Source organism: Mustela lutreola, chromosome 14 (assembly GCF_030435805.1).
Source record: "Mustela lutreola isolate mMusLut2 chromosome 14, mMusLut2.pri, whole genome shotgun sequence".
Taxonomy (NCBI): Eukaryota; Metazoa; Chordata; class Mammalia; order Carnivora; family Mustelidae; genus Mustela; species Mustela lutreola.
In genome coordinates, this window is record NC_081303.1 from 38,996,414 (window position 1) to 39,118,309 (window position 121,896).

The following is a 121,896-nucleotide window of genomic DNA, read 5'->3' on the forward strand; positions in this document are numbered from 1 at the left end:
AAGCGCACAGAAAGGGATGATTTTAACAGCAGGCTTTCCGGAGGCAGGGAGACCGCGGTAAAGGGAAACGGGCGATGTTCCCGCCTGAGCGGCTGGGCTTCAAGGACCCGTATCCTCCTCTCCCCCGGAGGCCTGCTGCTAGTTCGGGGTTTCTCAAGGGCATCGTCAAGCAGGCTTGCATGACCAGTACAATTTCTCATTAGTGATATTTCAAGCAGCCTATCATTCTGAGGGACGGGTACATTTCCCCCTTTTTGTTAATGCAGAAGCAGCAAATCCGTTTTGCAAGTTCTTGAACCATTAGTCGTCAGAAAGATTTCCATGAGCATCTGAGGACTAAGCATAAAATGATTATAGCAATAAAAAGTGTCATCATTCCACCTATAATGCCAGCACCAGTGTTTTGATCCAAGCAAAGGGGTTTACATCAGATAAAATATCACTAATCCTTTGAGTGAAACTCACACTTGGAACTGATGGTAAGGATCACAGGGAATGCCCTGAATAGTATCTTGAAGGTGTTTAATATCCACAGTTAAATTACCACCATCATGACTACTAATATGGGTCTGGGATGTATCACATAGCACACGGGTGCTAAATTGAGGACAGGAGTCAGGTGGCTCATCAGGCTCTGGGTGTGGCCAGGGGGCACTGCCAAAAGTGGTGGTGTCCTCAGGGAAGCATGTGGGTTTCTCCCAGTCTGAGGGTTTTGTGCAGCTCTGAATGCCATGGTCTCCTCCTGGGTTGCAGGCAGACTCCTTGGGTCTATCTCCTGAGTCCTCAATCAGGAGGGCTCAGGGGACAGGCCCCAGGGGACAGAAGCCTGCAACCCAACCGAGAGTTACCAGCGCTGGGATGGGCGCCCCAGAGGGCTGAGTAGAGGGTGGTTTTGGCCACATGTGAGTGTGGCTTGCAGAGGGCTTTCTCACATGATTTGGGCTGCGACCACTCGGGAACCTCAGCCAGTCCCAGGCAGTGCCACTGGAAATGAGTTCCCCAGGGGCTTTCCAGCCAATTCTTATCTCACAATCTTTCTGCCCAAATCAATATCGATATTGATTTGGGCAGAAAGATCATGAGACTTGGCTGGCATTGGGTGGCAATTCCAGCCACGCTGGCAGTCTACAGTGCTTTCTCACTAGGTGGGTACTTGTCAGGCCATCCAGGAACATGGGCCAGGTTCATGCAGCTCCCTCAAGGGCCCCTGACCAGGGGAGCATTTCGGGGGAAGAATTGAGGGAGTGGGTCCAGCTGAGAGTCAGCCTCCATGTTTGTCGCCTTGTGGGTCGCCGAAGGTGGGGGTGGGTTTGAGGGTGCATGCAGGTTTCTCCTGCTCTGAGGGTTTTGCACAGCTCTGAATGGCACAATTTCCTCCTGGGTGGCAGCCAGAGTCCTGGGGTGTGGCTCAGTGGTCCCCAGTCTCAAAGGCATGGGGGCCAGGTCTCTGGGGAAGGAAGCCTGAAAACCCAACCAAGGGTTAGGGTTAGGGTGTAGGGGCATAGCAGGCCCAATCTGCCAGCACTGAGGCAGGATCCCCAGGGGGCTGAGTGAAGGACTGGGGTCAGGTGGTGTATCAGGCTCCAGGTTTTGTGGCCAGGGGGCCGCTGCAAGTGGCCTCAGGGAGGTATGTGGGTTTCTCCCAGTCTGAGAGTTCTGCACAGCTCCAAATGGCATGGCTTCCTAGTGGAGGCCGGCAGATTCCTAGCATTTGGCTCTGGAGTCCCTAATCTGGAGAGATTGGGGGACAGGCCTCTGGGGACAGAAGCCCAAAAACTCAACTGAGGTTTAGGGTCAGGGCCTAGGGGCATGGCAGGCCTGATCTGCCAACGCTGGGACAGGGACTCCAGGGGGCTGAGTAGTGGGATGGGTTGGCCACATGTGTGCCTGGCTCATAGAGGGCTTTCTCACAGGGTCAGGCTGCGACCACTCAGGACCCTGTGCGAGGCCAGGAAATGGGCCCTATGGGACCGTGCCACCCAAAGCGAGTTCACTGGGCATTTTCTTGCCAATTCTCATGAGCTTTCTGCCTGTATTGATATCAATTTGGGCAGAAAGCTCGTGAGAATTGGACAGTGCTGGGCGGCGAGTTGGGTCGCACTATTGTCCACTGTCTAGAGCACTTTCTCGCTAGGTGCATGTCACGGCTATCCCGGGACATGGGCTGGTATGTGGCTCCCCTGAGAGCCTCTGCCCACAGGAGCTTTCCAGGGGCAGAGTGGAGGGAGGGGGTCTGGATGAGCGTCAGCCTCCATGTCTGTGGCCCAGTGGGTTGTTGAGGGTGGACTCAAGAGGGGCATGCACATTTCTCCCGCTCTAAGGCTTTTGCGCAAATCCAAATGGCACTGTTTCCTCCTGAGTGGTAGGCGGAGTCCTGGGGTATGGCTCAGGGCTCCCCAATCTGGAGGGTTTGGGGGACAGTTCCCTGGGGATGGAAGCCTGAAAACCCAACTGAGGGATAGGGTGAGGGCCTAGGGGTCTGGCAAGTCTGACCCACCAGTGCCGGGGCACACACCGCAGGGGACTGATTAGTGGGAGGCATTGGCCTCATGTGTGCCTGGCTCACATGGGCTTTCTTATAGGATTTGGGGCATGACCACTCGGGATCCCGGGCCAAGCCCAGGTGGCAGCCCCTGGCAGGCCTGTGCCACCAGAAGTGAGTTCACTGGGGATTTTCCGGCCAATTCTCAGGAGCTTTCTGCCCAAATAGATAGCAAATGGGCCCAAAAACTCGTGAGAAATAGCTGACCTGTGCTTCCATTTGGGCCGCGTGCGTGCCAAATGTTTGGAATGCTTTCTTGCTAGGTGCATGTTGCAACTATCTGGGGCCAAAGGCTGGGCCCATGCGGCTCCCCTGAGGGTTCCCACAGAGACAAGCTCCCTTGGGGGCAGAGTTGATGGAGAGGTTAAGGCTGACAATCAGGCTCTGGATTTGTGGCCGGGGGATTGAGGGAGCCCTGAAAGCAGGGTTGGCCTTAGGAGGGCATGCAGGTTTCTCTCACTCTGAGGGTTCTGTGCATCTCTGAATGGCATGGTTTTCCCCTGGCTGGCAGGCAGAGTCCTGTGGTGTGACTCAGGGGTCCCCAATCTGGAGGGCTTTGGGGCCATACCTCTGGGACAGAAGCCTGAAAATCCAACCTAGGGTTTGAGTTAGGTTGCCTAGGGGCATGGCAGGCTTGATCTACCTGCACTGAGGTGGTATTCCCCAGGCAGCTGAGTTGAGGGTGGGGGTCAGTCGGTGCATCAGGCTCCGGGTTTGTGGCCAGGGGGCCACCGAAGGTGGGGGTTCCCTCAGGCAGGGCATGCAGTTTCCTCCTGCTCTGAAAGTTCTTTGCAGCTTCAAACAACACGGTTTCCTCCTGGGTGGCAGGCAGACTACTGGTGTATGGCTCTGGGGTCCCCCATCTGGAGGGCTTGGGTGCCAGGTTTTTGGGGACAGAAGCCTGAAAACCCAACCTAGGGTTAGGGCCTGGGGTATGGCAGGCCCGATCTTCCAGCACTGATGTGGGTTCCCCAGGCTGCTGAGTAGAGAGTGGGGTTGGCTAGTATTCTGAGACAATTCGTGCCACTCATGTGTCTGGTATTTAGAGGACTTTCTCCCAGGGTTCAGGCAGTGAACACTCAGAGGACCGCGGGCCTGGCCTGGGTGGTTCCCCTGAAGCCCCCAGCACTGGAAACAAGTTGGCTGGGGGTTTCTAGCAATCTCACAGGACTTCTGCCCACTCAATATTGTTCTCTTGAAGTCAGAGTATTAGTTGTTCTGAGGAGACCTTGATACCCTAGTGTTAAGTGATCAGCCATAACTAACGTGAGTAATCTACTTCTTATAGCAGGAAGAAACATTAAAATAGTACAACATATTTACTAACTGAACTCCATACTTTAATGCAAACCTTGGCAATTTTTTGTTGTTGTTGTTAAAGAATTTATTTGAGAAAGATAGATAGCATGAGAGAGCACGAGGGGAAGTCAGAGGGAATAGCAGACTCCCCATGGGGCTGGGAGCCTGATGTGGGACTCGACCCCACGACCTGAGCCCAAGTCAATTGCCACCCATGTACCCTTTGGCAAGATTCTTAATATTTTTTAAAATCAAGGCTGTCACTTTGTTTACTCTCTGTATCTATTCCTGAAAGTATGTTGGCTTATATGAAGATAGAATTTTATCTTCTTTCATCTTTATTCTATATTGTATTTTACTCATTTAATTGTAGGATTATTAATTAAGGAAAAGTTCTGATCAAAACTTACCTGTAATTCCATCCACATTACACTTGAATTAAAGAATATAGAAAAAATATTTTTTCATTAATATTACCAGGCATATCAACAGTGTGATTTATTTTTAGTTATGTAATGAAAAAAATACTTGGGTGTAGATTTTTTTCAAAAATGATAACCATGACATGATGAAATGGTCATTAAAATATTTCTAGATTTTGCTTTTTTATAAAAATCAGTATTTAGAATTTCACAGTGAAGAGGTCCTAAATTCTTCGTACATGAAATTATATAAAAATAGAAGACATAGACATCTTTAACTCTTTAATCCTTTGATTAAGCAGCAAGCATATCACTCTTCCAGGCCAAACACTGCTTAAACAAAAAAGAAAATTAATGACGTGCAAAATATTTACAAAATATGCAAAGCACACAATAAGACATCTCACTATGTACATGTGTCATATTACTAATGAAGCTCAGATTTTTTTACTGTGTGCTCTAGTGTATGTAAATCAAATTACAGCACATCCCTCAGATACAGCATCTTGGCCCATGGCTGGGATAGAACAGATTTTTAAATGAATCATAATATACTTAACAGCTAGACAGATGCTGGTGCTGACCAACACACTGACTTGTCCCACACACTGTATATTGAAGATCTACTGACAAGAGACAAGACAATAAAAGCCATATAGTATGCACGTATGCAAGACAATCTAAGTACTTTAAAAAATGCTTTAGATATTTTAAGATATATAACTGCCCCCCCCCCCCGTGGCTTTTAAAGTAAAAATAAGTATAAATTCTTGAATATTAAGAATTTTAAATCAGATTTTTATCTAGTTACAATCCAGGGGCAGGAACTTTTTAAGATGATCCAATGAGAAAGACAAGATACACCCTGGAAAAAGTTTGTGCCAGAACATAAGGTCCTTATGAAGAGCAGAGCTCTAAACTTCAAAATTAAAACTAATCAATGAATTTAAATCTAATAGCTCCTTAAGGCGTTAGAGCCAATGGTAGGAACTATTCTTCCAATATTGGGAATATAGGACTTCTCAAAACATAAATCAAGGGCCTTAGATGTTGACTATTTCTTGAAGTAGTTCTAGATCTGATGAGAATGTAAATGTGCAAACATTTAGCCTTAAGTTCCACTAGTATAGTAATCTAAGTGATCTCTTTGCACAAGTCATGATTCCAATATGAAATCGCTGTATCAAAAATATTAGTAACACATTGTTGAAATACTATTACTTGTAAAATATTCTTTGTAGGTGCTTAATGATTTATGTGTTCAATTAAGACTTGAGATGTTTTCGCTTCTTATAAAAAAGGGGTCTCAGCATTTTAAGTTAACAGCACAATTGTGACAATATACTGATGCATCTTTAGATAACACAGAACAAATTCTTCGATTTATTTTACGAAATAGTGTTGATGATTTAACCCTAAACCATACCCACAAGCACAGGTCGGCTGCAAGGAATACACAAATGTATCCAAATAGTACAGTAGATTTATCAAGAAAACATCCTTTATATTAAATGCAGACCATATTAATAAGTATGAGGGCAATTTTAAGTCAGATCCTAAACACAAAAAGGGCATTGTAAATAAATGCTTCCATAACTATCACTATCTCCACGTAACTGACAAAATATAATTCTCTTCTAAAGTCCCCAAATATAGGCAACTACTAGTTAAAAGCAGAGAGCATTTTAAAAAATCAAAATTAACTCCATTTTCAAGGAACTTAAAGACACTGTACTTCAACAAATCTGTATGTAAAATTATCACGCCAATCCTCTTATTACTTATAGATGACAGGTCAATGACCTTTAAGCAAGGACTTTGCACTAGGACCCTAAAGTGTAAGTTAAAGGGTTAGTAGGTTCAGTACATTCTTTGTGGTTTCATATAATTGCTTTGCAATTGATTAAATTGCTTTCTTTTAAAGGAATATATTAAAATTCCTTTAGAAAAAAAAGCAAGATATTTTGAAAAAAGGGATACGCACTGAAATTTTTAAAATATGCATTAAATGAACACATGTCAAAATCTGAAATGCAAGCTATTTATTCTTGTACTCCTAACATAGGAAAATGTTGTTAAAAATTAAATTAAGGAAGAAAGAAAAAGTCAAACATCCTTAAGAAACTTAAGGAGTTTCCACAATTCCTAAGTCAGTATTTCTGTACTAAGAGCCTTGACTATGAAGAGGCAGAAATAGAAAGAATCTCAATAAAATAAATATGGTAAAAACAAAACAAAACAAAATCTATATACTTTCTTAAGTATATAGAATACTTAATCTCCTTTTGTTCCTTTTATGAGATCATGTTGCTGAACATATACTCTAGAAAGGAGGCTAACTGTAGGCTTTTTGTTGTATAACATTTAGTTTGGTTGCACAAACCAAAAAATGTCCTAGACATCCACTTATGCTAGCCCCCTGCCACAGAACTAGTTCACAGCCTCAGTATCAAGGAGGACTGTTCTCTTTTGCATCAGTCTGATGAGCACTGGTCTAATGATGGGGTGAAGAGTTACTGTAGCTCTGTCCAGTTTAATTTTAGTGCAGCGAGGACTGTGAATCTGTCTGAATTCCGATAAGTGACGGTGGCTGTTGACCACCAACCGTGGACAACACTGGTCTTGGGTTGAGACGGGGTGGCAGAGAATTAGCAGGGCGAATGAGAGGTGGTGGAGGCTGATTTAAAGTTGGCCGGGGCTGGATGAACCGAGCCTGCTGCTGGAGTGGAGGAGGCTGCCGGTGAAGAGCAGGGGCAGCAGGCAGTGTTGGACGAAGAAGTGGTGGAGGCTGGTTCAGAGTGGCAATGGGGGCTGTTGGTGTTGGAGTGGATGATGGGGCAGGAGGTGATGGACCCAGAGTCCGAGGAGCCTGTGGGGTCTGTGCCTAGAGGTGAGGAAACAAAAATACATGTTATGAGATGAGCGTTCCTAATGAACTGAATGCAATATAGCTTGGGCTGTCCCAGGAAAAACAAAACAAATCAAAACAAAACAAAAACATAACACCAGTGTTTTTTTGGAAGCACAAGCTTCTTTTATTTTAAACAAAGCAAAACAAAAAACCAAAAACTGAAAAAGCAATGAAGCTACCAAACAGGCATCTTTATTAGTAATCAGCTTAACACTGGAAATAAAAATAAGACTATGAAAGAACAATACACTCTCCATTCTTCTAGGATCAGAACTTAGCATGTCCTTAGGACTTAAGAGTCACGAGAGAGGCACCACTGAGTAAGTGGATTGTCAACCTTTCATGCTCATTTAGCTAGTCCTCTGACAAATTAACCTTACAGAACACCACACAAAATGATGATTCCTCAACTCATATTAGCTCAAATTCCATACACAAACACACCTCCTCTTCTTCATCAGTGCTCTTCCCTGATGGCACATTAGAAGCAATTTTTGTCTCCTCCCCTAAAGTAGAAGCATCACCATTAGAAGCCTGGGTTCCTTGTTCTGCTTCCCACTCCTGCAATACCTCCTCTAAGTTAAACCGACGCCTGTAGTTTACAAAGAAGTTCTTCACTTGGCCAACAGTCTTGTTGCCAATTACATCTGCAATAGCTTGAAAATCTTTACCATATTTGCGGACACCTGGAAGGCAAAGTAAATAAATACACCTGTGAAGGATCAGTAAGGAGAGCTGTGTGTACTATACATCATGCACACACAAAAGATACCAGCAATGAAAATCCTTTCTCATAAACTCTGCTCATTTCTCAATTCTGAGATAGAGACTAAGATATCAGGGTCACAGATGAAAACTATCAATTATGTCATTTCAGCGAGCCAGCCACTTGCCTTCAACTGAACAATCAGAAACTTACCATTTTTTACATACTCAGTTATTTTCTCCAATCCTCTCTTGAACTCTCAAATACAGTCCATTTATTGTAAAGCATTGAATTCTTTGTTCCATCCTCAATTCCACATTCATTTATTTCCCTAGTAGCCAGTCACCTAAATTTGAGCAACACCGTTTGTAAACAAAACTGAATGGGAATGAGCCATCTGTTTTATCCCCTCAATGGATTGAGTGGGTGGTCTTAGAGTTCCCCCATTAAGAAAAGCTTCATAATTTTGGTTTTAATACCAGCTTCAATTGGTTTTCTTGCCTAATCTCACCAGGGCACCAATGAATAGAAATGAGGTAAAAAGAGAATCATGACAATGTGATTCGGCAAAAAAGGGAAACTATTTTTCAGAGTTAGTTGGATTTCAACTCCTCTAACAATTTCAAAGACTGTGTATGAGAAGGAGTCTTAGCTGTACTTTATAGCCTTAAGAGTAAGGTTACAGTAGTGACTACATGTACTTGTGTTTATCATCACTACCTTAAATTTAATGACTGCACATTCAGTTATTTGAGAACCTAACTTTTTGTAATGGAAATTTTATTGGAATGAAAGATTGATATTTGATTTATGAACCTGGGATAGTCAATTATACTACATATTTTGGAATGACTTTATATGATCAGATGGATAATAAACTGCTCTTAAGGGAATTCTAAAAGGACGTTCACTGACTCATCATTTAACTCAAAATACAGAAGGTGTCAAAAGTGTTTTTACAATTTCTTAACTGTTTAAAATACCAGAAAACACTCATTAATTAGAGATGAGAAAGGGAAATAAATGATACTTATGATACTAAACAGTCTATAATATAACCTAAGCAACCAGAATCATGGGAATTTAAATAAATTCAATATGTATACAATCATAGATGAGAGAATATAAGGGTATGTTAACACCTCAGGAGAAATGCTAGATTCATATCTTACGGATACCCAATTACCTTAAAGCATCATCAGGATATGACAAAATTCTTGTTTTTAATTTCTGCCTTTATTTTATATAGAGAATTTGGGAATGAGTAATCTCTTGCTTATATTCAACTAGCCAACTTGACTATGGGGAGTGCTTTTATCTTAAAGAGCATTTTGGGCAGGAGGTCTGACATTAAGCTGTAATGATTTTTACTACAGAGTTTGGGGTGTGTAAACTGTGCTCATCTGCTCTGTTCTCAAAGGGAAAGACATACGCATGATAATAAATTATGGCACATTATTTACATTATTTAGCAAAATAAGTTCTTTTTAAATCCATAAGCTGATTTTCAGTTCAAACTCCATAACTGAGTAAAAATTCTAAGGGTGACCAGGTTCCACTAATTCCACATCTGCAATAAAAATCCAAGGGTATTTCCTATCAGGAATTATTGCTATATATTCAAGTACTTCTCTACTACTTATATTCTGGAAAATAACAACTCATTTGAGATTGCTGTACTGAAAAATAACTCCTAATTAGAAATCAGACACAGAGTTCTATCGATGTACTATTTTTTACAAGGAATATGTGATTTATATTCTAGAAATGACCAAATCTACTGAATACATGAGTTTGGAAATGAAAACTTCAAACAAATCTAAGATTAGTTCTTCTGTATTATAGCAAGAAGTCACATTAAGATGGACTCCAAATACGAAGACATTACAATCCTCAGAACACCTATTTGTTTAGCAAAATATATTACAAAACCTACCAATAAGCTGTCCCCATGTCTGATTCCATTTTATTTTCTCTTGTTTAAGGGACTTGATCTTGTTAGCAACACTGCTGCACTTCCAGAATTACAGACCCCCAAATATAAACTACTTCCTATTGGAACCTTAGTTTTCCCAGACACTCTGAATGTCAAGGATTTTTTCTAAGTCACCTAGGTTCTGAGTCACCCAGGTATGTTTATCATTAACTCATGTATGCCATATAAACTACTTGGTAAAATCTCAAGGCTCAGACCATCCTGCAGACTTCTGTCGTCTGGTTGAGGATCCTACTGGTGACCCAAGAACACGCAGGCCTTCGGGGATGTTAATGTGCTCAGCCTGCAGGGTGGCAGGGCAGGGTCTGGAATAGCTAGAGCTCCTTGACAGTTGTTTCTGGACAAGAGCAGTCTCATCCATTTGCCCTAGTGTGTTGTGACAAATTTCATAATTTTTTCTGTATGCCATGAGGTGAGAAAAGTTGGGAAGTACCGTCCTAGGAAATATAATGCTTAGTGCACAGGAAGCGCTCAGGAAATAGGATTGACTTTTCTTCCCCAAACCACAAGAGTCACATATAGCTAACTTCTTTATCACCTTCACACTGCCCATGACGCTGGTTCAATGGCATATTTTGTTTAGAAGGTGGAATTCTTAATTCTATACTGTGGCTGATAACTAGGTGAATTCTAGTGAAATACCAACTGAAGACTTAACTGGAACAGCTCTTTCCGAAGAATCCCGAGCTAGGCTTCTGGAGGAAAACCTAGCAGGGTAGCAATGCAGAGCAACTGACTTTAACAACCCAGGACATTAGAGCTTACTTTAGTTCCAATTTGTACCTGCAAGAAGGGTGGTCTACTGTTTTTCATAATTTAGAGTAAGTAAGGCCATCTGATTGCTTTATCAGCAAGGTTGAGAATCAACATAGTGATTAAATCTCTTTCTCTTCCTGAAGATGTAATAAAAGGTCCATTTGAACCATGGTTTTAAATGAAAACTTCCCAGGTTGGGGCAAAGGTCAGTTTTTAAAGGTTAGTAGAACGAAATTTTAGAAAATCCTGGAAGAGTTAAACTGTAAATATCCCAGGAAGAGGAAAAAGTGTTTTCAATCAAATTTTGAAAGTTACAATCAAACAACTTGGCTTCTTATGCTGGCTGATGATACCTTATAATCTTTTAACATACACTTTTAAAGTTTTGTTTGGGAATTAATATAAAATCACATTTTATAAAAGCCCACATTTCCCAAACAGTATTCTTCATCCTGCCCAACAAAAAAAAACACACATTCATATTTTTAAAATTTTGGCTAGTAAAACTAAATTCAGGAGCATTTGTAGTATGGTGTTTTCCAACTCTGGACATGAACAGTAGACTTTTTTCATTTTTTCTCCTGACATAGAAGGGATATATCTGCTTTTGCTATGTTCAAAAAGTTATTTTTAAAATCTGATTTGGGGAGTGCCTGGGGGGCTTAGTGGGTTCAAGCCTCTGCCTTTGGCTCAGGTCATGATCCCAGAGTCCTCGGATTGAGCCGCATCAGGCTCTCTGCTCGGTGGGAGCCTGCTTCCCCCCCCCCCACCCCCCGCCTGCCTCTCTGCCTACTTGTGATTGCTTTCTCTGTGTCAAATAAATAAATAAATAAATAAATCTTTTAAAATAAATAAATAAAATAAAATCTGATTTGGGGCTACCCCCCACCCAAAAAAGTAAAAATATTACAGTGGAAAGCTGCTTCTAAACAGAAAATTTGGGGGAGGGGGACATTGTTTCCTGCTTCTCATATAACAGTATTTCTTAAAGTGAGCATGTACTTAGTATAACCAGGAAATCTATTTTTGAAATAAGAACACAGTGACATCTAGAAACTCCAGAGATGTGCTTCTTCCCAATCAATAAGAGATTAATTTTAAACTCAAACCATTTGGGAACATGCATTTCTACCTCCTATAAATCTCTTCAAGAATTCATATTAAAGTTAAAAAAGAAAAAATCAACAGCAGTGGGACAGTGAACGGTGCATCCAGGTAAGGGCTAAAAGTAAAAATCACATATTCTCTTTCTAATATCTAGCTTTTCTCTTCCAAGTCTTGTGTTCCCATCATACTTGTTATAAGTTAAATTCCATCACAAAGATGCTAGAAATTTCGAATCATGAATTATCTGAAGCAAGTGTATCAGAGAGCTGACAATTATACTTCTGGGTCTCCATTCTTACGATACCTGTTATAATAGAAGAAACTCTCTAAGGCAAATGAGTGTTTTTTCAATGGAAAAATATGAACTTCCTGATCTCCACACTTCCTTTTGATTGTTCATGTACTGGTTTACAATCCCTATGTTTTAATCAAGTGCCAAATCTTTCTCCCCTCCTTTAGGAACCTTCTAGCTTTTTTCTTAATGTATGAGATAAAATTAGAAAGAAGACAGTTTCCAGGCTTGCAACCTAAAAATGAATGAAATGTATAAACTACAGGAAAAGAAGGTAACTTTAACTGTGAAAGAATAACTGACTTGAGTGTATTGTTGTCACTGTTTCATTATGAAAGGCAGACAATATGGTGAAAAAACTAAACTAAAATAAAAAAACTAAACTCAAAATTAAAGCTGATATCTTGATAAAACTGGAAAAGTTTCTTGTTGTTTACCCTAAAATAGCACTAATATTTTATTAAAGAGAAAGAGTGTATTATTTTTAGCACAAAGGATTAAGAAATAAATACATTTAAGAGAAGGCCAAAAATAAATACTGTACCAGGCTTCTGCCCCTCGAAACTTTGAAGAGTCAATGTTTTGTACTATCATTTAAATGTATTATTATTTTTTCAAAATATTAATTTGAAAATATTGTTTCATTTTACATGAAAAAATACACCCAGAATCTAATTGTTTTCTTAATTCTTGCTAAATAAGAAATGTTCATCATATGAATATCAAGATTGATTTGGGGGTGATTTCTAAAAGCACTACAAATTAGAAAAGATATATTTATATGTATGATACAAGCTATAAACAGAAATATCTTCATTAACACATATTGTGAAGACTGTACTTAATCGCCTGTTAACCAATCCGTTATAATAGAAAACTCAGATACTTAAGGCTGGCACAGATTACTGAAAGTATAGAAATACCATTCTTAACAAGTACTTTTCAGAGAGAGGTTTAAATTAGGCACATTTATAACATCCTACCTGGGGACTCTTGTAGAATGTTAATGAAGTTATAACATAGTTAAAACTAAAATTCAGAACTAAAATTAATATAATAAAGTCATAGAGTACATAAGTACAAACATTCCTGTTTTGGTCTGGGCATGATTCCCACCCTTCCAAATAAGGGAGAAAGAAGGAAAAATAATTTTTTATTTATTTCAATATTTATCATTAGAATAACACTTATTTAAATAGTTATTATTTAAATGGTAGTATTTAGTTAACAACAGTATTAAGTAGATGGGGAAAAAAAGGAGGAAATATATGTATTTGAGCCCTAGGAAATGATCCTAATATTGTATGTGGTTTTAAAAGAGTTACAATAAAAAAGTTTAATAGTAAAATTGTAAGTGTCACTAATGACACTAGAGTGTATTTCTCTCTTCAGGTCACTCTAATAGTCAACTATGAGCAAGATTTAAAAAGGAATTTAACAAATGAGTGTTAAATCAGAATATATATAGAATATGTCTTAAATATAAAGTGCTTATAAACTGAAATGTTACTATCAAAACTTACATGATCTACTGTTTTGTAAAACTGAAGCAGTGATAATAATACCATATAAAGTTTATCACAAATAAAGATTAAAGAGAAGAAAAAACAAAACAACTGCCTGCTAGGTATTTCTGGACAGCAAACTACATGTTAAAATAAAAACTGCGGTTATGTCCCTTAACCACACCGGGATTCAGGTACATAAGACATTACTATAGATTATACTGTTTATAAGACACACTTCTGAGAATTATATAAATGTGTGGGCCCATTAGCAAAAATGGCACTTTTTAGTTTTCCCTAAAATAACTATTTTGGACACAAATAGCTCTATATTGTTTTATTTTATGTAACGAACCCCTTTCCCAGAAGAAAAAAAGAAAAAAGAAAAACCCTAAAAAACCAAAAGTGAAACAAAAATTCTACATACAGAGTTAAAATAAAGACAATAACATATCAAGAAAGGACCTTCAAAAGCCAAAGACTATGTATATTTCTGTACAAATTACTTTCTAAAGGTGCATAAGAATATTGAATATATCTCAACAGGGAGGAAATGTCTGATTATATCCATAAATATTCTTTTAATATTTATAAACTGAGATAACGTCCACATACACAGTTCAAATTCTACATGTAAATCTTGCCATTGTCCCTTCCCCTGAATGCAGCTCAGCACAATATCCGACCCAGGCATGAGATTCCATGGTAGTGCTGCAGAACAAACATGAATGCTCTGGAAACATTAGCCCAGATTTTCCTAAATGAGTCTCTCCAGAAAATCATTTCACTGGGATAATTTTCATAATAGAGTACAAGATTGATATACTAACTTTTATGTAACTCAAATACTGGAAATCAGGGTTAAATTCTATAGGCTACACACACACACACACACGGATGGACAGAAACACAGGTGTTACACCTATAAAAGCAATGCTTCCCCAAATAACTATGTTAGAGCTCAAAGTCATAGATCTAAATATGAAACAGCCCCTGAAAATACCAGTTGTTTTGTTGTTGTTGTTGTTTTTATTAACAGGGAGCTTGCACTCATGACCCTAAGATCCAGTCATCACATGCTCTACGAACTAAGCCAACCAGGCGCCCCTACTCATTTTTTACTCTAAATTTTAAAGTTACTAATTTTAAAACAGCTATTATTGAACATTATAAACTAATTAAATTTTGTTCTCATTCAGAAACAGTTCCACAATTACAGATGTGCTCAATGCACACTCCACCACCCTGCTACCATAGGATCAAGTATTTATTCTGTTCATGAAATGACTGTTTTGGGCTATATAGGCCAACAAGAAGGCTGCTATCATTCTGATGGCACTGTCCTGTGACAGTTTCTAATCACACTGGTAGGGTAATCCTCACTCACTCTAGTCCAAACTGCCTCTATTAATCAATCTTTAATTACATTACTCTCACATCCAAATGATAACCCGCACATCCTTTTTGAGTTAAGTATGTTCTCTGTGTTTGAATAATTAGAAATATTTTTCAAAGTATAGTTTTATGTTTCACAGGGGCCCAACTCACATGTAGTTAACTACTATAACCTACTATATATATAACCTATTATATATCTAGGTTAACTAGATTTAAAAAAGCTATTAGTACTCAATACAAGGACAGCTCAGGCAGGAAAAACCAAATTGTAGACCAAACTTATAATTACACAATCAACCCTGTAGATAGTTTATCTTGAATGGAAAAGAAAAAAACAACAAAACACAAAAAACAACTACAACACTGAATAAAAAATATAAAGTTGGCTCTTCCTTAAGTAATTCAAACATGAGACAATCCAATCTACAAAGTGCTCTGCCATATAATTCAACAAAGCATTCTAGTTATATCAGTGCATTTAAAAGGCTTTATGTATATTTTTCAGTGTCTCTCTTAACTCTATTATTTATATATATATATAATATAAATATATATGAATTTATTTTTAAAGCCAAGTTTCTAAGCATTCAGTGACACATCTCTTAAGATACACTGAAAATTAAGTATATCATTAATATTTTCAGTACCTGACATTTATCATACAGAGAAACACTATTATACAGAACAATTGGATATAGCAGAAACACGTTATAGTTCATCCTTTTAATGATGAGGGTTATCAATGACTAATATACTAAGAATGAACCCAACTGCAGGAAAACTGAAGCAAAGGCACGCAGAGACCATATGTTCAAGCTTGTCATCACCATCACTGTTAAGGCTGAGAATGTTTTATGTACTGTACAGGACCCAAAATGTATATAGGCACACCCACGAGAACAAAACAGAATTCCTGGTTTTCAGGACTTTGTGGTAAACATAAGTGCCCTTTCTTGATCCATTTCCAAATGAAGGGAAGAACTATGGAAGTCACCTTTCATGACAAGTTAAATAATTAACAATAATAGCTGCTCATCGTTAATATACCTTGCACTGCTAGAAGCTGCTCCTCTGTGGTCCAACGGGCATTAATTTTCTGATTTGACTACAAAATTAAAGAGAAGTTTCCTAATGAGGATATGAAGACAGACATTTTTCCAAAGTGCTTATTTTTGTTTAACTTTTCACCAAATCATAACTTTTCACCAAGACATGAGATTACTAAAACTCTGATTTACAAAGATCCTGTTTTTAATAAGGATTAAAAAGTATGCTCTGAGTTACCTTTTACCCACACAAAAAAGATAATGAAAGGGAAATGAACCAGTTTGGGAGAATGAAAAACATTCACATTTATACTCAGATCAGAAGCATTAAAACTGAGGAAATCTATTAGTCATCCATTTTCCAACTACAATGTTCCTATCACACATGGCAAGTGTTAAATTTAGCCGAGTTTTAAACATTCAAGAGACTTTATCTTCTTTAGAGAGAGCTGTGACTTGCTCTTAAATTTCTTCTCTTCACATTTTCATTAATCCTAACCTTACTGCACCAAAACCAGTGTTATAAATTAATACAGAGCTGTAGCTCAGTCCTAATTCCTAAAATATTTCCCTAAATTTCTGAAGGAGAAAGTGACCCACTATAAGAATAGATTTTTCTCCCTAAGGTCTCCCCACATTTCTCCCAATATTTTTGTTTAAAAAAATCCCACGTTTAAGACTTTCACTATGGTACAACTACAATAGTAAACACCAAATCAAATGTCATTAGTGTATACCCGCTGATTAGTGCAAGGACCACTGGCAGTAGAGGGAGGGACAGAAGTATAACAGCCTACAGAGGTTTACAGAACAAAGTGCCCAGATAAATTTGCCTGGTGTAATACACAGATAGGCTGGGCAAAACAGAAAGAAAGACTTCCTCTGAGAACAAGTGTAGGTTTTATCTCACTTACAGTCTTAGCAATAAGTTTCTACAGTACATAGAGGTTCTAGGAACATCTACTTTATCACGAGGGGGAAGAGGTATAAAAAGTAAGTATTCAGAAGAAAGAATAAAACAAAAATTCAAAATTAGAAAAAAATTATTAGAGAAGAAAGGAAAAAGTTTTTAAAAAAACTGGATAAATGAGGAAAGCACCTAAAGCAGAAAGCACCGAATACCAGATGATGAGATTAAGAAGAGAGCAAGGCAAGGCCAGGCAGACAGTGGATAAAACTCAACTTGAGAATATCAGCGATGAAGCAAAATGCAAACATTAAAAAGGTAAAGAAAAAGAGAGAGCTATAGGCTAAGAAGCACTTATGGGCGCCTGGGTGGCGCCTGCCTTCGGCTCGGGTTGTGCTCTTGGGGTCCTGGGATCAAGCCCCACATCAGGCTCTCAGCTCAGCAGGGAGTCTGCTTCCTCTTCTCTCTGCCTGCCTCTCTGCCTACTTGTGATCTCTGTCAAACAAATAAAATCTTTTTTAAAAATTAAAAAAAAATAAAAGTAACATGCACTATGAAAACTTACTTCGGCTTATAAGCAAATTAAGAGACAGGGTAGACGCAAATAGCTATTAATAAAATTAAAAGTTCAGAGTTTACTGCAGATTCAAAGATGAGAGGGAAAAGTTACAATGACTAGACCAGGGAAGAGGGCCAGCTGGAAGGGATAGACACGGAGGTGGGTTAAAGAACATGATAAGTTTCTGAAATGCAAAGATCAGGAGAAGACCCACCACGTATGGGCAACAACAGGATCAACAATTAGGAAGAAGTGATAAATAATGTTTGGAAAGTTGGTGATAGTTTAGTTAAGTATGTAAGGACCACTTTTGGAAGTGGTCCTTACATATCAAGGTCAATGAGTTCACACTAAATTTAATAAGCAATAGATTTTTGGGGGGAGGGAACAGAGGGAGAAGAGTAGGATTCTGATCAGAATAAGACTTTAAGCCTGGAGAGCTGGCAGAAGAGTGGTGCTGTTAAGGACCTAAGACGTTATGAAATGCTGATTGGGGAGGTGCAGGAAGGCAAGACTGAGGTGATGATGGTAACCTGGGATTCACGGACAATGAGGTCATTCAGGTGGAGCTCAGGATCCAATTGAGGCTAAAATAGATTCATCTACGCAAACACAGCTTTTGAGGGTTTGGAAATGTTTATGAGGGAAAACAATGGAGTCATATTTTACTTACATATAAAGTTCTAAAATCTGCCCATGAATTTAAAAAAAATTCTTTTAAATCCAAATTATTAGTGCAATGTTCTTACAAAGGTGGTCATGGACACAGGCACACGATTGCTTAGTAGGTCCACACGGCCAGATATCTCTCCAGCACTGAAATGGACCAAGTCTTTCAGTTAATCCCAGATGAAGCTTTGGTTGACATTTAAGGTAGTACTGAATGAAAAACAAATACATATTTAAATACTAGAATTTCAAGTCAAGGAGACTGCTCGTACAGGAGGCCTGTGGAAGCTAAAGCCTTCTAAAGAAATAGTGGATTCACAGTTCTGGCCTCTATCAGCTTACTCTGCAAGGAAACATTTGATAAATGGGAGTTGAGGCAGGATTGTCAGCTCTACTCTACTTGCTATTACTAAATATAACTCCGTTTTACCTGGCTTAATATCTGCGGTTGCATTTGTGCCATTTAAATGTACATATGATACAATTTTAGTATAGTGAAGTGATGAGCTTGTATGTTTCCAAAGAGAAGTGAATTTTGAGGATAAAAGCTTGGAGAATGCTTCCATTTACATATAGAAGGGAAAAGTACAGCTGAAAAGGGAACATAATAGTTACAAAAGACATCCCCTCTCAAAAGTTAAAGGTACAGAGAGGTTGTCATCTACGTCAAGGCTGAGAAAAAGGCAAGAAAAACGAGTTAGAGCTGTGGAATTTGATCATTAGCAGCACTGTTAGCCTTTAAGCAGCAGCCTCGGTGGAAAAATGCAGGGAGCAGGGTTGAAACTGCAAACTCTAATTCATTAGAGTCCGTATGACAAAATAGAAGCAGTGGAAGAAAGGGAAGACTGAAGGTGAAATGGGGTCAAAATTTTTTAAATACGTAAGATTCCTTCAAGTTACTGATTTTTCTATTCTCTTTTAAACCCAAGAAACTTTGGTAGAGATTTGTCTAACTTACAGGAAGGACAGCTAGGATGTATCTCGGAATTTAGAATTGTGTAGTTGTTATGGTTAGCTAGGTAGTATGACTAAGAACATTTTTCTACAGCAAACCCCCGATGGAAATAGTTCTTTTGATCATACTGTTTCTTTTTATCATAATGAAATACTAATCTAAACTAAAAGGATCCAATATATAACAGTTATAAAACTAATAATATAAAAGGCTCCAAAGAGCCTTTTAGAACAATCGATGACATCCCTCGTGAATTCGGCATCTTTACTGCATCCTTTCCCTACTAAATTAGTCCTCTCATCTTTCCCATTTTTGTCAGTAGTCGATTCACACTATCTTTGAGTTGAAAGAATTAGAAAAGGACACCAAGTTAAACCTTCCATCCAACATCCTTAATGAAAGGATGTCACCTACCTATGCATGAAAACATCAAAAGATGAGGAAATTTCTAGCTCCCCAAAGCACTCCTTTTTTAGTTTCTTCCTTCCTGGTTTCGTTCATCTCCTTGTCCCTGGTCTCCTTCCTACCTCCAACCCAAACAAATCAAAGCATAACCCCACAGGCCACCACTCCCCACAACACTCTTACATACTTTCAAATAGATATATTATGTTCTATTTTGCAATGTTCTTTGGATTTATCACTAACTGTCCACTCCTACAACTATCACCTGACTGTACCCAAAATGCCTTTTACCATTTACTTTATCACTCACACGCTTAGTATTTTAGCAGCTGTAAAGTTTCCAACTTAGCCTGTATAATACTGCCAGGATAACCTTCCTAAAATTAAAAATTCCCATTATATCCTTCCTGTATGGAAGAAACTACAGGGTCTTCACATTTGAACTAATTTAAAAGGAAAACTTCTCTTCCTAGCTCTCAGACTTTCACACTCTACCCTTGCCCACTGATTTCTATCATAAAGAAGTCCCTGTTGAACTCAATCCTGTTAACATCTCTCATTTACCACATTCACTCCTCCTCAGCGTCCAACTTTGCCTAACGAAGTAGACAATACTCTTCATGAAAGAAAACTGTTTTACACCTCCTTTAAACTCTCAGTGGTAATCAGCACCACAATGCGCACATAAGTGCTCAGGGAATGCCCCTTGACTGATTTTCTCCTTCACGGGACTTACATGTATTTTGAATATACTGTTCAATACCAAACCACTGATCATTATTTCCTTTCTTGCCTTTTTGCATGTGCAAAACTCCTACTCATCCTTCAAACCTCAGCTGAAACATCCCCCATTAGGGAAGTCTTCCCTGATTATCCTAACAAGAATGAGTAATTACCACTTGTTTTCCTGTAGCTTTTTACTTATAAATCTATCACACAACTTTAATCAGTTTGTCTTATACTATCTAGACATTTCTTTTTTTAATGCAGATGGAAAAATCTACACAAATTTCCCAAAGTGCCTAAAACAGTGCCTTACATGAAATAAGTGAACAATACTTATGGGAGTGAATAAACTTTCTTCACCAATTTTTTTCCTAAGTGAAAAGAACAAATACAACCAAAAGAGAAGTAAAGCATCTTAGTACCTGTTTACTTTCAGTTGAGTTACATCACTTAGTAGCCTACTGTTCTAATGGCTAATGAAATTTCTTTTATTACATATGAGGCAGAAATTCTATCTAACCTAAAGAAAAGGTGATCATGACATGATTTTTCAACGTCTTTACTAAGACTGTTAATTTTGTATTTTGAAATAGATCTATTCAGGATATTTTCCCCTGCAAAGCAACAGATAAGACATGATAAATATAAATATATCCTGTTTCCTAGATAATAAACCTATATATATTTTTCAAGTCATAGGAGTTCAATAAATCAACCTCAAACTAATATTCAAACTTCAGTGTATGGATGGTAGAGTGTTAAGATTCTGGTTGTTTCATTTGGATCATTATTTTTAGAAAAACTCAAAAGATGTCATATATGTCTGATAACTCTAACCCCAAACCGCATTTAAATGTGAGAAATAATACACAATTTTGCTATTAAATGAAAACTTACAAAAGTAAGAGTGAGCAGGAAATGAATCTTGGACTCCACCTGGATTCTAGGACTGTGAAATATAGTCAAAATTTCACTATTTACTAGATTTGATGTTGATCAAGCCAGTTAACCTCTCTGAGGCCCAGAGGGATTTGTCATGTAAAATAGTATTTGCTTCATCTACTTCTTGGAATTTATGTGAGCATCAAATTAGATACCACACAGTTATGCTATTGCACTTTCATGTCTTACTTTTATGCCATGTTAATGGGTGAAGCTATCCTTCCATTTTTTGGGAAAATTTGAGGTTAGAATCATTGTTTCCTTGAAAATTTGGTAGACTTTCTCGGTAAAACTGTCTGGGCCTAGTATTTTCTTATGAAAAAAATGTTAACTGTTCCTTCATTTTATTTAATGACTATAAATTTATCAGGCTTTCCTTCTTAAGACAATTTTGGGAAGATATATTTTCCTACAAATTTCTAAGCTTTGTTTAAATTTTTCAATTTATTGACATAAAGTTCTTCATGGTAGTCCCCTATTTTTAATCTCTAATATAATTTTCTAATTTAATTTTTTAAGTTACAAAATTACAGGCATTTAAAGCTCTTGGATTTTATGCATCTTAATGCATAGATATGAAATTTAAATAATTTTAATATAAAATTTAAAATAATTTTTGTTACAATAATATAAAGTAGTATTCTTTGTATTACTATCGTTCAATAAATAAAAATGTCACTTGAATGTTTGTCGGTTTACTTGTGGGTTTGGAATGAGATGGTATATTAGTCTATGTATATTTCATTCTTTCTCATTATCTAACCTTTGTGAAAGAAACCATTCAAAACAAAACAAAAAAAACCCCAAGAACAACTTTATTCCTGAGGATTCTTCCTTTCTGAAAGATTCTAATGAGGGAGACAACATCTGGTGCATTCGTTCTGAAGCCCTGCCCGCAACCTTGCTGCCCTCCCCTCAAGCCCCTCGTGCATATTTCATTCGTAGATATTTCAGGCAACTTGTGACTGGGGGGACAAACCATTAGGACCAAATAAGGATGATTTGATTATTAAATACATAAAAAAGGCAAGTCCAGGATATGAAGCACAGCATACAAATCTTTAAAAAAAGAAACAAGAGAAAAGATTTACAATAGGAGCTTCTGTGAAAAGACTTGATTGGAATTACAGGCATTTAAGTACTCCTATAATTATCGCAAATATCAGATATATATTAGGTTTCAGAGGAAACAGAGGGAAGAATTGAGAAAATGGTTAATCTATATCTCGTTCTTAGATTTCAAATTTTCAGGGACAGGAGTACAAAAATGTTATAAGTCCACATACTAAAATCCTCATTAGAAATCTGAGTCAAAAGACAAATACCTTAAAATAAAAAAATTGTTAAAATTGCTAAACCGAACTCTTTTTCTTATGTTCTTTTTCTTTCTGTGTTACAAATTCACATAGCTAGGAAAAGGCTTTGAGCAAACACTGCTGCAGACCCAGAAACATACTGGTTTGCTCATTAATTACTTTCCGTGTTCATGTGCACTGGGCCTATCTGTATAGCTGTTTTTCCCTACTTACTTTGCTTGATATGTATTGCTAACAGCAGGAAAGAAATGACTTCACTTAAATCATTATTCAAGTCTCAAAAGACTATCTAAATAACAATATAGAGACATGACTAATTACCCATGCTATGGTATCTTCAAAGTATTAACAACACATGGGACCAAAATAGTAAATACTGGATATAACTCAAAGAATAAGGTTTCACCATACTTAGTCACATACTCTTCAATAACATACCTCAGGAGGTTTGAATTCTTCAATTCCACCTTCCATTTTCTGTTTAAGTGCACTGTTTACTTGTTTAGCATTCTGAACCTTCAAAAAAATAACCCAAAATATGAATCAGATCTCATTCTTAGGTAAACATATGAGTACTCAGTAAGTGAAAAGGATATATACCAAATCCATCTTAAATTTTATTTCAGGAGGACAGACAATTACATTTTACCACACTTGGGCCACACAACTAATACCCACATCAAGAAACTATATATATTAACTAATTATATTAACTAATAGATCTCTAGTAGGCCAATCAACAGTCTACAAATTATAGTATCTGAGTATTTTTTAACAATGTCTGTTATAAGACAAATGGTATACAGAGGAATTAAATTCCATCAATATTGCTCATTACTATAATGTTTTAATAAAAATAACAATTATCCCAATAAGAATAATAATGATGCGAGTGGATAGTATTAGGTGTTTATTAGGTTAAGCATCATTGTTGGTACCTCACATGTAATAAATCACTTAATTCTCACTACTACTTTGTTAAGTAAGTATAATCAGTTCTGCTATAACCTGACATAGGCCTTCTCAAAAATCACCCCACTAGGCAAAATTGCACAATAAAAATCACAGGACTTATGGGGAAACAGAGCCTGGGACCCAACACTGAGAAACTTCATCAGTGACAAATAAAAAAAAAGACAGGAACCTCATAAAAATGATAGCAGATTTATGCATTCTAAATAATAAAGAAATTTACAAAGGCTACAATAAAGATGGCACTTTACCTTGGAAAAGACCTCAGGTTACTTATAGAAGTGTCAAATAATTGCACCATGTGAGTTACTGGGAAATGGTAGGAGAAGGGTTATTCAAAATCAAATGAAAAATTTTAACGCCAGCTATAGAGGTGTATGGTTCATAACATATAGTGAATTGAGAGAACTGGTACACATCTGAAGTATTTGGACATATACTCAGCTAGATCAGTTTTCCACTGATAAAAATAAAATATAAGCAAATGCAAAATTCACATTACACTCAAATTGTTCCCTAGTATATTAATTGTGTTGGAACAAATTCATGTTTTCAAAATAAGCATTATAGCAGAACTGACTCTACTTTTACAGTACCCACTCTACAGATGAGGAAGGCAGGGCACAGAGAAGTCCAGAAATGTTCCCTATGCAACAGACAGATGCAGCAGAACCTGAATGTGAACCATGCCAAGTTTTTAACTATCATTCTACTAGCAATATTATTCATCTTTACCTAGAATATTAAGGATTAAGATTTTTGTTTCTTCATTTGTTTACATGTTTTTCTTGGCTTGTTTTTTTCCCCACTTCCAGTATGAACAATCAAATATTTATAAAGTGACTTGTGAATTTTTTTTCTCAGAGATTTTAACACAGCTAAAATGTAAAAATCTAGGTTAATTCAAATGTAGTTAGTTGGCCCATCATGTTATACACACAAAGATAAAAGGTAAAAACATAAATTCCTTAAGGATTTCACAGATCAGTGGGGAGATAAATAAATATAAAAGTATAAATATAAAAATATTTATATATTTCCATAAATATATAAATATATGTATTATATAAAAATATAGAAATATAAAAATGTAAAGAAAGCTCAAACACCTAATGTAGACTTGGAGGAAGAGAGAAAAGAGAGCAAATATTTTGTATTCATGTTAACACACGTGGGTAATAGGGAAAAGAGGGTTAAGTTCTCCCAAGGAGATGACACCCAAATTTAGTTTCAAAGGATTACAAAGAATTAAGCAAGCAGGCAAGGTTTGGCTGGAATGCCTTTCAGGCAGAACAGCATGTAGGAAGAGTTATGCTGGGACAAAACAGGCAATCTGAATTCTGCCTAAAGACTGAAGAAAAGATTTTATTTGTTTGTTTGCTTATTTATTTATTTGAGAGAGCATGTGCACGCATGCGAGGAAGAGTTGAGGGAGAGGGACAAGCAGATACAGTGCTGAGCATGGAGCTCATGTTGGCCTCAATCTCACAACCCTGAGATCATGAACGGAAACACTTAACAGCTTCAAGACTACTTGAAATCTTTTTAAAGATCTTACAGGCAGGGACGCCTGGGTGGCTCAGTTGGTTAAGCAGCTGCCTTCGGCTCAGGTCATGATCCCAGCATCCTGGGATCGAGTCCCACATCGGGCTCCTTGCTCGGCAGGGAGCCTGCTTCTCCCTCTGCCTCTGCCTGCCATTCTGTCTGCCTGTGTTTGCTCTCTCTCCTTCTCTCTCTCTGACAAATAAATAAAATAAAATAAAATAAAAGGTATTACAGGCAAAGTGTTTTATACGTTCTCTAAAAAGAAAGAGTGCTATGGTTTGGAAGATAGGAATTGTGCACATGTTCATTGTTCAACTAAAGGCCAAGCATTCAGTCAAACACCTACTATATACATTAGAGAGCCTGGTGTCATAAAAGCCAACGAAAAGGAATTCCAAGAAGGAAGAAGGGGTAGTCAGTGTCAGATATTAATGAGCAGTGACAGATTCAAGAAAAATAAGAACTAAGAAGAGGGCACAAAACCTGGCAATTTGTTAATAAATAAACTTAAGATAGCTTTTCCCAGTGGTAGAACTGGGATGGTGTATGGGGCAGAAATTACACCGGAAGGGTCAGAGAATATGTGATGGGAAGAAAGCAGAGGAAGCTAAGATGGTAGGTATTTCTTCAAGAAGTTTGTTGGATAAGAAAAGAGAAATATAAGAGCTGTTTGGGTGAATAACCAGGGTCAAGAGATAGAGAAATAGGAATGTTTGGGATAGAGAAAAACTATCTTGATCCCATACTAGACTGTTGCAGGATTCTTACATTTTATATAAAGTAGTATAATATTAACTCTAAGGATAACATTGTAATACCTAAACAAGGATGATATGGTAGGCTGAAGATGCATACTGTAATCCCTACAGCAACTACTAAAATAAAAAATGCAAAGGGATACAGTTGAAAACATAAATAAGATGATGTTATACCTCTCTCTAAAATCCTTCAGTGGTTTCTTAACTCACAATGAATTTTAAATTTAACAAGACCTTTTGATCAATTCCTATCTATCTCTGCTGTAACCTGCTAAAGGCAAGTAGAAATTAATGAAGAGCTTCAAAATGAATGATTTTGATCATACCAGTATTTTAAGAAGATAACACAGACAACAATGTGTAGCATGGAGCTATAGCAACAGTGAACAGCAAGGAAAAGCCACAAGACAGTTATTGTCAGGGAAGAGGGTATAAACACCTGAACAAAGGTAGTAGGGATGGGATTAAAAATAAGGAGACTAATTTAAATAAAATTTCTCAGGTAAACTTACATAACTAGTTTACTACTTGGACTTGTGTGTTGGGGGATGTGACAATAAGGGATGAATCAACACGGATTCTCATGTTTCAACAGACAGGGAACAAAGAAAAACAATCTTTTAGGGGTAAGATGAGATGCCTAGCAGGTAGCTAGAGATACAGCAATACAGAACTTGGGAGAAAAGTCACAGCCTGAGAAGTAGATTCAGAAGTCACTGGCATATAGTGTAAGACTGCTTGATATAGACCAAGAAAGCACAGACTTAGAGGAGTTACTAGGTCTAAGGGATAGGGAAAACAACAGAAAGCTATCTGTTTCTGAAAATGAGAGGGGAAAAAATGAGTAAAAAGGCCAGTGACCAAAGAGCAACCATTAGCTGAGTACTTACTATGTGCTATGCACTGTCGTAAGCACTTTTCATATATTACCTGTTTAATTTCTCCCAAGCATCATATTATCTACATTTCAAGATGAGGAAGCGGAGTTAAGAAGAATTAACCAGACACTAAAAAGAAATTTAAAAAATAAATAAAAATTAAAAAAAAAAATAGAAGAAGAAGAAGAGTTATCCAGCTCCCCCAAGGAACTAGACAATGTAGCTAAGGTTAAAATTTACATTCACTGACCCTAGATCTTGACTCTTAACCATGATTAACCTGATTATGATGATGATAGATTTATAATACCATGGCAGCTACTACTGGTGACAATGAGGAGGATGAAGAGAGCAGCCATTATTCACTGAGTATTCAAAATGTGCCAGACCCAGCTCAAAAATCTGCCAATAACATCTCAACCAACTCCTACCAACCTGCAAGAGAAGTATGAGTATTTTATCCTTAATTTCATAGATATAAAACTGAAGCTCAGAGAAATTCTATTATTTCCCAATATCACAGAGCTAACCAGTAACAATGCTGGGATTCCAATTTAGAAAAGACAGAGGCATCTTTGAATTTGGAAATAAAGTAAATTTTAAAGAGTGGAGCTTATGTAAGTGGGTAGCTGAGAAAATCCGTAGAAAACTTAGTTTACTGAAATGGATGAACAGAATAGACAGAATTATTAAAAAGGTGATTTTTATAGACTACCTGACGCTTTAAAGAGATCAGCTCCATGTCCAGTTGCCGCAGGATGGTGTTGGCTGCATTGGGACTACAGGAAACAGCTACCACATCTTCCTGGGTTAAATACATGCCCTTAGGGGGACGGCATTTAGATCGCTGAGAATGATGGCGGTGTTGTAAACTCTGATACTCTCTTCTTCCAAGTCCAATCTTGCTGGTTTGGACAGGTTGCTCAGTATTACCCTAGAAGAATAAAGACAGGTAATAGGTCATTATGTATAAACCAAAGAAAGTCTATTACTGGAAGTATCTGCTACACTAAGTACACCTATAAAATACTTCTAACCAATTACATTATGTAGATGTACACACACACACACAGAAACACACACAGCACTCACCAACTGGGGGATAGACAACATAATGTATCCTTGATATATCCACTCAATAAAATGTTTGGTTTCTAGCCCAGAGGACTACAAACAAATGAAAAAATTAGATTCTAAACTATTCTTGTTTGCTTCAAGATAGAATATATTTTCCCTCAGCAATAAAGGGCTTATAAAACAGAAAAGCTGTTAACTTATGAAGCGCAGAGTTTTTTAGGAAAATCTAAAAGGGGCCAATTAGAATTAGGACAAGTGGCAGATAACACTTCATTCTCACTTCAGAGTTGTTGAAAGAGAACTATGCCTCTGAAGATTAAAAAGGACACAGAATGATCTTAATCTTGACATTTCTAAACTCGAAATCTATTTATCTGTGAATAAAATAGAATGTGAACTTGTATTTTGAAAGAAGTTAGGACAGTTAGAATAATAAGGACCATGAACTCTTAAGTAGGATTTCATTATTACTTGTAATATTCTTAAACTGTGATATAAAAATACGATGTTTTTCTGCTTCAGAGACAGGAATCCACTTGAAACAGTGGCCATTAGGTTGAAGGCCAACCTAATTTCAACGGATGAGATTACTGTTCCAATAATTTAGAAAAGGAACTCTAAGTCATAAAAACAACTGTATAATGAAACATAATCCACCTCACTGCTTAACAACTAACTCAAAGCAACACATGGCAAATTTGATGTTCAAGGAAATTCCTCCCAGTGTAGTACTTCTAAAATTGCTGGACCAAGTATTTTTTTTTTTTAAATATCTTTAAAAATTTAATTCTGAGGTGGCAGGGAAGTGAGAAAATTCCTCAGAGACCAGAAATAATGAGAAAGCCACAAACTAAGGGTGTAAGTGAGTATAAAGGAGCTGGCATATACCAAGGCACAGGCTTCAATGGACAATAGGTTTAAGTCACAGGAGATAAAGACAGACCCCTGCCAGGGAAACCCATCATTGTGTGAAGTAGGAAAAAAAACAAAACAAAACAAAAAAAACACTCCTGTCTTGTTGAGGAAGAGAATGATCAAAGAAAAACATGCCTACCTCATCCTTAGCTGAATGAAAAGTAAAGATACCCAAAAAGTCGTCCCTGAGAATCCCTAATCACAGGCCTACACTAAAGCTGGTTTGGGGACTAAGTTTATATGAATTGTCTGGCCTGAAAAATCCCAAATCAGAAATTTAAAGTATGTCAGGTTAGTAAGATCTTCAGACACTTAGCAAAAGCAAATGCAAAGTGTCTCTAGCAGAATCCATTTTAAACCCCGTCTCAAAAATTTCCAACAAGTATGTTCCAAAGAAAATGATTTCCCAACCACAAACTGCTAAACAAGCCCCATGAGTGAGAGATGGCAGAAGCAAACTATAGAATTAGCTCTGCAGTGACTGCAGATATTAGAGTTACTGGATAAAGGTACTACAATAAATGTGTTACACGTGCATAAAGAGATAAATTGAATACATGGAATATTCTTTTAGTAGTCTATCAAAACTGGCTAAGCATATATGCAAAAGAACTGAACATAACATCTAGAAATTTAAAAATATTATAAGTAAGATTAGAAACTCAGTGGATGGATTATTTAGCAGATTAGACAGAACTGAAAAGAACAATAGTGACTTAGAATGTACATATGGTAAAAATTACCACAACGCAGGGCAAAAATATGGAAAGACAAAAACGATGGAAAATGAGTGGTTAAGAGACATGTGAAACTTCATTAGATTTCTAAAAGGATTCCCAAAAGAAAGAATAGAGAATGAGGAAGACAATATTCAAAGAGGCAACAAATGAGGATTTTACAGAACTTAAGACATAGGACTCAAGAATTATGATGAATCCAAAACAAATTTACAAAAACAAAAACAAAAACAGAACAAAACAAAACAAAAAACCCAGTCAGATATTTTAAGGTGAAACACCACTAAAGACAAAGAAGAGACCATAAAAGCAGAGAAAGAGAAAAACACAAATTACCTCCAAAGGAATGATAATTAGACTGGCAGCAGACTTTTCTGCAGGAATGACCAATATCAGAAGTAGTAGAATATTATCTTCAAATGAAATAGACACCAAAACTATTTATAAGTAACAGACTCTCACTAAATTAACCTGTATAAGATATATTTCAGGAAAAGGGAAATGATTTTTGAAGAAAGGTCTAATATTCAAGAAAGAATAATGAGTAAATTTTAAACATGTATGTAAATACAAATAAATACTGACCCTATATTTGAGAAATTTTAAAATATAAGGTGTAACTAAACTAGGATAAAAATTGCATACATCAGGAGGGCAGTGACTGAAGTCAAAGCCTTTTAAGGGCCAATATTAATCATGAAGTCATTAAAAATATATATATATATATTAGACTTTAAGATAAATACACAGGAAAAGTTTGCAGCGTATACAATAAGAATAGAAATATATTTCTGTAACAACCCAAACTAGCAGAGAATAAAAAAGTAGAACCGGAGATGATTGAGTCTTAATGCAAGGGAAAAAAAAAAAAAAAAAAAGAGCAAGCCATGAAGGAGGGGAAAACTAGAAAAGGCAAGTCAAATAAAAGGTAAAAATGAGAAAGAACAAAAATATACACGGATACACAGGGACTAGACTCTCCAGATCGATTATAAAATCCTACCAGTATTTTCCTCAGAAAGGGACAGACTTAAATTGGGAGGACATAGAAATATTGAAAGAAAGAAAATAATTAAGATAAACCAGGCAAATAATAAATCAAAGAAAGATGGCAGAGTTATATCAGACAGAAGATATTACAAAATACATAAAAATTTTTGAAACCTGGGTTTGAAATGGATTCTTCTAGAGACACATACTGATAAAAAGTTCAATTCAGTAGCAAAATAAAACAACTCTGGACTTCTATTCTATGCATCTAATAATAACAGCTTTGAAATATAAAGAGTGTCACCTCTCAATTAATGATCAGATAAGCAGGTAACAAAAACCACATCAGCAAGGCAAGAGAACACAGATTTCAAGCACAGAACTGACTAGACACAATTAATAGACACAGAATCCTGTACCTAAAAGAGTATTATTTTCTTCTCAAACACACATGGAAAAACGTTTGTGAAAATTTTGTATTCTAGACTTGAGGTTTCAAAATATGCCATCAAAATCCTCAACATTCCAGCCATTGAAGAGTGGGATCTATATTTCTTCCCCTTGATTCTGGATCAACTTCAGTAACTCACAGTAACCCACAGAATGCAACAGAAGTGATGTTGAATAACTTCCAAGGCTAGGCCAGCAGAGGCTGGGTAGTTTCCACTTAGTGCTTTTGGAATAAATGCTTTGGAGAAAACCAACCCATGGTAAGAAGCCAGATTAATCACAGACCACCAGGTTAGAGAGGAATGCCAGATGGCAGCTAGCATATTAACTACCAGTCATGTAAGTGCGTTGAAAACATTCAATTATATTCTAGTTGATACTGAAACATAAAAACCATTCTAAAATTAGGAATAAGGTAAAAATATTTGTTATCCTAACTTCTTTTCAACATTATAAAGGTGAATCTAGTTCAGTAAGGGAAGAAATAAAAGGTATGTAAGAATTAAAAAGAAATAAAACTATTATTTTCAGAAAACATAAATCTCTTCATAGGAAATGCAATCTACAAATAAATTACACAAAGGTTTCTTTTCTCCCTGTATGTCAATGGAGTATTTATTAGGGCTTTTCTAGGAATGCATAAGCTTTAAGAGCAAAGGTCCAAGAATAGCCAACTCCTTACTCCTTAAAAAACACCACCAAGCAGTGGGACTTATACCCTAACAGCCATCAAGACTTACCATAAAGCTACAGCAATTAAGATCTTGTAGGACTGACAAGAGGAGCAGAATAGATAGTCATGCATATATAAAAACCTCATATATGATAAAGCTGCAGACCAGCTGAAAGAGAGGAACTCACTTCCGTATTAGGAAACACAAGTGAAAATGGATTTCTACCTCACATGAACCAACCTTAACTACTGACAGATCAAGGACTTAAATGTAAAAAAGCAAAACTTAAAAGCTTAAGTTTGAAAATACAAAGGAACACAAATTGAATCTGTACATGCTTCTGATGTAATAGCTGTTCATCAAAAGCTACAAACTGCTAAAAGCTATGCAACACATTTAACTAACAGATCAGTAGCCAGAATGCAGAAGGAACTCAATAAGAAGATGAACTTTCATACATTCTGTCTTTAAGAAAAAGACAAAAACAACCCCAGAGGAAAGGAGGTAAATAATAAGCAAACAAACAAAAATAGGATTTTTCTTTAAAAAGACACAATAATAGACAATAACAGATTGTCTATTATAACAGATAGAAAAATATTATAACAGATAGAAAAATATTCAGCCTCATTAGTAATCTGATGAAATTGAGAACACAATGATACCATTTCATACTACTAGATTCATAACATTTTAAAAGTCTGAATATATCAAGTATTGGCAAGGAAGTGGATTATAAGTACAATGTGGGGGATGGGGACACTGACCTTCCCTGCAATCAAAACTCTGTATAACCTGTGACTCTTCAAAAACTTAATCACTAATAGCCTACTATTGACCAGAAGGCTTACTGACAACACAATGGATCAACACATCTTTTGTTATATATATTATACCATATTCTTAAAATAAACTTAGCTTGAAAAAGGAAAATGTTAAGAAAATCTTAAGCAAAGGAAATCGACAGTATTGTATATATTGAAAACGTTTGTATGAAAGCAGACACACGCAGTTCAAACCTGTGTTGTTCAAGGATCAACTTTACTAGGTAACGGCAAATATGAACACGGTTAATACCCTAGAGTAATTCCATTCCAAACACTACAAGGGTAGTACTTACTCAATAAGTCACTGGTGGCACAATCCCTAATGTGCTGTGCATTTCAGGAGAGTTGGCATGGCTTTCCTACCATGCCACTATAATAATGAAAAACCCCTCCATAATTCTAAATGCCCCTCATGGGGGCAATACAAAACCTACTAAACCTGAGAAGCACTATTCCAAAGGAATTCTTATGTACGTGTATTCAGGATATATTCTCATCAGTATTGTGTATGATAATAATAAACTGGAAATGATGTAACAACAAGTAAGTTGTGGCATACGCATACAATGGAACACCGTAGTATAGTGATGAAAATGAACTGCAAGAAGATGCTAGACAACAACAACAAAATGTGAGTAGCTGAAAAACATATATAATATGATTCCATTTATATAAAGTTTGAAATGGACAAAACTCAATTACGCTTGCTTAGAGATACACACGTGTGATAAAACTACAAAAAAAAGTAAATAATTGAAAGAGTTCAGGATAGGGTTCCCTTTTCAGGACAGAGGTTCTCTCTGGAGAGAAGGGAGAGGGGCACGATTAAGGAAACACACACACACAGGACTTCTGTTTCTTAAGCTCAGTGAGGAGATGCTACTTGTTTTATTCTTCTTTAAACTCTGCATACTCTATGATACTATATAGTTCACAATTTTTAGAAGTTTATTAAAATTCTACATAATGTGTCAATACCATGCAGAAGCAGGTGTGCAGATCTGTGTTAAAGGCAATAATATAGTATCACTCCTTCCTGTGTCCCTATGATCTGTGAAAGAACAGAGGAATGAATGAAGCTGCTGACAATACATTACTTGCCCTGGACCACAATCTGGAGGATTCCTGTTAGCATTTTTTTTTCAAGATTTTATTCATTTCTTTGAGAGAATGAAAGCGAGAGCACAAGCAGCGGGGAAGGGCAAAGGGAGAAGCAGACTCCCCGCAGAACTGGCAGCCCGCCACCATGGGGGCTGGATTCCAGGACCCTGGGATCATGACCTGAGCCGAAGGCAGACACTTAACCTACTAAGCCACCCAGTCACCCTCCTTTTGACACTGTTTAACTTATACTTTCCTATGCTAATAGTATGAGATCACAGTCAAATAAAAGGCCAAATGCATATAGATCATCTCGCATAGTTGGACAGAACAGTATTACACGTACATAAGTTCTCTGGATAACTCAAGTCCCTAATCTCTTACATTTGTACAGTAAGCAAAAAGCTTATAATGTGTATTCACATTCATCATAGTAAATCTGACAGAATGCTTACTATGTTTCAGGCTCTGCAGATAGGATTCTTGCTCTTCAAAGGCTTACCACAAAGGGATAGACAGGTGAAATAGGGAACCCCGAGTATTTCAATAGATTTAAAGAAAAATAAGGAGGTGTTGTCAATTCAAGATAAAGCATAAGAGAGAGTTCATAAAGAAGTTCCATCGTAACACAGTTATGAGGAATTTCCTAGGCAGATTTGTGAATAAAGAGAATCCCAGAAAGAAAAGACCATCATAACCACAGGACAAAAACCAGGGAACTAAACGACTTTTCTAAAACACGGTTAGTAATCCGAAATATGTGGGGTGGGGTGGGAAATGCCTCACTAGAGAGCTTTATGTTTTATCCTAACCCTATGGACAAAGCCAAGGGAGGGTTGCAAGCAGTAAATTCGGTTTTAGAAAGATTGCTTTGGCAACAGGGTTAAAGAACAGACTGGAACGGAGTGGTGTGGAGAATGTGGAGACCAGGATGGAAGACAGAAAATTCCAGTAATTCCGAGAAGAGATGTAAGGCAGTTGTATATAACATAAAGGACAAAATTCACAGTTATTTGAGAGAAAAACTTAAAAACAACAATAAAACAAACAATTAAGAAAGTATAGAATAGTATAATATAAAATAATAACAAAGAAAAAAGTTATTAAGATTGAGACACAACACTTAAAAAGGTAGACAAAGGGCACCTGGGTGGCTCAGTCAGTTAAGTGTCTGCCTTCAGCTCAGGTCATGATTCTAGAGCCCTGGATTGAGCCCCAGATCCCACATAGTGTGAGGGGCAGAGGTAGAAGCAGACTCCCCACTGAACAGAGAGCCCTATTTTTTTTTTCTCTCTCTCTCAAATAAATAAATAAAATCTATTAAAAAATTTTTAAAAATTAAAGAGTAGGCAAGAATCACAGAAACGCCAATACTGTACTGTATTTTAACAACCAGAATTTAAATAAAATCTGAAAAATAAAATGGGCCACTGGGCGGGGGTGGGGGGGAAGAATCACAGAATCGTGTTACAAAAGTCAAAGAAGAGATTTTCAGGAAAAGGGAGGGGTCAGTAACTTGAAATGATACAGAAAGCTCGAGCAGAATACAATGATTGTGGCAGTTAGGTTGACATCTCTCAGCTGTTTCAGTGAAGTGAAAAGACAGAAGCCTGACTGGCGCAAAGTCAAAAGTGAAGTAGTAGGAAGGAGCAGAGTTTTTTCTAGACTGGTAGAGAGATAGTTACACTTTTACACAGAAGATGTGAGCATAATTTGGGCTGCAATGAAACAGCTGAAAACACGGCATTAGAGAGGGATAACTGATGGGAAAAGTCCTAGTCCTGACACGAAGGGACAGATAGGATCAAACAAGAGAAGGGACCTTTGTTACTATGACAGAGAAGCGTTCAGGCAGACTTTATTCAGTAAATGTTCCTGAGTATCATTTCTATTAATAGATCTGTAAGGGGCACCTGGGTGGCTCAGTAGGTTAAAGCCTCTGTCTTCAGTTCAGGTCATGATCCCAGGGTCCTGGGATTGAGCCCCACATTGGGCTCTCTGCTCAGCAGGGAGCCTGCTTCCCCCCGACCCCCGCCTGCCTCTCTGCCTACTTGTGATCTGTCTGTCAAATAAAATCTTTAAAAAAAAAATCTGTAAGATTTTTAAAAGTCTGATCGTATCAAATACTGGTAAGGAGGTGGACAAGGAGTACTATGTCAAGGGCTGCGAGATACAAGATGTACAATGTAACTCAGTCTCTGACTTCAAAAAGTGTATAGCCTAGTGGGCAAAATACAGTAATTTTAATGTACTAAGCATAAACATGCTCAGATGGAAAGGGTACTAAGTAGCACAGAGGTCAGGGAGAAGGGCTGGAATTTAAGGGACTTCCTGCTTGGTATTTTCTCTGTGAGATTATCAGGTTAAGTTTTTGCAGGAGAGTGGAGAGATGGTAGGTGATGTACAGAAAGGATGCAAGTTCAGAATACCTGCTCAAATAATGAATAAAACAATAGTATCTTTTACTCAAGATTTATTATGTACTGGGTACTCTAAGGAGTGCTTCTGTATATATGACCTCTTTGATTCCCACACAATCCTAGTATTTTCATTTTACCAAGGGAAAACAAGAAGTTAAACACTGAGAGACGTAAGGACTGCACGAAGATTTGAAGCCATTTTATCTAAGTAGCAACAATTTATGTGATTATGCCATTTTCTCCTGCTGTGCCTCTCAGACCAAGAAAAGCAACAGACCCAGCATTGTGGGTTCATAGGGTTAGGGAAGGTATAGCAGAGCATAGGGAAATGGGGACTTAATACTAGGGATATAAGAGAGATACGGGGAATACAGCAATTTTAAGTAGTTGCTCACTAGGTCTATGGCTCAGAGAAACAAGGCAGACTTGGGAAAAAATGAAGGAATCAAGTAATTTGAGAACATTTAGCAGTAGTACGAAAATTTGTAAAATAACAAATTGAGTTAAGAGTAGGATCTTTAAAATGTCACTTAATAAAAGAGTTGAAGATGATGACAAGGTCCAAGATGGGCCAATGGCATTGAGGAATGGTGGTCATTAAATAGGATGAAGGTACCTTCTGTCTCCCAATTTCGATCTTCACTATGTCACAGATGTCTATACCTCATAAGACTTTACCCTTCAATATTTGATCTATTTTTCACAATTATGTAAATCCTTGCCTACATAAATGAGTCGGTATATCAATTTAGCCTTTTCCTAGTGATTTTTTTAAAAGATTTTATTTATTTATTTGACAGACAGAGATCACAAGTAGGCAGAGAAGCAGGCAGAGAGGAGGAAGCAGGCTCTCCTTGGAGCAGAAAGCCCAATGCAGGGCTCGATCCCAGGACCCTGGATTCATGACCTGAGCAGAAGGCAGAGGCTTTAACCCACTGAGCCCCCCAGGCACCCCTTTCCTAGTGATTGTAAATCATCATCATCATCATCATCATTTGGAGGAACAGGAGTGCTTTTCTAGCTAAGGATTCTTCCATCTCTTCCTTTGCTGTCAGTATACCACTACTACAGATCATCACCAACTTATAATGGTTCTGGTTACAATTTTTCAAATTTATGATGGTGTGAAAGTCACAGGAACTCAACAGAAACTGTACTTTGAATTTTCTTCTTATTCCAAGCTAGCAATATGCAGTAAAATGTTCTTTCATAATGCTAGGCGGTAGCAGTGAGCTGCAGCTCCCAGTCAGCCAAGTGGACACGAAAACAACCGATACACTGACAACCACTGTGAATATTTACAATCATTCTGTGTTTCACTTTCAGTACAGTATTCAACTATATGAAATACTCAACACTTTATTATAAAGCAGGCTCTGTGTTAGATCATTTTGCCCAACTATAGGCTAATGAATGTTATGAGCATGTTTAAGGTAGGCTACGCTAAGTGATGATGTTTGCTAGATTAGGTATATTAAATACATTTCTGACTTGCAATATTTTCACTTTATGATTAGTTTACTGGGATGTACCCTCATTGTAAGTTGAGGGAGATCTAATTTCTAATTTCTAATTTGCTATAATATGGACCAAAACACGTGTTTTTAAGAAAAACTGGGTAACAAAACTAGAAAGCTTAATTTTATACTCTATTATATCATACTATATCATCTGAGGGCGTTTTCTTTTCTCTGGATTAAGGACTAGCGATTGTGACAGCGCTTTTATACTTCTGAGTGGATGTGATAACCCAATAATTATTTAATCTACTGGCTAACTGGTAGTTCTAGATATTTTTCCAAAACTCTCTAACATTGAAAATTACTACTTCCTACATTATGATATAAAAACGTTTTTCTTAACATGAAGTATAGTTCATTCTTCTTTGCATGGATTTGTAGAACAGTTACAAGCACTCTAATGATCACCATTACCTCTTTCTTGGCTTCTTTTTTTGGATCATAATCACTATCATTTCCATCCATTGGGTGTGTTTCTTCCACATCATCATCACTGAGAAGAAACAAAGATTAGTAAACTTAATTCCCTTTTTATTCTATTCCGGGAGTTTATTAAATTGCAATATACCTTGCTAATAATTTCACTAGACATTTTCCAAAAAAAACAAGAGTGTCCTTGGGAAGATTACCTCCTATAATTTAGACTGCTGTAGTGTTTAGAAACATTTATCTTTTGGGGTATATAGAATCATGTTAGCAAACATGTATACCGAAAAAACAGAGACCCATTAGGATAGATATTTAGAAAGAATACCATTTGGGAAAGAGAACACATATATTAATTTGATATAGTACTGATTATTTCATCTCTCCAGTTGGAGGATAAAGATAAACACCAGTAAGCAGAACGGTTTTATACCACCAGAAACATACAGCTACAATAATGCGGACTTCAGTTAGTCAGGTAATGGTGCTCAGGCAATTATGGAAAAAGCATGTTCTAGAGAGTGTGTTTCTTAATGTATTCTAAATATATGTACTGACTATATCGGTACTAAAAGGAAGCACTTGCAAGTAGAGTTAAACACAGCTCACGTACAACACAGTTGTCTGCTGGATACAATTAACAGTTAAAGAAAAGTCCTTACTATTAAGATTTCTGATCACTCAACTCTTCCTGCCAGAGACAAAACATCTTGAATGGAAGGTTACATTACATTTACATTTACAATGTGTTGCAATAATTTTTCTGCCTTAGGAAGTATAAACAATTCAGTAAGTGTCCTAACAATGTAACTATATAAAGGCATCCAACCTACCTGTCACCCTGATTATGTCTATTGGCTAGTTTACGAGCCTGGCGATCCATCAAGCTTGTCCTGGATCGAGTTTTTTTCCAGGAATAGTAATATTTTACAAGGCTAGCAATTGTCTTATCTGGAAGCTTGAAAAAAAAAAGTCATGTTAATATCAGCAAATTTAATTTACAAATTCTGATTAACAGAATGAATAATATTTCTGATACTATTCTTTGATACTTAAAGGCATAGATGAAAAATATTTTCATGGGTATATTTATGAATTATAGAACTAAAAAGTACTGTTACAGCCATAGTAACCCACCACACCTATGTCATCGACATTTCTGAATATTCCTATTTGTTCCAAGAAGAAAGGGGAGACAACAGTATCACAAACATGGTAAACAATGCACCCAGATGTTCCCAGCACAACATTAGCTTTCGGTATTTGTTTTTCTTAAGGAGTTACTCTTCTCTTCCCACCTCTGTAAGTTGAAATTTTAAAACTAATACGTAATTAACATGCCTCAAAATTTACCAATTTAAAATGTACAATGCAGTGGTTTCTAGCATATTCACTAAGTTCTGCAAACATCACTACGTAATTCCAGACATTTTCCTAAGTTCAAAAAGAAACATCAGTAGTCATCCTCTGGTCTTCCCTTACCCCAGTCTCTGGCAACAAGTAATCTACTTTCTATTTCTATGGATTTGTCTATTCTGGACATTTCATATAAATGGGCTCATATACTATATGACCTTTTATGCCTGGCTTCTGTCACTTAGCATCACGTTTTCAAGAAAAGCTGTTCAATTTTCAACAATGAATTTTTTAAATTATTGTCTTAACTCTAGGTTTTAAGATGATAAATAATAAAATCAGACTGTAGCTACCAAATAAAGTCTCTGGGTATTAAAATGACTAATCATCATGCACTGATTTGTCATACTGGCAAACAAGGCTCTCTTTAATACTTAGATACATTTGCAAACATTATCTAATTTTCATCCATTCAGGTTAAGAGATTCTAATGCAGCAACTTCTCAGGTTTATATTCTTTTGACACAATACTAAAAATTTAAAAACTAGAAATAAAGAGTTTTTCTCCTTAAAAACAATAGTGCCTGTATAATATTAAAATACAGAATTTTTAAAAATTGATTTTCATATCCAAAAGAATATATTAGAAAACCCTAATGTTAAAAAATGAAAACATTTAAAATGAAAATGAAATTGTGATTTTCTTCCTAGAACCACATTTAATACACATATATTTAAATCATAACAAAAAATTATGATGAAATAGTACATAACTGTCATGCAGTTGAGTGGTTATCAAAAATAGGGTATATACAGGGATGCCTGGGTGGCTCAGTTGGTTAAGCGGCTGCCTTTGGCTCAGGTCATGTTCTCAGGGTTCTGGGATCGAGTCCCACATGGGGCTCCTTGCTCTGTAGGGAGTCTGCTTCTCCCTCTGCCTCTACCTGCCACTCTGCCTGCCTGTACTCTAACTTTCTGACAAATAAATAAATAAAATATTAAAAAAAAATAAGAGTATATACAAATATATAGGTATCTGATATAGGTATCAAATATATAGGTATCAAATACTTTTAAACATTAAAATTAGACTGAAAACTCTTTTGTTTTTAAGAATTGGGAAGTGTTGGGGCGCCTGGGTGGCTCAGTGGGTTGGGCCACTGCCTTCGGCTCGGGTCATGATCTCAGTGTCCTGGGATCGAGCCCCGCATCGGGCTCTTTGCTCAGCGGGAGCCTGCTTCTCTCTCTCTCTCTGCCTGACTCTCCGCCTACTTGTGATTTCTCTCTCTGTCAAATAAATAAATAAAATCTATAAAAAAAAAAAAAAAAAGAATTGGGAAGTGTTTAATAATAGCAAATCTTTCAGGCACAAATTACAATAAAACTAAAATTACCATACCATTTGCTGAATCCTGTGAAAGCTCTTCCCATGAAAACTAAAGGCTTGTTCAAACAGGACTTTATCTTCCACTGTCCACTCATCCGGAAAGGGAGTGAAATTAGGGAGATCAGCAAGGGACTTCTCAATGTTATGTTTATGCCAGAACAACATGCCAAGAGCCTTTGAAGAGAAATCATTCCCCTTTGGTTTTAATGGACTTATGTTCCATCACACTTAAGAGAGTTAAACACAAATTAGGTTAAAATCTTAAGCCCATGACTTCAACTGAAGATACACTCACAGTTTAGAGCTTTTAATCAGGGATGCCCAGGTAGACCTCATTTATTTATCTCTTTTAAATCAGGGCCTCAGAACAGTGAATGTTCTTACATACCACATTTGCTGCATAATCTAAGAAAAACAGTGAACTGAAGAGAGTGACTATAATTACTAAAGCAGGTTTGTTGACTCGTATTAAGACTGACCCATATTTACTCATTTGTCAATGTGTGGAGAAAACATGCTAAAAGGAAAAATGTCCAGTAAATATTTGAAGAAAACTATCAATCATAATATTAAACTAGAAGTGCTCACTTGAAACGTAGTAGAGAAATATTTGTTTTAACCTTTTAGAAGTACCATGGGCGAACAGTTCCAAGGAGTACCTCAATGCAATCTTAATAATATTTACCACATATATTTCTTAAAGTTCTTTATTATCATAATGCATAGAAAGAATCATTATGAGGCATATTGATAACTTCAATGACTTTATCACCAAATCATAGTAAAACCCAAAATGGGGAATTTCTAACCTTCCATAACCTTCCCTTCTATTGTTAAGTTGTAGGTCTTTATCTTTCCTATAAGGTATCAAGTACCAATTTCATTTTTAAGAAGAGATTTAGCAACTTTTCAAATAATGCATTTTAAAATTAATTTCTGTACTTCAGTAACACTCCTTTAAAATGAACATGAAAATAAACATATGTGCAGTCACATTTTAAAGGATTAACATCTCAAACAAATATTAAACAGAAAGCCAAAAATTAAAAACAAAATAATCAAAGGCTTCAAAATTCACAAAAAAATTAACTATGTTTAGATAAACATCTCAATTTCTAGAAATGACTTTGTATTATTTAGCCATGGTAATGACTATAAAATTAGCTCTTAATAGTGCAGATTACAGATAATTCATTTTACTATTACTTATGATAAAGGTTGATCTAATAATTAGTTGAAAACATTTAAGAATATATATTTTATTTTTCTTTTTTCATGTTCTTCATTCCTTCACTACAAGGGATAATGAACCATATGCCCCAAATAGATCTTCTTTTAAAATTATCTAATAAAAAAAAAGCCCCCACAAGTAAATTAAAGAATTAAAAATTAAATTTAAGAAAAGCCCTTCAGGGGCGCCTGGGTGGCTCAGTGGGTTAAGCCACTGCCTTCAGCTCAGGTCATGATCTCAGGGTCCTGAGATCGAGTCCCGCATCGGGCTCTTTGCTCAGCAGGGAGCCTGCTTCCTCCTCTCTCTCTGCCTGCCTCTCTGCCTGCTTGTGATCTCTCTCTGTCAAATAAATAAATAAAATCTTAAAAAAAAAAAAAAAAAAGAAAAGCCCTTCATAAGTTATTTCATTCAAAATTGAGAAGTCTTAAATACTAAATAAAAAGTTTAACTTCTAGGTCTTTCAGATTAAAAGATCAGAGAAAACTGGGGTGCCTGGGTGGCTCAGTGGGTTAAGCTTCTGCCTTCGGCTCAGGTCATGGTCTATGGATTCTGGGATGGAGTCCCGCATCGGGTTCTCTGCTCAGCAAGGAGCCTGCTTCCCTCTCTCCCTCTGCCTGCCTCTCTGCCTACTTGTGATCTCTCTCTCTCACTCCCTCTCTCTGTCAAATAAATAAATAAAATTTAAAAAAAAATCAGAGAGAATTACCTGTACTCAAAAAAAAAAAAAAAATTCCCTTTTTGGTTAGCATTTGCCAGAATAATCTAAAGGCTTTGAGATACTTTTAAAACGCAAAGCAGAATAAGAAACAGAGGTATTGAGAGAAAAATATTCAAGCCCTTGAGATGAACAATGTTTACAATAAAAGCAAAATCCCTAAGTTTAAAAGGTCAGACTTTACTAGGCTTCTTATGTTATCTATAAAATTGATGGAACTGCAATTTCTTAGGATAGAACCAACCAGATGTTCTTTGGTTTTGTTAAGTACTGAGGCAAGCTTTAATACTAAATGTTTCTCTACATACCTGTTCCACATTGTAGCCATGTTTCTCCTTTGCAATTGCAATATATTCATCCACTGCAATGAAACAATGTTATATAACTATATTTACTTCAGGTGCACAGGGCTTTTTTTTTTTTAAAACAAAGCAAAATAAAAATATTATATTCTAGGGCTCTTCCAGGGAAAAGTCATTTTCCATGAAATGTTACAAAAAAAGACTTCTATTTCTATAATCAGAAGCAGAGCCTTCCTTGATTTAAAATTTTACTTAGTATGATTTATCTCTAAGATTATATAGCACATACTTATTAAATTCAATGCCATTTAACTATTTTTGTATACAAAAAAGAAGTCTGTACATAGTCAATAGAACCTAACTACTGTGTAGAATATTAGATAATTTCTTCATTTTTCTGTTACAGTCTTTATTTGAAGAGATTTAGCTGCTTCAGATCCCATCTCATAGTAAGAGTTGGCCCAAAGCCTTTACCTTCCCACTTCTGACTGCTGTACAAAGGATGGTTTATCTATGGTTCTGTCAGCTATACTTAATAATGACATGTTCAAGTATGCTTCAGTAGCCCTAAATTTTCTTCAGCTCTTCTTGCAAGCTATACATAAGGTATCTGAATATTCCATTTTCGTTCAACATCCATATGTAATCAAGCCAAAAAACTACTTAGATAAGCACAGCTTCAATGATGAGGTACTAGCTATTTTAAGGCCTTATTTCTGAGAAGTCTGCCATTTCAGTCAGCAGGACTGTTTTACGTGAAATTCATATAGTCATTCCTGTTTGATCCTTTTTTAAAAGTTTATATATAAAGTGCATGCATATATATATATATATATATATATATATGGCATATTTGGAGAAGCAGAGGTTAAGAATTCTGATCCCAGAACAGCTAGTCTATCAGGGCTTGATTCTCAGCCTTGTTGCGAGTTTTTTGACTATAGGCAATTAACTCTTCCTTTCTGTACCTTACTTTTATCACTCTAAAACAGTACCTTCTTCCTAGGATTAAATGAGATATAATCAACTGTTTAGAATAACACATGGTACATTTTAGGTACTTTATATGAGTTTGCTATTACTATTAGTCAATGTTAAGATAATTTAATATATAAAAATGATATTATAACAATAATGCTGTTAGAATAGTAACTATTTTCTTTTTTTTTTTTTTTTTTTTTTTAAAGATTTTGTTTATTTATTTGACAGAGAGAGATCACAAGTAGGCAGAGAGGCAGGCAGAGAGAGAGAGGAGGAAGCAGGCTCCCTGCTGAGCAGAGAGCCCGATGTGGGACTCGATCCCAGGACCCTGAGATCATGACCTGAGCCAAAGGCAGCGGCTTAACCCACTGAGCCACCCAGGCACCCTAGAATAGTAACTATTTTCGATGGATGCTATTATAGTTCCCTAAGACTGTAAACTTTTGAAGAAAATCCAAATATTGTCTTTTGTTTAAAATTTAAATACATAGTACTTAAACATAAGATAGGCCTAAATATATGCTGTTTTTAACAAAAATGTCCTACAGTCCTATAAGTAGAAGGCTAAACAATACCATTCAATCTATGGTTTCCAACTTTGGCTGTGCATTAGAATCAGTGGGGGAGCTTTTAAAAAGGAAGCTCAGGAGCACCCAGCTGTATCGGTCGAAAGAGAATGCAACTCTTGATCTTGGAGTCACGAGTTCAAGCCCCATGTGGGGTACAGAGATTACTAAAAAATAAAGTCTTTAAAGACAAATGAATGAATAAAATAAAAAAATTAAAAGTTAAGTCCAGACTCCAACCCTTAAGATTCTGATTTAATTGGTTTGAGATAGACACTAGACATCAGCACTGTCTTTTAAAAGTTCCTCCACAGGACGCCTGGGTGGCTCAGTGGGTTAAGGCCTCTGCCTTCGGCTCAGGTCGTGATCCCAGGGTCCTGGGATCGAGTCCCGCATCGGGCTCTCTGCTCGGCAGGGAGCCTGCTTCCTCCTCTCTCTGCCTGCCTCTCTGCCTCCTTGTGATTTCTGTCTATCAAATAAATAAATAAATCTTTAAAAAAAATAAAAAATAAAAAAAATAAAAGTTCCTCCACATGATTCTAGTGCACAGCCAGAGCTGAATCCACTGCCCGATATCTTTGGTCTAGAATATTGTACATGGGCACCACACAATCAGGATATGCTAGCTTTCTAAATTTTATTTTCCACCTTCTTAAGAAACGCACCACTGTACAAAACAGTGGTAGGACAGCAGAAGCCAGTGATACCCTGATGCTCAGTTTATGAATGAAAACCTTTGCCATGTAACAAGAACTGAACCAGAGAAACCTGATAATCTCCCTCAGGTTTCTCAGTATACAGTCCCAGGCCAAATGTACAATTTTGTGTTTTCTGTTAAGAATGCCTCAAGGGCATGTAATTCCTAGATTACCAGCTAGACCTTTTGCTGGTATTCCCAAACTGTCAAATAGGAAGAATTATCAGGTATGCAGCATCATACTCAATTTTCAATTTTTAGTTCTCTTATTGCATCAAGAAGTACGCTTAGCTTACTATTCACATGACATACAGAACATCATTAATTTTCATAGGACTAAATAAACCATTATGGGACATCTCTAAGATTTCGTAAATATTTTTATAAGACAAGATTATTTTACAGCTGCAAGAATAGCTGTGCGGTGGTTTTCTGTTTGTCTAATTAACAAATTCAAAAATAACTGAATGGAGGGGTGGGGATCTTAGTTTTGTTACCTGCACGTTTCCTATATCTGATGTGCCGCAAAGGATCAGGTCCGCTACATCACATTGAAGTCTAAAGCCACACCATGATTCAAGAAGTGCATGGTCAATGATCCAGAAGGTCTCCGTCCAGAAATGGAGAGCTCAAAGATGACCTGATTGATGGCTGCTGAAGTCAGTTCTTTCCCCTTTCCTCTTTAAAATGGTAATGATAGTGGGCTCTCTGAAGTTTGAAGGCATTTCTTTACAGCTCCATATACTGAGGAAAAGCCTGTGCAGATGTCTACATAGTAACTCCCTCCCCTGCTTGAGGATTTAAGCAGCAATGCCATCAGATCCTAGGTATTTTCAGTCTTCCTGGGCCTGACACAAATTGGAATGATCAACCCACTATCTTTCAAAAGGAAAAACATTCTAATATAACAACCTCCATCAAAAAACAAAACAAAGACAAACTGTTTTCTTATGAGAATCTCAGCGACCCAAAACAAATATAAGTTGTATTTAGAATTGGTTGATAGAATCCTATTGACATAAACATTCAATTTCAGAAAACTTACATTTAGCATCTGGGATACTGTGATATGGTGACCACACAAGCATTCCTCCATTATCTTTATCTGTGTACTTTGTAGCACCTAGGGAAAAAAATTCATTACTTTAAATATGATGGATTTTATGTACATTTAAAATTAAGTATAAACAAAGTAAATTTTTTCCTATTTTAGTACAGTACCTGCAAGAGGACAAAGGAACCAAGTACAAGGAAACAGAAGAAAAACAGATTTTACATTAAATATACTAAGTATTTCATTTATAGAATTGAAGAAAATTTCACAAAGACTGAAGTTAACCCCATTTAAATGAAAAAGAAAGACTTTCTTAAATACACTATAGAGCCTTATTTCTTTTTTTTTTTTTTAAAGATTTTATTTATTTATTTGACAGAAAGCACAAGTAGGCAGAGAGGCAGGCAGAGAGAGAGGAGAAAGGAGGCTCCTTGCTGAACAGAGCCCGATGTGGGGCTCGATCCCAGGACCCTGGGATCATGACCCGAGCCAAAGGCAGAGGCTTTAACCCACTGAGCCACCCAGGCGCCCCTATAGCCCTATTTCTTGACAGGTAATACATTTGATTTAACCTTCTAAACATTATTTGTGAGTCATTAAAAATTCTGACTTTTAAAACTAGAGAATACCTCAGGTGGTAAGTTATATCTGTTTGCCCCATAACTAAATGGGTCAAGACTACCATCATTCAAAAATACTTATATCTGCTTTTTATGTTTTTTATTTAATCTTATTCCTTGTGAGTCTGCCAACTGTTCCTTTTGAGCATTAATTTCACTTATTACAGTTTATATTTATAAAATTATGTGCTCTGTTTAAGAGGAAAACAAAGTCAAAAAATGTAAAAGTTAATAATGCTGTTTCTCCTTGAAATAATCAAAGTCCACCTCCAAATGTAGAAGCACAACATTACTGTTGCTTATTTCTAACCTGTTATAATCTAAAAAGTCAGAAAAATCAAGCTCTATTAATACTACATCAAGGATAGAGACTGAATGAAAGCCCAACGCAGCTGTCCCAGTGCCAAATGCATGCCTGTGGGTTCTGTCTTTCAATTACTCGGTGGTCTTTTTCTGGATTCTTTCTAATTACTAGGTGCATTCAAGTTAATTAAAACTATCAAGAAATGAAGCATTGTTGCTACCTACTTAAACACTTGTCTATGAATGTATCATAATTGACTTTTGTGAGGTATTGATAGCTACCACCAACAAATGGCAAAAATTCCAAAATTACTCATTATTCATAAAACATTAACAGAATTTTGAGGTTAAACTATAATCATTCATAAAGTTATAAGATATTTGGAATAAAGAACACTCACCTCCAGGGGTAAAGGAACTAAGGGTATAACATCAATCTAGAGAAGTTATCTATCCAAGAATAATCTAATATAGTTTAGTAGTTTTTAACTTTTGGAGAATCACTACACATCACTATTGCATATTCAATCAACACACTACAGAAAATTATAATTATATACTGTTAGTGAAAATATGAAGCTAAGATTGTTTAAAAATTGTATGTGTTTTACTCTAGGGAAAAATTTAGGATGGAAAAAAGAGAAATGAGAGAATAGTACCAAAGAATTAGAAAAATCATATTTATAAATGAATCTAAAAGCAAAACCTACTGCATTTTGTCATATCTTTAATAAAGAGGACAAAAATCTAAGACTTTAAAAAAATGCAAAGTAGAAGTACATTATCTAAAATTATATTCAATGAAACAAATTTCAAGTTTTTTAAAAACTTCAAAAATAAGATCTATATTAAATTTCTAACCACATAAAATATAAACACAAAAGCAAAACTGGCAGTCACTCAGTGGAAATAAAACAGACATATCCAAGATGGTCAGAAGTCTTTATCTACTACTATTTCTAGTGAGTATTCTAAACTTCTTCAGCATGGGCTTTTTCTTTTTCACAATGAATTATAACAATAAGATAATTTAAATCCTACTTAATAAGGAGTGCAACAAAGAAAGGTTTCCATTAAGTCTCAAGTCTTAAGAGCGTTATCATGCTTAATATTTAAACATATTTCTTGCATCTGATTCTTGCATTACAGAAAATCTTAATTAAAATACCTTCATGAAATATCTCTTCTTACACAGATATAAACTATTTTTTATATTTTTTCCCCAGAAGATAAACAGTTAGGTTTCCCACAAAATTCTTAGGACTACAATTAAGGGCCTGGTCTGACAAAAACTGGCATCCAAGCTGTGGGGACTAACAGCTCTTCTAACATGGGAGTAGGGGATGCTAATAGGGAGAGTAATAATTGTGTCTCGTAGCAGGAAATGACTAACTAGGCTTTTCACAGTGTTCCTTTTTTTTTTTTTCCTCAAAGATTTTATTTATTTGAGAGAGAAAGAGCACATGAGTGGGAAATGGGGAGAGGGATAAGTAGACTCTCCACTGAGCAGGGATCCCCAAGCAGGGCTCAATCCCAGCACCCTGGGATCATGACCTGAACTGAAGGCAGAGGCTTTAACCCACTGAGCCACCCAGGCATCCCCACATTGTTCTTTTCCTAACCTTGAACTAAACTCCACCATTTTCAATCATGTATGTGTCAGCTAGGCCCAAGGGATGACTGATGTTCACAAGAAATGAGGTATTTTAATATAATGGTTAAGAGTGTAACCATTACAGAGCCAGACTCTAATTCGAATCCAAGCTCTGCCATTTCCAAGCTTTGTCATCTTAAGGAAATTTAGCCATGTTGTCCGTGCCTTAGTGTAATTCTTTAAAAACACTGATGAGGGATGCCAGGATAGCTCAGTCTAACAGTTAAGCACCTGACTATGGAATTCAGCTCAGGTCAGGATCTCAGAGTCCTGGGATCCAGACCCCACAATGAGTCCCCATGCCAGGCTTCCTACTCAGTGGGGGGTCTGCTTGAGGATTTGTCTCTTCCTCTCTTCCTGGCTCCTCCCAGCCCCACCCCCACTTGCTCGCCAGCTCTCTCCCTAAAACAAATCAATCTCAAAAAAAAAAAAAAAAAAAAATAGGGAAGATGAGAGGACCTACTTCACAGAATTATTAAAAAATTAAATAAATGTATGCAAAGTACCTGGCATACAGTAAGCATTACCTAAACATTATTATTACTAGTATATGCTCACTGTAAGTCCTTTCTTGTTCCATTCAATCTCTACTCTGAAAAGACTTCTTGTCACCTTATCAAATAACACAAACGAATAAAACCTTATGGGGCTCTAACATAAACAGCTAATGCCTTCTCTCACCAATCCCTTGAAAATGAGACTGGATAGCTGAAATGACTTTTTTTTTTTTTTTCCTAAAAACTCAGACCTGACTTCTCTCCTATAAAAGGAGAAAGTAACTTGTATTATTTTATTATTAACATATAATGTATTATTTGTTTCAGGGGTATAAGTCTGTAACTCATCAGTCTTACCCAATACACAGGACTCAGCACAACACATACACTGTACCCCTCAGGATGATTTGCATACAATAATTTTATCCTTTCCATTGTAAAAGTTGAAGACAAATTTTATCTCAAGGACTTAAAGTCAATATTTATTTTGCTTTTATGTGTAACTATTTACTTATTTATTTTTAAAAAGATTTTATTTATTTGACAGACAGAGATTACAGGTAGGCAGAGAGGCAGGCAGAGAGAGAGAGAGGAGAAAGCAGGCTCCCTGCTGAGCACAGAGCCTGATGTGGGGCTCGATCCCAGAACCCTGGGATCATGACCTGAGCCGAAGGCAGAGGCTTTAACCCAGTGAGCCACCCAGGCACCCCTGTGTGTAACAATATTTAATATTATATCTCAAACCTGTCTGATAACTCAGAAATAATACTGAGGGGATGCTTGGGTGGCTCAGTCAGTTAAGCATCTGTGTTCTGCTCAGGTCATAATTGAGTCCTGGGATCGAGTCCCACATCAGGCTCTTTACTCAGCAGAGAGCCTACTTCTTCCGCTGCCTGCCACTCTTCCTGCTTGTGTGAGTGTGCTCTCTCTCTGACAAATAAATAAATCTTAAAAAAAAAAAATACTGAAAATCAAGCTTGCCTCACCAACGAAATAATCCAACCTTATCTTCCAAACAGATGAAAAAAAAAAAAAAACCCAAAACCTAGATAGCAAGCTACCATCATTTTTAAAGACTATGTATTAGCATGACAGTTCTGAAAACAAAATTATTTTTTTTTTTTTAAAGATTTTATTTATTTATTTGACAGAGAGAAATTACAAGTAAGCAGAGAGGCAGGCAGAGAGAGGAGGAAGCAGGCTCCCTGCTGAGCAGAGAGCCCGATGCGGGACTCGATCCCAGGACCCTGAGATCATGACCCGAGCCGAAGGCAGCGGCTTAACCCACTGAGCCACCCAGGCGCCCCTGAAAACAAAATTATTAAACAATTTTTAAAAGTATGAAATGAAACACTTAAAAGTTTAATCATTTTGAAATCTTTTAAATACCTTAACTGCAGTTGGTAAGTACATTTATGAGATCAACTGGGAAAAACCAACAACTAAAAAACAAAAATATAATTTTGAGGGGCACCTGGGTTCTGGGATCAAGTTCCACATTGGAATCCCTGCTCTGCAGGGGAGCCTGCTTCTCCCCCTGTGCCTCCTCCCCCTTGTTCTCTCACTCTCTCTCTCAAATAAATAAAATCTTTTATAAAAAATAAAAAATAAATAAATCTACTTCTTAGATTTAGGACATTTAGAATAAGGAGTTCTACGGAAATCATGGGACAAATATCCTATAGGAAAGAACTTAAGGGGTGCCTGGATGGCTGAGTTGGTTTAGCAGTTGCCTTCGGCTCAGGTCCTGATCCTGAGTCCCAGGATGGAGTTCCACATCAGGCTCCCTGCTCAGCGGGGGAGTCTGCTTCTCCCTCTGATGTCTCCCCTCTCATGCTCTCTCTTTCATTCTCTCTCTCTCTCTCTCCAATCAATAAATAACCTTAAAAAAAAAAAAGACCTTAAGTACTGAGAATATTAAGAAACACCAAATATTTGTTAAAGTTCTCCCAATTTATGAAGTAGGCTCTCACATATTTAATTCACTACCTTCATATTGGGATAAATAATGACTTTCCAAGGGTTATATAAACATAAGTAAGTTTTATGGGAATTAATTTTCAGAACTTCAGCTTCCATTTGTGCTCTTCCCCAAGACAATCTGCCTGAGAACCCACCTGCAGTCAGAGCTAGCTGTTCATTCTACTTATATATGACCTCTTTCACAGATGCCCTTCCCTCACTTACCAAAAAAAAAAGGGGGGGGGGCAGCTCTCTTTTACCCCATCCCACATCTAAGAAGAGTATATCACCTAACATTTTAAGACTTCTACAGTGCCAAACGAAGGGTGTCAAGCAAGACTCTCCTTTACTTAAGGCATCATAGCTATTACAATTTCAATCAATTATACATTAATTGTAATAACTCAAACCAAAAGAGACTTAACACTTAGAACCTTATGTTCACAAGAATATATATTACAATGGTAGAGAAATTAGATAGTTGATCAATAAAGCACTTTCAAGCACAAAAATATAAAATTCCATGGGTAAAATCCATGGCAATAAATTTGAAGATAAAAAGGAAAAATGTAAACTTTCATGCTATTCACCTCTCCATACTTCTTATAGATACTATCATATTACTGTAGTATTTATATTTAACTGGATGCATTTAAAACAAGGATATAATGGCTTTATTTCAAAGTCCTAGTATTTTCAATACACTGGAGATTATGTTTTTCAACTATTTTAACATAGCAACAAGTGATGTCAAAAATACACGAGAAAATTTTTTTGAAAATTCTTTTATGGGGGTGCCTGGGTGGCTCAGTCGTTAAGTGGCTGCCTTCGGCTCAGGTCATGATCCCATGGTCCTGGGATCGAGCCCCACATCAGACTCCCTGCTCCGTGGAGAGCCTGCTTCTCCCTCTCCCACTCCCCCTGCTTGTGTTCCCTCTCTTGCAGTGTCGCTGTCAAATAAATAAATAAAATCTTTAAAAAAAAAAAAAAAAGAAAGAAAGAAAGAAAGAAAATTCTATTATGAATATACAAGCAAAACATTTTGAAAACCACTGCTTTATAGACATTAATTTTCACCTAATCTAATATGGTTAACATTATCTCCTTGCACAAATCACAAAATAAAGGCATGGATACTTCAGGCAGTTTGTCAAGGACACTATACCATATTAGCTAAAAGGCATATGAAAAGAGGGAAGATTTAATCGCCACACAAAACTGCTCTTCCTTGATACACAAATAGGCAGGAGGCACTAAATAAAAGTTGGGAAGTGAAAAATCTGAAGGAAAAAAAAAAAAAAGCACCTAAGAAAATAAATCCCGGGATGCCTGGGTGGATTAAGCATCTGCCTTTCTCAGGTCAAAATACTAGGACTCTGGGATCAAGTCCCACACTGGGCTCCTTACTCAGAAAGAAGTCTGCTTCTCCCTCTGCCTGCCACTCCCCCTGCTTACACTCTGTATCTCTCTTTCTGACAAATAAATAAAATCTTTTTAAAAAAAAGAAAAAGAAAGAAAATAATCAAATCCAATCAGTAAATTTCTATAAAGGCATTCTTAGCAATGGTGTTAATTAACATAAACTGTTCCTAAAATTATACTCAGTAATTCCAATTTAAATCACAATTCTCATATTTTCTAAAATACTCATTTTAGTAATTCATTGTTTGATTTCTATCATAATTAATTTCAATTTCTTCAATAAAAATATCCTAAACACACATACACACATAAATCCCCTTTAATTTTCCTATATTCTGATCATAATAATCTTGGTACCTTGGGAATTTTTCTTCCAAATAAGTTGGTTATGGCTGAATAATCTCCATGAAGGTAGACTGAATGGTTTATGAGACTAAAGATGAAGGTATAGGAAAAGAGAAAAGCAGAGAGAGATACTGACCATTCCTCAATTTCTATCATTAATAAATACCTCTTTTATTAAATATTTCATTTATCAAATATTTTATTATATATTTATTAAATATTTATTAAATATTTTATTAAATATCTTTAATTTCTCACCAAAGTATACTGAATTGATGAAACTTCACCCAATAGCACAACACTTAGAATAAAATAGACCAATGGCACTGTATTGAAAGGCATAGAGGTTCAATATTTACTTTTAAAAAAAAGTGTCTAACAACTGATAATCTACATTTGCTTGACAAGATTTGCTTATAATGGTTATAGGAAAGCCTATCCAGGTTTAAGTGATAACTGGTTTTAGTTGTGTCCCTAGGTTCAGTGTTCTTCTGCAGATTAAGGAGAAAATTTACACATGAATTTTTAAAATGTGACATATATTCTTTTTTTTAAAAAAAGATTTTATTTATTTATTTGACAGACAGAGATCACAAGTAGGCAGATAGAGAGAGGAGGAAGCAGGCTCCCGCCGAGCAGAGAACCAGATGCGGGTCTCGATTCCGGGACCCTGAGATCATGACCTGAGCGGAAGGCAGAGGCTTTAACCCACTGAGCCACCCAGGTGCCCCAATGACATATATTCTTACCCTAATAGAAAGTGTCACTTATAATCTGTGTAAATAACTTGAAATGACTTTTAAAAATGTAATAATGCAGTGATTTTTTTTTTCCACAAATATTCTGCTTAGGCTTAAAGTAATAAAAAAAAAAATGATGATCAAGCAAACTGGATAATTCAAATAGTGGCCATGTGAAACTACCTGAAGTGTTCTGCACTTTTAATGAATTATTTTTCAAATTTTGAACTTTATTCTCTATCGTGAAATGAAAACAAAACAAAACAAAAAACCTTTACAGTGATCTAGACCAAGGCATATATAAATTTGTTCCAGCAAAAAGTCTGGTTTTTAAACATAAGACCTCCCAATCAACTGTGTACAGCTGTCTATGAAATATAAATCTATCTAATGGAGCAAAAATATAGATGTTTTTTAACTTACGAAACAGTTCTGGTTGTTGAATTCTAATTTTTAAGTCAGTTTATTATTTCCCAAAAAAGCAAAATACCAATAAATGCCCCAAGTCATAAAGATATAAATGTATGCAGAATCGTTCGTAATTATCAAATTTGATTTTTACTGAATAACCGCCATATGCCAATCAGGTATTTCTGATAAAAATTCCTGAAGCATTTTTTTATGTCCATTTTACAGCTAGGGAAATTAAGGATCAGGGAAGGTCACTAACTTGCTCAGAGCACAAAAATAAAATACATGGGAACTGAATTCAGTCTATTTTAAGCCAAAGCATGCTTTTTCCAAGTAACAAGTTAATACCTTGTAATGCGAAAGTGTTATTCACCTACTAGCTACATCAATAAACAAAATTAGTTTCACAAACCATTTAAAATTATTTGAAGACCACCAGTACACACACTTGATAGCTTTTGAACAAAATATACTAACAGCTATGTCGTTTGGAAGGCAGCCCATACCCAGTGAGCACTCGAATCACTGGTTTTACCTACTGAAAAACAGACTGCACTAACAATCCTTTTAACACTCATGATTTTACCCTACCCCTCAGGACAGGAGGATATGTTACCTAAAACGCTTCTGCATTGTGGTAATGGGCAGGGGATGAACAATACCCACCCATACCCTATAACGAAGTAAAGACGCTATCCCTCCCCTCTCCCACCAAAAACCACAATTAAGCCCTATTAATATCTAATACAGAATTCAAAAGCCCGACACAATGTTATTATAAGGGGACAGGGGGCAAGAAACTGACCAACTGTAAGGGAGAAAGGGGTTAAAAAAAAAAAAAAAAAAGAGCTCCTTCAAAGTCTATCCAAAGCCTGAACTGAAGAGGGTCTGGGGTGGGGAGAAGGAACACGCTCCACTCCGGGAGGCTCCAGCAAGGGCGCCTCCATATGCGGAACTCTCGCCCAATCCCCGTCCAGGCTGAAATCCCGTGACCGCCAGAGAGCCTGTTTGGAGAAAAGTAGACAGGGAGCCCGCAAGCTGGGTTAGCAGAGGACGCTGGAACCTGGCTGCTCGGGGAGAAAATGTCTCCTTGGCAGCTGCTGCCACTGTCCTGTGGTCTGACTTCCTAGGGCTGCCTGGAGGGCGAGGTGTGCCTCTGGCTTCTCCCCAGCCCCCTTCCCCATCTCTTTCTCTCCGCGGCTCCTACACTCGCAGAGCCGTCGCGACCAAAGCTACACCACCTCGCTAAAAAGAAAGAAAAAAGAAAATCCCGTGTTCGAGCGGGTCGGCCAAGGTTCGCCCTCAGCCTCGGCCGATGACAGCAGCCCCGGCATCCGCCGCCCTTACTGAGCGCGGCCCTCCGCTCTCCGGGGGCCGGCGGTGTGGCAACTGGCATTTGCACGGTTCTTCCCCAAGCAGCCTGCACACCCTCTCCTCCAGCCTCGGCCCAACAGCCGCTCCTTCCCCAGCCTCAGACCCTCGAATCCGCCAAGGGCCGCCTCCCTCTGCTCTCCCAACCTCGCCCCAGGCTCATGGGGACAGAAAGGCGATGCCACCAGCGGGCCAGTGGCCTCTGAAGGAACCATGTTAACCTTGCAATGCACACATCTGCCCACACACCCTGTGTCACAGCCCTGCCAAGCCTGACAGCCTCCCCGCCAGATGCCTGCCCATCCCAACCCCGCATCCCCGCCCAAACGCACACCGTGACCCCTACCTCGGCAGCCCCTCTACCCCTTCCACCCTAAACCATTCCCAGAAAAGGGGAGACAGGGTTTTGCTTAAGCAAATATATCTACCTGGATCAAATTCAGGAATCCGAGCTTGGTATTCAGCTCCGACTCTCATCCCAACATCTGCAAAGCAATGCCAAAAAGAAAAAGGAGAGAGAGAGAGAGGAAAGAGGGGGGGAGGGGAGAAGAAGAAGAAAAGAAGAAAAAAAGAAAAAGGAAAAGACACTTAATAAAATATAAAATCTGCTGGAGGGAGGAAAGAAGCGGCGTGTGGATGGGAAGATATGAACTCGGGCACTCCGGGAGATGGCAGCGGATGGGGGCGGGGAGCGGGGGGGGGGGCAGGGCGGAGGATTGGTCGAGGGGCGGGGGGACGGGGGTCGCGGGGGGTGCTGCTGCACTGCACCGGGAGTTCGAGGCTACCGCAGCGCCCGGGCTCCGAGGGGAGGGAGGGCGGGAGCGCGGCGAGGGGAGGGGGCTGGGGGAGGGGAGGAGGGAGGGGGGCAGGCGGGCTGGCGGGGAGGAGTTCGAGGCTACCACCGTGCTCGTCGTCGCTACTGCAGCCGCTCTCGGGCTCGGAGTAGTGCAGCCCGCCGTTGGTGGACGAGGCGCCGCCGCCGCCGCCGCCCGCCGGGCTCTTGGCGCTGCCGTTGGCCGATCGATTCTTCCCCAGTAACTCGGGCCCTTTCTCCATCATGCCGGGCATGGTAGAAGAGGGGAGGGGGAAAGGTGAGGGGAAGCGGTAGGCGTCAGGGTGAAGGCGGAGATGGCTTACGAGTGCGGGCGGGAGGGAGAGGAGGAGGAGGAGGAGACGGCGGCAGCGGAGGAGGAGGAGGGTGTTAATATGGAGCCGCCATAACCGCCCCGGTCCGGCGGTAGCGCAGTCGCCTCACAACAACCCGCCCCGGCCCCGCCTCTCTCCCCTCCTCCCTCCGCTAGCCCCGCGCAGTCCCGGGCGCCCCTGTCGGCCGCGCCGCGCTCTACGCCGCCGCCGGTATCACTCCGCCCCGCAGGGAGGTTCCGGCCGCCGGGCGGGGAGGGGCAAGGAGGGGGAGGGGGAGGGGCGGGGAAGCCCCGCTCGCCGGCAGCCCCGGCAACCCCAACCGAGCTAATAAAATCGCCGCAGAGAAAGCCGCCGCCTCTCCGGCTTCCTTCCTAGGGGGCGCTCTAGCGCGCGGGCGGAGGCGGACTAGAGGGCGTGGGACTCTTTGCCCTCTGGGCGGAAGGAACGCGCCCAGCCTGAGAAAGGGCCGGCGCGAGCCGAGGCGCCGGAATCGGGAGAACAGCCTCTCTCTCGCCCTCTCTCTCCCCGGTGGTTGCGGGTCGGGACGGGCCGGGAGGGTCTCGGCGGGAGCGCGGCGGTTTGCTGCTCGTTTTTGCGGCTCCTCCAGCCGCGACGAGCTGCTGTTGCGCCCGTTTCCGCCCGGGAGCTGGACTGGGTGGCGGGCCACCCTTAGAGCTCCAAGCCCAGAGTAGCAGACGCGGTCTTGTTTATCTGGACGCTGCAGTTCTGGTATCTGAATCCCAGATCTGGGGCCTGACTCCCGAGAGAGACTGAGGGTGCCGAGATGAGTTTCCAGTGCTAGCATTGCAGCTGTATTTTGCTAAAAGGGGTCTTGTTAAAAACCTTTCTTCAGTTTTCTCTTCTCACCTTTGCTTTATTTTTATCCATTTTTCGCCTCTACTGTTTTATTAGTTAGAAAGTGGGTGTTGTCACTGGTGAAATAAAATTACGACCGGGGCCTTGTGGACTGGTGCTTGCTCAGTCCTCGCTGACTTGTGGTCAGGGCTTGGAGCAGAGCTGGAGGGAGGGCGGAGTCGCCTGGTGGAGGTGAGGCAAGAGCTGCCTTCTGGCAGTTTCCAGCCTGGCAGGCTCCGTGCTCTGTAATGCTTTTCTGAATTGCGTTAGGCAGAAGGAATAGGGAACTGCATATGTCCTTCACCCGATTTGAGGATATCTGCTCTGTTCTGGCACTGGGAGCTATTTATGATTTTCTGTTTCTTTCTTCGTTCATTCACTCATTCTTGATTTATTTATTGTTTTTGCTCAGCAGTAAAAATTGAGGACTTCCTGTGAACATCTAGTATGCAAATGAATGAAGAGCAGTATTTGTGGTCCAGAGGTAAGGTATTCTCCAAACACTTAAAGGCTGTCCTGAGTAACTCTGTTACAGGTCAGTGCGGAGTGGATCAAAGCAGAAATAAGCATCTCTGGCCAGAGCAAGACTTCACCTAAAGCAGGAATGTCTCAATCAGGAATTGATCCGGGGGAAAAAAAAAGCCTGGGAAGTAAATATTTGGCAGGCTCCCTGTCTAAAGGGGAAAGTTTCCTGAGCAGGTTCAAAACACCTATCTTGTTCTGATAGTGGAAATAGATCATACAACTTACAACTTAGATCATACAACTAAACCTTTTATTCTTCTCTTTCTCTCAACAAATACAGTTCTGGATATTATTTTAATTCTTGTATAGTTTTTCTACACAGAGAATATCCTGGGCAAATGAAATTAGTAGCCATTTCATTTTCATTGTAATTGAATACACTGGTGTATTTATTATTATTTTTTTTTATTTTAAATTTTTTTTTTTTTGTCTTTTAAACTGCTTTATTAACTTCACAATATATACTAAACATCTTGCCATGCAATAGGGGAAAACTCCCTTGCTGACAGAATCTTACATTTTGGGTCAAAATACAACATTGTTAGAAGTTGGTCATAGGAGACCCACAAGAAACATGTGACACCAAAAGGTTGACAATAAAGGTACACTGAGAACATTAACTTTAGGAAGGTGTGTCTTCCTATTAACTTCAGGAAAAACATCAGGATTCAAGGCATAAAGCAAAACTCATCATGATGGTCATGGTGAGGAAGGAGGTCGGTGCTAACTGCCCGCAGTCTATGACTGAACAACTGCTTTTCCCTCAGCTTTTCCGTCAGCTGTCTCATCTCCTCCCCAATCCTTTCCATATTCTCCTCTCTCGTTCTCCCCTGTGGTTCTCCAAGCCTCTGAATCATGTCCCATCTATACTGCTGGATGGGCTGCCTAACACAGAACCGCCTACGATTTACTCTAGGCATACAATATTCACCAGCTTCCAAAGGGAGGGCCAAAGGTTCTCCTTTATTAGCAGCTTGCTCCTTTTCATACTTTTTTTCATTTTCCTGTTTGGCATTCTCCACGTTGAGATTTTTTACTGCTTGTTCCTCTTTGGACGCCATTGCCCCTGGGCCTATCCTTGCAGTCTCCTCCTCCTCCCGATTCTCGCGGAGAGTGCGCCACCTCGACACTTAGACCTGCACACCTGCTTCCCCTCCGCGTCTGACTCTTCGGGACCGCTTCTGGCCCGCACGGCCACCGGGTGTAGACACCGAGAAGTGAGCGAGCGAAGGCCGGCTCTGACGCTACAGCCTGGTGTTTTTATTTTTATACGCAAACTTCCAAAGAACATGGTTCAGCATCTCTGGTCCTGTAATGGAAAGGCTCGACCATGAACTAAGTGAATTCATGAAAAGTAAATGTCGCTCTGATTCCCTTTGGCCAGCATGCTTTCTAACTCACCTTTGCAACACTTTCAGCCTCTTTTCTATTGAAAGGAATTTCTGCTTATAGATCAAGGATTAAAACGTTTTAATTTGGGGACTTTTGTACTTATTTCTAATGATTAGTAAAACCCTTAAAGAAGATTCCACATTTCTCTCGAGTACAACAAAGGGGACAGAACGCATTCCACTCGTGGGAGAAGAACCTCAGGGATGGGGGCTTTTCTTTCTGTTTTGCCCCAAAGAAAAGGAGAACACCTGAAGTTGACCTGCTTCTGAAAAAGAATAAGACCTTAAAATGATTTCCGAACAGTTAATAAGAACAGTATGAAATTAGGAAAAGCCTAAGAAGAAAATTCTGCGGATGTCAATAAGGGGTTAGAGGAAATGAATCTGGTCAAGGAAGAAGAAAGCTTTAAGAAAGAATTAATAATGTCCAATGATGAATCATGAGAAGGGTTTAAGAAAAGGTCTCTGGATTTGTTAACAAACAATATTTTGTTTGTTTGACTGCTTTTTTACTGTATTAAAAAAATTTCTTACTGTTTTCATTGCAGTTTAAATTTGGAATAGATATATCTCATAGTTCTAATATCAAAAGATATCAGAGGAAAAGCTTCACTATTGTACTGGATATCCCAGCAAAAAAAAAAAAAAAAAAAAAAAAAGGCAAGGAAAAAAATTTACAAGGATTGTTTTGTTTTGATTTGTTTTGTTTTTAATTTAATTGAGAGAGCCAGAGAAAGAGCATGAGTTTGGGGGAGGGGCAGAGGGAGAGAGAAAAGCAGACTCTTCACTGAGCAGGGAACCTGACTTCAGTCTTGATTCCAGGACCCTGAGATCATGAGCTAAAGATAGACACTTAACTGGCTGAGCTACCCAGGTGCCCCCCACAATGTATAAGGATTGGAAAGAAATTAATTTGTTAACTGGAGAAAAATGATAGGCTGTATATATAATTATAATCTATAAACCTTTAGTATTAATACTTAATTTAGCAAGTTGCTGGATATAGTCAGTATATAAAGAGCAATGATGTTTTAAAATACTAGCACTAAACAATTAGAAAATGAATTTTTGAAACTGATAACATATGAATGAATGCATCAGAAATATCAAATATCTAGTGTATTAGCTTTCTATGATAGCTGTAACAAATTACCACAAAGTCAAGTGGTTTAAAATAAACTGTCAAAAAAAAAATAAAATAAACTGTTATACTTCTGGAAACCAGAAGTCTGAAATCAAAGTGTCAACAGGGCTACACTCGCTACAGAGGCTTTAGGGAGAATCTGTTCCCTGCCTTTTCCCATTTCTGGTGTCTGCTAGCATTTCTTGGTTTGAAGCTGCATCACCCGATCTCGGTCTCCATCTTCACATTGGCTTCTCTTCTGTGTGTGTCATGAATTTTCCCCTTCCTCTATTATATAAAGACACTGATAGCATTATGATCCATCTGGATAATCTAGGATTATCTCCTTGTCTCAAGAGCCTTAACTTAATCACATCTCCAGAAACCCTTCTTCCAAATAGGGTGACATTTATAGGTTCCAGGGATTAGGACCTGATATTTGAGGGGCACCATCTAACACATGGCACCTAGGAATAAATCTTAATGAAAGGTGTATTAGGACACTATACTGAAAATTATATTTTTCAAAGAAATTAGAGAAGATCCAAATAACTGGTCAGATGCAGTATGCTCATGGATTGGAAAATTCGATATTGTAAAAATGTCGGTCTCCCAGTTGATCAGTGGATTTAGTCTAATCCCTATTAGCATCCCAGCAGATTGTATGTGTGTCATTTGACAAGCTAAAATTTAAATGGAAATTCAGAAGATCAAGAACAGCCAAGACAATCTGGAGGAAGAGCGAAGTTGGAGAATTTATAGTACCAGGTGTTAGAAAGAAGACCAGTGGAACTAAATAGAACTCTTGCGAATGTTTTATTTATGCAAAGGTGACACTGTACTAATGTGGAGAAAACAATGGATGCTTTGATAAATGTTGCTGGATCAACTGAATGTCTATGTGGAAAACAAAAAACGTTGATGCCTACTCATACTAAAAATAAAAGCAAAAAAATAAAAATAAAAACTCTAAATAGATTGTGGACCTAAAAGTTAAAGGTAAAATAATAGTCTTTTAGGAAATACCATGGTTTATTGTCTTATAACATTGGATAATCAAATTATTTCTTAAATAGTACATAAAAAGCATGAGGAAAATATTGAGCATTCCAGGTACAGAAAATAATACGGGGGTCACTTGACCAGCTCAGTCAGTAGAGCATGCAACTCTTGATTTCAGGGTTGTGAGTTCATGCCCACCATGTCAGGTGTGGAGATAGCTTAAGAATAGAGAGAGATCAGTGGGGAATCTGCTTCCCCCTCTCTCTGCCAGCCTCTCTGCCTACTTGTGATCTCTATCAAATAAATAAATCTTTTTTTAAAAAATAGAGGAAGAAAAAAAAGAGAACGGAAAGAAAACAGCATGGAATATGCAAAGAATCTTGAATTGTGTTATGTCAAGGAGCTACAAATAATTTTGTATTCCTAGAGCATGAAGTGAATTCAGAATGGGCCTAGAGAGTTAAGCAAGGGCTGAACCACATAAAGGCCTTGACAGTGTTCAAAGAGTTGGGCAATTTTTAGATAATGGAAGAGGAGCAGAGGGCTCTAAGCAAGAGAGTGATTTAGTTCAGTTGGTATTTTAGGTAAAAATTGAATGTGGAAATAAATGAGAAGGCCATTGAATTAGTTAAGAAATTATGAGGTTTAGGGGTGCCTGGGTGGCTGAGTGGGTTAAGCCTCTGCCTTCGTCTCGGGTCATGATCTCAGGGTCCTGGAATCGAGCCCCACATCGGGCTCTGTGCACGGCTGGGAGTCTGCTTCCCCCTCTCGCTCTGCCTTCTTCTCTGCCTACTTGTGATCTCTCTCTGTCGAATAAATAAGTAAAAATCTTTAAAAAAAAAAAAAAAAAAGGAAAAGAAATTATGCCCCTGGGGATAAAAACACATGTTTTTAAAAAAAATTTTTTTTTAATTTAAAAATAAAAAAATAAGTAAAAATAAATTTAAAAAAAGAAATTATGAGGTTTAAGTTATGGCATTGGTAACAAGAATAGAATTGGGGATAGATGCAAATAATTAGGTAAAAGTAGCAAAATTGGGGGATTCGTTGAATATGGAAAGGAAGAAGGAATGAAAGAATCTAAGCTGACGCCAGTATTTTAGCTTGAATGGCTGAGTGGATTGTGTCAACAACAGAGTTGGTGAATACTGAAGACTTACCAATTTGAAGGACAGGGAGAATGAAATAATTTCCAGATACGTTGGGTTCTCAATAAGGAGATACCAGCATGTAGTTGGATATATAATTAAGATCAAGAGTGCAGAGAGGGATTTGTTACCAATTGATTGTAGCTAACCAAGGTCATGAGACCAAAGTAAATCACACAAGAAGAGGATGTAAGATGAGAAGTATAATGAGCTGAGGATAAAAAGCAAATGGACATCAACATTGAAAGGCCATACAGAGGAAAAGAAATGCATAAAAGAGACTGAGCATAAATAGAGAAAGTAGAGAAATAAGGAGAGAGTAACTTCCTGAAACCAAAGGTTTAGAGAGCTCTAAAGAGAAAGTATAACCAGGACAGCAGAGAAGTCAGTAATTAAAGCTGAGGATCCTGGGTGCCTGAGTGGCTCAGTTAAGCAACTGCCTGCAGCTCAGGTCATGATGCCAAGGTCCTAGATCGAGTCCTGCATTGGGCTCCCTGCAGCAGGGAGCCTGCTTTATCCCTCTGCCTCTCTTTCTCTCTCATAAATAAGAATGAATAAAATCTTTAAAAAAACCATAAAGTGGGGCACCTGGGTGGCTCAGTAGGTTAAGCCATTGCCTTCAGCTCAGGTCATGATCTCAGGGTCCTGGGATCGAGTTCCGCATCAAGCTCTCTGCTCAGCAGGGAGCCTGCTTCCCTCTCTCTCTCTCTGCCTGCCTCTCCATCTACTTGTGATTTCTCTCTGTCAAATTAATAAATAAAATCTTTAAAAAAAAATAAAAGTAAGGTTCCAATATGTACAGTGCTTCGGCACATAAGAAAACATGATCTTGGGGCACCTGGGTGGCTCAGTGGGTTAAGCCACTGCCTTCGGCTCAGGTCATGATCTCGGGGTCCTGGGATCGAGTCCCGCATCGGGTTCTCTGCTCAGCAGGGAGCCTGCTTCCCTCTCTCTCTCTCTCTGCCTGCCTCTCCATCTCTTGTGATTTCTCTCTGTCAAATTAATAAATAAAATCTTTAAAAATAAAATAAAAGTAAGGTTCCAATATGTACAGTGCTTCAGCACATAAGAAAACATGATCTTGGGAAGACCACTTTTACTGGGTCATGAGCCAAAGAACCAAACTGCAGTGGATTGAGAAGTGAAGAAGTCTTTTAAGGAAATGAGAACAACTAATATGAACCTATTCCAGGAAATTACTCATATGGGTAAGAAAAGGGAAAAAATGGAACTAAGTGTCTTGGAGCAATGTAGCTCTAAAGTTATAGACAAGAGTATGTATATATGTAATTTTTCAAAAGTTGAAGTACCAAGTGGAGTTATTTCTACCCTATTATCAGTTGGTTATCTAGGTCTGTGTACACAGTAGATGTTTAATAAATGTGTACTGAATTGAACAAAACTAATGTAAAGACCATAGCAGTATGTGTATATCTCCTTTCTAATGTATACACATAAATCGCTGTAGCTGCCTAAACATGCTGAGAGTATTTCTGAAAGAGTATAAAAGAAACTGTTTACTGCTGGGGAGGGGGTGTCACTGTTTGAAATGGAAGGGGGATTTTTATCTCATGTATTCCATTTACAGGTGGTCTCTTTTGCCATGAGTATGTATTGCTGTTTTGAGGAAATAAATGTCTAAAGAATCAATAGACAAAACACAGATAAGTATAATTTTTAAACTTCTAGTAGGTGGAACTTCTACACTTCCACCTACTAGAAGTTGAGAGGTAGAACAGAAGAGGAAAGAGGGAAAGAGGGTAAGGGGTATTATCCTCATTTTACAAAAGAGGAAAAATTTAAGCAGGGCAGTAATTGTGGCCTATACCTTAATTCACCAACTACACTAGGCACAAGGGAAGGAACTCAAATTTTATTCTTACCATCCAGGATCATAATGATTTTCTTTATGACAACAATTTTGCTGAAAAGTTTATTGATTTGGTTTTTGCTTCTTCTTCATTATTACATTAGAAGTTCGTGTCTCAGAAGTTTAACTCCCAACACTCAGGTGAGGCTATGCAACACTGAGCCCAGTTTGGTGGGGAGGGCCCAAACAACAGGGAGGAGCTCCAGGTTTTTGTTTTGTTTCTTCTGTTTTTCTTGGAGCCACTGATCCTCAAGGAGGGGCGAGGGTGGGATCACATAATTTTAGAGGTCTGGCAATGCCCTCCCTACCCCCATAGCTACCATTTCTGAAGCTGGCCTTAAAACCACCATTTAAACAGAAAGGGAGATAGGAAACTACAACACAAAGTAGATCATTTCATTTTTTAGGATGTTTAAGTCCTAGAAAACCTTTCTTTTTCCTTCTTTCTTTTTTTTTTTCCTTCTTCCTTCCTTCCTTGTACCCAAAGTTCAACTACGTCTAAGAGAAACCCCAAATAACTGCCTTAAACAAAATGAAAATATACTTTTCATGTAAAATATATCCAGAAGTAGGCAGTCCTGGGCTGAAAAGACAACTGCAACGAAAAGGGTGAGCAATGCAGGCTGCTTTTATATCAGCTCTCCACCATTCCTAGAGTGTCAGTTTTGCCCTTGTGATCCAAGATGGTGGTTAGAATGCCAGTCATCATGACCACACTCCCAGTTAGAGAAAGAAAGGCAGAAGGCCACACTCTGCTCTTTAAGACTTTCTGGAAGTATAGCATACCATTTATGTTGGTATATCAATGTTCAGAACTTAGTCACATGGCCCACTAACTTCAAAGGAGACTGGAAAATGTCAAAGTGCTCCACTAAAAATCAAGGTTCCATTGCTAAGGATGAAGTAGGAAATGAGAACGGAAAGGTAGCTAGCAAGCTCTGTCACACTGTTCGTTTAACTATTTGAAAGGTGCCTGAATGGCTCAGTGGGTTAAGTGTCTGACTTTGGTTCAGGTCATGGTCCAGGATCCTAGGATCAAGCCCAGTGTTGAACCCCATGTGGAACCAGAGTGGAGCCCCTATCGAGCATCCCGTGGAGCCCAAGGTTGGGGTCCCTGCTCAGCAGAGATACTGCTTTTCCTTCTCCCTCTCCCTGTTGCTCCCCTAGCTTGTGCCCTCTCCCTCTCTCTCTCTCAAATAAAAATATAAAAATACTTAAAAAATAATGAAACAGGGCGCCTGGGTGGCTCAGTGGGTTAAGCCGCTGCCTTCGGCTCAGGTCATGATCTCAGGGTCCTGGGATCGAGTCCCGCATCAGGCTCTCTGCTCAGCAGGGAGCCTGCTTCCTTCTCTCTCTCTCTGCCTGCCTCTCAGTGTACTTGTAATTTCTCTCTGTCAAATAAATAAATGAAATCTTTAAAAAAAAAATAATAATGGGGCGCCTGGGTGGCTCGGTGGGTTGGGCCGCTGCCTTCGGCTCGGGTCATGATCTCAGGGTCCTGGGATCGAGTCCCGCGTCGGGCTCTCTGCTCAGCAGGGAGCCTGCTTCCTCCTCTCTCTGCCTGCCTCTCTGCTTACTTGTAATTTCTCTCTGTCAAATAAATAAATAAAATCTTTGAAGAAGAGAAAAAAAAAATAATAATAATAATGAAACAAGCTTTCTTGGAAACAACTGCCTATATCACTAAATCTGGAGTCATCTCTATTCTCTGGGTCTTTGACATTTGTTACTGTTTAGTCGAGGTCTCCACTTAGACTCCCACAGGTTTTTAATTTTCTTTTTTTAATCCTTCCCTTCCTAAGCAAATGAATATAAATGTATAGTCATTTAATTTCACCTGTTTTGTTTTGGTTATCTGAAACTTTGGAGAACTTTTTGAATTGCAGCTTTCCTACTTAGCTGTAAAGAATTTTGCTTTAAGAACATGAACAGTGTTTTAATTTATATTTTCAGCATTGGGTACAATCCCTGTGCATAGAATTCTCAATATTTGTTTAATGAATGAATTCTGCAGTTAGAAGTAAAAGACATATCTTGAAGAGTTCGGTTTTTGTTTTTTCTTTTTGTTGTTTGTTTGTTTCAATTCTGGAACTGTTTATGAAAGGAGACTATGAAATCTCCCTGGTTTTTTTTTTTTTTTTTTGAGATTTTATTTATTTTATGATGGAGAGAGAGAACACAAGCTGGGGGAGCAGCAGGCAGAGGGAGAGGAAGAAGTAGGCTCCCTGCTGAGCAGGGAATCTTATCTGGGGCTCAATGGGGGGATTCCACTTGGGCTCCACGTGGGGTACAATGCTGGGCTCAATCTCAGAATAATGGGATCATGACTTGAGCCAAAATCAGGCACTTAACTGACTGAGCCACCCAGGTACCCCAATCTCCCTGTCTTTTAAAATAAAGACTTTTAGGTGCCTCGCTAGCGCAGTAGGTAGCATGTCAGTCTCATAAAATAATAAAGTCTTTTAAATGTCTGGGAGAGTTATATATTTGTTTTGTTTTAAAATCTTATGTATTTTATTTGAGAGAGAGAGATAACAAGCAGGAGAGAGGGGCGGAGGGAGAAGGAGATGCCCCGCTGAGCTGGGAGCCCAACTGGTACTCCATCTCAGGACCCCGGGATCATGACCTAACCTGAAGGCAGACACTCAACCAACTGAGCCACCCAAGCACCCTGGGAGAATTATATGTGAACACATATCCTGACTTTTAGAAGTGGGAAGGTGATTTAAACTTTTGCTAAATTTCTAGATCATACAAATATGATTTTGTGATGATTTCATTGGCTAAATTTTTAAAAAGGGAAAGACTCTAGATAGTGACAAGTTTAAAGTTTACATCTTAACTCTGCCCATGATACATAGTATCCTTTCCTAACTCACTTCTTCCCATCAATTTTATAAATTACAAAATGGGATTTATAAATCATATTTTTAATGAAAAAGATATTTAAAGAACATATTAATTAAAATCAGTCTAGGATCCAAATTCTGACGTAATCTGAAGATTTGGGGATAAGATTAGAAATGCCAACCTCTGAAATGGAAACAAACTAAGTCCATTTGTGGAAATAATCTTAGAAATTAACTTGAAAATGTATTAGAAAAAATGCTGCTCATGAAATTAAGGGTTCCTAATATATATTCTTGTAGACTGGAGATAGTAATCAAAATACAATGTGTTGAATCATCTATAAATTTGTTACTTAGACAGTAATCACACACACCCCCCTGTCATTAATATATATTAAATATTCAGATGTTAGTTATTGTTATTAAATGTATAGATTAGAAATAAAGTCAAAGAAAGAGAAGGAGACCAAGGAGATGGCACCCAAAATCAATACAATCGTCCTTTAATTAGAATAAAATATTCCTAGAGATAACAATACAAAGCAACAGGTCTCCTGAAGAAACTCAATTTTCTGGGCTTATACAGATTTTTTTTAAAGTAACTTACGGGTGTGGTACATAAACAATTCTGGAACACTGAAAAGAATTTTTTTTAAAAAAGTAACTGTTAGCAATGGTGCTATGTTTTGTCTCCCTTTCTGTCTGGCTACAGGATCTCATAGCTATATCCTGATCTAATTTCATTACTTTTGGTTACCATAATAATGTGATTTCCTTTAGCATGGGCCAAATTTGGGGCTGTTGGGTCTTGCAGCAGGTGTAGGACCCTTACTGTTACTAAGTCTCTCTGTCTCTGTCTCTCTCTTGCATACACTCATGCACAACTCTCATTTCTCATCTCTCAGCTCTATTTTCTCTGGGTTTATCTTATTCTCTAATATGCAAGAAGCCACTCCCTAGACATGAACTTCCTTTAAGCCTCATTAAACAACAAGGAATGAAGGAGAAACACGGTGCTTTACTAGATGGGTGGCTTTTCAAACCTTTTGTAACCCAGTGTAATACACGTTATATTGTCAACCCAATAGAGACATACATAAATGTGTATCAGTCAGCTATTTCTGCATAATAACAGCCAGAACATCTCAGGGGCATATGACACTAAGCATTTATTTTCACTCACTGGTGTGTGTTGGTTAGGGTCAGCTGATTTGTGCTGGATTCAGCCGGGTTTCATGGCTGATCTTGGCAGGGCTAGCTCATGTCTGGATTGGCTGATGGTTAGCTGACATAGCCTTCTCTTAACTCACGGGAGGGTCAGCCTTTTCATTCTACTAAATTTTCAACTGACTGGACAAGACCCACCCACATTAGATAGAACCATATGCTTAACTCACCTAAGGATTGTAATGTTAATGTCATCCAAGAACACCTTCAAAGAAACACTAAAAATAATATTTGACCAAATATCTGAACATCCTATAAATCAGTCAGATTAATACATAAAAGTAGCCATCAGAGTCTCTTTATGCTTTGCTTTCCTAAGATAGTAATCATCCCCAGTCTACCTAAGATTACTCCTTCACCAACACTCACCCCCTCACCCCCAGAAGAAATGTATCATTAACACTCTTGTTTCTGGAAGATAGGCCATATTTATCTTTTCTTTTTTTTACTGTAATGTTTATTTTTTCTTTTTTTAAATATTTTACTTTTTATAAACATATAATGTACTTTTATCCCCAGGGGTACAGGTCTGTGAATCGCCAGGTTTACACACTTCACAGCATTCATCATAGCACATACCCTCCCCAATGTCCATAACCCAACCACCCTCTCCCAAACCCCCTCTCCCCAGCAACCCTCAGTTTGTTTTGTGAGATTCTTAAGAGTCACTTATGGTTTGTCTCCCTCCCAATCCCATCTTGTCTCATTCATTCTTCTCCTACCCCCTTAACCCCGCATGTTGCATCTCCACTTCCTCATATCAGGGAGATCATATGATAGTTGTCTTTCTCCAATTGACTTATTTCGCTAAGCATGATACCCTCTCGTTCCATCCACATCGTCGCAAATGGCAAGATTTCATTTCTTTGGATGGCTGCATAGTATTCCATTGTGTATATATACCACATCTTCTTTATCCATTCATCTGTTGATGGACATCTAGGTTCTTTCCTTAGTTTGGCTATTGTAGACATTGCTGCTATAAACATTCAGGTGCACATGCCCCTTCGGATCACTACGTTTGTATCTTTAGGGTAAATACCCAGTAGAGCAATTCCTGGGTCATAGGGTAGTTCTATTTTCAATATTTTGAGGAACCTCCAAGCTGTTTTCCTGAGTGGTTGCACCATCTTGCATTCCCACCAACAGTGTAGGAGGGTTCCCCTTTCTCCGCATCCTCGCCAGCATCTGTCATTTCCTGACATTAATTTTAGCCATTCTGACTCGTGTGAGGTGATATCTCATTGTGGTTTTGATTTGTATTTCCCTTATGCCGAGTGATGTGGAACACTTTTTCATGTGTCTCCTGGCCATCTGGATGTCTTCTTTGCAGAAATGTCTGTTCGTGTCCTCTGCCCATTTCTTGATTGGATTATTTGTTCTTTGGGTGTTGAGTTTGATAAATTCTTTATAGATTTTGGATACTAGCCCTTTATCTGATATGTCGTTTGCAAATATCTTCTCCCATTCTGTCAGTTGTCTTTTGGCTTTGTTAACTCTTTCCTTTGCTGTGCAAAAGCTTTTGATCTTGATGAAGTCCCAATAGTTCATTTTTGTCCTTGCTTCCCTTGCCTTTGGTGATGTTCCTAGGAAGATGTTGCTGCAGCTGAGGTCGAAGAGGTTGCTGCCTGTGTTCTCCTCAAGGATTTCGATGGATTCCTTTCTCACATTGAGGTCCTTTATACATTTTGAGTCTATTCTGGTGTGTGGTGTAAGGAAATGATCCAGTTTCATTTTTCTGCATGTGGCCATCCAATTTTCCCAACACCATTTGTTGAAAAGACTTTCATAAATTTATTCCATTGGATGTTCTTTCCTGCTTTGTCGAAGATTACTTGACCATAGAGTTGAGGATCTATTTCTGCCTCTCTATGCTGTTCCATTGATCTATGTGTCTGTTTTTGTGCCAGTACCATGCTTTGTAATAGAGCTTGAAGTCTGGAATTGTGATGCCACCAATTTTGGCTATCTTTTTCAATATTCCTCTGGCTATTTGAGGTCTTTTCTGGTTCCTACAAATTTTAGGATTATTTGTTCCATTTCTTTGAAAAAAACGGATGGGATTTTGATAGGAATTGCATTAAATATGTAGATTGCTTTAGGTAGCATAGACATTTTCACAATATTTGTTCTTCCAATCCAGGAGCATGGAACATTTTTTCATTTCTTTGTGTCTTCCTCAATTTCTTTCATGAGTACTGTATAGTTTTCTGAGCATAGATTCTTTGCCTCTTTGGTTAGGTTTATTCCTAGGTTTCTTATAGTTTTGGGTGCAATTGTAAATGGATTGACTACTTAATTTCTCTTTCTTCTGTCTTGTTGTTGGTGTAGAGAAATGCAACTGATTTCTGTCCATTGATTTTATATCCTGACACTTTACTGAATTCCTGTACAAATTCTAGCAGTTTTGGAGTGGAGTCTTTTGGGTTTTCCACATATAGTATCATATCATCTGTGAAAACTGATAGTTTGACTTCTTCTTTGCCGATTTGGATGCCTTTAATTTCCTTTTGTTGTCTGATTGATGAGGCTAGGACTTCTAGTACTATGTTGAATAGCAGTGGTGATAATGGACATCCCTGCCGTGTTCCTGATCTTAGCAGAAAAGCTTTCAGTTTTTCTCCATTGAGAATGATATTTGCGGTGGGTTTTTCATTGATGGCTTTGATGATATTGAGGTATGTGCCCTCTATCCCTACACTTTGAAGAGTTTTGATCAGGAAGGGATGCTGTACTTTGTCATATTCTTTTTTAGCATCTATTGAGAGTATCATATGTTTCTGGTTCTTTCTTTTATTAATGTGTTGTATCACATTGATTGATTTGCGGATGTTAAACCAACCTTGCAGCCCTGGAATAAATCCCACTTGGTCTTGGTGAATAATCCTTTTAATGTACTGTTGAATCCTATTGAATCCTATTTTGGTGAGAATTTTCGCATCTGTGTTCATCAAGGATATCGGTCTGTAGTTCTTTTTTTGGATGGGATCCTTCTCTGGTTTTGGTATCAAGGTGATGCTGTCCTCATAAAATGAGTTTGGAAGTTTTCTTCCATTTCTATTTTTTGGAACAGTTTCAGGAGAATAGGAATTAGTTATTTGTTAAATGTTTGGTAGAATTCCCCTGGGAAGCTGTCTGGCCCTGGGCTTTTGTTTGTTTGGAGATTTTTGATGACTCTTTCAATCTCCTTCCTGGTTATGGGTCTGTTCAGGCATTCTATTTCTTCCTGGTTCAGTTGTGGTAGTTTATATGTCTCTAGGAATGCATCCATTTCTTCCAGATTGTCAGATTTCTTGGCGTAAAGTTGTTCATAATATGTTCTTATAATAGTTTGTATTTCTTGTTTCTCTCCTCTTTCATTCATGATTTTATTTATTTGGGTCCTTTCTCTTTTCTTTTTGATAAGTCTGGCCAGGGGTTTATCAATCTTACTAATTCTTTCAAAGAACCAGCTCCTAGTTTCATTGATTTGTTCTATTGTTTTTTTGGTTTCTATTTCATTGATTTCTGCTCTGATCTTTATTATTCCTCTTCTCCTGCTGGGTTTATGGTTTCTTTCTTCTTCTTTCTCCAGCTCCTTTAGGTGTAGGGTTAGGTTGTGTACTTGAGACCTTTCTTGTTTCTTGCGAAAGGCTTGTACCGCTATATATTTTCCTCTCAGGACTGCCTTTGCTGTGTCCCACAAATTTTGAACCGTTGTGTTTTCATTATCATTTGTTTCCATGAATTTTTTCAATTCTTCTTTAATTTCCTGGTTGACCCATTCATTCTTTAGAAGGATGCTGTTTAGTCTCCATGTATTTGGGTTCTTTCCAAATTTCCTCTTGTGATTGAGTTATAGCTTCAGAGCATTGTGGACTGAAAATATGCAGGGAATCATCCCAATCTTTTGATACCGGTTGAGAAGTGATTTAGGACCCAGGATGTGATCTATTCTGGAGAATGTTCCATGTGCACTAGAGAAGAATGTGTATTCTGTTGCTTTGGGATGAAATGTTCTGAATATATCTGTGATGTCCATCTGGTCCAGTGTGTCATTTAAGGCCTTTATCTCCTTGTTGATCTTTTGCTTGGATGATCTGTCCATTTCAGTGAGGGGAGTGTTAAAGTCCCCTCCTATTATTGTATTATTGTTGATGTGTTTCTTTGATTTTGTTATTAATTGGTTTTATAGCTGGCTGCTCCCACGTTAATGGCATAGATATTTAAAATTATTAGATCTTGTTAGACAGATCATTTGAGTATGATATAGTGTCCTTCTTCATCTCTTATTATAGTCTTTGGCTTAAAATATAATTGATCTGATATAAGGATTGCCACCCCTGCTTTCTTCTGATGTCCATTAGCATGGTAAATTGTTTTCCACCCCCTCACTTTATATCTGGAGGTTTCTTCAGTTCTGAAATGAGTTTCTTGTAGGCAACATATAGATTTTTTTTTTTTATCCCTTCTGATACCCTGTGTGTTTTGATTTGGGCATTTAGCCCATTAACATTCAGGGTAACTATTGAGAGATATGAATTTAGTGCCATTATATTGCTTATAAGGTGACTGTTACTGTATATTGTCTCTGTTCCTTTCTGATCTACTACTTTTAGACTCTCTCTTTGCTTAGAGGACCCCTTTCAATATTTCCTGTAGAGCTGGTTTGGTGTTTGCAAATTCTTTCAGTTTTTGTTTGTCCTGGAAGCTTTTTAATCTCTCCTTCTATTTTCAATGATAGCCTAGCTGGATATAGCATTCTTGGCTGCATGTTATTCTCATTTATTGCTCTGAATATATCATGCCAGTTCTTTCTGGCCTGCCAGGTCTCTGTGGATAAGTCTGCTGCCAATCTAATATTTTTACCATTGTATGTTACAGACTTCTTTTCCCGGGCTGCTTTCAGGATTTTCTCTTTGTCACTAAGACTTGTCAATTTTACTCTTAGATGATGGGGTGTGGACCTATTCTTGTTGATTTTGAAGGGGGTTCTCTGCGCCTCCTGGATTTTTTTTTTTTTTAAGATTTTATTTGTTCACCTGACAGACAAAGATCACAAGTAGGCAGAGAGGCAGGAGAGAAAGAGGAGGAAGCAGTCTCCCAGCCTGAGCAGAGAGCCCGATGCGGGGCTCGATCCCAGGACCCCAGGATCATGACCCGAGCTGAAGGCAGAGGCTTCAACCCACTGTGCCACCCAGGCGCCCCAGGCGCCTCCTGGATTTTGATGCTTGTTCCCTTTGCCATATTAGGGAAATACTCTCTAATAATTCTCTCCAGTATACCTTCTGCTTCCCTCTCTCTTTCTTCTTCTTCTGGAATCCCAATTATTCTAATGTTGTTTCATCTTATGGTGTCACTTATCTCTCGAATTCTCCCCCCCATGGTCCAGTAGCTGTTTGTCCCTCTTTTGCTCAGCTTCTTTATTCTCTGTCATTTGGTCTTCTATATCACTAATTCTTTCTTCTGCCTCATTTATCCTAGCAGTGAGAGCCTCCATTTTTTATTGAACCTCATTAATAGCTTTTTTTATTTCAACTTGGTTAGATTTTAGTTCTTTTATTTCTCCAGAAAGGGCTTTTATATCTCCCGAGAGGGTTTCTCTAATATCTTCCATGCCTTTTTCAAGCCCGGCTAGAACCTTGAGAATCGTTATTCTGAACTCTAGATATGATGTATTATCAATGTCTGTGTTGATTAGGTCCCTAGCCTTCGGTACTGCCTCTTGTTCTTTTTGGGTTTTTTTTTTTTTTTTTTGTGGTGAGTTTTTCTGCCTTGTCATTTTGTCCAGATAAGAGTATGTGAAGAACCAAGTAAAATAATAAAAGGGTGGTAAAGACCCCAGGAAAATACGCTTTAACCAAATCAGAAGAGACCCCAAATCGTGAAGGGGAGAAAGGGGATAAAAAGAGGTTCAGAAAAAAAAAGGAAACAATTAAAAAAAGAAAGCGAATAAAGAAAGAATATAAAAAAGAAAAAATATATATTAGATAAACTAGTTACAAAATGTTAAAAAGAGAAAAGGGTAAAAGTTAAAAAATATTAGCTGAAGAAGAAGAAAAAAAAATTGAAAAAAAGAAAAAAAAACAAATTAAATTAACTGCAAGACTAATGAATCATGGGGAAAGCCATGAGTTCAGTGCTTTGCTTTCTCCTCCTCTGGAATTCTGCTGCTCTCCTTGGTATTGAAGCTGCAATGCTTATAGGTGAACTTGGTCCTGGCTGGATTTCTTGTTGATTTTCTGGGGGAGGGGCCTGTTGTAGTGATTTTCAAGTGTCTTGGCCCCAGGCGGAATTGCACCACCCTTACCAGGGGCCGGTTCGCTTTCGGGAGCTTTTGTTCTCTGAATGCTTTCCGTAGAGTTCTGGAGAACGGGAATGAAAATGACGGCCTCCCAGGCTCCAGCCCAGAGGAGCCGAGAGCCCGGGGCCCCACTCCTCAGTGCGCCCTCAGAGAATAGCACCCAATAACTCCCGTCTCTCTGGCCTCCAGCCATGCTCTGAGCTCACCCAGGCGGCGACCGGTTCAAGGTAACCCCAAGCTGAGAGGTCACTCCTCAGCTCTGTCTCTGTAGCAGGCTTTTTTTTTTTTTAAGATTTTATTTATTTGTTAGAGAGAGAGAGAGCACAAGCACAGGCAGAAAGAGTGGCAGGCTAGAGGCAGAGGGAGAAGCAGGCTCCCTGCCGAGTAAGGATCCTGATGTGGTTCTTGATCCCAGGACCCTGGGATCATGACCTGAGCCGAAGGCAGCCACTTAACCAGCTGAGCCACCCAGGCGTCCCAGCTTCCCTGTTCTAATACCCACAAGCTCTGTGACACTCAGACACCCCGGATCCTTCTGTGACCCTGCGGGAACTGGGGCCATGCTGACTCCACGTGGGCTTCACCCCGGTTTAGCCTCTGGAGCGATGTCCCTCAGCGGAACAGACTTTTAAAAGTCCCGATTTTGTTCTCCGTTGCTCCACCACTTGCTGGGAGCCGGACCCTCCCCCCGCGGTCTATCTTCCTGTCACTTTGGATTTACTTCTCCGCCAGTCCTACCTTTCAGAAAGTGGTTGATTTTCTGTTTCTAGAATTGCTGTTCTTCTCTTTGATCTCCCGTTGGATTTGTAGGTGTTTGCAGTGTTTAGATAAGCTATCTAGCTGATCTCCTGCTACTTGATGTAGCCTCAGCCTGCTACTTCTCCACCATCTTGACTCCTCCCCGCCATATTTGTCTTGTAGTTCTGTGAACTTCCAGTCCACCACTGAATACCGTCTTTGGGGTTTAATGTCTTACTGCAAATAATACTGTTTTACACAAAAGTCTTAAAGTAATCATATTTTTTTTTCTACAAATACGCATGAAGCTATTTCAAATCCCTATGGAAAAGAGTGGAATATAAATATGCATACATCATTTTTGCCAGCTAAGTGTTTTACATATTTAACTACATTTCTTTTCAAGAGAAAGTTGTCTTTTAAGGTCTTAAATTGTTGGGTTTTCAGACTAACTCAATCTTATCTTTTTTTCTTTTTCTTCCTATTTTAATAATAACCCAGAAAAAGTTTCTCTAGTTCTTAAGTTTTTTTCTGTTTTTCAACAATTTCTTAGTTTAGGAGCAAAGAAGTAACCGACTGTATCTGTTGAATCCAGAGGCTTTAAAATTCATTCCATCATTATTCCACAAATATTTACATCATAATTTTGAGATACTTGGAACACAAAGATATATAATGCACAGTCCATAGCTTTAAGGGGTTCATAACCATATGAGAGAAAAAGAGACTTATCTAAAATAACCCTGGAGTTCAGAGGCTCTCTTTGTCTAGTAACATGCCCCATGTTTCTCCACTTTATAGGTGGAGAAAGAGATGCAAGAATCTCTAACCAGTTGGGCAAATTGTAATGAGTTGATAACCCAGTAAGAGAGTAAACACCAAGGTGACACCCACTTTTATAAATCTATTCCTGGGTCTGAGCCTGGCTCACAAGAATCAAGCCACTGGGCAAACTGCCACTCTAGGAACTGATTGACTCCAGTTCAATATGACTCACCATACCTCCCAACAATCCTTTAAAGGCAGCTCATTTTCTCATTCTCAAAAAGGGCCATTTCAGATATTCTTTGTTCTCATTTCTCTAACCCTACTACTCACCTCTCTCTATTTTCATAGATGACTTTTCTTCTAACTTCAACCCCTCCCCCAACCCTAAGCCATTAAACACTCTGCCACCAAATTGTAGTCCAAGCCTCTACCTGCCCTTCCCTTCCAGAGGTCAGTGTAGAGATCACAGGGAAGTTGTTTCACATTTCCTTAAGCTGCCCACTTGGTTCTCTTCTGGACACCTAGTCAGATTTGTGGCACTGTTCTTTGTACTGCTGGTTACAGAGGAAATCTTGGACATGGTGTCCTTCAGGGAAGACATGGGCCTGGGGTAGACTACCCCTCTGTTTACCCAGGATCACCAGTTAGACTGTGCAAATACACATGAATCTCTTCACAGGTACTTTGGGCCCGTTTTAAAGTGGAATTATACTGTAGGAGAGAAAAGGCTAAAACTTTGCACAGAATGGGCTTCTTCCTGAATCCAAAGGAAAACTATCTGTAGCAAACACCGTCTACATTCTGCTTCATATCCTCTTGGCCTTCTTAAGTTCTCTATGAAGATGATTTCCACACATTGAGTTTCTTACCTCAAGACCCCATGTCTCTTTCCTTTGCCTGAAGGCTCTCTTCAGACCCATGAGAGCTTGTTCTGCTATAGGCAGGTGCAACACACAAGTGTGGAGGGGGAGTTACACTCATGGGGGCAATGTTCAACCAGTTGGGGTTGGGGTTGGTGAATAAATGCTCCAGCCTCCTCACTGTCACTGGGACAAGTCTTTGTTGTTGCACATGGTTTCTCAGAAGATCCTCAGTGGGATTAAGCCTTGTTGCATATCCATGACAGTGTAAAACTACTCGCTACTAACCAACGCATTAACCCCACTCAATAAAGCACACTTGCTGACTTTTCTCCCTTTTCTGTCCTACTTTTCCCATGTCCTCTTCTGTCCTTAGAATCGCCTCACAAATAAACCTTCTGTGCCCAAAGCCCTGCACTCAAAGTCTGCTTTTTGAAGAAGCCCAAACTAAGATATTGAACAATTTAGGTTTTTCAAAAAGGAAGCCCCATAACTGGAGTCCCCCCCAGTCCCTCCACTGACTGCTGCTTTCAGATTTGTTCCTGTATCAGACAGCTATTGTGAACCATTTCAGAGTGTCTTAGACTCACTTATCTTTTACTCCAACTGCTGCTGTAGCAACCTGTTCCCTGCAGCATTCTCTAGGTGCAATCTGGCAATACCTCCCATCAGGCCCATGGAGCTTGCCTCTCACTCTCCAACTGGGGTTTGTCTGTTGACTCCATAGTGAAGAATGCTGTGGAAACCAACTGTGGTGCTCATGCTTATGCAACTCAGGAGTATTGGGGCTCATGCCTTTTGGGGGAAAAGTTTGAGCAGTGGGGGATGGGATCCAAATGAAAAATACTACCCCCCTTTAACTCTAATTGACATGTATTTCATGAGATGTATTTCAGGCAACTCCTTGGCAGTCCCCTGGATTCCACAGCCAGTCACCCACAGTAGTGTCCAGTTTGGTAATGCATCTTTGCAGTGGTCTTGCATCTTTCCTGCTCCTCCACATCCCTTGATTCTGCTTCCTGGTTCACACTCCTCAATAAGGAATGTACACTTAAGCCTTTGTTTCAGGCTGTTTCCCTGTAAACTAGCCTAAGATAGTAACTTTCTTTTTCTCAGCCTCATTTGTAGATTCTTCTCTATGAAAGTTTACCAACCTTTTAGTAAATCAAGGATGGGGTGACTCCCTGAATCCATACTTCTTGCCTCTCTAGTACAATTCTGTAAATTTGCATCATTCAATCTGAAATTATGCTCTGTAGTTTTAGAGGCTGGTCAGGGATGTCAAGTCCCACAGGGGTGTGTGTGTGTGTGTGTGTGTGTGTGTGTTGGTGTATAGCTATAGGGAGATTTGACATACCTGCTCTCATTGTGGGTCCAAAATAGGTTAGGACTTCTGAGTTGGGTCCTCTCTTTGATGTAACTGTCAACGTAAACTGCCCAACTGTTGCTATACTGCTGTACCTGATGAGACAAATGTGAATATGCTGTGGTGGTAGGCACCAGCTAAAGTGGCTCCTGGTGATCTGTGCTCCCAGTATTCACTCCTTTGTATAATCCCCTCCTCTTACATGTTGGCAGGACCCAGTGACTTGGTTCTAACAAATAGAATACAGCAAAAGTGATGGGCTGACACTTCCAAGATTAGGTTAGAAAGAACTGTGACTTCCATCTTGTTCACACTTTCTTTCTGGTTCTTCTCACTTTTTCTCTCTGATGAAGCCAGCTGCCACATTGTGAGAGGTACCCTACAGAAAAGTCCACATGGCAAGGAACTGAGGGATGCTTCTAGGCAACAGTCTGCAAAGAACTGAGGTCTTCAGTGCAATAGCCCACAAGAAGCTAACTCCTGCTGACAACCAGGTGAGTGAGGTTGGAAACAGATTCATCCTTCGGCTGATTTTTGAGATTAGTACAGACAGTCCCCAACATATGATGGTTTACTTAAAATTTTTCACTTTACAACAGTTTTGGATGAAATATTCAGTAGAAACTATACTTCGAATTTTTAATATTTTCCAGGGCTAGCAATATGCAGTACAATGCTTTTTCATGACACTGGGCTGCAGCAATAAGCTGAAGCCCCCATCAGCCAAGTGATTACAAGGGTGGACAACCAAAAACACAAACATGGTTACCCACACAACCCTGCTGTTTTTCACTTTCAGTACAGTACTCAATAAATTACATGATATGTTCAACACTTTCTTATAAAATAGGCTTTGTGCTGGCTGATGTTGCCCAACTCTAGGCTAATGTACATGTGAATAAGGTAGGCTAAGCTATGATGTTTGGTAGTTTGCATGTACTAAAGGCATGTTTAACATAATGGTATTTTTAATTTACAGTGGATTTATTAGAATGTGATCCCATTGTAGTCAAGGAATATATCTGTACAGCCCAACATCTTGATTGTAGCCTTGTGAGAGTCCCTGATCCAGAGGACTCAGCTAAGCCATGCTGTGATTCCTGACCCACATGAAATGTGAGATAATAATAATTATATTAATGATGTATTTTCCAAAACAAATATTAATTTTCTGGGACACTAAATCTAAAGCCATAAAGAAAAAGAACATATTTTCTGCTTACATTTCTGATTTGAAATGGGCTGCCTTCCACAACCCACTCCCCTTGGAATCAACTAGTTATTTTATTTTATTTTAAAGATTTTATTTATTTATTTGTCAGAGAGAGTGAGAGAGAGAGCAAGAAAGAGAGTGCACAGCAGGGAGAGCTGCAGGCAAAGGAAGAAGTATGCTCCCCATTGAGCAAGAAGCTAAGTGTGGGACTTGATCCTAGGACCTTGGGATTACAACCTGAGCCAAAGGCAGATGTGTACCCCACTGAGGCACTCAGGTGTCCCTCAACTAGTTATTTTAAACTGTAGAGTATTTAGTTCCTTTTATACTTTCTCTTTTGGACTTCAGATATGATAAAGGACCTATAAGGGTTCCTCCCTTAGTTAAGTCAAGACCACTGAAATGATGGTTTTAAGTGTTTTCCTTCAAGAAAAAGAAGATTCTATCCTGATTTTATGGTTTTACGACCACCTCTCTCTATCTTTAAAGCATTTATTCAGCACACATAATTGGGAACCTCCTACTGTGTGCACCAAGTCCTCGGCCTGAGGTTGGGGCTACTATTCTATTCTATTTCACTTTTTCTGTATTTTTAATGTCTCTCTTTCCATTTGGCATCTTCTTCATGGCCTTTAAACATCTTAACATTTCTTAGATTTAAAAACAATGAAAAAGAGGATGGCAGAGTAGGAGCACACTAAACTCATCTTATTCCATAAATAACTAGGTAATGCTCACACTAGCAAATAACCTAGAAAATAACCTGAAGGCAAGCAGAATAAACTCCACAACTAAATGTAGAGATGAGGCCACATTGAAGAGGGAAAGAAGGACAGAGATACCTTTAAAAGCTAAATGGACCTGCAGGATTGTCGGTGGGTAGGAGGGACACCATGGGCGTGGCAAAAGGAAGAGAAACAGCCCTTTACACAGTGAGCCTGAATCCCCATAATGTTTGGCTTTGAAAACCAGAGAGGCCTAATATTGTGTGTTCCTACAACCAGCAGGACTTAAAACCTGGAATTTTAGAAATCAACAGGCTTGGCTTTGGGAGAGCCAGAACGAAAGATCCAAAGGAAACTGAGACCCCATCCTTAAACAGATAACACAGTGGAGGGATGGAGGGATAGGGTGACTGCGTGATGGACATCAGGGAGGGTATGTGTCGTAATGAGCACTGGGTATTATACAAGACTGATAAATCACAGCCCTGTACTCCTGAAACAAATAATACATTGTATGTTAGTTAATTGAATTTAAATTTTAAAAAAGAGATCACACACACATACACACACACACACACACACACAAAACAGTCAGCAGAGACACAGAGTGGAAGATGCAGTTTGAAAAATGCCTGGGGCATACCGGAGGGAGACTAGTTACTCATCTCAGAGCATGTCCCCAAGGGACAGGGGTCCTTGGAAGACTTCTCCAAGAATAAAGGAGCTGGCAGGCACCTTTTCCCTCCCTCGCCCCCAGCATAAACACACAGCCACCTGCAGGGACTATCCTAACTTGCTAAGACTGTCCCACCAACTCCTTTTCCCCCTGTGCTCTGTTTTGGTGGATTCACCCTCTCCAGTCAAGACTGCCTCAGTCTCGGAGCTGCAGGGCCACTTCCACAGAGGACCAGTGACCCAAACCTTCGTAACTCTACTGCATTGCTGTCCTCCCCAGCACTCCCCTTTCCCACATTTTGTAGATCTACTCCATCCAATATGCTCTTGGCTGGAGCCTATTCTGGGTGGTGCCACAGGCTTAGAAGTGTGCAAGCCACCCCTTTAATGCCCAGCACCACTCCAAAGTGACTCTTGCCCTGGAGAGAGGGGAAGATAACCACACACACCAGTGAGAAGGAGGCACCAGTAGTGGGCTGAAGGCAGACAACTGGTACGCCTGCAGGCTTCGCACACCAATGAAAGCTTTTCAGGGACAACACAGGGAAAATGCCCTGCAGTTTGGTGCTACAGCATCTTTGGCAAACACCTGGTCTGACTCAACTCAAAACTAAGGCAGCCCCAGACTGGTACACTAACACCACAGGGACCGAACACTGCCTAAAACAGGCAGAGAGCCACTGCAGATGACTGGACTGAAGGAAAAAGGGGTTCAGCCACAACAGGGCACATGCAACAGATGTAGGAGACACACCCGAAGCACTAAATTCCAGTAAATGGGACATTGCAGGGCACGACAGGACCTCTTCTTTATAAGACCACTACTTTCATATATATATATATATATTTTATTTATTTATTTGACAGACAGAGATCACAAGTAGGCAGAGAGGCAGGCAGAGAGAGGGAATTAGGCTCCCTGCTGAGCAGAGAGCCCAATGCGGTGCTTGATCCCTGGACCCTGAGATCATGACCTGAGCTGAAGACAGAGGCTTAATCCACTGAGCCACCCAGGTGCCCCAAGACCACTACTTTCAAGAGCAGGCGGCATAGCTGACTCTGAGCACAAAGACACAGACAGAGAGTTAGGGAATATGTCCCAAATGAAAGAACAGGACAAAATCACAGCAATAGACCTAAGCAAAATGGAGATAAGTAATATCCCTGATGCAGAATTTTTAAAATTATGATCATAAAGATACTCACTGGACTTGAGGAAAGAGTGGTGGACATCAGCAAGAACTTTAACAAAGTTAAGAAAGAATCAACCAGAGATGAAGAACACAATAAATGAAATTTTTTTAAAAAGATTTTATTTATTTGGCCGCCCACCCCCGCCGCCTGCCCGCGCAGCCCGCGCCCCGCGGGCTCCCGGGTCGGCTCCCGGCCCTTTAAGGCGGGCGGCTGCGGCGGCGGCGGCCGCGCTCGGGGCGGGGAAAGCGAGGCGCGCCACGCGGGGCCGGCTCCCCGGCACTTTGAGGGAGCAGAGAGCAGAGTGCAGGCGAAATGGCCCTGATGCCCTATGAGGAGACAGCGGGAGTGGGCTTGCAGAAATTCCACAAGCCTCTCGCCACCTTCTCCTTTGCCAACCACACCATCCAGATCCGGCAGGACTGGAGCCAGCTGGGAGTCGCAGCCGTGGTGTGGGACGCGGCTGGCCTTCTTTGCACGTATCTGGAGATGGGAGCTGGGGAGCTGCGAGGCTGCTCTGCTGTGGAGCTGGGCGCCGGCACCGGGCTGGTTGGCATCGTGGCGGCCCTGCTGGGTGCTCCTGTGACTATCACGGACCGAAAAGTAGCATTAGAATTTCTTAAGTCAAATGTTCAAGCCAACTTACCTCCCCATATCCAACCCAATGCTTTTGTTAAGGAGCTGACCTGGGGACAAAATTTGGGGAGTTATTCACCTGGAGAATTTGACCTGATACTTGGAGCTGATATCATATATTTAGAAGAAACATTCGCAGATCTTCTTCATACTTTGGAACATCTCTGTAGCAAGCGCTCCGTGATTCTTTTAACTTGCCGAATTCGCTATGAATGGGACAACAACTTCTTAGCGATGCTGGAGAGGCAATTTACTGTGAGTAAGGTTCACTATGATTCTGAAAAAGATGTACATATATACAAAGTTGGCTTTAATTTATAAGAATGTTGTTATTGAGTGCCAGTGAAGGTCTTTGACTGGGAATTGAACCGTATTTAATGGAATGGATTACTGAACGAAAAGTCCAACCAAAGGTTCTCAAGGGCCAAAAAGCACATGGTTAAAACAAAGCAGCATTTTGTCCCATTGCTGTGACATTTCAGTCCTATTTGACTCTGAAAAATTCAACTACCATTAAAGGAATATATGAGAAAAAAAAGATTTTATTTATTTATTTGACAGAGATCACAAGTAGGCAGAAAGGCAGGCAGAGAGAGGTGGAAGCAGGCTCCCCACTGAGCAGAGAGCCTGATGCCGGGCTCGATTCCAGGATCCTGAGATCATGACCTGAGCTGAAGACAGGGGCTTTAACCCACTGAGCCACCCAGGTGCCCCACAATAAATGAAATTTTAAAATAACACTAGGTGGAAGAAATAATAGATTAGAGGAAGCAGAAGAACAAATCAGAGGCCTAAAGGGCAGAATAATGGAAAGTAATCAAGATAAGCAGGTGACATAAAAATTATACAGAATAAGAATAAGCTTAGGGAATTCAACAAAACCATCAAGTGTAATAATATTCACATTACAGGGATCCCAGAAGGAGAAGAGAGAGAAAAAGGGGCACAAAATTTCCTTGAAGAAATAATAGCTAAAAACTTTCTGAATTGGGGGGAGGAAACAAACCCAGACCCAGGACACAGAGATTCCCCAATAAAATCAACTGAGCTACCCAGGTGCCCCTCTACAAAACATTTTAAAAAGAGTTAATACATATTCTTTTTTTTTTTCCAGATTTTATTTTTTTGACAGAGAGCACAAGCAGGCAGAGTGAGAGGGAGGAGCAGACTCCCCACTGAGCAGGGGGCCTGATGTGGGTCTTGATGCCAGGACCTGTGATCATGACCCAAGCCGAAGGCAGATGCTTAATGAGTGAGCCACCGAGGCATCCCAAGTTAATATATATTCTTCTCAAACTATTCCAAAAAATTGAAGAGGATGGAAAATTCCCAAATTCATTCCATGAGATCAGCATTACCCTGATATCAAAACCAGGTAAAGACATTATAAAAGGAGAGAAAGAGAGAGAGAATTACAGGTCAATAATTCTGATGAACATAGATGTAAAAATCCTCAACAAGATATTAGCAAACCAAATCCAACAATACATTTAAAAAATGTTCCACCAAGAGGCGCCTGGGTGGCTCAGTGGGTTAAAGCCTCTGCCTTCCGCTCAGGTCATGATCTCAGGGTCCTGGGATCGAGTCCCGCATCGGGCACTCTGCTCCTCAGGGAGCCTGTTTCCACCTCTCTCTCTGCCTGCCTTTCTGCCTACTTGCAATCTCTAGCTGTCAAATAAATAAATAAAATCTTAAAAAAAAAAAAATATTCCACCAAGATCAAGTGGGATTTATCTCTGGAATGTAAGTGTGGTTCAATAGTTGAAAACAATCAACATGATACATCAATAAGAGAAGGATAAAAACAATATAATTTCAATAGATGTAGTAAAAGCATTTAACAAAGTACATCATTCATTTATGATAAAACTTTCAACAATGTAGGTTTAGAGGAAACATACCTCAACAGAATAAAGGCCATATATGAAAACATCATCATACCCAATGGTTACCACAGCTAACATCATACCCAATGGTGAAAAATTGAGAGCTTTTCACCTAAAGTCAGGAACAAGATAAGAATGTCCACTCTCACCAATTTTATTCAACAAGTAATAGAGTCCTAGGCACAGCAATCAGACAAGAGAAAAAGAAAGCCCAGAAACAAACCCACGATCATATGGCCAACTAATCTCTGACAAAGGAGGCAAGGATATACAGTGGAAAAATGCAACAAATGGTGTTGAAAAACTGGGCAGCTACATGCAAAAGAATGAAACTGGACCACCTTTTTTTTTTTTTTTTTTAACATCTACAGACAAAAACAAATCTCAAAATGGATTCAAGACCTAAATGTAAGAGTTAAAACTATAAAAATCCTAGACAATAGCATAGGCAATAATTTCTCTGGCATCAGCATAGCAACATTTTTCTAGATATGTCTCTTGAGGCAGGGGAAACAAAAACAAAAATCAACTATTGGGACTACATAAAAATAGAAACCTCTACACAGCAAGGGAAATAATCAACAACACTAAAAGACAACCTACTAAATAGGAAAAGGTATTTCCAAATGACATACCCAATAAAGGGTTAGAATTCAAAATATATTAAGAACTTACAAAATTCAACATCCAAAATCAAATAATCCAATTAAAAAATGGACAGAAAACATGAACAGACCTTTATCCAAAGAAGACATACAGATGGCCAACAGACACATAAAAAGATGCTCGGTGTCACTCATCTTCAAGGAAATGCAAATCAAAACTACAGTGAGATGCTGAGGGAAGTAAGAGAAAGACAATTATCATATGATCTCTCTGATATGTGAAATTTAAGAAACAAGGCAGAGGATCATAGGGGAAGAGAGGAAAAATGAAACAAGATGAAACCAGAGAGGGAGATAAACGGTAAGACTTTTAATCTAAGGAAACAAACTGAGGGTTGCTGGTGGGGAGCGGGGTTGGGGGATGGGATAACTGGGTGATGGACATTGGGGAGGGTATGTGTTGTAATGAGCTCTAGGTATTATATAAGACTGATGAATCCCAAACCTGTACCCCTGAAACAAATAATACATTATATGTTAATTGAATTTAAATTTTTAAAAAAGGAATATACTCTGATGTATGTGGAAATTAGGGGGGTATAACTATGAGATATTACCTCACACCTATCAAAATGGCTAAAATCGAAAACACAAGAAATAACAAGTGTTTGTGAGGATGTATTGAAAAAGGAAACCTTGTACACTGTTGGTGGGAATGCAAACTGGTGCAGCCACTGTAGAAAATTGTATTTGAGGTTCCTCAAAAAATGAAAAGTAGAACTACCCTATGAGCCAGTAATCACACTACTGGGTATTTGCTCAAAGAATACAAAAACACTATTTCGAATGCCTATGTTTATTGCAGCATCATTTACAAATTATAGAAGCAGCTCAAGTATCCATAGATAGATGAATAGATAAAGAAAATGTGAGACATATATACAATGGAACATCCATAAAAAAAAGAATGAAATCTTGCCATTTGCAACAACACGGGAGCTAGAGAGTAAAATGCTTAGGAAGCTAAGTCAGTCAGAGAAAGACAAATACTATATGATATCACCCATGTGGAATTTAAGAAACAAAACAAACAAATAGAAAAAAAGAAGAGAGAGAGACAGGCAAATCAAGAAATAGGCTCTTAACTATAGAGAACAAACTGATGGTTACCAGAGGGGAGAGGAACGAGGGGTTGGGGGAAATAGTGATGGGGATTAAGCGGTGCACTTGCTGTGATGAGCACTGGGTGATGAATTAAAATGTTGAATCGCTATATTGTACACTGGAAACTAATATAACATCGCATGTTAACTAAATGGAATTGAAATTAAAACTTTAAAAAATGGAAAAACTTATTTTTATTATGTTCTTCTTATCTAACCTGTTTGGTGAATAGCTTAATCATGATAAAATTAGATAATGCATATGGAAGCAACATGGAAGCTGTCAAATGCTACACAGAAGAATATAAGAGCTATAGTTAAAGACATGAAATTGCTGGGCGCCTGGGTGGCTCAGTGGGTTATCAAGTCCCACATCAGGCTCTCTGCTCAGCAGGGAGCCTGTTTCCCTCTCTCTCTCTCTCTGCCTGCCTCTTCATCTACTTGTGATTTCTCTCTGTCAAAATAAGTACATAAAATCTTAAAAAAAAAAAAAAAAGACATGAAATTGCTTATTCTCTTCCCCAAAGAGAATAATCCTAAATCCTTAATAGGATTGCATTTCCAACTGCACAAATCCTTGAGAATTTTTTTTGGAAAATCTACTAAAGTACAGTCAGAAATAGAGCCTCACACATCCTTTTCATCTAATGTGTCCTTATACCAAGCCAGAGTTCCCAGACCTGTGTCATGTTGCCCTAGGTCTGATTTAGATATCTAGTTTTCAGAGAAGTGGAGTATTCTTTGCTGATTTGCGTCTTCCTCATTATAGCATTAAGCTCAATCATGCAAACTTCATGTAGCTTTTCTTTGAAAGCACCCAAAAAATAGCTTCAAAATTATTTTAAAAAATAGAGAATATTTAGCCCTTCCCTCTCACCACCAAGAAAAATATGGCAAGTTTTAAGTTTAGGAAAAACTACATTTTCTTGTTATGTCCAAATGTGAATGATTGCATTACTACTCACTAGCAAAAATTGTTTCAAGTTTTCAAAAACGCACTATCTACAGACTTCTAAGAGCTTATTTATAGTTGGAACTTAAAAAGATTATGTTATACTTACTTAGTTACTTCAATATTCCTTTTCTATACTATATAAGATGCTACTAAACTTTTAACAACAATAAATTTTATTTTTTCTTATAGGAAGCTAGTCAAAACTACCAAGGAATTATTAAAACACACAAAATTATTATTATGGAGAATAATTTCTTGATATTATGTGGCAACAAAGACATTAAGCCATATTCCACATTTTACAAAGTCCCCCAAAGTAAGGCAAGTCCTATGATCAATGTTAAATGATTAAATTTATCTTAAAATCTTGGTGGATTTGAAGCATATAAGATAATAATATATTTTAAATGAGGTAAGAAGAAGATATTCTGCAATTTTCCCCAAAATTTTTTTGAGGATAACTTTCTTGGCAAATATCAGAATTTATGAGACCCTGATAACTTGTCTTAAAATAATATTTTATAAAAAAAAATTTAGGATCTTTAGAAAGAGAAGTTACTTTGAAATGCTAATTACCCCATCCTTCCTTGGTGTCTATTGCATTTGTCATCTTATTATCTTAAGACATGTTGGTAAGAGGCTGATATGGAAGGGCTTTGAAACAAGAAGAAAGTCTTTCCAGCCTTGAATTAAGGTAATTTTAAGTATCAAATCTGCAGACATCCAGGGGGCTGTTCAAGAACAAAGCTTCATCTGTTGCCGGTTCTTATGCATTTTAATGTACTCAACACTAAGACTCAAGCTTCTGACTTTTGATTGAAACTCTTTTGCATGGACTTTCCCAAAAACGATTTATAACACTGAGAGTTAACTAAGGATTTTTAAATTTTATTTATTTATTTATTTATTAGAAAAGAAAGAACCAGGCTTTGAAAAGCATTCTTCTAGAAACCTAAAGCTTTGCTGATTGCTTCCATGTTTTGATATATTATTGTGGTTAATAGGATAGCACAGTAGGGGCATCACAGAGATGGTAAATTTACACCTAGAAAATAATTCTATTTTTGTATTGAAATTGAATTTGCCTTTATAAATAGAATAAATATATGTTTCAAATAGCAAAGGAAATTCTGTAAAGGAGTCCTACAACATCCAGACCCAAGTTATCTATAGTCTACCACCTTCAATGACTTCTTTGCCAATTATCCTGGATCTGCAGAGAAATTCCTATAAGGCCATTTTAAGCACCATGAGGAATGTGTGATTAACTTTTATAGAAAAGCAATCTAGAATATAAGAACTATAGATTATATGTCCAAAATGCCTTTCTTTCTGAAGAGCACAGACTGTGGGGTCATCAAGATGAATACAAATCTAATAAACAGAAATAAGAGATACTGGGAAAGACAGGAATTCAAGCTGAGTTGTGCCCAAAGCTCAGGGTGCTACTTGGTGGCTTGGATGGGGCTGGGGAGATGCCCTTTCACCCCACCCAGGTCAGCCAGGTACCTGTCATCCTCAAAGAGCCTCTCAGGATTAAATTCACCTTTGTCACTCATCCCTGTTTTCATTAGCCAACATTTAAGTTTCTTGTCCTTGACCCAGTCTTAAACTTTATTTCCTACCTCTTTCTTTTTTTTTTTTTAAAGATTTTATTTATTTATTTGTCAGAGAGAGAGTGAGTGAGAGCGAGCACAGGTAGACAGAGTGGAAGGAAGAGTCAGAGGGAGAAGCAGGCTCCCCGCCGAGCAAGGAGCCCGATGTGGGACTCGATCCCAGGATGCTGGGATCATGACCTGAGCCGAAGGCAGCTGCTTAACCAACTGAGCCACCCAGGCGTCCCTTCCTACCTCTTTCTAAATCATTTCACTGCATTTCCAGGAACTTTTAGTTCACAGATTAAACAAACCCTCCAATTATCTCAAGCTATGACTGAGAACTCACCTCCAAATCTTGCTTTAACTGAAACCGGACTCTGCTGGAGATACCCTCCTCTGTGGGCATTTCCAATAGAAGACATTTTATCCAATAGAAGACATTTTATCAATGGGACCACCTCCTTCTGGTAAATATTTAAAGGTTGTATCTTCCCTTTCTGATTCTGCTCAGCACTATCCTTGAGGTTCAGCTAGCCTACCAGAAGGATGTGTTCCCTCCTTCCCTCTTCTTCCCCCTTCCCCTCCGCCCCCTACACTTTCTCTCCCACCCTTCCTCCCCCTTTCTCTTCTTTCTTGTCTTGTCCTTATCCTTGTCCTTGGTCTTGTTCTTTTTTTTTTTTTTTTTTTAAGATTTCATTTATTTATTTGACAGAGAGATCACAAGCAGGCAGAGAGACAGTCAGAGAGAAAGGGGGAAGCAGACTCCCCGCCAAGTAGAGAGCCTGATACGGGGCTCAATCCCAGGACCCGGAGACACTACCGAAGGCAGAGGCCTAACCCACTGAGCCACCCAGGTGCCCCTTTGGTTTTGATCTTGTTCTTGTTCTTCTGCTGCTGCTTCTGGTTCTGCTTTTTCTGTTTCTTCTTTTGGCTGCCAAGAAGCATGTAGTTATTGGTGAGTACATTTAACTGGTAAAGTTTTAGTAAGTTTCAATGATGTTTAGTAGGAAAAGATCATATTTTGATCTTCACATCACCTTTCATTTTTGACAATATGGAAAAGCATTTTATATTAAACTCTGAATATGTAGGAGAAAGGAACAAGTATTTTTGTTTTGTTTTTTGTTTTTGTGTTTGTTTTTTATAAGCATATAATGTATTATTAGCCCCAGGGGTACAGGTCTGTGAATCACCAGGTTTACACACTTCACAGCACTCACCATAGCACATCTCCTCCGCAATGTCCATAACCCCACCACCCTCTCCCCACCTGCCTCCCTCCTCACCACCCCCACCCCACCACCAGGAACCAGTTTTTTAAATGTTTCTTTTTGTATGTTAATCAACTGCCTTATTGATTTTTCTTTCTTTCTTTTTTTTTGGTTTATGTATTATTTTCCTGGGGTTACTTAATTATTTTCTTAAGTACTATTCAGTGAAGCCATGTATAATTATTGGTGGATTTAGACTATCTTTTCCAAGTTTTGTTCCCTAATGCTGATGTGACAATTACTTAAAGAAGCATTCTCAGGTCTTTGGAGGGATTCTGATCAATGCGTTCTCTGAAATCTGGTAAAAGTATTTTACTTTCTTTTGCAACAAAGACATTTAATGTTTATAATAAATTTGGAAAGATTACTTTAATGGAGGCTGCCTATTCTCACATTTCCATAGAGAAAGGTCCTGGAGCAATCAACATTCTCTTAGTGCCTGGACTTTTCCCATTTTTTTTTTAAGATTTTCTTTCTTACTTATTTAACAGAGAGAGAGAAAGAAATAGCAAGAGAGAACACAAGCAGGGGTAGCAGCAGGCAGAGGGAAAGGAAGAGGCAGGATCTCTGCTGAGCATGGAACCCGACTTGGCACTTGGTCCCAAGACCCTGGGATCATGACCTGAGCTGAAGGCAGAAGCTTAACCGACTGAGCCACCCACTGCCCCTCTAGACCTCTTCTTTTTCATCCTTATGTAACAATCCTACTGTCTTGGAATTGATACTATTTGACTATCCTCATTGCTGATATCTTCACATCTTGAGGTTACTTCCCTCATTCTTGAAGATTTTGACTCCTGTCTTCTCTTCTTAAAACCTGCTCTCATCCTAGATGCTCTCTCCAACACCAAAGCCTCAAAGTTCTTTGATCTCTTTGACCCCATTAACCCATCCCTCCAATTTATTTTAGCAAATTACTTCCCACTTGGAATGACTTTACATTTATCACAGTTGTAGGAAGGAAGGAAAGTGCCGTTGACTGAAATTTTGGTGGACTCTAATGAACCATGCTAGTATTTATGACCTATATACCTTCTTGCCTTGACTCTGAGCTGGCTATGTGACCTGCATGAACAGTTACATCAGTTCCAGTTCTAAAGCTTAAGTCTTGAGAGCTCTCACTTTGCAGTCTTGAAGAAGCCAGCTGCCATGCTGTAAGTAGCTCAAACTAACCTTTTGGAGAGGCCATATAGAGGATAATTAAGGCCCTGGGAAACAGCCCCAGCTCAGCTAATGCCCAGGACCATGTGAACCATGCTATTTTGGACCTTTTGGCACCCCAGCACTTGAGGAGATACCTGTGAAGTAAATTAACCACCTAGTCAACCCATACCTTGTGAGAAATAATAATTTGTTAAGATTTTAAGAACTCTAAGTTTTGTGGGTAGTTTATTATGAAGCAGTAGATAATGGAAACACAAAGTATTTTCTCTCCCCACATTCCCATCCTGGACCATAGAGGAGGAACATATATGACCTCTCTTCTCCCTTAGGTGTAATTCCCAAGAATAGCTAATATAATTCTGAAGAATTTGCCCATAGCCAGTTGAATAGTGTCCCTCCCCAAAATTTATGTCCATCTAAAAACCTCAGAATTTAGACATAAGGTAATTAGTTAAGGATCTTGAGAGGAAATCATTTTAGATTTAGGGTAGGCTCTAAATCTAATGACTGATATTTTTATATGAGAAAGGAGAGGGAGATTTGGACACACAGACACAAAGGAGACAAAGTGCAGATGGAGACAGAGATCAGAATAATGGGTCCACAAGCCAAGGACTGCTAGGAGCCACCAGAAGCTGGAGGGAGTATCCTCCTAGAAACACTGGCATCTTGATTTTGGATTTCTATCTTTCAGTACTGTGAGAGAAGAGACTTCTGTTGTTTTAAGCTGCCCAGTTGGTGGAAATCTGTTAAAGTAGCCCTACAAAATGAATATGTTGACATTCACTGTTGGATTAAATCATTGAAAGGAAATGGATGACCATAATTCCTGAATCTGTCTGTACCTGGTTGGGTGTACCAGGCCTGAGTCCTTAATCTATGCATCTGATTAGAAAAGTGGACTTCTGAAAACCCTGTCATATCTCTGACTCTCGGGAAATTTTTCCTTCCCAATGCTACTTCATATGATTAAGTGTATCTACCTATTCTCTGCCAATCTAGGATTCTCCTGTCTCTTTTGATAAAGGTAGTTCATTTCAACTGTAGTGTTTCCAATTAGCACCAAAGACAGTGTCTAACTTACTTTTAAAAAATGTTAGTGCAAGAGGCACCTGGGTGGCTCAGTGGGTTAAGCCTCTGCCTTCGGTTCAGGTCATGATATTGGGGTCCTGGGATCAAGCTCCATATCGGGTTCTCTGCTCGGAGGGGAGCCCGCTTCCCCCCTCTCTCTCTGCCTGCTGCTCTGCCTGCTTGTGATCTCTGTCTCTGTCAAATAAATAAATAAAATCTTCTTTAAAAATGTGAGTGCTGCCAAGGGACATAATTATAGACAAGGAACATATACTAAGGGACATAGTTTAGGAGTTTGGATAGCAGTTTGCCCAGGTAAATCCAACATAATATTTGCATTCACCCCACACTATGCAACTTGGTTTGAAATGAACTATGAGCTGAAGTAACATGTATCCTTCAATAGTAGAAGCTTTCAGAACTACATGTGAATCTTCATATCTTTTTCCTGCTTTTGTATTCATAGAATCATATGGCAAGATGACCTCCATCAGTACTGGTTTTTGAATGTTTGTAATGAGTAAATTTCGCTTAGTGCTCTATATTAAATATGTAGTGAGAAGTAATGTTGGTTTTTTTTTTTTTTAAGGTTGTTTATTGTTGTTGTTGTTTTCAGGTTGTTTATTGCCTTGGCGTAACCTGGCCTATCCTATCTATTTCAATACCAATATCAGTAAATTCACTGAGCATCTAAAATCATACTCTTCCTTTCTTGTTCTAACACCTTCAGAATTCATTTTCACACTTACTGTCCAGATTTCTGCATAGCATAAATAGCAAAATCTTATAATTATTAGGAACTGTAATCCTTTTCTTCTCGTTTTAAATTTGCAACTACCTTTTAGGGGTTTCTGGAGGTGCCAGATACTGTCTGTTGCAAACTCAGCATCATCCCTGCCCTTCTAAGGAATCTCCTGTATTATAGTGGCCAGAAATCTGGAAACTACATTTCCCAGATTCCCCGGTCATCAGAGTTTTGGTTTTGATTCCTCCAATAAGAGTTATTTCTGCTAGATTTTGGAAGGTGGAAGACAGAAGAAATCATTATTGTTCAATCTTAGCAGGCAGGCATGTAGTCTTCAGTGACATCAGGTGTGAGATTTTCCAGTGGTTTCTAGGCTTTCTATTGAGTACCATCTGTTTTTGTGCAACATGCTATTGAGAACATTGGTGCTAGTCTCCTGTGATTCCTGAAATTTTCTGATTTCCATATATAACTGATGACTTTCCTTGTCCATTGCCTTCTTCAGCACTTCCAAAAGTTTTATTAACATCTAATCTCTTTTATTAAATATTTTCCTGCCTGAAAATTAGTGATTTCTGTTTTCCTGACCGTAGACTCGCAGACTGTGGTCTAACTCTAGTTAGTATTTAGGCATAGACACCAATCAATCAGAGCAGATCCTAAACTAACCAAAATAGATTCCAGTTACAAACAACCAGTCCAGCTTCACTGGCGGTACCAGCTGAATATCACCTCTGATTTAGGAATTGGAGAAATGTGTTTATGAGATAGGTCTGAAGTACATTGCTCTCCCTTCAGACAAGTAATCACAGTTTAAAGTAACAGCTTCATCTGATAGGTAAGAGATAGCCGCATTGCTAGTGTGGTGTAATAAATATATATGATCTTTGTCCTGCACAGAGTTCCAAAGACCCTTGGAATTTCCTGAGTGATAGGACTGTCTGTTATCGTGCATTAGAAGTCCTTCTGAGCACACTTGACTTTATGCTAATGAGACAACTTAAGGTAGCTGCCCCCCACCCCATAACCTTGGGATGGACCTCGGCACCAGAAAGATGAAGTGTCTAGGATATAGGAACTTTCAGATGCACCCAATGACCTCCAGGGAGGGAAAGGCAAGGGCAGCTACAAATAAAACACTACAAAAACTCTGGAACAATAAGAGTTGATGAACTTCTGGGTTGACAAACACATGGAAATGGGGAAAAGTGGAGAACTCAAACACCCTTCCCACAAACCTTGCTCTATGCATCTCTTCCATCTGACCATTTCTGAGTTCTATCCTTTTATAATAACTGGTAATTTAGTAAGTACAATGTTTCTCTGAATTCTTAGAGCCACTGTAGTAAATTAACCAAACCTAAAGTGAGGGTTGTGAGAACTTCCAATCTACCATGGTTGGTCAGAAACACAGGAAACAACCTGGACTTCCAATTGGCATCTGAAATTGGGGTCATTCTTGTGGGAATGACCCTTAATCTGTGGGATTTGATGGTTTCTCCAGGTAGACAGTGTCAGAATTGAGTTAAATTTATGGAACATCAATTCATTAAGAATTGAAGATTGCTTACTGTTGGAAAAAAACAAACCACATTTCAGCGAGTAAGAGAGATTGATGGAACTGGGAATTGAAGGTGTTCCAAATCATTTTATTTTATTTGCTTATTTCAAAGATTTTATTTATTTGACAGAGAGAGACACAGTGAGAGAAGGAACACAAGCTGGGGGAGTGAGAGAGGGAGAAACAGGCTTCTAGCCCAGCAGGGACCCCAATGTGGGAATCAATTCCAAGACCCTGGGATCATAACCTGAGCTGAAGGCAAATGCTTAATGATTGAGGCACCCAGGCACCCCTCCAAATCATTTTATATACTCCAGGTCTAATTACTGAATCCCAGTCTTTCTTGATCAGTGTCCTTTCTTGCACACCTGACAGATAACAGCAAGACTATAGGTTTAATGGCCCTGTAATTCAGTAAGTTTGAGGTCAGTCTTTGAATTTATTTTCCAGCTATCTCAACACTGTGGTATTAGATATTTAGCAAAATCTAGAAAGTCCACAGGTTTCAGAATGTGACATAAGTAAAAAATTTAGGAATCTGAACATTCTTTCACTTTAAACTTTCTGGGGCCATTAGAAAAGTTATCCCATGTCATAGTCCTTGAATTCCTTATAATTTCCATGTATTCTATGTCAATAGCCCTTTAGTTGCCAATACTTCAAAAATCACTTTATTCCAGATAGTAACCACTGGTGGTAATTTAGTTAGTTCTTTGGAAACTATGTTCCATGGACTATCAGATCACATCACTTAATACTGAGTATTTTATACCTTCAGCTTTAATCATACCTTATGACTAACCTCCTCTTCTGCTCATATCACCTCCTCTTTTCCCTGAAGTTCTGTTGCCTACAACCATGTCTTTTCAATATCTCTGTCATATCCTCAGTTGAAACTTTCAGAAACTGGAAGTCATAAGAAAATTAATCTATTGAAACTAGGTCAGGTGATTCCTGACATCTCTAGGTATGCTAAAACACCAAGCTAAAGAGATTGGTACAAGGCGTCCCAGAGAGCTACATCCAGGACCATACCTGCCATCACTGGCTACTGGGCACTTCAACTTGTGCTACTGCCAAACTCACATCTTGTGGTCCAAGATGATCCACCCAGCTCATTTCATCACATACCCATTTAGAATGGCATGAAGGAATATGAGAAGTAGAGGAATACCCCTTTCCTTTAAGGCAAAGGTCTGGAAATGGAACACACTACTTCTGTTCATATCCCATTCATCAGAATGTCACATGACCATACCCAGCAATAAAAAATAAAAATCCCCCCAAACCTGGAAAAGTGATTTCCTCTGGGAAACCATATGTCCAGCTAAAATTTTGAGGTCTTGGGGCGCCTGGGTGGCTCAGTGGGTTAAGCCGCTGCCTTCAGCTCAGGTCATGATCTCAGTGTCCTGGGATCAAGTCCCACATTGGGCTCTCTGCTCGGCAGGGAGCCTGCTTCCTCCTCTCTCTCTGCCTGCCTCTCTGCCTACTTGTAATCTCTGCCAAATAAATAAATAAAATCTTAAAAAAAATAAAAATAAAATTTTGAGGTCTTATTACTCCAGAAAGAAGGGAAGAATAGGTAGCAAAGGACAATTTTCTCTACCAAGGTAACTTTGTGGAAATAAAAATACTCAAGGAAGTATTCTAGCCAAATGAAATTTGTAGCAAGAATAAAATCTCAAGATCAAAAAGACATGAAACATAGAAATAATATCTAGTGTTTAATTCAATAAAGCATGTGTATAAGTCAAAATTTAAATTAATGGTTATATGGCTAAGAACTATACTGAAATTGTTAAGGATTATTATTATTATTATTATTATTAGAGAGAGAGCAAGAGCACATGTGCAAACTCAAGTGGGATGGGGGGAAGGGAGAGCAGAGGGAGAGGAAGAGAGAAAATCTTAAGCAGTCTCCATGCTCAACACAGAGCCAATGCAGGGTTCAATCTCACAACTCTGAGATCATGACCTGAACCAAAATCAAGAGTTGGACACTTAACAACCGAGCCATGCAGGACCCCAAAAAGAACTCTTTTTTTTTTTTTTTTTAAGATTATTTATTTATTTGACAGACAGAGATCAAAATTAGGCAGAGAGGCAAGCAGAGAGAGAGAGAGAGAGAGAGAGAGAGAGAAAGGAGGAAGCAGGCTCTCTGCTAAGCAGAGAGCCCAATGTAGGGCTTGATCCCAGGACCCTCGGATCATAACCTGAGCCAAAGGCAGAGGCTTTAACCCACTGAACCACCCATGTGCCCCAAGGACTCTTTAAATAGAAAAGCGATATCCCTGATTATCTCTTACTTAGGTTTATCACTTGTTAATATGAAATTATTATTTTTTTAACTTGTAAAAATGAACTAAGGGTCTCTTCAGAGGACAGGTGAGAGACATATTTATTGTTGAATTTGGTATTAATAGAGAAATGTAAATACAGATGCTCAAAAAAGCTTGAAAGAAGCTATTAGAGAGTTCTTTGTTAAACTCAATATTGCCAGAAGGAGTAAAGAGAATAGTGAAAACAGGCAACTCATCAAAATAAAAGAAAGGAACAGGGAGGAAAACAATATGAATGTACAATAAACATAATGAGTTTATTAAGGAGTCTCAACTTGTTGGTATGGTAAAGTGAAATGATTAAGCTTGGGGGCACTGAGATCAGATTTAATGGTTTCACCACTTACCAGCTGTATGGCTAAGGCAAATTGCTTAAACTCTCTGGGCTTCAACTTTTCTTTATAAAAGCAACATTGCCTCATGGGGTTTATTGTGAGGTTTAAACAGACTTGCTATGTGTAAAGTGCTTAATATAGTGCCTAGCACTTGGGAAGTGCCCAAAAAATGTTAGTTGTTGTGATACACTGTGACATTGGTAGTCTTTAGTTAACCACATTTCTTGGTATTTGGGTCCTTATACAACCCCCTCCCACATTGACCCTGGGCTTGGCCATGTGACTTGCTTTGGCCAATAAGTATGATGTGTGTAGAGGCATCCGAGATGCTTTACATCTTGGGCTCCCTCACCACTGTGATGCTGTGAACTTTATCACAGCTATCCTGCCAGAAAGTAAAGTCACATGAACAGAACTGGCAGGATGAAATACCACATGGAGGGGAACTGAGGCACCAGGCCAAGCCCCTGCTAAATGCAACAATATGTGCCCTCATTGGATAGTATGTGAAGAGTCCAGTTGACCTTTAGAGTCATGAGAAATAATTAATCATTATTATTTTAAAACTACTGTCTTGAAGTGGTTTGATATATAGCAATAGATAATGAAAATATTATCATTCTCAAGATGAAAACATTTTTTCTTTTTTCCTAATAATCCCCCAACTGTGTTATGTCAACGGCTCTCCTCCCCTGGGTAAAGAGGGGGAGGATCCATGCTGGAAGAGATTGCTGTATTCTGTTGTCACTGCTTCTCTGGTGATGTGAATTGATTGTGCTTCATGACCTCTGTTCGCAGGTGTCTAAAAGCTAGCCTTTTCCCCGAACATGAGTGATTTTTTCAGGGTGCCTAAAGGAAGAGCCACACACCACACCCCATTGCATATTCCCTGAGAGCAAGATCTGATTCAAGTTTGACTTCTTCTCCCTCCATCATTTCTACAAAGTTTCCCCATGGGCACCTTCTCCTGGGTTCCCTTAGCCCAGAGATAAGAAAATGTGTAGAACAGATAGCTCAAGCCCTGAAATTTCTGGATATTTCCAATACTTTTATTTTACATTTATTCTTGAAAAGCAGTGTGGTTAACTCTATTTCTCCCTCACATCTATTTTTGTTATCATTACCATGTATTTTAATTCAACATATATTTTAACCTCAACAAGATATTTTCATTGTTTAACTAGTCAATGTTCATTTAGTTTTAACCATGTAGATACCCTTTCTTCTTTCTTTCTAACTTATGTTACTGAGCTTAAATAAGAGATCAGTTTCTTTGCCTGAGGAACTGTTACAATGTTGCTTTTGGTGTGGGTCTACTGGCATTAAATTCCCCCAAGTTTTTGTGTGTCTGAAATTGTCTTTATTTCACTCACTTTTGAAAGATATTTTAACTAGATATAATTTTCTGGGTTGACTATTACTCTCTTCCTTAAATTTGAAAATTTTATTCCATTGTCTTCTGACTTCCATATTTTCTTTTGAGGAGTCATCTATCAGTTTTTATTGTTACTTCCCTAAAATTATGCATCTCTCCCTTTTGCTCTGTTTTCAGGTTTATTCCTTTTTCTTTAATTTTTAACAATTTTACTCAGACGTGTTTAAGTATTATTTTCCTTATATTTGTTCTACTTGAGGTTTTTCAAGCTTTTTGAATTGGTGGCTTATTGTCTTTCACCAATTTTGGAAAATTCTCAGACAGTATCTTTTCAAATACAATTTCCCTGTTCTCTTTCACCTGTCCTTTGGGATGGCATATTTTGATCATTTTACCATGCCTTACAAGTCCATTTTATAATTCTCTTCATTTCCCTTTTTTTTTATTTGCTTTAATCTGTATAATTTCTTCTGACCTATTTTCCAGTTCACTAATCATCTTTTCTGTTGTGTCTGATTTGTTTTTAACCCTATATATTGAGTACTTTATTTCTGAAACTTTATTTTTAAATTCTAGATTTCTACTTGATTTATTTTTACATGTCTTCAGGTCTCTAATAAAATTCCCTATATTCTCACCTATTTCTGCATCATTCCCTTGATATTTTTTAATATATTATAATTTTAACTTACAAGACTGACAACTTCAAAAAAAGGATTCATCTGAATATCTGTTTCTACTGTATTTTTATTTTGCTTTTGCCAGTACATTTTTTATTTAATGCTGTACATTGTATATGAAACTTTGAGAGGCATTGGATGATGTTATCTTCCTCCAAAGAAGATTAAATTTTCGGGGTGCCTGGGTGGCTCAGTGGGTTAAAGCCTCTGCCTTCGGCTCAGGTCATGATCTCAGGGTCCTGGGATCAAGCCCCGCGTCGGGCTCTCTGCTCAGCCGGGAGCCTACTTCCCTTCCTCCTCTCTCTCTGCCTGCCTCTCTGCCTATTTGTGATCTCTTTCTGTCAAATAAATAAATAAATAAAACCTAAAAAAAAAAAAAAAAAAAAAAAAAAGAAGATTAAATTTTCTTCTTGCCCTCATTTAAGTAGAGGCAGATTAATCATTGGTCCTATCAGACTTTGAGATGATTGGAGGCTGGGCTTAACACTCACTTTGTAAGGGATGATATATTCCTTTGTAGCCTTTAAACGTGAATATAGTCTTTCAGAAATCTCTTCTTGAAAACTGACATATTGTCCAGAATTCCTTCTCCACTTCAGGCTCTGAACTCTTTGTTCTGTCTGTTTAGCTACAGATGACTGTCTTAATCTCTGTATATCCTTTAAACACCTTAACAAATTTGAGGGGTGTGTGTGTGTGTGTGTGTGTGTGTGTGTGTGAGAGAGTGTGTGTGTGTGTGTTTGCTTTGTTTTGGTATTTTGTTTTGTCTTTACCCTTACTGTTATTCTTCCTTACCCTATTCCCCTAGGACTTAGGATTCAGAGAAATTCTTAGAGACAAAATCCTTGTGGAATGCTATATTCTTTTCTCTGTGATTCTCTTCTCTCTGAGATCCTGGCCGCTGTACTTGTCTTGACTCTAATTTTTTTCTTCCTATCCTGATGAAATTGTTAAAGATTTTGACTACTGTTTTATGCTGTGCCCCTATCTCCTAGCTAGGAAATGGCAAATTGCCTGAGAGAAAAATTGGAGAATGTCCAGTTTATTCTAGTTTGTTTCCCTCTCCTCTAGGATCTTGACTTTTGTGGCCTGGCTACTGGGCTGCTCTTTAGTATCTTCAAATGACTGTCTCTTAAAAATCTTAATGTTAGACTTAAAAAATAAAAATCTAAAGCCTCTACAGCCTTTTAAGGTTAAAAGAACCATAACATTTTCAAATACTACTTTTTAGACTCTCTAAGTTTTTAGCATCCTCTGGTTACACCAAATAAAAGATGGCTTTCAGAGTTTTTCTTAATCCATCTCTTCTGTTCTCTTTACTTGTGACATACTCATGTAAGTGTCCATTATGTATCTATTTTTCCCTCTGAATGCATCCCAACAGAAGAGTGTTCAAATAACAACAAAACATAAGCTGCCAAATAGATTAGTTGAGAGGGAGAAATACAATTCTTCCTTAAATAAATAATGTTGAATGAAATTCTCACTTTTTGCTTACTGAGAATCAGGGTAGTAATCTTCATCAGTGCATTTTTGTTCTTGAAGTAAATAACTCCCTCTGCTTCTACTTTCTACAGCTCTCAGGTAGTGGCTTCTCATAAAAGTGACTTTTCAAACCGCAATTGATACCTATCTGCATTTGTCACTAGAAAAAAAATTGTACTAATTTTTAACACTTTTTTGTGATTTGGCATTAATATGATTATCCAAGATTCACTGACTGAATGCTTGTCTTGTTCTAGGCACTAAGCATGCAGTCATAAGCAAACAGACACATGGTTATTCTAGTCTGTGATAAAAATTGACATGCCTCAGAGGGATGATGCAGTAGAACTTAACCACTCTTTTTCCTGAATATTGCTAGGATGCTGCACTGTCTTGATTCACAGCTGGGCTCTCTTCTCCTTCACTGATGCTTCTGAAATGGTGTGGTTTGTAGAGCTGAGTACTTCCACACTGCATACTGTTAGTCTGTTTTTGGTGGTGATAATGTTGTCTTCTTTCTTGTTGCATCTGCCTTCTCCATGGTAACTTCTTAAAGCTGCCAGAATGATGTAACTTTTTCCCTCTTCCTTTCTTTCAGTCACTCCTGCACAGTTGCCAAGATAAGTATTAAGTGTAATATTAATTCAAATATTATCTGTTTGAATAGAGATAAAGTGCATGTCTTTAATGACATCTATTTCAAACTAGCTTCAGGCTTCTGCTGCATTTACTTTAGGTTTCTTATTAAGCTCACAGGTGTTTCAGAGTTGAGGTTCCTGGAAGTCTGAATACCAGATAAATAGGGTAATGTCTATAGGGATAAAGTCTAGACAATGTTGTTAGGGAAATGGGGGGGGGGTGTTATACATTTTGACCTATTTGAGATGGTCCTAGTGTTTAAAAAAAAAAAAAGACTCTAATATGAAGGACTAATGGTCTATAGGTATTTTTAACTCCTATTTTTTGTCTCCTCAATAAGCTGGTCAATCTATGCTCAGCTTCTCAAATTCTTACTATCTGTATCTCTACAGTTTTGATTAGCTCTGTCACATTGTGGCCTTTATGAACTAGTTTATTCCCTAAACCAACCATTCTGTTCCCTGCTTTGTGTTGCCAGATGCTGCAAACCACAGTTTTTGCTTTGCCAGCTGCCCCCTGTAGGATTTGACAACAGTGATTCTTTACAGTGACAATGACAAGTGATTGCACTGTTTGGTTTCTGTTTGCAGTTCTTCCATTATACCAGTAGCACCCTTACTGTAAAACCAGAGATGTAACACAACCTGACCAGTGTCCTTCTTCAAAGGGTTAAGTACCAGCTTCTCAGGGCTCCTTCTCCAAGACTTTACATTTTAATAATACCGATGTCTTCATTTTTTGTCTTTCTACAGCTCTAAGACTGGTACTTGCTTCCTGAGGTTACTATCTTTGTGATACCTTATCTTCTAGGACGATTGCCTTTTAAGGCAAACAATTGACTAACATGACTATATGACTAACAATTGTTTAGATTAAATTATTTCAGTTGAAATAATTTATGTAGTTTTTCTCTTTTGAACTTGACCCTGACCATGCATATGTACACTTTTATTTCTTTCATAAGAGGTACCATATGTTTATGACACATTAAAAGTATCTAGAGGATGGCCAATGTTCATATCAATCAGCCCATAGTTCCTGGATGCCAGGTGAGGAACATGTGCTGTAGCAAAAAAGCTATTCAGATAGGAACAGGGTCGTGTGTAGTCATGGATTTCTAAAACACAGAAATCTCTAGTTAAAAAAATGAGCACAATGCAGAAAACTGATGAAAGCATGGGGAATGAGGTTTGTTACCATTCAATTGAGTTTTCTTTTTGGTTCTCCAAGATAAATGAGTGTTTCCAATGGATGAGGCTTGGGATCTCTGCTGAAATAATCTGCAGCCTGACTCTCATGATAATTTTACTTAACACTTGTCATCGGGATTATTAAGTATAATTGGAGTATTTTTAAAAATTTTTTTAAAGGTTTTATTATTTATGTGTTTGAGAAAGAGCACAAGCAGGGGGAGTGGCAGAAGGAGAAAGAGTGACAGGCTTCCTGCTGAGTGGGGAGCCCCATGTGGGGCTCTATCTCAGGATAGAGAGATCATGATGAGATCATGACCTGAGCTGAAGGCAGACACAACCCACTGAGCCACCGAGGCACCCCTAGTTATCCGAGTATTTTTTTAAATGTTTATTTACCCATTTGGGCTGCTTCTTAAGGACAGAGACTATGTCTGTTTTATTTCTTTCTCTATTTCCAATTTATAGCATAGAGCCTGGCAGAAAGGAGCACAAAAATTTTGGTAAATGAGAAACAGGAGGAAAAAAGATAATTTAAATCTAAAGGTCACATGCACAGAATGCACAAGATGTCCCTTTTTGGAAATCACCAACTGGTCTAGGTCCCTAGGACATCATTTTCCTCTAAAATTCCTCTTATTTTATTGTCACAGGCTGTCCATCAACCAGGGATATAATTTAGTTGGTGCATATCAGCCATTATCATTCTACTTCCCCTTTCTAGTAAACTCATAGTGAAAAAAGACATCAAGATTTCTGATTCTGAAAAAATAATAGGCCTGAAAACCTTTCTGCTAAAAACACCTAGAAATGCTGGATATAAGTTAAGATGTAGAGGATTTAAGGATTTATTTTTTAAATTTTATTTATTTATTTGATAGAGAGAGAGTGAGCACAAGCAGGTGGAGTAGCAGGCAGAGGGAGAGGGAAAAGCAGGCTCCCCACTGAGGCATTATTTTATATACATTTTATATACATTTCTGAGTTGGGTCCTGGTTTTTCCTCAGATTATCTCTTCTGCTATTCCTTTCCCCCCTCCTTTTTAATGTGTTTAGTCCATTAGCATTCAATGTAATGAGAGATGTGGTTTAAGTCTGATTTTTCTTTTTTTTTCTAGTTATCTCCTGTTTTTTTATTTTGCTCTTTTGTCACTTTCTGCCTCCTTTAGAATTTTGTTTTTATTTGTTAGATTTTCAGTACTTATGTCTAGTTGTTTACTCCAGAGGCTATATTATTAACTTTTCAGTACATTTGAATTTAATGTTTCATGTCTCATAATGTATACATCTTCATTTATAGTCCATTTAACCCTCCATCTGCCATCCTTTATGCTTTAGTTATCATATGTATTACATCTATTCATTATAATCTCCAAAAGTAATTCTTAATTTTTTTTTATAAACAAGTATGTTTATTTTAAATAAAATAGGAGAACCAGTCATATATACTTATCCAGTATTTCCCATTCCTGATGGCTCTAGTTCATTCCTGAGGATCTGAGCTTCTCTTTTGTGTCATTTCCCTGTGGTTCAATGAATTCCCTTCAGCATTTCTTATAATTATAGTACACTTCTGGTAGTAATGAAATCTCCCAGTTAACCTTTATTTTAAAACTTTTTTACTTTTCTTTCATTCTCGTAAGAGATATTTGCTAGATACAGCATGCTGAATTGATAGTTTCATTCTTTAAGGATGTGAAAATATTGTTCACTTGTTTCTGGTCCCATAGTTTTTGATTAAAAATCCAAAGCTATTGAAAAAATTTTTCCTCTTATGTATTATTGATTTCTTCTGGCTGCTTTCACAATTTTCTCTTTATTTTTGGTCCAACCATTTATCAGTTATCTATTGCTGTGTAACAAATTATTCTAAAATTTAGCGGTTAAAACAATACACATTTATTCTCTTACAGTTTCTGTGGGTCAGGAATTCAGAATCTGGATACAGCTCTCTCAGTGCTCTGGTATTGGTCTCTTATGGGTTAATCACAGTTTTCTCAGGCTTGATTGTGAAGAACGTACACATAGCTCATGTGCAAGATTGTTGCCAACATTCGGTTTCTTAGGGGCTGTTGGCCAGGTGTCTCAGTTTCTCATGAGATGTTGACCAGAGTTTTCCCTCAGTTCCTTGCCACGTGGTCCTCTTCATAAAGGATCTCACAGCATGATAGTCTGTTAATGAAAGTAAGTAAGCAAGTATGGTGGGGGCGGGGGATGGGCGGGGGGAGAGAGAGAGAGTGCGCACTACCAAGAGGAAAGTCACAGTTTTGTCATCTAATCATGGAAGTTATATCCCACAAATTCTGTATTTTATTCACCAAATACAAGTCACAAGTTTCAGCCTGCACTTAAGGAAAGGGATTACACAAGGAAATGATTACGAGGGGTTGGACTTATTTGAAGCCATTCCAGAAACTGTCTACCAGTTTGACAACCATATGTCCAGACTTGGCTTTCTTTGTAATTATTCTTTTTTTGAAGATTTTATTTATTTATTTGAGAGAGTGAGAGAGAGAATGAGCAATGGGGAGGGGTAGAGAGAGGGAGAGAGAGAGAAAAGCAGACTCCCTGCTGAGCAGGGAGCTCAATGTGGGGTTTGATCCCAGGACCCAGAGATCATGACCTGAGGCCAAGGCAGACACTTAACTGACTGAGCCACCCAAGCAACCCTTTTTTTCTTTTTAAAAGTTACTTATTTAAATTCGATTTGCCTAACATATAGTATATTACTTGTTTCAGAGGCAGAATTTAGTGTTTCATCAGTTGTATATAACACCCAGTGCTCATTCCATCTAGGGCCCTCCTTAATGCCCATCACCCAGTTACCTCATCCCTCCACCCACCTCCCCTCCACAACCCTCATTTTATTCCCTAGTTAAGAGTCTGTTGTGATTTGTCTCCCTCCTTGTTTTTATCTTATTTTCTTTTTCTTTCCCTTTCCCTATGTTCATCTGTTTTGTTTCTTAAATTCCAAATATGAGTGAAATCATATGGTATATGTCTTTCTCTGACTGACTTACTTTGCTTAGGATAATACCCTCTAGTTCTATCCATGTCTTTGCAAATGGCAAGATTTCATTCTTTTTGATGGCTGAGATATAGATATATCACTTACATTTTTTTTATCCATTCATCTGTCAATGGACATCTGGGACTTTTCCATAGTTTGGCTATTATGGACATTTCTTCTCTAAACATTGGGTGCATGTACCCCTTCAGATCAGCACTTTTGCATCCCTCGGACATACCTAGTAGTGCAATTACTGAGTCATAGGGTAACTCTATTTTTAACTTTTTGAGGAACTTCTGTATGATTTTCCAGAGTGGCTGCACCAGTTTGCATTCCCACCAACAAAATAAGAGGATTCCTCTTTCTCCACATCCTCACCAATATCTGTTATTTCCTGAGTTGTCAATTTTAGCCTTCTGAATGGTGTGAGTTAGTATCTCATTTGGTTTTCATGATCAACATGGGGCTTGAACTCATGACCCTGCAATCAAGAATCACAAACTCTACCAACTGAGCCAGTCAGGTGTCCCTGTATTTATTCTCATTGGGGTTTGTTAAGCTTCTTGAGTATGTAAATATATATTTAATCAAATTTGGGAAGTTTTATTCCCATCATTTCCTTGCATATTTTTTCTACCCTTTCCCTCCTTTGTGAGGGCGGATTCTAGTTGCCTTATATCAGCCCTTTTGATATTGTCTCTCAGATTCCTAAGGCTCTGTTAATTTTTTAAAAATTTCCTTTCTGTTTTTTCATATTGGGCAATTTCTATTGATCTAACTTACTTGGCTCTCAACTTTGTTTCACTATTAAATCTGCCCAGGGAATTTTTTCTAATTCAGATACTATATTTTTTAGTTCTAAAATTCCCATTTAAAATATTTAACAATGTTGTAATCCTTATTAGAAATTCCTTAGAAAACCCTTATTAGAAATTCCTTCAAATTTTTAGTATAATAGTACCTCAAAAATGGAAGTGGTCAGACCTCTCACAACCTCTGAAAAAATGATTACCTAGAAGATATTTGACACATGTTTGCTGATTTGGGGGTGCCTGGGTGGCTCAGTAGTTTAGGTATCTGCCTTCAGCTCAGATAATGATCCTGAGGTCCTATGATCAAGCCCCATGACAGGCCCCCTGCTCAGTGGGGGAGTCTGCTTCTCCCTCTCCCTCTGCACCTGCCCCCCTCCACTGGTGGTTTCTCTCTCTCTCAAATAAACAAATAAAATCTTTAAAAAACGCACACAAAAAAACAAATGTCTGCTGATACGAATTTTTATTTATTTTTCAATTTTTATTTTTTCAGTGTTCCAAGATTCATTGTTTATGCACCACACCCAGTGTTCCCTGCAATACATGCCCTCCTTAATACCCACCACCAGGCTAACCCATTCCCCCACCCCACTTCCTTCCAAAACCATCCGTTTGTTTCTCAGAGTCCACAGTATTTCATGCTTTGCCTCCCCCTCCGATTTACTCCAATTCACTTTTCCTTTCCTTCTCCTAATGTCCTCCATGTTATTCCTTATGCTCTACAAGTAAGTGAAACGATATGATAATTGACTTTCTTTGCTTGACTTATTTCACTTAGCATAATCTCCAGTCCCATCCATGTTGATATAAAAGTTGGGTATTCATCCTTTCTGATGGAAGCACAATATTATGTTGTATATATGGGCCATACCTTCTTTATCCATTTGTCTCTTGAAGGGCATCTTTTTGCTCTTTCCACAGTTTGGTGATGTGGCCATTGCTGCTATGAACATTGGGGTATATATGGTCCTTTTTTTCACTATGTCTATATCTTTGGGGTAAATATCAAGTAGTACAATTACAGGGTCATAAGATAGCTCTATTTTTAATTTTTTGAGGAATCTCCACACTGTTTTCCAAAGTGGCGGCACCAACTTGCATTCCCACCAACAGTGTAAGAGGGTTCCCTTTCTCCACTTCCTCTCCAACACTTCTTTCCTGTCCTGTTAATTTTGGCCATTCTAAATGGTGTAAGGTTTTGATTTGATTTCCCTGATGGCTAATGATGATGAACATTTTTTCATGTGTCTGTTAACCATTTGTATGTCTTCTTTGGTCATGTCTCCTGCCAATTTTTTTGATGTGATTATCTGTTTTGGGATACTGAGTTTGTTTGTTTGTTTTTTTAAAGATTTTATTTATTTGACAGAGAGAGAGAGATCACAAGTAGGCAGAGAGGCAGGCAGAGAGAGAGGGGGAAGCAGGCTCCCTGCTGAGCAAAGAGCCCGATGCGGGGCTTGATCCCAGGACACTGGGATCATGACCTGAGCTGGAGGCAGAGGCTTTAACCCACTGAGCCACCCAAGCGCCCCTGGGTGCTTAGTTTTTTATAGATCCTGGATATCAGCCCTTTGTCTATAGTGTCATTCATTGCAAATATCTTCTCCCATTCTGTGGGTTACCTCTTTGTTTTTTGACTGTTTTCTTTGCTGTGCATTTTTTTTTTATCTTGATGAATTCCCAAAAGTTCAATTTTGCTTTTGTTTCCTTTGTCTTTGGAAATATGTCTTGAAAGAAGTTGCTGTAGTTGAAGTCAAATAGGTTACTGCCTATGTTCTCCTCCAGGAATTTGATGGATTCCTGTCTCACATTGAGTTCTTTCATCCATTTTGAGTTTATCTTTTGTATGGTATAAGAGAATGTGTTGAGTTTCATTCTTCTGTACACAGCTGTCCAATTTTCCTAGCACCATTTATTGAAGAGATTGTCTTTTTTCCACTGGATATTTTTACCTGCTTTGTCAAACTACAGAACATTCATGAAAGAAATCGAAGAAGACAAAAAAAAAGATGGAAAAGCATCCTATGCTTATGGATCGGAAGAATAAACATTGTTAAAATATCTATACTGCCCAGAGCAATCTATACTTCAATGCCAGCCCAATCAAAATTCCACTGGCATTTTTGAAGGTGCTGGAACAAACAATCCTAAAATTTATAATGGAACCAGAAAAGACTCTGAATTGCTAAGGAAATGTTGAAAAAGAAAAAACAAAGTTGGGGGCATCATGTTGCCTGATTTCAAGCTTTATTACAAAGCTGTGATCACCAAGACAGCATGGTACTGGCACAAAAACAGACACATAGACCAATGGAACAGAGTAGAGAGTCCAGATACGGACCTGCAACTCTATGGTCAAATAATCTTTGACAACGCAGGAAAAAATATCCAGGGCGGATTTGAAGTTAGTCATAACAAAGCCAGTGAACTCAACATCAGGCCATACAAAGTCCAGGAAAGGAGCAAGTAATACCAGGTATCTTTATCGACTTGTTTTGGGAAGTCAGGCACACTGACTTCAAATAAGTCTGATTAATAGAATACCAAGAAAAGAGAATGTATATCTTAACTTGCAGACAAGGACAGTTTTAATTCTGTGTAGCAGACAGATTATAAAATGTCTCTCATAATTTATGTCAATTGGTGTTCACATCTTTGTGAAATCCTCTCCTCTTGAGTATAGACAGGACTTCTGACTTGCTTCTAACAAATAAAATATGACAATGGTGATGGACTCCTGTCATTAAGTTGTATAAGACTGTCTTGCTAGCAAGACTCACTATTTGCTGGCATGATGAAGGAAATTGCATAGTTGGGGAAACCTCTATGGCAAGGCACCACAGGTAGCCTCCAGCCTCCAGCCTCCAGCCAGGAAGTAGCTGGTCTTACCACCACAAAGAATTGAATTCTGCCAACAGCTGAAACTGATTTAAAAGCAAATTTTCCCCCAGTTGAGCCTGCACATGAGAACACAGCACAGCTAACACCCTGACTTCACCTTACAGAGGACCTAGCCAAGCCATCCCTACTCTCCTGACTCACAAAATCCATGAAATAATGAATATGTGTTCCCATAAGCCACTGAATTGGTAGTAATCTATTATGCAACAATAGAATATGAATACAAACTGCATTGTTACAGAGTTGTGCTACCTTTTATTTTGTTGACAGTGATTTTCCTAAGTGATTTTCCTATTTAATATGCTGCTTGAGTTTTAGGAAATGAAATATTTTGAGAGCAGCAATTTTATAGAGTAATTGTAGGAAGAGTAGGACTCTGGGGAACCCACAAGAAAAGGTTTTGTTGTTGTTGTTGTTGTTTGTTTTTAATGATCCAGTGCCAGCATTTCCATTCTTGGGGATTTCCATAGAAATAAAGTCTTATTCAGTGAGGATAAAAGCATGTATATATTTTTAATTGCATTGTTATAGTGGCAAAAAAACCAGAAACAAATTTTTTTTTTAAGATTTTATTTATTTATTTGAGAGAGAGACAGTGAGAGAGAGAGCATGAGTGAGGAGAAGGTCAGAGGGAGAAGCAGACTCCCCATGGAGCTGGGAGCCCGATGCGGGACTCGATCCCAGGACTCCAGAATCATGACCTGAGCCAAAGGCAGTCGTCCAACCAACTGAGCCACCCAGGCATCCCCAGAAACAAATTTTTAATAGCTAAATTGTTTTCCTCAAAGGCTGTTAGAATTCACATTTCAAAAAAAGAAGAAAAAAGGAACTCACATTTCCACCAGAAATGTGTAAGTACCCTTTTTCCTATGTCTTTTTTTATTTTTTTTGAAGATTTTACTTATTTGTTTGATACAGAGAGAGAGATCACAAGTAGGCAGAGAGGCAGGCAGAGAGAAAGCGAGGCTCCCTGCTTGATTCCAGGACCCTGAGACTATAACCTGAGCCCAAGGCAGAGGCTTTAACCCACTGAGCCACCCAGGCATCCCTTTCCTATGTCTTTTAATGGATTTCTCCTATCCATCTATATTAGTTTGCTAAGGCTGCCATAACAAAGTACCAAGTGGTTTAAACAACTGAAATTATTTTCTCACAGTTCTGGAGGCTAGAAGTCTGAAATTAAGATGTCACCAGGGCTTTTTTTTCCTGGGCCTCTCACCTGGGCTTGTGGATGGCTGTCTTCTACCTATGCCTTCACATAGTCTTCCCTCTGTGTGCTTGTATCCAAATTTTCTCTTCTTATATGGATACAATTAAGGCCCACCCTGATGACTTCATTTTTATTTAATAAGAGCATATTTTTGGTCTGCACTTATCCTTCATGATATTTCACAGTTGTAATATAATCCTATTTTTGTAAAACAAAAAACTATAATCCTCCTTTATCTGTGTGTTTATATATTTGTATATAATTATACAGAAATGATAAAAAGTATAAAAGATACAATATAGATTGGTAACATTGGATACATGAGGGTTGGAGAAGAGGATATGGTATGCAAAGCAGCAGAGATGTAGTAAGCAAGCAAACAAAAGTCCACCACAAAATCTGAAAAAGTATGGCGTTTATGCATGTATGGATAATACTGTACAGTTTAATATTTTTTAAAATGTTTTTCATTACCTATATATAGTTGTATAACAGAGTTGCAAATTTTCAGGGTACCTGGGTGGCTCAGTGGGTTCAGCATCTGCCTTTGGCTCAGGTCATGATCCCAGGTTCCTGGGATCGAGCCCCACATCTGACTCCCTGCTGAGCAGCTTCTCCCAGGGCCCCTCCACCTCCTGCCCCCACTCAGGCTTACTCTCACTCTTAAAAAAAAATAAATAAAGAGTTGTGAACTCTCATTGACATAGAGCAATAAGCGTATCTTCTACAGCTGGGCTTGACTGAACCAGCAGAGGTTTTGCACAAAGTGGGATCAGTAGGAGGGTTAAGACAAGCTTTTCTTTGGAATAGCAGAATCCCAAGAGGTCAATAGGAGATATGAGAGGTATCTGCAAGCCTCAGCTTGAAACTGTACATTGTCATTATTGGCCAAAGGGAGTGACAAAGTCAAGGGATTAGAAAGTATGCTCTACTCATAGAAGTGAGGCTAGGGAGGGAGTTAATATTTCTTTTTTTTTTTTTTTTGACAGAGAGAGATCACAAGTAGGCAGGCAGAGAGAGAGAGAGGAGGAAGAAGGCTCCCTGCTGAGCAGAGAGCCCAATGTGGGACTCGATCCCAGGACCCTGAGATCATGACCCGAGCCGAAGGCAGCGGCTTAACCCACTGAGCCACCCAGGCACCCGGGAGTTAATATTTCTAATAATAACCTAATCTGTAGCAGTTATATAAATATATATTTACATTGTGACTTGATATCTATTTCATTTTATTGCAGGATTTAAAAGTCACAATTTCTACACCTTTGAGGGAAGAAAGGGACTCTTAAATTTCCCATTTCCCAGCCCCAAACACCTAAAATTTAAGAAAATGAAATTTTTGAAGCATTGAATACTTTTCACCAGAACTAGTAACATGGCTGATTGAACACCATCAACATGCAACTTCTGAAAACTGTGAAGATGATGCCTGTTTCAGGTTTTTCCACCTTTCAGAGATGACTTTATTTCTTGGTCCAGCAGCTCTGGGATCACGCAAACACCAGTGAAGACAGACGACTCCAAAGAAGGAATAAGGAGTGAGAGGCCCCAAAGGCTGTGCTAAACCAAGACCTCGTCAGGGTACCACAGGGGTGTGTCAGGAGGGGCAGGGCACAGGCTCTGCTCAACTCATTCTGCTCTACTCTGCTCCACACCTTGTAGATGCTTTAAAAGAGCGTTTCTAGCACCCGGGCCCAAGGGTACTGCTTAGTGAGTAACCCTGTCAAATGCCCAGGCGGTGTGAGCCATTAGCACCGTTTGCCTCTGCTTTCCAGTGAGTGACCAGAGATGTGACAGCATGAATTAGAAGGCAACCAAATCTTAGTTCTCTTCTCTCTTTCTGGTGAAAAGCCCTATGAACAAGGCCCTTGTCTGCAACATCGCAGGGATTCTTCTCAAACTGTCATGTAATTTCAAAAATTAATTTAATCACCTTAAATTATATTTCATTTTTATCTCATTTTCAAGAATCCTCTAACTTTCCTATCCTTTCATCTAACATCTCATAAACTTCTGAGTCCCCATTTTCTAGGTAAAATGAGCTTCCTGAGTTTCTCTAGGTGCCCATCTCAGTGACTTACAAGTCCAGTCAGTTTGTGGAGACCATGTTTGAAGCCTTCTTTGATTCCCTGGTATAGTGCATGAACGAGAGATGATACTACCACAAATATTCCTGAAGAAAACTCTAAATTAGAGAAGGGCAATCCCCACACTGCATAAGCCATTTTGTTTTTCCAGAAGATACCATGATAGAATGTTGAACAGAACAAGCCCAGACTTGAAATGATGGATCCAAAATTAATGGGGGTTATCTGAACGTGGTTGAGTTTGAAATCATGTTTACTTTTTTGTTTGTTTGTTTTACTTTATGTGTTTAAATTTTTTGTCATGCATATACTTCTTTATACAATCTAACAATAACAGTAAAGATATTTTATTGGGGAATAAAGTAATTTACTCAAGTGAAGGGTATGTTAGGGAGAGGGAAGAGCAGTCTAAGCAGAGAAATCCCTCCAGAGTCAGGCTAGTTTTACAAACAGCCATGAACCCCTAAATAACTTAAGTAAAAGTTTTCTGACTTTGTCAACATTATTTTGGTCATTATGCAAAACCACTGTGTTTCGTCATGTAGTCAGTTATAATCTGATATATTATCATCCTAATTTAATTTAATAATTATTTCATACTATATAAGAAAAGAAATTAAAGTAATGGTTCTCAAAATCCTAGCTGATCACTAATCAACCAGAGTGCTTTTCAAATGATATAAATTTCAAAGTCCTACTACTGACTCAGGTCTGTGAGATGAGGCTTAGAAAGCATTTTCATAAAGCTCACAGATAATTTTTATGATCACTCACATTTGGAAACCCTGGTATAAAGCCAGTCTTGTAGATTTTGTCCAGCATCCCCTCTCTCACACAGACAATGAAAATGAAAAGAATTAAATTATGTGATTGTCTGTGGGCCTTTCAGATGTCCTGACCATCCAGACTAGTTGTTTATATTACTCCCACATCACTAGCACAAACAACAGTTGCCATACCCTCCATATTGCTTGACTGTGTAGACTCATACTAATAGTAGCTGTGAGATATGTGCACTTGATCCTAGGGTTAATTTATATACTTGATGGGAAGGCTGATTCACTTTTTAAGTGAAATTTAACAGTTCAACAGAAATTCTTGATTAGACTGACTTACATGCAGAGGGTTTTCCAATAGGGTTGAAAAACCTCCACATAACTAGAAGTGCTCTTCCTTAAACTAAAACAATACAAGTTTTTCCTCAGACACCCAGGTACTGGCTCAGTGAACCTGGAAGTACATGCCTGAGAAAGGGTATAGAATAATTCCTGAGGTTACATTTTTAAACATAATTTGGTTCCTTTTATGCTTTGTACTTAACGGGCAGGCTTTGCGGCTGCTTTACTCCCCAGGTGGGCAGACCTCAGGCCCATTGGAATAAGAGGAGATAAGCTTATTCTTAGCACTCTGGCTAAGAAAACAGAAAAAATGAAAACAACCAAAACCCAGATGCCCAGAATTTGGGAGTCTAGGAGAAATAGAAAAGATTTAAAATGTTTGGGTATACAGGAAGGGAACTCTTTGAGAAAGTAAGTAGAAGAAAATCAAGGAGGCTATAGGTTTTCTGACAAGCTTGTCAAGTTTGTCTCAATGTGGAGAGCAAAATCAAATTGACAGGCAATTAACGATTTGGACCCGTTTTCAAAATTTCTCTGCATTACAGCCATAGAAACTTGGAATTTGCAGAGAGGTAAAGTAATTTTCTAAGGTAAAGTAATTTTCCTCTCACATTTCATGCAGGTAAATATGCTGAGAAAAATAAACCTAAACTAAATGTACAAGAGTACATATTTCTTGTTCTCTTGCCTGTCTCAAGGGCTGGAAAATTTCACCTCTCCCCCTTGCATCTTAGACTTCTCACTTGCTTGATTTTGGATGGAGTCTCATCTTTACAGTCCAGGCTGTAAAAGGTAAACACAAAGTCCTGTGGGGTACAAGGCATCCCCAATTGTAGCCACAAATTTAACCAATTTGTCCCTTGTGTCACTAATTAGGATTGCCAAGAAGAAAATGCAGAACAAATAAAAATATGATTAGAATTATAAATGAAAATACAAGTCACCAAATTCAGAATTTAGTTCTGCTGAAATGTGCTGACTCTGGTCTGGGGGAGTGCCATCACACTGTGGCTAGTCCTAGGGAATTCCAAAACGGCCCTTTCTCTCACTCAGTTTTTCCCTTCATTATTCTTCCCTGACAGCATGCCGTTTACCACTGTATTACAGGTCCTGGTGCCTGTAAAAAAACCAAAACCAAAACCAAACAAAACTTCCAGTTCTCCTAAAGATATTCCATACAGTGCTCAAGGTAAACCACTGCCTTCCCTTCTCAAGAGGTACAATTTAACCAAACGGCTATTACTTTAGGTTGTTTTGAAGAATATTTTTTTAAACATTTTTTTAAAGATTTTATGTATTTATTTGACAGAGAGAGATCACAAGTAAGCAGAGAGGCAGGCAGAGAGAGAGGAAGGGAAGCAGGCTCCCTGCCAAGCAGAGAGCCCGATGCGGGACTCGATCCCAGGACCCTGAGATCATGACCTGAGCGGAAGGCAGCGGCGTAACCCACTGAGCCACCCAGGCGCCCCTGAAGAATATTTTTGTGGACCAGATTTACTCAGTAGTTATATAAAACACAGGTACACATTCCCTTCAATCTGAACTGGTAATGTGCTTTCAAAAACCTTAAAATTTATTTGAAATACAGCTAATATATAGCACTCAAATTTATTATGTAGGTATAATTTGTTTTCAGATGTAATTGTTTGATTTTATTCCAGTATCAGCCAAGGTTACCATTGTTAAATCAGTCCTGGAAATAGAACAAGTCCAGTTAAATAATTTTTAATATTAATTTTGGCCCTTGATAAGAGAAGAATTTTTTTTTCTAAATAAAGGAAGAGAAGATTGGTAAATACCATGTCAGTGATTCTTAAAATATATTAATACAGCCTATAATCTGAGGATTTGAAGGAGGAGACAGGGAAAAGCAGAATATATATATTTTTTTAATTAAAAAAATTTTTTTTAAATTTATTTGACAGAGAGAGAGAGAGAGAGCCAGAGAGCGCAAGTGGGGAAAAAAGGGAAATGGCAGAGAGAGAAGGAGAAGAAGGCTCCCCACTGAACAGGGAGCCTGGTGCAAGGCTCGATCCTAGGACCCTGGGACCTGAGCTGAAGGCAGACACTTAACAGACTGAGCCACCCAGGCACCCAAGCAGAATGTTTTAGGTGAAAACTTTCCCTCTCCTTCCATGATCATTTTAACAATATTTTAATCCATATTCTTATTCCAACTTCCAAGATAGTGACCCAGAAAGAGATAAAAGAAGGAAAAGAAAGATATAGCCAAAGAACCATTCTAGATGTTTGACAGTTGTCTAAAAGTCCTAGGTTATAAAGATACAAATGTAATGATCCAAAGGGCCACGTGCACCTGAGTGTTTGTAGCAGCAATGTCCACAATAGCCAAACTATGGAAAGAACCTAGATGTTCATCAACAGATGAATGGATAAAGAAGATGTGGTGTATATATACAATGGAATATTATGCAGCCATCAAAAAACACAAAATCTTGCCATTTTTGCAACAACGTGGATGGAACTAGAGGCTATCATGCTTAGCAAAATAAGTAAATCAGAGAAAGACAATGATATGATTTGTCTGATACGAGAAATTTGAGAGGCAGAGCTGTGGGGGGAGGCATGTTGGGGGAAGGGAGGGAAAAATGAAACAAGATGGGACTGGGGAGGTTAACAAACCATAAGAGATTCTTGGTCTCAGGAAACAAACTGAGGATTGTTGGGGCAGGGGAGGAGAGATAGGGTGGCTGGGTCATGGACATTGGGGAGGGTATGTGCTATGGTGAGTGTTGTGAATTATATAAGACTGATGATTCACAGACCAGTACCCCTGAAACAAATAATACATTATATGTTTAAAAAAAAAATAGTCCTGGGTTAGAGGTCAGCCTTCCTCTTACCATTTTTCCTAAATTCAAGTCTTCAAATGCATTTTGTTTCTCAAATAAATAAAGAAACAGATTAAATTTAGTAGTTTGCCTTAAGAGAAATCCAAGAAGTTTATTTTTTAAATGCTTAAGACTTAACCAAAACTTTATCAAAAGTAGTGGAGTGATTAGTTGTTTTGATTGCTTTAAGAGGACCAATAATCGTGTTAGGGATTGAATGTTTGTGTCCCTCCAAAGTATCTGATACGGTGATATTTGGAGGTGCAGTCTTTGGGAGGTAATTAGGTTTAAATAATTTTTTTTTTAAGATTTTATTTATTTATTTGACAGAGAGAAATCACAAGTAGATGGAGAGGCAGGCAGAGAGAGAGAGAGAGGGAAGCAGACTCCCTGCCGAGCAGAGAGCCTGATGTGGGACTCTATCCCAGGACCCTGAGATCATGACCTGAGCCGAAGGCAGCGACTTAACCCACTGAGCCACCCAGGCGCCCCCAGGAGGTAATTAGGTTTAGATGAGGTCATGAGAGCAGGCCCTCAGGATGGGATTGGTGTCTTTATAAAAAGAGGAAGAGAGAGTTCTTTTTCTCTCTGTCATATGAGTACACAGCAAGAAGACAGACAGACACCTATAAGCCAGGAAGAGAGCTCTTGCTGGGAACTAAATCTGCTAGCACCTTGATCTTAGAATTCCCAGCCTCCAGAACTGTGAGAAATAATGGGTTGTAGCTTAAGCCACCCAGTATATGGTATTTTGCTATAGCAACCTGAGCTGACTAATAGAGATAGATTCAAAAGCAGTCGTAGTGGGATGTCTAGGTAGCTCAGTCACTTACGTGATTCTTGATTTTTGGCTCATGCTGTGGTCCCAGGGTCATGAGACTGAGTCCCGTGTGTTTGGGCTCCCTGCTCAGCATGGTGTCTCCTTGAGACTCTCTCCCTGTGCACCTCCCTCTCTAAAATAAATAAACAAATCTTACAAAAAAAAGAGTAGTAGTAGTAGGATGCACAGAACAATCCGGAAATTAAGTAAAGAGACATGTAGAGCATAACAGAAATGAAGGAAAAATGGGTAAAAGTTAATCATCTGGTCTTAGAACCAGACTTAAAATGAACGTATAGGACTTCTCCTTTCCAACCGAGTAACTGGTCTTGGGTTTCCTCTCCTACTACCTACTATAAGGATACCAGATAAAATATGTTCTGAGATTCTTCTTTATTTTAGGTTTTTAGCAGTTTTAAACATTATTAATTAGTTAATTTTAGCATACAGTGTTAATGGTTTTTTAGCATACAGTGTTAATGGTTTTTAGCAGTTTGACCCTTGTGTGCTAACTAGCTGTGGTTTTCATTGCATTTATCCTCTTTGGAGGTTTGTTGAGGTTATTGAATATGCAAATTAATAATTTCCACCAAGTTTGGGAAATGTTCAGCCATCATTCATCAAATATTTTTCCTGTCCCACACTCTCTTCTCTTATTTTGGGACTCCAATTACACTCTCTGACAGGTCTTTGAAAATGCTTCAATCTTTTTCTCATTATTCTTCATATTGAATAATTTTTTTTAATCTCTTTAAAGTTCACTGATTCTGTCTTCTACCATATCAAATGTGAAGTTGGTCTACGTACTGAACTTTCCATTTCTATTATTCTACTTTTCACCCTAGAATTTGTATTTGTTCTTTATTAAAAAATATTTTCCACATGTCTATTGAGTTTCATTATCTGAGCATTGAGACTACTGTTTCCATTCTTTCAACACATTTATTTATTTATTTATTTATTTATTTGACAGAGATCACAAGTAGGCAGAAAAGCAGGCAGAGAGAGAGGAGGAAGCAGGCTCCCTGCTGAACAGAGAGCCCGATGTGGGGCTCGATCCCAGGACCCTGGGATCATGACCTGAGCGGAAGGCAGAGGCTTTAACCCACTGAGCCACCCAGGTGCCCTTCAACACATTTTAATTCTCTATAATAGCTGTATTCCACATTGGGCTCACTTGGAGTCACTACATATTGACTTCCTTTCTCTCTGAGTGTGTCATGCTTTCCTGGTCTTTTTGTTTTTTGTTTTTTGGGTTTTTTTTTTGGTATGGCTAGTAATTTTTTTATTGAAAACTGAATATTATAGATAATACATTGTATCAACACTGGATATTCTTTTTTTTTTTTTTAAGATTTATTTATTTATTTTTGAGAGAGAGAGGGGGGGGGAGGGAGTGGGCACAAGCCAAGGGAAGGGCAGAGGGAGAGAATCTCAGGCAGACTCTCCACTGAGTGCAGAGCCTGACATGGAGCTCTGTCTCATGACCTATGAGATCATGACCTGGGCCAAAACCAAGTGCTGAATGATCAATTGACACTGGTGATGAAGTTTTAGAGTATAGGTGAAGTTCAGTGGGGTGGAGTCTGGAACCAATGACCAAGAAAGAATTCTTGAGATATCTTTGGTGCAAAATGGTGGTTTATTAAAGCATAGGGACAGAACCCCTGGGCAGAAAGAGCTACTGCCCCAGGGCTGTGAGGGGTGGCAGGTTATGTAAGATGGTAATGGGGAAGGTAAGGAAAAAGGGAGGTTTCAATAGAACTTTAATATGCTAAAGACCTACAGGATACTGGATACCAGAGGCCTTGCCAATGTCAAGGTCATTTCCCCCTTCTTAGCAAGGTATTAACATTAAGATAGTTGGGAGAGTCCTAAAGAATGTCACATATGTCCCACCCAGGAGTGGGGGTGGGGGAAGGTTGCAGGGTGTCAGTTTCTGCTTTGTCCTCAGCCAGTCTTCTGTTCCCTCATCACTGGCACCCAACACTGGATATTTTTATATTCTTCTAAGAATTGTTGGTTTGTATTTTAATAAGCAGCTAACTTGACTAAAACTGTTTAAAACATTCCATTGGTATGTCCAATGTGATCATAAGCTAGTGGCTGGTCAGGGAAATGGGCAGATTTATACTCAGGTTTTGACACTTTTGTCCTTTTAAGATTACATTTCTAAATTTCCAGCTGCTCCTTCAGTCTTGAACTCTATTCCCTGTCACACTAAATAAGTAAGACTTTAGTTTTTTGTTTCTGGATATCTGGAGTTTAGGAGAATATTTTAAGACAAAAGCATCACAGACACAATTCTTACCTATTTCAGTTGTGGATTTTCAAGTGGAAACTCTCTTTTGGTTTCTTCTGAATACTTTTGAATAGTTGTTTTTAAAAACATTTTGTCCAGATTTCATAATTGTTATCTATGAACAGATTTGCTTGAATACTTCATCCTGTAAATATGGAAAACTGAACTTTCACTCTTATTTTTGAAATGTATTTTTGCTGCATTTAGAGTTCTGTGCTAAAAGCTTTTTCTTGTTTCTGTTTAGCTATTTAAGAAGTATTTGCTGTCTTTCTGGCCTCCATTGTTTCTAATGAGAATTTAGTTATCATTGTTCCTCTGTATGTAAGGTATCTCTTTTTCTCCAGCTTGTGTGTGTGTGTACTTGTCTTTGTCAAACTTGGGGTTCACTAAGTTTCTTGAATAAATATGTGCCTAAGTACATTTTTCACAAAATTTGGAACATTTTGAAATTTGAAATCTTTAGTTATTACTTCTTCAAGAAATGCATTTTCTGCTCCATTCACTCTCTTCTTTCCTTCTGTGATCTTAATTCTAAATATTAGACTGCTTAATTTTTTTTGAAAACATTATTTAAAGCAAAAGTAGTAACATTTCATAGTGGGATTTATAACATAAGTAACAATGAAATATATCACAAAAAAGGCACAGAATATGGAGGGCTAGGAATGGGGTTGTATAGTATACTCTTTTAATTTTATGTGTTCAATATTAACCCTAATTAAACTGTAGTTAAGTTAAAGTTACTTACCGTAATTCCCAGAGCAACTGTAAGGGCCTAGTTAGCCAGAGCAATTCCATCTGGTTAAACAATGACTTTGAATGATTTTGTTTTTTATACAGTAAAACTTAAACTGTCCCTGTCCACCCCTCCCCCCAGGGGACTTACTTAAAAAACAAGTCCCGGAAAAGTCCCAGGTAACAAAGCCCGAATACAAGGGTGGGTCAGGACAGGTGGAGGTATCCAATCAGTGGGGGTACATAGTGTCTCCCTAGCTACCAAGTAGTATGGGTCCCGCCCTTTGGGCACCTTTTGGTCACCAATTCTAGCCAAGGTGATAGGCTAGTTCAAATATGTACTGTAGGGTAAATTGTATTCAATTGGTCACTTATGTGTGACTTAGCCTGACTGTGCAGCTTTCTCTGTGTGTTACAATCTCATTGGCCACCTGTGCATGTCCAGGCCCAACCACATGGCCTTTGCTCTTAAAAGCTAGTCTGCAAGGCAGAGAGAGGTTGCCTCTTTGTAAGGGGTGGCTCCAGCCAGTCAGTTTGATTCTTGATACTTGGCTCGAAATAAAGCTTTGCTTGACCTTCGCTTTGTATCAGTCTCACTCCTTTGATTACAGACCCAGCACAACCACTAAAAATAATCCGAAGATGTGTTGCTAAAAAAAAAAAAAAAGAAAGAATTGAAATGCAATATTAAAAATATTTTAGGGGCACCTGGATGGCTCAGTGGGTTAAAGCCTCTGCCTTCAGCTCAGGTCATGATCCCAAAACCCTGGGATCGAATCCCGCATCGGGCTCTCTCCTCAGCAGGGAGCCTGCTTCCTCCTCTCTCTCTGCCTGACTCTCTGCCTACTTGTGATCTCTGTCAAATAACTAAATAAAATATTTTTTAAAAAATTTTATTAGGGGCGCCTAGGTGTCTCAGTGGGTTAAAGCCTCTACCTTCAGCTCAGGTTGTGATCCTGGGGTCCTGGGATCAAGTCCCGTGGCCAGCTCTCTGCTGGGCAGGAAGCCTGCTTTCCCACCCCCATCCCCACCCCCAC

The 121,896-nt window shown here is 38.6% G+C and overlaps 3 protein-coding genes and 1 long non-coding RNA gene across 11 annotated transcripts; 2 read left to right on the forward strand and 2 right to left on the reverse strand.

The window, feature by feature from the left end:
- Positions 1 to 4,532: 4,532 nt before the first annotated feature.
- RCOR3 (REST corepressor 3) lies at positions 4,533 to 56,704 on the reverse strand. Of its 7 annotated transcripts, none has more exons than XM_059147096.1 (12): positions 56,263 to 56,700; positions 55,792 to 55,848; positions 46,030 to 46,107; positions 42,747 to 42,799; positions 40,505 to 40,666; positions 38,583 to 38,707; positions 37,738 to 37,816; positions 27,328 to 27,546; positions 22,898 to 22,975; positions 15,982 to 16,039; positions 7,619 to 7,860; positions 4,533 to 7,147 (listed from the first exon to the last, which is right to left on the reverse strand). In XM_059147096.1, the coding sequence occupies exons 1-12, from the start codon at positions 56,429 to 56,431 to the stop codon at positions 6,803 to 6,805; spliced, it is 1,665 nt and encodes a 554-aa protein (XP_059003079.1). In that variant the 5' UTR covers positions 56,432 to 56,700; the 3' UTR covers positions 4,533 to 6,802. The 7 variants fall into 7 exon arrangements, 6 of the variants coding, with proteins under 6 accessions (XP_059003079.1, XP_059003080.1, XP_059003085.1 ...); XM_059147097.1 differs by having other exon boundaries at positions 56,266 to 56,699; XR_009347650.1 differs by lacking the exon at positions 4,533 to 7,147 and adding an exon at positions 8,094 to 8,226 and having other exon boundaries at positions 7,723 to 7,860; positions 56,263 to 56,704.
- Positions 56,353 to 120,556, forward strand: LOC131815324 (uncharacterized). Of its 2 annotated transcripts, none has more exons than XR_009347651.1 (5): positions 56,353 to 56,454; positions 57,777 to 57,848; positions 78,868 to 79,008; positions 112,184 to 117,279; positions 117,501 to 120,556. It is a non-coding gene; the product is annotated as an uncharacterized LOC131815324 (long non-coding RNA). The 2 variants fall into 2 exon arrangements; XR_009347652.1 differs by having other exon boundaries at positions 56,365 to 56,454; positions 57,780 to 57,848.
- On the reverse strand, positions 58,473 to 59,128 carry LOC131815323 (protein BEX1-like). Its single transcript, XM_059147105.1, has one exon. The coding sequence runs from the start codon at positions 58,948 to 58,950 to the stop codon at positions 58,558 to 58,560; it is 393 nt and encodes a 130-aa protein (XP_059003088.1). The 5' UTR covers positions 58,951 to 59,128; the 3' UTR covers positions 58,473 to 58,557.
- Positions 82,586 to 83,528, forward strand: LOC131815321 (protein N-lysine methyltransferase METTL21A-like). Its single transcript, XM_059147104.1, has one exon. The coding sequence runs from the start codon at positions 82,634 to 82,636 to the stop codon at positions 83,273 to 83,275; it is 642 nt and encodes a 213-aa protein (XP_059003087.1). The 5' UTR covers positions 82,586 to 82,633; the 3' UTR covers positions 83,276 to 83,528.
- Positions 120,557 to 121,896: the final 1,340 nt, after the last annotated feature.

Coding starts and splice junctions, on each gene's coding strand:
- LOC131815321 (XM_059147104.1), top strand. CDS start 82,634: ATGGCCCTGATGCCCTATGAGGAGACAGCGGGAGTGGGCTTGCAGAAA.
- LOC131815323 (XM_059147105.1), bottom strand. CDS start 58,950: ATGGCGTCCAAAGAGGAACAAGCAGTAAAAAATCTCAACGTGGAGAAT.
- RCOR3 (XM_059147096.1), bottom strand. CDS start 56,431: ATGCCCGGCATGATGGAGAAAGGGCCCGAGTTACTGGGGAAGAATCGA. Junction 38,708..40,504: donor TTCACAGGATTCAGCAAATG/GTATGGTAATTT, acceptor TTTTTTTTCAAG/CTTCCAGATAAGACAATTGC. Junction 37,817..38,582: donor AGACATAATCAGGGTGACAG/GTAGGTTGGATG, acceptor GTTTCTTCTCAG/TGATGATGATGTGGAAGAAA.